General features: G+C 37.9%; 1 protein-coding gene and 1 long non-coding RNA gene across 6 annotated transcripts; both read right to left on the bottom strand.

Moving 5' to 3' along the window:
* Positions 1-15396: 15396 nt before the first annotated feature.
* On the bottom strand, positions 15397-102785 carry QSER1 (glutamine and serine rich 1). 4 transcript variants are annotated; one of them, XM_058546202.1, is made up of 13 exons: positions 102564-102785; positions 53709-53821; positions 53150-53311; positions 46382-50047; positions 33669-33997; positions 32618-32734; positions 31616-31749; positions 30565-30782; positions 25064-25201; positions 22439-22536; positions 18615-18767; positions 17289-17384; positions 15397-16386 (listed from the first exon to the last, which is right to left on the bottom strand). In XM_058546202.1, the coding sequence occupies exons 1-13, from the start codon at positions 102719-102721 to the stop codon at positions 16246-16248; spliced, it is 5523 nt and encodes a 1840-aa protein (XP_058402185.1). In that variant the 5' UTR covers positions 102722-102785; the 3' UTR covers positions 15397-16245. The 4 variants fall into 4 exon arrangements, with proteins under 4 accessions (XP_058402185.1, XP_058402186.1, XP_058402187.1 ...); XM_058546203.1 differs by having other exon boundaries at positions 33669-33916; XM_058546204.1 differs by having other exon boundaries at positions 33669-33874.
* Positions 64276-101784, bottom strand: LOC131408980 (uncharacterized). 2 transcript variants are annotated; one of them, XR_009220847.1, is made up of 3 exons: positions 101721-101784; positions 100925-101026; positions 64276-70114 (listed from the first exon to the last, which is right to left on the bottom strand). It is a non-coding gene; the product is annotated as an uncharacterized LOC131408980 (long non-coding RNA). The 2 variants fall into 2 exon arrangements; XR_009220848.1 differs by lacking the exon at positions 64276-70114 and adding an exon at positions 70121-70654.
* Positions 102786-121941: the final 19156 nt, after the last annotated feature.

Below are 121941 nucleotides of genomic sequence, written 5' to 3'. Positions count from 1 at the left end.
TGGGAGCTAATGTATTTATAGGCAGTGAATTAATAGTAAATTACACCCACTAAGCTAATCATCTACTGTCTTTAATAAAACACATACACACACACAGCACTTGGGGGATAGACCTTAATAGAATACACAACCAGAGAAACAATGAGTAGGATGCAGTTAGGTTTTCCCTTCAAAGTTCAGAACAAGCAGTTCAAAATCCAATGACAAAACTTTTCTTTTATTGAAAGAACTAGATACGATATAGTTAGTAAATCACTTTCCTATAGTCTCAATATATAATAAAAACCTAATCATGCCAACATGTGTATTTGGAGAAATGCTTAAATCCCAACTGAAGGAAGGAGGTTTTGATGTGCTCTGATTTAAAAAAAAAGACAACTCTGTTTCTACTAAGATTAATATTTATAAATAATACATATAATAAGAAAACAATGGAATATGAAAAAAGGACTAAAGGACAACAAAAGGTAAAAGAAAAATATATTTCCTGCTATTTTATGCATATAATACCTTAATAAAACCTAATCTAAATTTTAAAAATTATTTTATTACATATATGTTATATATTATCTTATTTTAATTATGTTACAATTATATTTAATTTTTATTTTTATCACATGTAAACATAGTACAAAAACTCTTACACTTATATCAAATATAGACCATTGCATTTTTGGCATAAAAATGTATATTTAAAAATTTTAACAGCTGGAGGTTGATTTCTGGCTCAACTGTGTGAGAAGCTCCATTGACCACTTGCCAGTGAAATTAGTGAAAATTATTTAAAAAAAAAAAAAAACATTTAAAGCATCTAGAAATGGTCCTAAGCACAAACAACAAATGAAGAAACATATACTCAAGAAAACGTACTCCAATTGGGTAAGAAAGGCAAGAGTCCGTGGTATTGAACCAAGACCACTCCCTTCTCCTTCCTCCCAAATCAACAAGGCAGAGATTGCACTCTAGCCAGCTGCAGGGAGCCCCTGTTCCATCAGCTCCAGTGGGAGGATTTCCTTCCTGGAAGAGCAGAGCATCAGCATTGCTCATCCTGCCCCCAACCACATGTTTTGAGGCTAAGTGCTGGGCAAGTGTGGTTGAGAGGTCAGGACTCCCTTCTTCTGCCCAGCTCCCACTCATGGAATGGAGGCTGTACCTTGGGTGTGAGAATACTGGGACCCCCGGATCATCCTCGTTCTGGGTCATAAAGCAGTGGTTCCACGCCAGGAGAGGCAAGACAAGAGGACCCCACACAGCTGCCCTGCCCCCCACAATGAGGACTCAGTTCCTAGAGTGGATATGTTATTTGGAGAGAAGCTTTCCATTGTGCCCCACTTAGCTTCAGACCCATAGCTCAAAGACTTTGCCTGGCAGGAGAAGCAGGTCATAAAAAAGATAACTACTGATCTCTTCCCAAACGAACTGACTTCATTTGCAACAGATCATGGAGAAGACTAAGCCTAAGAGCACTCACAAGAACAGTGCAGGTTGTGGGGGAAAGCAACGGGGAGGAGATTTAGGATGCAAGGTGAACTAGTTTTCAGAAGAGAACCAGAAATAAGGCAGCTGGGAGAGCCCTCTTGGGTTCAGAACAAATATCAAACATTGACCTCAGAAACCACATTCAAATGCGCCTTGATTGGATTAATTTCTAGAGCAGTTTATGGCCAGGCCATTGTTGAAAACAATAGAGCAACTAGCCAGAAATTAGTGAAGTTTAAGTCCTGGGTGTGGTCAAGGACAGAGAGGAAGGCAGCCCTACCAAAACCAACATCATCCCAGGTGACTGTGGGCGTACCCCTAACTGCGCTTCCCTGAGGAACATCTCCAGAGCCTCCACACTGTGTTGGTGGGTAGGGAGGGGAGACTTCACTGAAATAATCTGGCCAGTCACCAAACAAATAAGCAAATAAGTCCCAGAAAGGAGTGGGGACTAATACTCAGAGTTACTACACGCTACAATATATTATCTGAAACATCCAGCTTCCAAAAAAATATTTATGACAAACGCAAAGAAACAGGATAGTATGACTTATACTACAGAAAAAAAAGTAGGCAAAAGAAGTTGTCTATGAGAGTGACCAGATGTCAGATTTATAAGAAAAAGACTTCAAAGAAATTATTATGGACATGTTCGCAGAATTAAAGGAAGCCACAATTAAAGAAGTAAAGGAAGGTATAATGACAATGTTGCTTCCAATATTAATAAAGAGATAGAAATTATTTTAAAAAGAACCAAATGGAAACTCTGAAGTTGAAAAATACAATAAATGAAATCAAAAACTCATAAGAGGGAATCAATGGTACATTTGAACTGGCAGAAGAAAGAATAAGTAAATTCGAAGATAGATCCATAGAGATTACGCAAACTGAAGAACAGAGAGAAAAAAACATGAAGAGAAATAAAGAGAGCCTCAGAGAAATGTGAGACACCATTAGCGCATCAACGTACATGTAATGGGAGTACAAGAAGGAGAGGAGAAAGAGAAAAAAAGAGCAGAAAAAAATATTTGAAGAAATAATGGAGAAAACTTCTGAAATTTATTGAAAAACAATAGCCAAAAGTAGACAAAGACATCACAAGGGAAAAAAATACTACACACTGACAAGATATTGTCACATATTGAGGTATATGGGGTAACTATTCGCATTCAAAACTGATTCAGCTTGAACTAAAAACCATGACTTATGGCCTATCAAACGTACGTTGTACGTCTGCTTAACCATTAAAGAATGCACTCTCTTAAGCTAAGAATGCATACTTCCCCTCCTACGCCCTATTGGTAATGCCCTATTGGTAACACCAAGATTAGTCCCTTTCCTGACATCATGGTCACGTTGACCCACTAACTGCAACTGAATACCTTTTGAAATTTTGATGAAATTGTATCCTGGGTGTGTATAATGTATGTTCTTTGTTCTGAAAAGATATAAGACTGTACTGAAAACCATGCTTCTCTGGAACGCTTTCTACGGCCTTCCCAAGTTATAATCCTCACTCTGGTTCAAGTAAACTCACCTTATTTCTCTTATCTATAGAATGGTTATTGGTTATTTTGTGTCGACAATACTAATATCTTGAAGGAATATGGATGCAAAAGTCCTCAGTGACATACTAGCAAAGTGAACCAGCAACCTAAAAAAGAGAATTATACACCATGATCAACTAGGATTTATCTGAGAAATGCATGACTGGTGTAACATTTGAAAACCAATTAATGTAATAAATCATATCAATAGAATAAAAAAGAAAAATTACATGATCATCTCAATAGATGCAGAAAAAGCATTTGATAAAATTCAATACTCTTTCATGATTAAAAAAACACTTAGCAAGCCAGGAATAGAAGGGACTTCAACCTGATAAAGAGCATCTACAAACAACCCACAGCTAATGTCATACTGATGGTGATAAACTGAATGCTTCCTCCCAACACCAGCAACAAGCGGACAAGGAAGTCCGCTTTTTTCCAACATTGTACCAGGTGTTCTAGCCAGAGCAATTAGGCAACAACACAGAATAAAAGTACCCAGACTGCAAAGGGAGAAGTAAGCTATCTCTATTTGTGCACGACATGATCTTGTATATAAAAAATCTCAAAGAAGCCAATAAAAAAACTATTAGAACTAATAAGCAAGTTCAGCAAGGTTACAAGATACAAACCCAACATACAAAAATAAATTTAAGGGCCAGCCTTGGTGGCCTAGTGGTTAAGTTCAGTGAACTTTGCTTTAGTGGCCTGGGTTCAAGTCTCAGGTGCAGACCTACAGCACCTGTCTGTCAGCTACCATGCTGTGGTGGCAGCTCACATACAAAATAGAGGGAGATTGGCAACAGATGTCAGCTTAGGGCAAATCTTCCTCAGCAAAAAAATTAAATTAAATTAAATTAAAGTTATTTATTTTTTCTTGGATGAGCTCTGATAGTTTCTGTTCAAGGAATTTGTTCATTTCATCTATGTTGTCAAATTCATTGGCATAAAGTTATTCATGAAAATTTCTTTATCATTTTAATGTCTATAGGATCTGCAGTGTTGCCTTCACTGTCATTCCTAATATTGGTAATCTCTCTCTCTTTTTCCTCTGATTATTCATGAGGTTCATCAATTTTATTTTTCTTCTCAAACAACTTGATTTTGGTTTCCTTGATTGATTTTATTGCTCATTTTCTATTTCAGAATTTCTACTCATTATTATTTTCTTTCTTCTTTTTACTTTGGATTGATTTGTTCTTCTTTTCCTATTTTCTTAAGGTGGAGGCTTAGGTCATCAATTTCAGAGTCTTCTACTTTCCTAAGGTAAGTGTTAAATGCTATAAATTTTCCTGTAAGCACAGTGTTAGCTACATTCGACACATTTTTACATTATCTTTTTAATTCAGGTGAAAATATTTTCTATTTTCTTTTATCACTTCTTTGACCAGGGCTTATTTAGAAGAATGTTGTTTAACTCACAAATATTTGGGACTTTCCAGCTATTTTTCCGATATTTTATGGTTTAATTTTATTGTGGTCAGAGGATGAATGTACCAACTGCCATTTGTTTTCTAATTGTCCAATCTGTTCTTTGTACCTTTTTCTTCTTTTTTTTTTTTTTGGTCTGCTTTTGGATTAATTAATTTTATAACTCAATATTATCTCCTTTATTGGCATATTGGGTATAACTCTTTGTGTGTATGTGTGTGTGTGGTTGCTATAGGCTTTACAATATACATCTTTAACATATCATAGCCTAACTTCAATACTATATGACTTCCCATATAGTATAAGAACTTTCCGACAGTATACTTAATTTTCCCCCTCTCCCCAGTCTTTGGGCTACCGTTATCATTTATTGTACTCCTATATATGTTATAAAATGCCACAATACATTGTAGCTATTTTTGCTTTCAACAATTTTCTTTTATAGGGACTTAAAAAATAATGAACTCTCATGTGTTTACCCACATAGCTACCACTTCCAGTGCTCTTCAATTCTTTGTGTAGACCCAGATTTCCAACTGTATTATTATGCCTCTGCTGTTAACATTTCTTGTAGTGATAGTCTCCTGTTGTTGAATTCTTTCAGCTTTTGTATGTTTACAAGTCTTTACCTTCATTTTTGAAAGATATTTTTGCTATGTATAGGATTTTAGGTTGACAATTTTTTTTTCAGTACTTTAGAAATATTCTGGTCTTCTAACTTCCACTGTTTTGGACAAAATTTCTGCTGTCATTCCAATCTTTGCTTCGCTTATGTCATGTGTCTTTTTTTCTTTGGCTGCTTTTAGGATGGTCTCTGTATCATTGGCTTAAAGCAATTTTATTATGATGTGCTTTAATGTAGTTTTTTTTTTCAGGTTTCTTATGCTGGGGTTCTTTGAGCTTCTTGGAATTGTGACTTGATAGTTTTCATTAAATTTAGAAAAATTTTAGCCATTATTTCTTTAAATATTTTTTCTGTCTCCCTCTCCCTTTCAGGGATTCCAATTATACCTATATTAGGCTGCTTAAAATTATTCCAGTGTTCATTGATACACTGTTAATTTTTTTCAGTCTTTTTTCTGTTTCATTTTGGATATTTTCTGTTGCAATGTCTTCAAATTCACTTATCATTTCTTCTAAAATATCTAATCTGCTGTTAATCCCACCCAATGTATTTTTTACCTCAGAAATTTCAGTTTTCATTTCTAAAGGTTCAGTTTATGTCCTTTTTTATATCTTCTGAAGGTGTCCAGAACAGGCCTCCCCAAGATGTGCCACTTGGGCATGTGGAATATTCTGAGCTAAAAGCAACCAAGACTCTGTGGACTCAAGAGAAACTTTTACCTCTCCCTTAAACAATTTAAATTTGGGGGCTTGCCCATAATAAGAGTTATTATCAGGGATAAATTCTTATGACCTATCTGTATGGCAGGGCAAACCTCTAATTACTGAAGATCTACTCTTCTTATTGTCCTGTGAATTACCCTCCTCCCCTCTGAAGTCTCAGGCCCCTATCCTATTCCTTAGCTCAAGATGGCATATATACTTCATTTTGTCATTTTGTCTCTGAATTGCTCACGTATGTGGGGTCTCTGACTCGCTCACGTATGTGGAGTTCCTGTATGTACAAAATTAAATTAGATTTCCTCCTGTTAATGTGTCTCATATCGATTTAATTCTTAGGCCAGCCAGAAGAATCTAAAAGGGTAGAGGAAAATTCCTTTCTCCCCCACACTTCCATATTTCTCCCTATTATAACAGCTTATGCTTTCCTCTACCTTTTTGAACATACAGAGTATATTTATAATAGCTGATTTATAATCCTTGTCTACTAATTTTTTCATTTGTATCTTTCCTGAGTGTGTTTCCATGGATTGATTTTTCTTCTCATATGAGTGGCATTTTCTTGCTCTTCACATTCCTGGTAATTTTTTATTTGATGACAATGTGAGTTTTACATATTGGGTGTTGGAATTTTTTTGGTATCCCTTTATGTATTTTTTGGCTTTGTCCTGGGATGCAATTAAGTGACTCAGAAACAATTTAATCTTTTTCAGGCTTCCTTTTAAGTTTTGTTAGATGGATCCAGAACAGCCATTTGTCTAGGACCAATTTTGTTGCACTAATAAGACAATAATCTTCTGAGGACTCTACTGATGCCTTGTGTTAGGAAGTCTTTCCAATCTGACTGGTAGAAACATGAACCCTGCTGGTCCCTGTGTGAGCTTAGAGGGTTGTTCTACCTGACACTTTATGGTGGTCCTTTCCTTGGCTGGTAGTTTCCTCACACATGTAAGCTGGTAAGTACTTAGTTGGAGTCTTGAGGAGAACCCTCTGCAAATCTCCAGAACTCAATCTTTGTGCAACTCTCTCCTTTCTGGTACTCCACACTCTGCAAATTCTAGCTGGCTAGGCCTCCCCAGTCTGAAGTGTCTCAATTTATTGAGACCTACAGGCTCTGTTTGGATTCACTCTTCCCGTACGTAGCCTAGAAACTCTCTCCAGGCAGTAAGCTCGAGCAATCACAGGTCTCAACTCATCTGTTTCCCTCCTCCCAGGATTACTGTCCTGTGCTGCCTATTGTTTAATGTTTGAAAACCACTTTCATAATGTGTCTTTTTTTTTTTTTTTTTTTGCTTGAGGAAGATTGTCCCTGAGCTAACATCAGTGCCAATCCTCCCCTATTTTTTCTATGGGATGCTGCCACAGCATGGTTTGATAAGCGCTGTGTAGATCTACGCCTGGGATCCAAACTTGTGAACTCCAGGCCACCAAAGTGGAACACGCAAACTTAACCACAATGCTACTGGGCTGGCCCCTAATTTTGTCTCCCTTTTTAAGGCAGAATGTTATATCTAGTCTCTGTTACTGCATTATGGCTGAAAGTAGAAGTTGCCATTAGTTTTGGCCTTTATCCTAAGAGCAATAGACAGTATTGAAGGGTTACCAATGTGGAGTCAGGTGATCAGTTGTTTAACGTCACTGACTGCTACATGGAGAATGGATAGAAGGAAGGCAGGATGAGAAGGGAGGAGATAGCAGTTCACAGACAACTGTAGTAGTCCCTTCACTGACAAGAAAATGCCAGTGGAAGAGAGAAATGAGGAAAGGTAAGATTTATTTAGGAACTGACAGGATATTGCCTTTGTGAAGTTCAAAGACTATGACTCAGTTGCAAGTCATTGACCACTATGCTAAGGGAGTTTCATTGTGAACCTCTAAAACCCCTATAGCAGAAGAGAGGGATGCATATAAACTGTGTTCTTCCTTCTGGATAAACCAGAGAGATCATTTTAAGCCAATCAGTGATGACTATTTGCAGGGCTGGCTTTCTACTCCTGTATGCCATAGTTGACACCTCAGTGGTAGTTGTGGACTGAATGTTTTTGTCCTCCCAAATTCATATGCTGAGGCCCTAACCCTCAACATAGTAGTATTTGGAGATGGAGCCTTTGAGAGGTAACCAGGGTTAAACGAGTCATGAGTGTGGAGCCTTCATGCTGGGATTAGTGCCCTCATAAGACACACCAGAGAGCTTGCTTTCTTTGCCATCTGAGGACATAGCAAGAAGGCAGCTATCTGCTAGCCAGGAAGAGAGCCCTCACCAGTAACTGACTCTGTTCAACCTTGATGTGGGAGCTTTAGCCTGCAGAACTGTGACAAAATAATTTTCTGTTGTTTAAGCTACTTAGCCTTTCTTTTTTTTTTGTTATAGCAGCTAATAGAGTGGTGCTCAGCAACTAGTGATGACCTCTCATCTTTCTCATTTGGGTGGCAGTGTTTGTTCATGAGCAGTATGAGCATACTTTAAAAAAACGCAAATTTTTGCTTTGCAATGCTTTGTGAATGGTGCTTGAATACACAATCTTTTTGACAGTGAATTGTTTGCAAACTCATGATAATCTTACTATATCTGCATTAGCATCAGCTGTGAAAAACCTTAACTTCCTGAATTCTACTTAAGGAAAATAATATGATCTTATAATAAATTCAATGGAGGGATGGCACTGAAAAGACCTTCTACTGATTGGCCCTTTAACAGTTTTTCCAGCATTGATAAAGAGTCTACGTAAACAAGGCTAATTTTAAAAAATTCATTTTGAAGTCAGGTTCTTTCTGCTGGGCTGTTGCTAGTGATTTGAATTCTCCTGCTTCACTGCTTAAAGACACCTGCCCTCTGATGATAGCCCATACACTTCCATACATTAAATGGAAATTAAACCTAAGAATTAAGAAAATGGACTCTGATTTGTTGTAAGCACAGTGAGAACTAAGAGTGACATGCAAAGGATGGGTAGCGTAAGAGATGTTTTCTTTCAGAGACAGAAAGAGAAAGCCGGGGACGGACCATTGACAATATGGCATTTTGAACTACTTAGAGGCCAGCTTGAAAACACTTTAAACTGATTCCAAATAAACCCTCATTTATATATTCACCCATCTACTCAACACATACCTATTAAGTGCCTATTGTGTACAAGACTTTGTGCTATTAGAGACAGAAGGATGAAGACTATGTGGCTACAGGCCTTAAGTACTTCATAATTGACTGGTGATATCAGACATGTTTCTAATTAATCTCACACTAGTGTCACAAGATGAACTAAGCACTGACGGTGTGTGTGTGTATAAAACAGCTGCTCAATGATTTTGAGAAAGTCCTGCAAGTTAGTACAAGATACTAAATAATGCAGTAAGGCCTTTCCATGCTTACTCTTCTGCTGTAGCTCTCTTTGGATGCTGCCAGACCACTGGGCATTTCTCCCAACATTCCAGTCTCTCTATCTAGAATCAAAGAACATTAATAGCTGAAGACTTTGTTTCTTGCCTCATTTTCAGGATGAGAAAACAGATCCAGATTAAGTGTCACAGGACACGCCTAAGAATAGAGCTAGTCTAGTGGCAGAACTGAAGCAGAAACCATTCTCTTGATACAAACTATTATGCCATCTTCCTCATCCAGCTGTTTAAAAGTCCTCCTGATCTGAGGCTCAGCTTAATCATTACTGCTTCCATGAAGCCTTCCCCGACCCTCCCCAGTAAATGAACTCTTCCCCCCAGAGTACTTTGCTCACAAGTGCAACTAACAGAAAGAAACACTGATTTTTACCAGGACTTTCTTCCCTGATTATTCTATCTGGAGAGTCTCCAGCCCTAAAGACAAAAGAAATGTGAATTCCTGGTACCAGGGGTCTCTCTGCATATAAGGACAAAATGTAAAAATTGATGGCCACTACATTTCACTGTTTCTTAAAATACCAGCAATTTTTGTATTATAAAACTCTTGGTACTGCCATTTTCTTCTGATGTTGCAATTACTATTGCTCATTAAGGTCATTAACGACTTTATTTCAAAATCCAATGAATACTTTCCTGTTTTTATCTTTTTAATGGTCCCTGTAACTCTCCTTTCATATATCCAGTTATCCATCAAATATTTAATGAGACCAGATACTGCACTAGATGCTGGGAATGCAATGGTGATGACAACACCCAAGGGCCCTATCATCAGGAGATGGTAAGATGGAGCACAAGAGAGACCACCCATCAAGCAACCACCACGACGGGTGGTAAATGCTACACTGGAGGAATCACAGGGCATCTAATCTGGTCCGGAGGGGAAAACCTTATCTGTCTGGTTCAATACAAGTGATGTTAAGGTGAAATCTGAAGGAAGAATTGTTCAGCAGAGGGAACATGGACTGGAGGCAAAAATAAACAAACACATTTGAGGAATTTAAAGAAGTTCCTTAAGGTAGCCAAAATGGAAGAAGGGCAGGGGAACGAAGTAGGGACATTTCATAAAGGGCTTTGTAAACTGTGGCAGAGTTTGGGTTAAAGGCAATGAAAGCAATGGAAATGTGAAGAGGAAAAGGACAGGAAAAAGATAACTCTGGCTGCAATTTAAGAAAAACATTTCTACCATGTCCATTATTTTTTATTGTATGTCTTTTTTTGTGTGTGTGTGAGGAAGATAGGCCCTGAGCTAACATCTGCCAATCTTCCTCTTTTTGCTGAGGAAGACTGGCCCTGGGCTAACATCCATGCCCATCTTCCTCTACTTTATATGCGACGCCGCCACAGCATGGCTTGACAAACCGTGCATCGGTGCGCGCCCGGGATCCGAACAGGGGATCACCCTGTTTGTGCCACCAGGCCGGCCCCTATTGTATGTCTTAAATGATTTTCACTGCTGCCTTATTCTAAATACTTTAAGGAGCTAATTTGAAAGGACATCTATATTTGATTTGGGTAAAAACAATAAACTCTCCATGCATCACAGGTAGATTATACGTAAAACATAAGTTATTTTTGCAAAGCAATTTCTTGACTCCCGATTAACACCACAAAATAAATAAGGTTTAACAATAGACTAATAGGTAATTGTATCTTCCTTCTATTTGAAACTTGTCAGCTCTAAATTATTCATGCCAACTGAAGAACAGATATATACATAACCTAAAATGATCAATAATCCAGATCATTTCTAATTCACTTTGAAATGTGCTTTTTAATTCTCAAACATGGGCATCTCTGATATCTAGGAATTTACTCAAAGCCACACCACAGAAGAGGGCCAATTCATAATCCCTAATCTTGTGACCCATCCTGTATCAGGAACTGAAAGCATGTTTTAGGCTGAAGTCAAGACTTGGTAGAGAGTGGTTTATAGCTTTTTCTCTAGACTTTTTCGTTTTCTTTGGCTATTTTTTAAACAGCACACTTGAGTAGCTTTATTATTTTTCTGGTAATAAAAACATTTCCACACGGAAAACAAAGAGAAGGGTCAGGTTAAATAATTGAATGTAGAGAGCTTCACTGAGATACAAGACATCGACAAAGCAGTGTAGGATTAAGTGCTATCATTAGACTTGCTATGGATAATCTGAATAATGACTGTTTTCTAAAATATTTTGTGGAAAATACTAAAATGAACAGCAATTTCAGCAACCAATGGAGAAAAAAATAGGGATGTTACAGAACTTTAAAATATTTTTTGCTAGAGATCATTGATTGATTTTTGAACTGTGTAAAATAAATCAAGGAATGAAAAGTAAGTGCTTTTACACCAAATCTAATTAAAACACAGGAAATATGCTGACAATATTTTTACTTGAAATATTTAATATTTTAAAATATATGAAAGTTAAGGCAGAATATTATTATTCTGAAAATGAAAAGATCAGTCAAGACAAACTCCTTTTTACCTACCCAATAGTTTACATAAATAATAAAAAATATCTTGATATTAGCAATTACTTCCAAATGTGCAATACAGATCTTCCTCTACTTACGATGGGGTAATGTCTCAATAAACTCATCTTAAGTTGAAAATATCATAAGTCGAAAATACCTTTAGTACACCAAACCTACCGAACACCATAGCTTAGGCTGGCCTACCTTAACCATGCTCAGATCACTTACATGATCTACAGTTGGACAACACTATCTAACACAAGGCCTATTTTATAATGAAGTGTTGACTATCTCTTGTAATTGATTGAATACTGTACTGAAAGTGAGTCACAGAACAGTTGTAGTGTATCGACTGTTCACCCTCATGATCGTGGGGCTGCCCTGCCCAGCAGCACAACACAGGATCATACCACACATCGCTAGCCCGGGAAAAGATCAAAATTCAAAATTCGAAGTACAGTTTCTACTGAAGGTGTATGGCTATCACACCATCGTAAAGTGGAAAAACTGGAAGTCAAATCATTTTAAGTCGTGGACTGTCTGTATTTTCAAATAAAAACTAGAAAAGTGACAGTGGATTTATACATCTTTATAGGTGGAAAAGGGCTAAAAGAGTTGTATCTTAACACAGAAACTCCAGTATTTTCTGACATTGTCAGCTGAAGCTGTATTTCATCAAATATTGACATAATCATTTGACAAAACAATGGGTGGGCCCTATACCATTTGTACCTAGTAACTGTTTAGGACTCTGCAACATGAGGTAGTTGTGTGAGGAATCTATAACACGATGAGGCTTTTGGATAATACCTCAGCTTTCAATTCTTAAAAAAAAAAAACCAAATCCCAAAACATTATGATTTTGTTGTTTAAAAAACTGTTTTCACTTTAATGATCTGAGTTAGTAACAAACAAACATACAAAACTGTCCTTCACATTTCCCATTTCCATACATTGTATTATGGACCACTGAAAACTCTGGACTACAAATGCAGGTTTCTTTGTATCCTTAAGTTCAGTTATTGTCACTTATAGATAAAGGTGATTTGCGAAAACACGCATTTGTGAACACAGACGCCAAAAGTTGTACATGTAAGTTAATGCACAACCAAAAGTGTACATTGCTCATTTGTGCAGTTATGTGTCAAGCGCAACTGAAACACTTAGAAGCAGTTATCCTGGGATATTTCACTAGTTGAAAAGTATTTTTGAGAAACAGATGGAACTACATTTTTAAACAAAAATTGTATCCTACAAATACAATAAAATTCACAACTTGAACATCTGAAGCAACTTTTGGGACCCAAAGCTGATTCAACAACCCTGCCGCTATACTGGTTTTATGGATATATCTCCAAAGTCATAGGTTAGAAAATAGCTGCTTTAAGGAATAGACATATATTAAAAGGAAAGTAAGGCTTTAGAAATGTGAGGAAAGCTTTGAAAATAGTAATAATGTATGAATCATTTATAATTTTTACATTTTAGAAATTTAAAGAAATTTAGAAATTTAAAGGTAAAATCTGAACATTTTCTAAGCCATTATAATTAAGGTTTTTCCATCTTACCAATGTTTTCTATTTGAAAGTGTAATAGAACAATGGGCAGTTTCTATTGTTGACTTACTATAATTCATAAATCATTATAAATTTATGACTTCAATAGAGGATCAAATAAGTGGAAACTAGTGATCATGCAAATGAAAACGAGAAGCCTGCTTCTCCAACCACTAATCTAAACTAGAAATGAACACCTACACAAAATGATTTTTTATATTAAATTATCTTCAGATATCGGTAGGTAGGAAAATCCAATCTTGCTTAAAAATGTTTCCCTGGGTTGTGGCAACATGTACTTCACCTCTTTTAGTCAATCCACAAGCTAAAGTTATTTCTATTACAAATTTCGAACTCCCTGGCAAGGAATGTGAATGCTAATCAGCTAGGTGTTTATTCAGACTTATGTATGGTTGTCATAACTGTCCCACTTTTCTCTAAGACCTGAGTTTCATGTCTTTGTCTATATAACACAGGTCAAATGAGAGAAGATGGTGCAAAACAATTGGGTCTCCTCGAGGCAGTATTATATAGACCTGGCCTCTGATATTATGAAAACACTTGTTTTACTAAAACGAATACAACTACAGACAGTTTGAAGGCAATCGTAGTTGCAAAGGACATGGGTTATTTTCTACAGGACACATCTCTGTTTTCTAAGGGCCATATCACGAAGAAAATTATTTTAAACATGTACTTCAAGAGTTACCTAAATGCCAAATGACTTTTAAAAATATCTAAACCATCAGTGATTCAGGAAAGTAAGCCGGGGGAGTAATGGAAAGACTTCCAACACTACATTAGGAGATGTAGTTATCTACCCTGCACTTCGGAAATGAAAGAAACCAATTCTAGCCAGAGTCGATATCAGAAAGAAATACGGCTGCTTCTTACTCTTCTCCACTTAGCAAAATTAATTTTATGATGCTCTCATTGCTGATACTCTCTCATTTGAGTCAGGCAAAATGAATGTAATAGTCACTTTTGTTTTCAAAATAAGCTGCCTGAGCAGTTTTTTTTTTTTTATTTGTGAGGAAGATCAGCCCTGAGCTAACATCCGATGCCAATCCTCCCCTTTTTTTTGCTGAGGAAGATTGGCCCTGAGCTAACATCCGTGCCCATCTTCCTCTACTTTATATGGGACGCTGCCACAGCACGGCATGACAAGCAGTGCGTCGGTGCACGCTGGGATCCAAACCTGCGAACTCCAGGCCACTGAAGCGGAGCGCGTGCTTAACCGCTTGCGCCACCCAGCCGGCCCCCTAAGCAGTTTTTTTTTAACTTTCAGAAATGGAACATCTAACCCTTGGGAGAAACTTCCATTATTGAGTATCCTGTCTAATAGCAGGTACAAGGATTGTTGGATTAAGGATTATTGCTTTTAAAAAGATAACCATCAGAAATAAATATGTAAGCTTAACTCAAATACTTATTTTTTACCCACTGCGACAATGTTTTATTCTCAAATCAAGTGACACGTTTCTTTCAATTCTTTGCTAGTTTACTGAGGTTTTTAGTTATTAGAAGTTGGCCTATTAACTCAAAATCAAGACAACAGCAACATCCACATAACGCACGTCTTATTTGGGCCTTGGGCTGTAACACTGCTTTCTGGATAGGACTTAAGGCACTGAATGGTGGTAAAATAAACCAAGTATGATGATTAACAACTTCTTTAGAATCCTAAAAAAGAAGATCATTTAGAAGGACACTAGTAAATCTTTTTCTCAAACAAATAAGGCATCCTGTTGGCAAACACAAGTAAAACACAAGGTCATGTTGAACCTAATACATTCACCGTCTCAGCTCAACTACTGGCAACACTAGCTGTCAAAGCAAAGAAGGCTACATAGACGCCCAAAGGCTGGAAAGGCACCCGCAGGAGCGCTCTGCCACTTCCAGTTCCGTCAGGTGAGCTGCGTTTCACACTGCTCGAGGTCTAATCATAAAGTTTATTCTTCACAATGTATCATGTGGTTAGAGTTTTATTTTGACAGATCAGTTAATCAAGTGCTAGTTTAGTAAAAAATTTATTTTCATGAATCAGAAAATTACTGCAGTGTCTAACACAACCCCATTTATAAAGCTAAACTAACTCTAGCACTGAATGCATATTCTGGAAACACTGAAGCAAATCTGTATAGACAAAAATGGTTACCTCAAGATAGAACTGACAATAGAAATTCAATATATAACTAAATAAGATTTACTGAAAATAATGAAAAGTGTAGCACAGATACATCACACATAATTATAACCACATTTTCCTTGTGAAAAATACAACTATTAGTGAAATAAAATGTACAATTGAAAATTTTGCCAAAGGAAAAACAGTATAAAGGAAAATACTTTTCTTTGAGATAGGGAAAATAGTATGTCATTGTTTTTTTCATCACAATAAAATTTGACACAAAAAGCAGTCACAGAATTGCACCAATTCCACATCCAGTTTCCTGAACATGTTAAGAGTAAAAGGAGTTCGTAAAGCAGAATGCAGTTTCTGAATTTTATATTTTAAATTGATGATATTCTCATATAAAATGTCACATCACACCAGACTTGTTTTCATAATGTACAATACCTTCCATTTTGTGGCCAGACATGAATACAAACTTATGCTTTCTGCCACCTTTCTTTCATTCTGGTGTTTAGTCAGAGTCAGGAAAAAATAATCAAGTTACTTAAGTGTTATCTCTCTAGCAATAAAGAAAAATTATATTTAGTGCATGCTTCATCTTTTTTCAAAAAACATTTCTGAAAATAAAACTCAGTTACCCAATGGTTTACAAAATAGAAAAATCATTCATTAGGATACAAATGTGGTGGGATTTAGGTCCATTTCCAAAGGACTGCTTCCCCGACAGCACCACTGCCCTTCAGCAGAGATCACGACGCAGTTCCCTGATCAGAGCAGGCGGGCCTGTGGGAGACCACTGCTGACACTTGATTATCTGAGGCCATAGACCCTCTGTGACCACCCCCCTCCGCCATTTCATCAGTGCTATAAAATAGACGGCATTTTTGTGGAAATGTTAGGAACACTTCTGCTGAACATGATTTAGAAGTTCTCCAAATTTTTCAAATAGGTCTTCCACCCATTTTACATTTTTCATACAAAGTTGCACAATTTCTTCCTGTCCTAAATCTTCATTTTTTTTCTGCACAGAAGAAATCTAAAATAAAAAGAATTGTCACATTAGCTTATACTTATCACTTTATAAGCTCTTCATAAGGGCTTACTGTTTCCATATTCTGAATGAAAAGAGATTAATTAATTCACCTACAAGCATCAATCTTTTTTTAAAAATCTATCCATGGAAAAGGATTATTTCAAATAAATTTGGGTGAAGTCTAATCCTGTCATTTTTGGCTCCATGGGGGCAGGGAAGAAGGCTAGGAAAAGTAGTTCAAACTTTCTCAATTCCTTTCAATTGTGTTAAAAGCTGAATGGCAAATCTGGGGGTCAATTCTGCATTTGGGAGTACTGTAAAAGTAGTCAACATAATTACATGACCATCTTTACTTTCTCCTTTGCTAGATAGAGGTTAGATTTATGAACATCTTTCCATACCATCAAAGACGTCAGATATAGCCTTGAGCCAACTTAACCCTTTTTAGTTAAAAAACTGATAGGTAGTAATGTCTACAGCCATTTAACCTCTGAGCAAATTATTCCTTATATCCCATCCACAAAGTGGTATTACTATCATAAATAACTTCTGAGCAACTTAAATTATGGTATTTAAAAGTTACAATTAGATTTTAACTATCATTTCCTCATGCCAAGGCACAAAAAAAACCCATTTCTCTGCAATTAAGTAGGATAAGGCCATTCTAATGATAAGGAAGACAGCAGTGACTGAAATGAATTAAAGCAGGATCGTTGTACATTATGAGAGAGGAAAATGCAATAAAGGACCATTTATTATGGCAATGTAAAGCAAGCTCTAACAGCTTAAAAATATCACCACTTAAGCTCCTACAAAAGCTGATGAGCCTCAGATTAATAGATACAGTTTCCTTAAAGTTTGGAAAAATATACATTTCTTTTTTAAATAAGTGAAAAAATAATTACCTCATCTTTACATATCAGATAAACATGATATTTATAATGATGCAGTGAATGATATAAAGAATACAACTGTATTTTCTCTGGATCAACAGCAAACTCCTATAAAAAGAAAATAGTTCATAGATATATTTATTTCATGGAGTTATCTAAGCTAAGAATACATTTACAAAAATACTAGACCAAAAGTCTCAATGAAAATGACTTATATGGCTAGATATTAGCTTGTATTAATATCGACAAGAGGCTTATTCAAAATAAGAATTTAAATTGTATTTTAAAATCTTCATTCTTTTTCCTAAATCTAAATATACACTATTCCAAAAAATTAAACATTATAGAAAAATTTAAATAGTAAACATACAATATGACTTATAAAGTAAAAGAATCCTATAATCTCTTGCTTCAGAGATAAACAAGGTTAACAGTATGTTATACACTCTTCGATGTTCTCCCTCTACTTATATTAATAACACTAACTTTGTAAAGGGAAAGGAATCATGCTATACATATTGCTCTGCAAGTGTCTTTTTTATAACTAGTTTTTTATCTAACTATAACTTGGATATCTTTCTCTTTATTACATATACCCCACCCAATATAAATTATATGAGGGCGGGGATTTTTGACCTTTTTTGCACTGTTTTATTCCTAGTGCTTAGAACTGTATTTGGCACACCACAGGCATTCCAAACTTTTCATTGAAAGAACGAATGAGTCTACCTCTTCTCTGTGAAAAGTCCGTAGTATTACATTATCTGAGCGGCTCTTTATTTATCCAACCTCACTGGTAACACAACTGAATTGCTCTTACAATTCTGCATGAGCAAAGGCATGTTTTTCTGCATTTGTGAATGTTTCTACAGAATACATTTTTTATGTGGACTTGATATGTTGCTGTTTTCTGAAAAAGCAGTAATTTAGACTATATTTGAAAATGAATGAATTCCAATTTTAATAATTTTGCAGATATGGAATCCATATTGCATCTTATGAAAAGTGTGCACACTCACTTATCTGTAGGCATTTGTATCCAATGACAAAAAAAACTATATAAAAAATATAAATACAAGCATAGGATGATTCCCTGCTTATTAGTCTATTTAAAAAATTTGTGAGCACTTGCTATATGCCAGATAACGCACTAGGCAGTGGAGAAAAACAAAGAATAAGACTGAGTCTCTGTTCCTTAAGCCACAGCTGCCCATTTCTACCTGAAAAAACCTCACATTTAACAACAATATAGTAAAATGTTTGCTTATTTCAACGTTTTAAGTAGGAATATATTAACAACTGGAAAAGGTATAACTACGTCAATCAATATATACTTACTTGTGCAGATTTAGTGGTTGTCTTAGAAGTCCTTAGAGTTTTCTTATTATAAGCTTTGCCATTCATTTTGATTTTAGAAATGGCAGATCCCCCACTTTTTGCTTTAGAGTCTCGAGTAATTATTGTTAGTTCAGGAAAACTTTCCAAAGCACTCTTTAAAATCAAGCAAAAATAACTCACATCAGAAGAAAACTAATCTAAACTACTTCCAGCCTTAAAATTTATTTTTTAAAGTACAGAAATACATACATACATGTACATATACACACACACAAATATATGTGGGGGGACTGATGGATGTGGTAAATATATACAATATACATGTACATATACATACAAACATGGAGTGTAAACATGGCCACATATTCTTTGTGGCTCCTCCCATCAAAGCGTGGAATCTATTTCCCCATCCCTTGAATCTGGGCCAACCTTATGACCGGCTTTAAGCAACGGCCCATGACACTGTGGGGACTCCCAAAGGAGGCAGAGTTTCGAGTCATGCCTCTCCGGCTTCACGGCAGGGGAAAGAGGGACACATATAAGCTTCTTCAAAGCTCTACAAATTAAACCACTGTTAACACCCTGAAACTTGGCCAAGCCCTGCTATGAAGAATTCATCTGATCAGGGATGAGAACGAGAACAGGAAAACAAGAAGCATTATAATGCTTCTCTGGCCTCACCACTTCTCTCACTTCTTTTGACCACTGGAAAAGCAGTTGTGAGATGAGTCCAAAACAGCCTGATGAGTTTTCTGAGCACAATAACATAGTAGTTACCACTGATAATTTAGTGGCCATGTGGCAGAACCAATTCCAGTCCATTCTTTAAAACCTACTGGCATATTTATGCCCAACCTCCTCGGCAAATCATCTTGACGTGAAAAGCTACAAACAATAACTGAATCATATTTGTAGCTAAATGTAACTATTGTTTTAAAAAATTAAATTGAGCTACCAATATCATTTACTATTCTGACACTAAAAGGATTCAAGTGCTGCCATTATATTTATTATTCAGAATGTAGTTCTCACTTGATAAACTCAATTGTTTTATAAACAGTTACAACCTTCAAGGCCATTCTTTTCCAAACTCTGTTTGAGTGCCTAAGCATGTGGTATTGATCCCCGAAACAGGGCATTTTTTAACAAATAATCTAATTTTTTTAGATATAAGTGTAGGAGGGAACTAAGTTAAGTTTCATTTAATAGAAAGAAAAGAATCTTTTATTAATTTCTAGCTTCATTCTCTTTCTTAGATTATTTGTGCTTTTATTAAACACTTTGGTGCTTTCCATATAAAACATACCCAGACTCGAAAAATTTCGGACCCAGAATTACTGTTTACAATAAATAGAATTTAAAGACAATATATGGATTATAAATTTGGAAACAGTGAAAACTAGGTCAACAGAAATGAAAAGAGAAAATTTAAATAATCTTTCTAATAAGCACAAGATGCTAAAGATGACTGGAAGTACATGGAATTCAGATGAAAACCGAACATCATTAACTTCAAAAGGCTTTAGGATTCCTAAAATTACCAAGATCATCGTGGAAAATGGTGCTAATTATTTCTAAAAAACAGAAAATCTTTTATAATATACTGTTTGTAATATTTTACATCAAATCATTCTAACTTTTAATACGTGTATTTGGCTCTGAAAGGCAAATTGCTGTAAATAAAAACTGTAAAAATTAATAACTATAATTTCAAAATTAGAAATTTTGTGTTTTTTCTGTAACAATAAGAATATGAAAACTAATTTTTCAGTGGCTCGTCTCATAAGCTATTGCATAAGCTTAAATATCCACTAAATCTATTAACTTCTGAGTGGTGGCTTTTATTTTAATACAAATTACTAGAGAACTGGTTTGACATCTCTAAAAGTTAGCCAAAACCGGTCTTTTTTAAGATTTACTAACTTTTTAGAAAACACGTATCTAACAACACTCTCTTGTCTGCAGAACACATGATATTCCCCAAGGAGTATTTCATTTGAAGACAGCAGTTAAGCAGAAAATACTGGACTAGGAATCAGCAGAGCAGATGCTGAGCACTGGGCTTCTTACTAGCTTCTAACTGTCTCTCGGCAAGTGCGCGTCAGTGAGAACACAGGACGACCAGCAGAGTTGGGTGTCATTTACCTTTGAACTCAATCTCAGAGCCTTAATTTTCACCTAGTGAAAATGAAGTAAAGTTTCACTTTTACATGGAATTCAGATAAAATAGGGATGTGAAAAAGCTATACAAATTACCCAAAGGAGTTGAAAACATGTCCACACAAAATAAAACATGTACACACAATGTGTACAGCAACTTTATTGATAATTGCCAGGATCAGAAAGCAAGCAAGATGTCCTTTAGTAGGTGAATAGATAAACTGTGATCTATCCAGACAATGAAATATTATTCACTGCTAAAAAGAAATGAACCATCAAGCCATGAAAAGACATGGCAGAACCTTAAATGCATATTACTAAGTGAAAGAAGCCAATCTGAAAAGCCTACATACTGTACGATTCTAAGTCTATGACATTCTGGAAAAGGTAAAACTATGGAGACAGTAAAAAGATCAGTGGTTGCCAAGGGTTAGGAGGGAGGGAGGGATGAGTAGGCAGAGCACAGAGGATGCTCAGGGCAGTGAAACTACTCTGTGTGAGACCACAATGACGGGCACCTGTCCTTGTACATTTGTCCAAACTCTTGGAGTGTACAACACCCAGAGGGAACCGTGATGGAGATGTTGATAATGGGGGAGGTTGTTCACGTGTGGGGACGGGGTATATGGGAACTCTCCGTACATTCTGTTCAATTTTGCTGTAAACCTAAAACTGCTCTAAAAAATAAAGTCTATTTTAAAAAAAAAGCTGGGCTGGCCCAGTGGCATAGTGGTTAAGTGCTCGCACTCCGCTGTGGTAGCCCGGGCACGCACTGACACACTGCTTGTCAAGCCATGTTGTGGCAGGCATCCCACATATAAAAAAATAGACGAAGATGGGCACCGATGTTAGCCCAGAGCCCATCTTCCTCAGCAAAAAGAGGAGGATTGGCAACAGTGGTTACCTCAGGGCTAATCTTTCTCACAAAAAGAAAAAAAAAAAAAAAAAGGCAAGCTATATAAATATATAAAAAAACTTCTCCCAAGGTCAATATAATCAAATGATTCTACATGTTGTTATGCTATACTTTGAATAAGAAAAGCTGGAAATTTTTTGACTACTAAGTAGCTTCTATCATAACTTTTCTGAGTTTAGATTAGCTTATTGTTGTTCTGTTTTCCTGATAACACCAAAACCAATTTATAGTGCCAAGATATAGTAACAGATATATACATATCCCCTACTATTATGTATTAATATTAATTATGTAATAATTAATGTATTATGTATTAATTTTTCCTTAGATATTGGGTAAATATGGCAAGTAAAGGGAATTTTGATAACTGTGCTAAGGCCAATTCTCATTATTATAGGTGAAATGTGAAAATTTTGAAAAGGTTTAAAAGAAAAACAAGATTGGAATACAGTAGTTTAAAGGAAATACTTTTGAAAACATTTGGAAGTTATTATATAGAAGGAATATTAGGATATAAAAGCCTCAGAAATGAATTTAGGCAGAGACAAGCAAATGATTAACACTAAGAATGTGCCTAATACAATAAAAAGACAAGCTAAACAGATTCACAATGAATAAAAATCAAATTTTTTTTCGTTGGGTGAAAATTTTATAAAACTGAAAATGAATTTCATAAATTTTCCTTCCTATTATACTTAAGCCTATGATTGCCACTGAGTTTCGCTAATTAATCATCTGAAGGAAATACCTTGAATGACTGATCCAAATGGAGATTCACAAGAAGTCTCTTTCGGTTATCATTCAGCATGCTATCTATTTTTTTCATGTGAGGCAAAAGTAGCTCATCTAAAACAAGATAAAAATTTATTGTAACAGGATAAACTATCAACACAAAAACTTGTTAAAAATCCAACTTTTTCTTAGAACATTATTAAGACATTAGCCAAGTGAGAAAGAAGCAGCACAGTATGCTGACAGGATGACAAGTGCTGTGTTCTATCCCTGTCCCTGCCACTAGAACTGACTGTTGTACTACATGACCAGCGGGCGATCACCCACTTTCTCCAAACCTCATTTACCACCATGTAACAGCATTACAGGACATAAATTTATCTAACACTATAAAATTTTATGAAATACTGAGAATGATATTCTTAATTCACTGTAGTTTGGGCAAAGAAAAAGTAAGGGAAGAAAAATGATCAAAATCCAGTTTCAAAAATATAAGGGAAGAGTCAAAACAGTTATTTCAGAAAAAGGGAGACAAAAACTATGACAAAGATCCTACTCAAAGCTTTGTGCTTTTTCACTCCTAAAACTTTAAGCTCTTTTAAGAAAAGCACTTCCAGAGTGTAGGTTAATTACTTTTGGTGCTGTATTAAAGATTTTAGGTAAGTATACTGTTTCTTAATTTATCAGCACAATAACACATTTTTATAATACTAATTACCTTAAATGACTTTTCTGAAAATGTATCCTCAGAATCTGGTTACTAATTTCATAGCTGAATAAAATGTTTGGAGCACAAACAAGCACAGTGACCACTGAAAGAGCTCCTCCTCTAACTGAAGAAAAAGTCCTGAGTGAGGAGTGCTTCCTAAGGTCACTACAACACACCTGAGAGTCTTATCTTTCTAGTAGTGATTAAATCAATTCAAAGACTACAAGAGTTTTCATTTCACAAAAACAAGTTTTAAATATTTGTGGATTATTTTTAAATATTATAACCATTAAAATCTTTCCCCTTTATATTAAATGGAGAAAAATCAGAAAACAATGATAAGCAATAGAAAAAAAATCATTTAAAATACAACTGCCCAGAAATGACCACTAAAAAGAGATGTGTATTTTATGATGCCAGGAGTTTTGATTGACAGAGAAAACACTTAAAGGCAAAAAAGCCAACCTGGGGAATTAACTATTGGGTTTTAATCGTGGTTCTTCTATCACTAACTTGCTCTATAACTTTAGGAAATACATTTAATCTCTTTGAACCTTCATCTACAAAATAAATGTTTTAAACAAGGTAATCTCTAATGTCCCTTCCAGCTCTACATGATTCTAAAATGACTGATGTACAGATTACTGTCTCTGATTATATGGTCAAAAAAACAATGGAGGGGCCGGCCCTGTGGTTCAGCAGTTAAGTGCACATGCTCTGCTACTGGCGGCCAGGGTCGGATCCCAGGCGCGGACCAACACACCACTTGTCGGGCCATGCTGAGGCGGCATCCCACATATAGCAACTAGAAGGATGTGCAACTATGACATACAACTATCTACTGGGGCTTTGGGGAGAAAAAGGGAAAAAAAGGAGGAGGATTGGCAATAGATGTTAGCTTAGGGCTGGTCTTCCTCAGCAAAAAGAGGAGGATTGGCATGGATGTTAACTCAGGGCTCATCTTCCTCACCAAAAAAAAAAAAAAAAAAAAGAGCAATGGACCAGAAACTAAAAAACCTTAGATTTTAATCCTTTCTCTGCTACTTGCCAATTGTAGGCTCTTAAGCAAGTCAACTTAACCTCTTTGAGCATCCCTGTCTTCATCCACAAAACGGCTAAATTGTTCTGGGATTAAAGCAGAATAACTCATTTCCAAGTATGTGGAAATAATAAAACAATACATATTGTTAGGCATTGCTGTTGAAGTATATTGTTACTGACTATGCTTTCTTATTATCTTCTGATCTTACAACCATACAACTCATTTTGATAGAAGAAGGGTAATGGAAACTGACTCCTTAATCCTTTCATTCCTTCTTTTAGCTGTCCCTGGTGAATGCTATAGTAGCTGAAGGGTAAATATTAGTGAGCAGCATTATATATATTTTATACAGTTTATTTATATATCAACTTCATCCCTATTTTACTATAAGGAAAAATTAGTAAAGGAATAATATTAATGAATATAACCCAATGCATATATTGTTTTACTACTAATTGATCAGAAAATAATTACTCTGCGATGTAGCTTTTACTAGACACAAATATACAGTTTTAATCTTTACATCATTATTATCCAGTTCATCTTTCCAATTATTAGAAAACACAAAATATTGACATGTGGACCTTCCATGTAACACAGACATTGAGTGAAATATTATAAAGCTGATAAAGATTCTAAAATTGAAAGAAACTTATGGATAGTTACATAATTTTCCCATGAGTACAGATCAATAAAAATACATTCAATATAAAGTTATTCAAATATTCAGATAATTCATGAAAAGATATGACCATTCTATAGAAACAACAGATCATGAATTTGTATTAACTGACAACATATAGATACATATGACAAAAACCATACATTAAACACATAACTAACAGACAAGAATAACAAAGATCCAGGAAGCACTACTCAGCAGACTGTACCGTTGCTCTTCTCTAAGGCTTGCATTGTGTCAGGGTCCAGGGCAATGCTGACAAGCAATTCCATGTAGCTCTTAAAGGTCTCCTTCATCGCTCTTGTGTTCAAAAAACGAGTGACAAACGGAGCTGGAGGATCAAATTCTGGGAAGGAGAAAAGACGAAATATTCAATATTCCTTCCTGACAACCTATGAACACTTTTCTCCATAAAAAGAGCCTACAAGCAGATTAAACATTGTAGATAACACTTCTCAAAATTCAAGGTTCTCCCCTCTGCCTTTAAATACCCTGAGTGAGAGACTCTCAAAGCTTCTTTGCACATTACAATCACTGGAAAGCTTTTAAAAAAAACCAAAAATCCAGATTTCTGTACTTATTAAGACAGAATCTTTTTTGGGGCAGGGGTGGTGGTAGTGGTGATGAAGCTTAAATACTCTACTTTACAAAAAGTTCCCAGGTAGCTCTGAAGCCTGACACAAGCCCAGCATAGGAACCTGCTTCTCCTCCCTGGCCTACCACAGACATCTGCTGCGAGGCTGTGCTACTCCAGAAAGGATGCTCTCTCTATATTTAGGCAGTAAAGACATAAGACATCCAAGGTATGAGTTAATATATAGATATCTCTTCTTTTTACTTCCGTACCTAAATTACTGTAAAATTCTGGTCTAGAGCCAAGACATAAAAAAAGATTTTTTTTTGTAAACATAGACCATGCATAAAGAAAATTTCACTCAAATTCAATGGCAAGAACTGTAAGATTAGAAGTGTCTCAATTTTGACTTTTTCATTCAGATATATAACTATTTTTACAGCCTTTAACAGCAGTTTTTTTTTTTTTTTTTTGAAGGGGGTGAGGAAGATTGTCCCTGAGCTAATATCTGTGCCCACTTTCCTCTACTTTGTATGTGGGACGCACTCACGGCATGGCTTGACGAGGAGTGCATCGTTCCGCGCCCGGGATCCAAAACCGTGAACCCCGGGCTGCCAAAGCAGAGCTCACGAACTTCACTACTATGCAACCAGGCCGGCCCCTAACAGCAGTTCTTAAAGTATGGTCCAATGACCTCTTGGACCCCCAAGACCCTTTCAGGAGTCTCTGATGTCAAAACTGTTTTCATAACAATATTAAGATGTTATATATCTTTTTCACTCTGCTGACATTTATAAAAGTAATGTTGGATAAAACCGTTGGTGCCTTACTTAGCATGAATCAAGGCAGTGACACCAAACTGTACTAGTAGCCATATTCTTTGCCATGACTTTGTTATCTCACTGCCATGCATTTGAAGGGAAAAAAAGCTAGTTTCACTGAGAAATAGTCCCTGATGAAGCAGTAAAAATTATTAATTGTATTAAATCTTTACTCTTAAGCAAATGTCTTAATATTCTGTGTGACGAAGTGAGAGGTCCACATAAAGCACATCTGCTACAAAGTAGGGTGGCCATCTCCAGAAAAAGCATCCACGCAATTGTTTGAGTTACAAAATAACCCAGCCACTTTTTTCCCCATGGGACACCATTTTTATTTGAAAGAATGACTGACAGACACACTATGCCTATACAGACTTGGGTACTTAGCAGACATTTTCTTAAAAATTAATGGAGAAAACCTGTCACTTCAAGGAAAACAACTGACAGTATTGTTGCTAATGATAAAATTTGAGGTTTCAGGTGAAAATTAGAATTCTGGAAAATTTGTATCCACCACTGTGAGGCTGACAATGTCCCAATACTTAAAGACATCATTGATGAGATCAGTAGTGGTATTAATATATGTTATTTCTTGATACTGTAAAAATGCATGGCCTAAACGTAAGAGCTAAAACCATAAAACCCTTAGAAGAAAATATAGGGGTAAATCTTCATGACCTTGGATTTGGCAATGGATTCTAAATATGATACCAAAAGCACAAGCAATAAAAGAAAAAAATAGATAAATTTGGCTTCGTTAGAATTTCAAAGTTTTGTGCACCAAAGGGCACTATCAAGAAAATGAAATGTCAATACACAGAATGAGAGAAAATATTTTCAAATCATATATCTGATAGGGTTTAATGTCTAGAATACATAAAGAACTCTTACAACTCAAGTTCAAAAGGAGAAATGATAAAATTTTAAAATGAGCAAAGGATCTGAATAGACATTTCTCCAAATAAGATAAGCAAATGGCCAGTGAGCAGTGAAAAGATGCTCAACACCCTAAGTCGTTAGGGAAACACAAATCAAAATCACAATGAGATACCACTTCACACCTACTAGAATGGCTATAACCAAAAAAAACACAAAATAATAAGTGTTGGTGAGGATGTGAAGAAATTGGAACCCCCATGCATTGCTGGTGGGAATGTAAAATGATGCAGCCACTGTGGAAAACAGTTTGGTGGTTCCTCAAAAAGCTAAACATACAATTATCATATGACTCAGCAATTCCACTCCTAGGTATATACCCAAAAGAATTGAAAGCAAGAACACAAACAGATATTTGTATGCCAATGTTCATTACACATTATTTACAATGGGCAAAAGGTGGAAACAACCCAAGTGTCCATCAACAGATGAAAAGATAAACAAAATGAACACACAATGGATAAACTTACAATGGAATAGTATTCAGCCATAAAAAGGAATGGAAGTTCTAATACATGCTATAACATGGACGAACTTTGAAAACATTATACTAAGTGAAATAAGCCAGACATGCTTATATGAGACATTTAGAGAAGGCAAATTCATAGAGACAGAAAACAATAAGAGATTACCAGCAGCTAGGAGAAGAGGAGTATGGGAATTATTGCTTAATGGTTACAAAGTTTCTGTTTCAGGTGATGAAAAAATTTTGGAAATAGATAATGTTATACAAACAGTGTGAATATAATTAATGCTACTGAATTGTACACTTAAAAATGGTTAAAATGGCAAATTTTATGTTATATATACTTTACCACTAATTTTTTTAACTTTTTTTTTTTTTGAGGAAGATTGGCCCTGAGCTAACATCTGTTGCCACTCTTCCTCTTTTTTCTTTTTTCTCCCCAAAGCCCCAGTACATAATCGTGTATCATAGTTGTAGAGTTGTAGCTCTTCTATGTGGGATGCTGCCTCAGCATGGCTTGATGAGTGGTGAGTAGGTCTGCGCCCAGGATCCGAACCAGCAAACTCAGGGCCACCAAAGCGAAGGCATGAACTTAACCACTATGCCACCAGGCCGGCCCCCACAATTTTTTTAAATGTGAAAAAAATTAAATAGAATATGTACATTAATGAGCTAAAAAACATTTTCACATGACCAATGAATAATGTTACAAAATCATTCATGGATGAAAGAAACATTCAAAGGGTAAGACAAACCAATAGATTTTAATGTAACAAGTATGAAAAGTTGAAGAAACTACCACTTGTCAAGTTTATCATATAAAAAACTTGAGTATCAAATAAAAATATCCATAATTATCTGAAAAGGTAATTAAAATACTCCTCCCTTTCCCAACTATGTATCTATGTAAGGTTGCGTTTTCTTCATATGCTTTAACGAAAAAAAAATATAATAACAAACTGAATGTACAAGCTAATTTGAAAATGTTACTCTTCTAACTAAACACTGTTAGTTTAGAAAAATACAGTTGTTAAAAAATACTAAAATAATATGTAATGGGTTTAATTTTAATAATTTTTTTAATTTAATTGCTATTCGGTAAATATCAATAGCTATAGCCCACAAAAACAAAAGTGTTTTGGAATACTCAATAAATGTGACGATTATAAAGAAGTTTTGCAACAAACACTTTGAAAACCAGCCTAATAAATCTATGTTTATTATCAATATTGGCTTTCTTTTTAAGAAGTACTAAAAATGCTTGCCTATTAGTGACACCTAGTGGCAACTCATTTGAGGAAGCTGTATAATGGAGTGCAAATTCAGAATCCAAACTTCTCTATTCTGAACAGTAGGCAGGAATGTGAACAGCAAAAGTGACATATAATGCCTTCCATACATACTCAAAGCATTGCATTTCTTTATAAATTATGATGTGCACACTTCTAAACAGCAGTTCATAAGTAGCTTTTAAAAACAATAAAGTAGACTTCTGCACTGAAGAATTTTTATTATGATTCTATTTCTATTCAAAATATCTCTAAGGTCAGCTCCCAAGCAATGATACTTGTAACGACAGAAATCATCCCGGACATCAAGCTCAACAGTATCCACAACACCCATTTCGTCATTCAAGTTCTGCCAAAATTATATCCTGAATTTCTCAAATGTGTCTCCTCTCCTCCATCCCTGTTGCCACAACTTATGTTCAGACTTTCAATTTACACCTGAACTATGATGTCTTATAATTCAAATTCAGATTTTACCATGTTGCTCCCTCATTAACTCCCTCCAAGGACTCTCGTTACAGAGAGTAGGATCCCAAGCTTTTTAGCTTTAGCATGGCAAGCACAACCTTCCATCATCCTTTCATCTTTTCCTGCCTACCTTCAAGTTATGCTCTAGAAGAAGAAGGGTCAACCATCTTTTTCTGTAAAGAGATAGATGGTAAATATTCGAGGTTTTAAGGGTGAAACGCTTTCTGTAGCAACTACTCAAATCCGCCACTGTAGTGGGAAAGCAACTGAATGAAAATATGTAAATACATTGGTGTTCCAACAAAAATTTATTCACAAGAATAGCCATCAGATTTGGCCCACTGGCCATAGTTTGGCAACCTCTGCTCTACACCACTGACCTGCTTGAAATCTCTTGCACATTTTACACAAGTTTGACGGCTAATGGAATGTGCGCTGGTATATTCTTGGATTTTACAACTATCCCAAGTTTACTTTCTAATAAAGTAAATATCAATATATATAGCCTACATAACTGCTCTTTGGTGTCTTCAACAGTTTTTAAGAATGTGAAAGGGTTCTAAGGTCAAAAATTTTGATAATTGCTAATCTATTTCAACATTCTCACTTTATAAAAGAGAAAACTAAGGCACCTCACTTAGTCATGTGCAACTGGCTGGCTGCTGGCAGATACAGAGAAGTATGCATTATATTGTAAAATTAATAAACATATTCATTTCACATGGAAGTATATATCATTATATACATTACTACATCCTATTAACTACAGTTTCACAGTTGCTGCTTCCTAGGCTTGTTGTACTCTTTTCTTCTAGCATAAACATAGACTAAGAAGTTTGGAACCAGAGGATTCTTAGTCAACCAACTGATCTAATCCCCATCCTACCAAGAGAGGTGAGATAACTGGCCTTACTCAGGCTAGAACTCATTTTACTGCATTTTCTATTTTACAAGCCTGTATGTGTGGGCAAATTGTGCTTTCAGCTGATGTGTTCAGGAAACGTGAATTTATTTTTACAAAAACCTAAGCAGAACTTAATTAGATAGCTAAATCCTCTAAAAATAAATGAATTTTGAATTGTCAGCGTCACTGTTCCTCTCCACTCATGCAAATCATCAAAAGTTACCCAGGTATTCATGTCACGGAGAACTCACCCTCATTATCACTACTACTAGAATGGATCTCAGGAGATGAGTCAGATTGGGAGGATGAAAACTCTTCTTTCCATTTCTTCCGTTTCTTTGGTGGTGGCTCAGCCTTTACTTTTAGCTGTTTAACTTTGGGTTTCAAGGAAGGGGTTTTTGTGGTTGTAGTTTTTGGTGCTGGAGGATCAGAAGTTTTACTGCTACTACTTGGCTTAGACTGAACAGTTCTGCAACGTTACAAACAAACTTCATTAACACTGAAATATTATTAAATTAAAATAAATTAGACAAAGAAAAAAAAAAAAGAGAAACAGTGAACCTCGCCAACATCTCCAAAATCAAGTCCAAGTCCTATACATCTCCAATGGTGAGTCCCTCAAAATTCTCTTGAAATACTCTTTAATCACTGACATTCAATATTCAATTAAAAGACTATTAATTCAATCCCTATTTCTCTCTCTTCGCTCCTCCTCTCCCTTCATGAACTCATTTTCCTTAGTGTGAGGCTGCACAACAGACGATCAACGGGCTTTGGGAAGTTATGTATGATAAACCCTTGATAGCCACATCTAGCTCTGATCATCAGAAACTCTCACAGGCTCCAGTGGTGCCAGGTTTTGATTTAGAGACCCAACTACATCTGTCATAGAGCCCCTGAAGGAGATGTGCTGTATGCCAGTCCTAGAGATTTGAGTGGATAAAATTCCATCATAAGAATAGGTGGGCTGCTTCCAGTTAAGTTGGAACCTTAATTACACTCGATCTTCCTAGCACTAGACTGAGAATATCTAGGGTCACACTCCCTTTCCCGTACAGATCACAAGGAATGTGGCCAGGTCAGTTATCTTCCAGATTCATGGTCCAGAAAGCCCAGAGTCACATTAACACACGTGATAATTCTACTATACACTTGCCTAGTAATGTACAGGACTTACAGTTTTTTCTCACAATTTATTTCATTTTAAATTTAACACTCCATTATTATTTTCATTTTATGGATAAAAAGGGAGGTTCAGAAAGGTTGTCTTACTACAAATATATTACATAAGAAAATAAATACCTGACAGTTTGTGAAGGCTTATTTCTTGGCTTTTTGGAACACACTCTGACATATTCCTTTTTGTTGGTGTTTTCAATGAACTTCACATATATCCTTTTGTATTTATTCTTTGCATCTCCAAAATATCCAAGGTACTAAGGAAAGAAACGCTTTGAATTACATAATTATACATTCTGTACCTAAAATATTACTTTGTCAGCTTGATTGACTATCATATAGCCATCCTTCAAGTTTTTCAAATGCAGCTCTGGCCAGACTAATTGCACGTGAATAAAAATGATCCCAGCCTCATTCTTAACTACAAGCCCAAACACTGAAGTAATCTTGTTTGGCTAATCATCAGATGCTTACTTACTCAATGCTATTAAACTACTTAAGGACAAAAGAATAACTTCTGTAAGTCTTACGGTACATCAAGATATTTGACTGGTAGAATAATCAATATAAGAGAGTCTGAGTTTATCTGAACTCTTCACAAACTAATACTAATTCCTCTCCTTTATTTAAAAAAAAAGAAAAGGGGCCTGCCCGGTGGCATAGCAGTTAAGTGCACGCACTCTGCCGCAGTAGCCCAGGGTTCGCAGGTTCAGATCCCGGGCGCACACCAATGCACCGCTTGTCAAGCCATGCTGTGGCGGCGTCCCATATAAAGTGGAGGAAGATGGGCACAGATGTTAGCCCAGGGCCGGTCTCCCTCAGCAAAAAGAGGAGGATTGGCAACGGATGTTAGCTCAGGGCTGATCTTCCTCATTAAAAAAAAAAAAAAGGAAAGAAAAGGTTAAGCAACAGTATAAAGTGATTTAATTTTAAGTAGCTGGTATTTACACACTGAATTTAAGATCAGACTATTAGAGTATCATATACTCTGTAGTTCAAATTTTATGCTATTTTATATCAGAAATGCTCAATATAAAATACATTTAAATTTAAATCATTCTATATTTTCCCCAAGGATCACTGTCAAAAAATAGAAAGGCTAATGTAAACAAGCATTTTACTTACACTGTTAGTAGCAGCAAATTCTCTTTGCCCATCTCGAATTTCTGGAACAAACTTCTGTAATAAAGCTTTTTGTACTTTCCAAATAGCTGGGGGTTCTTTTCCTGTTTTTAAAGCCTCCTGTAATAAGCAGAATTAATCACATTTATAAAAACTAGAACATATATCTAGATTTATAGAATCTTAGAGCTGAAAGGAATCTTAAGGACCTGTCTAGCTCAACCTCTTAGCTTTTACCTAGCTGAACTTTTGCAATAAGTCTCATAAGCTGGCTACTCAGTCTCTGCTTAAATTCTTCCAGAAATAGGGAGCACATCACCCTTTCATATAGCTACTGGAAAGTTTTCCTCTAGTGATATTATCATACATTATTTATGCAATTTTATAATATTATGTACATATTCAAAAAGACTAGAAACAAATATGCTAAAATATTAACAGTAGTTAACTGTGAATGGAAGGAACATAGATTAATTTGAATGTTATATTCTTAATTGTACTTTTTAATGTCATTCCTCTCCACCCCAATTAAAAAGTAAAGTCAAAAACAAGCATACAAAAACCCAAGAATCGGTTTTCTTAAACATAGCTAAAATTTTCTTGTATGACATTGTAACATTCTGTTCATGGTTTTTACAATTTGAAATTATGAAAATAAGTCTAATTCTACTTTACATTATATTCCTGTTATTTTCTTTAAACTTTTAAATGAGATAAATGACCATTTTCTCCAAAGTCCTAATAATACAATGAGTTGGGAGCTTTGAAAAAAATTAGCATTTCAAAAACTGCTCTACTAGTACCTAAATGCAACATACTGACTAGTCAGAAATACATAAAACTCAGACATAAATTAAAATTATTTTAAGCTATTTTCTTTTTCAAAATATCTCATATCTACTAGTTTATTAACAATTATGACAACTTAGAATAATTATAAAAACATAGCTTTTTGCAATTCAAGCTAGATGCATCCTATTAAAGCGATCAAGAAGGCTATCATAGGGCACTCCCATTAAACTATGACCTTTACACCTGTGAACATTCTCATTACCTTAAAAGTCTCTATGTCTTCTATCTTTACCACAAATTCATCACGCTCCCTGTATTGGCCTTCTCCGCCGCTTTCCATGTTTTCCTCATCTGTAAAACCTTCTACGGCAACAGAGTCCTGTCCTTTTGCAAATTGGTCTGAAGGAAGACCATCAAGTTCGATGGGCTTTGAGGGTTCTGTAGAGTTTATATTTTCCAGGATATTTACTGCAGATGAAGGAGAGTAGAGAGGTTCTTGCTTAACTGCACCTACAGTGGTGGGGGAAGCAGTAGCAGTGCCAGTGGTAGTGGCAGTAGGGCTAGTAGTTGCCACTTGTAGGGCTTCTGAAACTAGATCAAGCAAATGCAAATCAGTCATACAAATAAGCATTTACTTGTTTTGAGTAAAATCTGAACAGTTTAAAAAGAAAGACTTGATTATTTTTGTCATCAAATTATTTGAAACAATGGAAATCACAGTAAGAAATTTAAAAAATGGTACTTAATCTCCAACAATCAAAGTGGTGAGAATTACATCTTGATGACAAGCAGACTGAGAACCTCCACCGACCTACACTTAACCCCCAAGTCCACTTAAGTAGCACAAGGATAGAGACACAAAAGTGATGCAAGACAAGGAAAGGTCAGCAGACCAAAGCCGTGAAGAACTCCTAGACGAAGAAAAGCCGACTGGATATGAGAAAGGAAAACAGCACCCCCCAAAATACTTTGAAACAGCACTAGAAGCTACAGAAATAAAAAGGACTATAAAGTAATAATAGGAAAAACTGTATGCTAACAAATAACTTAGATGAAATGGACAAATTCCTAGAAAGACACAAACTACCAAAAAGGACGAAAGAAGAAACATCTGAGTAGACCAATAACAAGTAAAGAGAATAAAAGAAATTTCAAAACATCCCACAAAGATAAGCACAGGCCCAAATGGGTTCACAGGTGGGTTCTGCCAACAATTGAGTAAGAATTAATACCAATCCACCATAAACTCCAAAAAATAGGAAGAAACACTTCCCAACTCATTTTATGAGGTATTAGTCCAATACCTAAACCAGACAAATTTTTTCCAAAATTTCAAAACTTACTACAAAGCTACAGCAATTAAGACAGGGTGATGGGAGCATAAGGATAGACACATAGATCAATAGAGTACAATGAAAGTCCAGAAATAAACTCTTATATTTACAGTCAAATGACTTTCAACAAAGGCGCCAAAGCCATTCAATGGGGAAAGAATGAATAGTCTTTTTAACAAATGGTGCTAGGACAAGTGGATAATTGCATACAAAAGAATGAAGTTGGATCCCTTCTTCACATCATATACAAAAATTAACTGAAAATGGATCATAGACTGAAATGTAAAAGCAAAAATTATAGAACTCTTAGAGGAAACATAGGCGTAAATCTTCATGACCTTACAAGTAAGTAGCAAAAGAAAAAATAAACAGGACTTCATCAAAGTTTAAAACTTGTGCTGCAACTGATGCCATCAAGAAAGTGGAAAGATGACCCACAGAATGGGAAGCAATGTTTAAAAATCATATATTTACCAGAGATTTGTATCCAGAATATATAAAAGAACTCTTACACTTCAATAATAAAAAGACAAACAGCCCAATTTAAAAAGTGAGCAGAGGATCTGAATAGACATTCGTCCAAAGAAAATAAAAAATTGTCAATAAGCACATGAAAGGCCATTAGCCATTAGATCAAGGCAACCTCACACCTACTAGGATGGCTACAATTACAAATACAGACAGTAACCTGTTAGCAAGCATGTGGAGAAACTGGGACCCTTGTACATTAGCTGGAGGGAATGTAAAGCGGTACAGCCACTTCGGAAAACAGTCTGGCCATTCCTCAAAATGTTAAGCATGGACTTATCACATGACCAAGGAATTCCACCAGGTAGAATTCCACCAATTTTGAATTTCACCTTCTAGAGAAATAAATTTTAAAAACAAAATTCCACACAAATACTTATATATGAATAGCATTATTCATAAAATAGCAGCATTATTCATTATTCATAAAAGTGGGAAAAAAAACAAATGTCCATCAACTGATGAATGGGTACACAAAATGTGGTATATCCACATTATTGGGGAATAAAAAGGAATGAAGTACTGATACATGCTACAACATGGATAAACCTTGAAAACATTATGCTAAATGAAAGAAGCCAGTCACAAAAGGTCAAATATTATATGATTCCTTTTACATGAAAGGTCAAAAAGGTAAATCTATGGAGAAAGTAGATTAGTGGTTGCCTATGGCTGGGTGTGACTGATAATGGGTTTCTTTTTGGATGATGAAAATGTTCTAAAATTAGACTGTGGTCACGGTTGCACAACTCCATGAAACCAGTGAATGGTACACTTTAAATGGGCGGATGTTATGGTATGTGAATTATAATTTAATAAAACTGTTCACAAGTACTTCGAAGGCTAAAGCTGATAGAGGAACTCTGGGTTGAGAAACAAATACAAAGAGCATGTAGCATTCTAGTGGTAATTTTGAACAGTGCTCATGAACTAAAATAATAATATATTTAATAATAATAATAATAAGTAAACAAAAGCAGGAAGGCCAGTAATCTCCTTGCTTACACTGAGCTGTAGGCAGCAGGAGTATTTGATCATGGGCTAAAATGCAAAAGCCATTCCCTGAAGAAAGTGCACTCTGCCTACAGTGGTGGAGGCATTGAGAGGGAATCAAAGTGGAGCCTGAGGCAAATCCAGACTTATGAAACACAGAAAAAATAGAAAAGCAGATTTGCAAGGGAAATAAGTGAACTAAAGTGCTTGGCAATGAGAGTAGAGCTCTCCTTATTCTAGCTCCCTAGCATTAGGGAGAGGAGGGACTGGGGGTCCAGCAGCTGTCACCAGCCAGCCTACCTGTTCTGTACCCCAAATTAAAACAATCCTCATACAATTCCTCCCAATCAAGGGGAGAGGCCTATTGAGGAAATACAGATGAATAATCTAATCATTAAGTCATTAAGCTGTACATCTTAAACTCATACAGTTGCATGCCAATTATATCTCAATAACACTGGGGAAAAATAATCTAATCATGTTAGGAACCCATACTACAGAATTTTATCCTACTGCAATATATTTTTAAGCTACTATAACTACACTATCATACTTTTCTGCCTCAAAAATGTCTATAAACGGAAATCGACTTTTCATGTCTTATGACTAGAAGGCTCTAAATATTAAACATTTCTAACACTATAATAATTGAACAGTAGATCCAAATTAATATTTTTTCGAATCTAATGTAAAAAGAATGCTTCTTTGGGGTGGATGTGGCATTTAAAAATTATTCATTTACAGATCCATGGGAGAATATTACATATTGAGATAGGTTTTACAACCAATTTTATTTTTGTCCTTCACTTTTATTGATATAAGAACTGAGAGGCCGGCCCCGTGGCTTGGCGGTTAAGTGTGCGCGCTGTGCTGCCGGCGGTCCGGGTTCGGATCCCGGGTGCGCACCGACGCACCGCTCCTCTGGCCATGCTGAGGCCGCGTCCCACATACGGCAACTAGAAGGATGTGCAGCTATGACAGACAACTATCTGCTGGGGCTTTGGGGGAAAAATAAATAAATAAAATCTTTAAAAAAAAAAAAAGAACTGAGAAACCTTGACACTGTCGAGAAACCAGCAATGTCACTAAATTTTGAAAATACTTTCTAAGTTATACGGCAAAAAAAAAGCACACAGCTATCTATGACCAAAAGCAGAGATACTGCCACCAGCAGACCCTCAGAAAAGGAAACTGTCAAGGACAGGCTTTAGTCATAAGAAATGTGATGCCAAAGAGAAGACATCAGGTGCAAGAAGAGTGAAGGGCAACATGGTAAACACGTAAGTCTAAACAAACATTGACCATCAACACCATGAATGACCTCTTGTTGAGTGTTAGAAAACAAGAACTAAAATACATAGTAACAGTAATATTAAAGTTAGGAGGGATTAAATGGAGTTCTAGTGTTCAGAAGTCTTTATATTATCCAGGAGGAGAGTAAGATACTAACACATTTTGAGAGGCTGACAATGCATATTGTAATTTCTATTATAACCAGGAAAAGAAGATAAATATTTCATCGAAATAATCAGGGGCGGGAGAGTAGGTAAGGATAGGAATAAAACAAGACTAACCACATATTGATGATTATTGAAACTGAATGATGCATAAATTGGTTTAATTATGCCAATCTCTGTATCTTCACGTTTGAAAATTTTCATAATAAGTATTAAGTAAATATTTTTCTAAAAAGAATAACTTCCAAATTAGTAGAGGGAAAAATGTATCAATACTGTATGATACTGTTTATATGAAGTTTTAAAACAAGCACAACAAAATAACAGTGTTTAGGGATGCATACACAGGTGGTAAATTACAAAGGAAAAGCAGGAATCGATTACCATACAACTCAGATAGTGGTTAGTTCTAGATGTTATGAGTTGGGTTTAATTTAATAGTCAATTTATTGTTTACTTTTTTGCTTTCTAGTGAGTAGCATTTAACACCATAAATTTCCTTCTTTACCCCACATTCTTGGCATATCCCACTGGTTTTAAAATATAATGTTCCACTGTCTTTTCTAAGTAGTTTGTCATTTCAATTTTGGTTTCCTTTTCAAGCCACAAGTTATTTAGAACAAGTTATTAGAAATTATTTAAAAGTTTTAAAAATAAAAACTAATTTTTATTTCTTTGTTTCTTTCTTTTTTCTTTCATCTATTCTTTTACAAAATTATTGCATTGTGATCAGAGAATATGGCTTAAATAATGTCTACATTTTCAAATTTATGCAAATTTTATGTGTTTTCCTTATGTATGTTATATTCCCATAAGTGAGTTATATTTCACAAGAGTAAATGTTCTTAAAGAAGAAAATAAAGATATGGAAAAATATACTAAAAATGCTAACTAAAAATTAGCATGGCAATATTAAAAACAGAAATGGGAAATTAAATAGGAAAAAGGGCGATTTTATTATGATAAAAGGAAATTTAACTGTAGTAAAATTTTAAGTACCCAATTACTTGGGTTAAACACGTATCAAGTACAGGCCAGCCCAGTGGTGTAGCAGTTAAGTGCGCGTGCTCCGCTTCAGCAGCCCAGGGTTCTCAGGTTGGGATCCCAGGCACGCACTGATGTACCACTTGTCAAGTCATGCTGTGGCAGCGTCCCATATAAAGCAGAGGAAGATGAGCACGGATGTTAGCCCAGGGCCAATCTTCCTCAGCAAAAAGAGGAAGATTGGCATCGGATGTCAGCTCCGGGCTAATCTTCCTCACACACAAAAAAGACAACATATCAAGTAGAGCCAGCCCTGATTGCCTAGTGGTTAAAGTTCAGCGCTCACCGCTTCAGTGACCCAGGTTTGCTTCCTGGTCGCAGAACCACACCACCTGTCTGTCAGTTGCCATGCTGTGGCAGCAGCTTACATAGAACAACTAGAATGACTTACAACTAGCATATTCAACCATGTACTGGGGATCTGGGGAGGGGGAAAAAAAAACGTATCAAGTAAACAGTATTAGAAAAACAATAAAACATAATTGGAAACTTAATTGGAACACACCTTTTCCAGGAATCAACAGATCAAGCAATCTAAAAACAAATAAGGATAGGGAGGATTTTTTAAAACTTTATTATTAAAAATTTCAAACATACACGAAAGTAGAGAATACAAACCTTCATGTACCATAACCCAGCTATAACAACCACGAACACTTTGGTATACTTGTTTCATCAACCTGTCATCCCTTTTATATTTGCTGGGATAGTTTAAGGCAAATTCTAGATCTATCATTTACCTCTAATATATACATATACATTTTCTTAAATAACCTAATGTCATTTATTAGGTTAAACAAAAAATAAAGAAGATATAAAGAATTTGAGCAATATTACCAAATAAAATCTATTAAATAAAATCTATTAGCACTCATGGAATATTTATAAAAATTGACCACTTATCAAGCCACTAAAAAAATTTCCATAAATTTCAAAATGCAGGCATTATTTAAGCCATATTCCCTTAACCACAATACAATAAAGCCATAAATTAGTAATAAAAGAATATCAAAAAAACAACAACAAAAACCTAGGAAACAGGCAAAAACTCACCATCCTTAATAACTCTTGGATTGAAAAGGAAATCAAAACTGAAATGACAAACCATTTAGAAAGGACAGTGAGAGCATTACAAATTGAAAACAAAAGGCAGAGCAAGAGTGTGGTGCCAAGAAGAAAACTTACACTTTAATGTCATTCATTAGAAAGCAAGCAAATAACAAAAATAAACTCATTATTAAACTCAAGAAGCCAGAGAGAGAATATTAAATTGAACCTAGGGAAAATACAAAAAAAGAATTCACAGAAGCAGAAATTAAGAAAAAGTGAGTAAAAAAATGATAACAGGAGCAAAAAAAGAAAAGGACACTGGTTCTTTGAAAAGAACCATTAAATAGGCAAACCTTTCACAGACTCATAAGGAAAAGGATTCAAATAATCATTTGGAGCAAGAAAGAGAACATAACTATAGAAACAGAAGGAGACTAAAAACTTAAGAGGGAATATTATGTACAACTGTATAACAATAAATTCTAAAGTCTAAATGAAAGCGATGATTTTTCTAGAAAAAAATACCTTTCTTAAATTGACCCAGATAGATCAAACTACCTCAAGAAAAAACTGGAAAGTCCCAGATATATTCTTAGAAAGTTCTACCAAATCCCTATTGTATGTAGCAAACTTTTTCAAAGCTTATACAAATATAAAAACTTTCCCAACTTATTTTATAACACCAGCATATTCTTGAATACAAAAGTGAACAAGATGAAGACAAAAAACATTGTAAGCTAACCTCACTTATGAATATAGGTGTAAAAATCCCAAATAAAATACTAGTAACTTATCTTGCAATGGATTAAAAAAATTCATCATGACCAAGCAGTGTTCATGGCAGAAAATTCTTTTAAAAGGTTCAGCATTAAGAAATCAAGTAATAGATTAACATGGGGAAAAAAGCAGATTTATCAGAAGTTCAAAAAAGCGTATGACCGGGCCGACCCCATGGTATAGTGGTTAAGTGTGCGTGCTCTGCTGCTGGCGGCCCGGGTTCGGAACGCGGGTGTGCACCAACGCACCACTTGTCAGGCCATGCTGTGGCAGCATCCCACATAAAGTGGAGGAAGATCAGCACGGATGTTAGCTCAGGGCCGGTCTTCCTCAGCAAAAAGAGGAGGATTGGCATGGATGTTAGCTCAGGGCTGATCTTCCTCACAAAAAAAAAGCATCTGACAGAATTCAATACCCAACGTAAATTAAAAAAATATTTTCAAGAAATTCAAAACAGGGGCCCAGCCCTGTGGCCTAGTGGTTAAGTTCAGCATGCTTCCAGGTTCAGTTCCCAGGCTCGACCTACACGTCTCACCAGTGGGGCCACGCTGTGGTGGTGACCCACATACAAAATAGAGGAAGACTGGCACAGATATTAGCTCAGGGCAAATCTCCCTCAGCAAAAAAAAAAAAAAAAGAAACTCAAAACAAGCTCAGCATTAAGAAATCAAGTAACAGATTAATGTGGGAAAAAACAAGCAGATTTATCAGAAGAATTTCAAAAAAGCACCTACAAAATTCAATACCATTGTTAATTTTTTTTAAAAAAAATCTTAAGAACCTCAAAACATAAGGAAATTTTCTTAAAGAATACAGTATACTAGAAACTGACAACAAATATATATCAAAGTCAAACACTACATATTTTACTTAATATCAAGGAGGCAGTCAGGATGCTTGCTATCATTGCTACTATTACCAGAGGCCTGAGTCAATAAGATAAGTTACCAAAAAAATGAGGAAAAGAAAGATTAAAACTACGTTATTTTTAGAAGATATAATCATCTACCTAAAAATGCAGGAGAATCAGGTGGAAAATCTGTTAAAATAAAAATTCAGCAAAAATGCCAAACACAAGATGGAGAAATGAAAATGAATCACTGTCAAACATCAATTAGAAAACAGTGTGGGGAAAATTATATTTTAAAAACTGCTAAAACTATAATATAATATCTATATGTAAAAAATGATATAATACTAAGAGACATAAAATAAGATCTGAATAAGTAGAAAAACATCATATTCCACAAGTGGATAAGAAGGTAATATTGTAAAAATATAGATTCTCCCTTCAAATTAATTTATGAATTCAATGTAATCCCAAAACACTGAAGGGGCTCCTACAGGCCCATTACAGGGCAATTTGAGCATCAGAAATAATGACTGTAATTGATAAGACAAAGAATTTTCAAAAATTCATGAAAGGGTTCTGGTATCTACCAAGAGGAAGTAAGCCCACTAGAGCCTATTATCACCCACTATATTACAAATAAAAACTCTGGACAAAATATAAAATCAACTACCTAAAGACTCTGAAAGTTAGTAACAGGAGGCAGATTGGGGAGGGAAGCCCAAACTTAAATAACAATCTTTATATGGAGGTCTCCTTAATTTCTTTCCTCTCTTATCACCTGGCATTGACCAGAGGTGGCCCCTCTGCAGAACTACACAGGGCACAGACAACAAAAACTCCAAGAAAATCTGTCCTTTTGGACAGAGAAGTGGGGAAAGGAGCCCACGCAAGGTAAAAGTGTGGGGGCAATTGCCATTCTTTTTTTCTCCTCTTTCCCTCTCCCAGCCCTGCCTGCCCAGAGGGCAATCCAAGTCACACAGCTGCAATGCAGTGGTGGTGAACCAGACATCGTAAACCCTGACAGAACACTTGTCTTTTCTGGTGTTCCAGAGGAACCCAAAAACAGGGTCCTTATGGCATGAAGAGTGTAAGGAATGTTATATGTCAAGTATATCTCAATAAAGCTGGGAGAAAAAAAGTGTAGGGGGATTCTCTGTTCTTTCTTTCTCTTCTCTCACTGCACTGCCCCAAGGGCTGTCCTAGTTGTACAGAACTGTGTCAAAGCACGGGCAGCTAAAACTCCAAGAAAAATTCCAGTTTTCTAGCCAAATGACTAGGAAAGGAAACCCTGGGAGCTGGGTAGTATGGGGAAATTCTCAGGGAGGACAGAGCTAGAGAATGTTTTCCTCTAATTTTGTATATGAACCCACACAAATCCCAGTTTCATGCCTAAGCTGACATATGCAGAGTAGACCCAAACTAACAGAGCAAAGGCTTTGAGATTTAAACTATAACAAAGTCTACCGACTACCCAAGTTCCAGACTAACCACTGAGAAAGACCCAAAGCATCAGAGCAAATCTTTGAAAACTGAACTAATACTGGAACCACAACTCAAAGGTGAGACAGAACTCATGGTCTGACTCCTGCTAAAACAAAACAAATCAGTATGCTCCAGAGAATTTTAATAGAACCCACAGTCTTATAGTATAGTACTCAAAATGTCCAGGATACAATCCAAAATTGCTCAATATACAAAGAAACAGAAAAATGTTGTGACTAATTCTCAAAAGGAAAAGATAATCAGCAGATGCCATTCCAAAATGACTCAGATGTTAGAATTATCACACAAAGACTTGAAAGCAGCTATTATAACCATGTTCCACGAGGTGAGGTGAACATACTTTTGAAATGAATAGAAATATTAACCTCCCAGCAGAGAAAAAGAAACTAGAAAAAAAGGAACCAAATATAAATTTTAGAACTGAAAAAAATATCTGATATAAAAAATTCACTGGATAGGCTCAATGGCAGAATTGAGAAGGCCAAAATGTCAATGAACTTGAAGACAGACCAATAGAAATTATACAGTCTGAAGAACAGAGGGGAAGAAAAGATGGAGAAAAATGAACAGGAGCAATATAGAAAAGTTTTTACATTCGTGTCATTGGAGTCCCATAAGGACAGAAAGGTTGGTGCAGAAAAAGTAATGCCCCCAAACTTCTCAAATTTGGTAAAAGAAATACATTTTACAGATTCAAGAATCTCAGTGAACTCCAAACAGGATAAACCTTACCTAGCCAATAATTACATTGCTGAAAACCAAAGAAAAAAAAAGTCTTGAAAAAAGAAAAGTTCTTTGGGCTGAAGGGAAATGATACCAGAGGGAAACTTGGAACATCAGGAATAAAGGAAATGCAGCAGAAATTATAAATATCTGGGCAAATATAATAGACTATTTTTCTCCCCTGAAGTCATTTAAAATATATATGATTGTGGAAAGCAAAAATTACTACTCTATCACGGTTTTCAATATACATGGATGTAATACACAGAACAAATATATAACATAAGGGCAAGGATAAAAGGACACGTATGGTTGTTAGGCTTTAACACTTTACTTGAAATCATAAAAATATTAACTCTAAGTGGATTGTAATCACTGGGTCAACCACTAAAAACATAATACAAAAAAGTACAGCCAAAAAAAGCAGAGATAAATTTAAAAATGAAATACTAAAAATGTTCAACTCATTTTTTTTTTAAAAAAAAAAAAGGTAAGAGAGGAAACAGACACAAAACAGAAGGGAAAAACAGAAAACAATTAAAATGGAAGATAGAATTACATCAATAATCACATTAAATGTAAATGGTCTAAACATACCAATTGAAAGATAGAGAATGTGAGATTAGAGTTTAAAAAAACAAAACTGAACTATATACTGTCTACAAAATACCCACATTGAATATAATGTCACAGACAGGTAGGAAAAAGATATACCATGCAAACACTAATCAAAAGAAACCTGGAGTTGTTATATTGATATCAGACAAAGCAGACTTCAGAATAAGGATTATTACCAAGAATAAAGAAGGACATTACATACTGATAAAAGGATCAGTTCTCCAGGACTTAATAATCCCAAATGTGAACACATCTGAAAACAGAGCTTGGGGGCCGGCCCGATGGCGCAAGTGGTTAAGTGTGCGCACTCCGCTGCAGTGGCCCGGGGTTTGCTGGTTTGGATCCCAGGCGCACACCAACGTACCCACTTGTGAAGTCATGCTGTGGCGGCATCCCATATAAAGCGGAGGAAGATGGGCATGGATGTTAGCCCAGGGCCAGTCTTCCTCAGCAAAAAGAGGAGGATTGGCAGATGTTAGCTCAGGGCCGATCTTCCTCACCAAAAAGAAAAAAACCGGGGCTCAAAATACACAAAGCAATAACTGATAGAAGTAAAAGGAGAAATAGACAAATCCACAAATATACTTGGAGATTTCAGAACTCCTTTCTCAGTAATTGATAGAACAAGTAAACAGATAATCTGCAAGGATATAGAAAACCTGAGCAACAGTGACAACCAACTTAATCTAATTGACATTTATACAACAAACAACAGAATACACATTCTTTTAAAGTGCACATGGAACATTCATCAAGATCAACCATATTCTGGACCATAAAGCTAACCTTAACAAATTTAAAAGAACTGAAATTACACAAAGTAAAAATCGATAAAGATGTCTGGAAAAATCTCTAAATATTTAACAATATTTAACAATTATAAATAATATTTAACAATAATAAACAATATAATTCTAAATAACTCATGGATCAAAGAGGAAGCACCAAAGGGAATTTTTTAAAATTTTGAACTGAAAGGAAATAAAAATAATAAAAATAAAATTTGTGGGATACAGCTAAAGCAAGGCTTAGAGAGAAGTTTGTAACGGTAACTGCTGATAGCAGAAAAGAAGAGCAGTCTCAAATCATTAAGCTAATTTCCCTGTATAACAAAATGAGAACTCTTTAGAAATACATTAGCAGACATTTATGCTAATAGATTATTTGGGATACCAATTGTTTCATATCACTCTAGTAGTTAAAACATAGTCTCAAGTCTAGATAGAAGCTAAGAAGTACATCACAAAACAAGGTTTAACTCTTAAAGCACCACTCTATTTATACAAAAGAGCTAGGCAGGAATACAGGCTCTAGACCCAGACAAACCGGAGTTCAGATTCCAGCTCTGGCACTTACTAGCTATACGGGTAATTCATTTACTCTCAGTTACATCATCTGTATATCGGAGATAACAATGCATATCTCACAACATTGCTACTAGTTCCTGGCACAGAGGTGGTAGCTATTTTATTGTTATAAATATTTTTTCCTTAGTATGCTCCTTAAAATAGTAACTTTTATACCTGTCAATTGTTTACATAAGGCAGTGCTTCTTAAAACAGTTCCTCTAAATGTTCTCTTAACTACACAGTAAAGTGAAACACACAGCCAAAGATTTGGGCATATAGTCTGGAGCCAGCACAAAATTTTTAAATTTTATCTTAATTATGTTAATGTGCATGCTGCACACAATATAACCATATTTAACAGTAAAATGTTAATGTTCAGGTGATATTGGCATACCAAAAAAATATGCCATTTTATACTACAAAAGGACCCCCCAACACAACGCCCCATATCCATAAGCCACCTCAAGATGTCTCAAATTAGAGAAGTCTGGATAGCATACTATGCAAGTTATGTTGCATGTGGTAAAAAGCCAAGAAAAACCAGAACTACTCAACCTAAAATCCAGAACTTTCATACAGGCAAGGAACATTTTAAAAAATAAGTCCCTAGGATACCTGCCTTTGCATTTTATCCTGAAAATTTATTTGCAGACCTGCTTCAAGCTAAAAAAGTTTAAAATCCAGTCAATAGCCAGAAAAATAATAGTGGAAAGCCATAATTATGAATCTAAATTTTAAACCCTTACCTGTTTTCTTCTTTTTATCAGAAGTAGCATCCAAAGTAGTTAAGGTAGCAGCGGCGCTTTTATAATCATGACTGCATACTCCAGGATCTTCTTCATCAGAAGAAAATGAAGATAAATGTTCCAAGTTTTTAAGTTCATTATCGACTTTTTCTGGTGGACTGTTACCCCCAGTTTCAGACACTAGAGGTGTTGCAGATGAAGTCTTTGGAAGTGGTGGGGGACAAAATGTACGAACAATCTGGGGCCCTGGTCGTCTAGTCCTGTTAGGCATTCGTGCAGCAAGAGTGGAAAACTGCTGCTTGGGACCAGATTTCAGAAAATCTAAGAAGGAGGCAATGAATCCTGTTTTGACTTCTGGCTGTTTCTCCTCTACTTCTTTGATCTTCTGTCTCATTTTTTCTTGATGTTGATAACCATCATGGCAGCTTTCCGAGGAAGGAGGAGTATATGGCAAATAGGTATCTGTCCCTCTTGGATTCTGCCGTTTGCCTTGGGAAGGTCTTTTCAGCTGTTTCTGGTTACTGTTGTCTTCCTCTTTAGTTTGCCCTTTTCCTTTAGCTTTTTTCTTCTGAAGGTTAAAATGCATTAAGTCTTGGTTTTCTTCTTCAGTCTTGACACTGATTGCCTCCCCAGGCTGGGCCATGGCCAAGAGCCTAGCCGGGTTCACTGACACACCAGTGTCATCACCCCCCAAGGTGAATTCATTCTCTGATGTAGCACTCTCTCCACTTATACTTCTACTACTAGAAACAAACTCTTGGTTTCTGTTATTATTTAATGTACTATCAACGGGAACTTCACTATCTTCTTCAGACTCGTGATTGGTAGCACACTGTTTCTTGAATGGGCCAGAACTTTGCTCCTGGACTTCAGGACTTGGTCCGACCACTGGTGAAGTTACTTTAGATGCTTTATTTTGAGCAGGTGTTTCAATGGTCTGTTGATCAAGAGTCATTTTTGACTGAAGGGTAGGTACTGGTGAAAGGTTTACAGTAACTTGATTTCCATTTAAGGAAACATCATTTATATTCTGTGGCTTTCCTACTGTAGCTGTTATGGAGTCAAAATCTGAAGTCACATGCCCAACATCTAATGACTGCTGAAAATGAGATTTAGAATCACCATCTTCAACAGCCGGAATGGTTTCATTTGAAGTTGACTTGGAAAAATCAGGTGTAACCCCACAAGCTGCTGCTGTAGCTGCTAAGATATCATCTACATTTGATAAAATATTTCTTTCATCACTGAGAAGCATTGCCTCTGGGAAACATATTGATCCAAGAGAAACAAAATGATTCTTTGAATCATGTTGATTTGTTTCAGTAAAATGGCCCTTTGTTGTTAGATGTTGTAACGGTTTCGAAGACTCAGAGAGGTCTATTTTCATAATTTCAGAATTTTGATGATGGAGTTGCTGCTGAGAATGATCACTATTGCTCTGAATAATATGACCATCCATTTGAAGGAAAGGATGTACTATTTGTTGAGGACTTTGAACACGCTGTACTTGTACAGATGGCTTTACTTGTCCTAAACCTGCCTGCAGTATTGACTGCTGAAGAATTTGTAAATCACATGCAGAGTCTAAAAGGACCTGTGTATTAGGAAGAGATGCCTGATGGCCATGCCCTAAGGCATGGTTCGGAATTTGAATCTGAGGTGAGGCATTAATTATTTGATCATGTTGCTCCTGGACCTTGGCTTCACGTACCTTATGTATAAGAGAATGCTGCTGGTTTAGATCTTTATTATTCAACCTTATTTGTGGAGTTTGCATTAAATTAGTTGCCTTCTTAATATCAAGGGTTGCTACATTATTGACTTGACCAATTTGTTGGTTAAGTTGTGTCACTGAACCAACCATGCCTTCTTCTTTTTTTGACCCTTGTAGAGCAATCCCAACAACTTGATCTTCAAGACGAGAATTACTTCTGATTACGCTCTGAGAATATCTGTCATCTGCCTTTGACACCTTATAAGCCAATTCTTGAACAATTTCCTCATCAGATAGCCTTTGGGTTGATGACTCAAGAGATACTTGTGGCTGTAATACTTGTAACTCTTGCACTGGAAAATCATCTTCTTGCTTTGAAGATGTATACACATTTGAGTCAAGTTTTCCTTCAGCATAAGACTTTGGATCAGGGGAAGGTATGTTATTCTGTAATGTCTGACAATGAGTAGAGGACGCAAAAGATGATGACTTGACAGCAGGCAAAAACTTTTGGGACTGGGGAGATGAAGATTCTTGAGTCTGAGCATTTTGGGAAGAATGCATAGAAATATAATTATGGGTTGGGCTAGAATCAGGCAAATTCTGAGCCCGAGAGGTGGAAGAATAGGAAAGAGAAGGAGCTGTTAATGTTAGGGACTGCCGTGAAGCATAGCTTTCTGAATGACTAACAACTGACAAAACTTGTGATTGAGATGAATAACTAACCTGTGTCTGGCTAACTGGTGATAAACCCTGAGAGTGACCAGATGAATAACTTTGTGACTGGCTAGCTGAAGACAGATCTCTTGTTTGAGCAGGGTAATTCTCATCTGTAACTGAAGATAATACCTCTTGCTGACTAGAAGAATAATTAAGTGGCTGATTTTCAGAATTTATAGTCTGAGATGACCCCAAAAAAGCCAATGTTTTATATAAGGATGGCAACTTCTCAACTTTGCTGGACCTATAAACCTGTGAATGAACAATAGATGGCACATTATGTGGCTGTACTAAACCATAATTTTGGGACTGACTAACTGATAAAAGGCTTGGTAGCTGCGCTGTAGAATAAATTTGTGCTTGGCCCGATATTACAGAACTCTGGTTATGTAAAGGTTTGGAATAGCTTAGTGTTTGCACAGGAGGAATTATACTTTGAGCTTTGGGGGTCTTAGTTGACGTTAGCGGTTGTTTTGAAGAACAGCCTTTTACTTTTGTAGAAGGAAGATATCCTGATGATGGAATTGCAGACGAATAAGATTGAGCAAGTTCTACTGAGACCTGGGAGGTCTTCTGTTGCAATCCTCCACTGCTCACCTGAGAAGAATCTCCAATTGGGCTACAGGATAAAGATGACTGCCTGCTTGTTTCCTGAAAATTAACTACACCTGCACTTGATAGATAACTATGTAAGGGATGCTGTGAACCAGTCAGTTGTGCTTGAACAGACTGGGTACCTGAAGGCCGCTGATGGTGTTTAATAACACTACATTCTCGAAGAAGAGCTCTTTCAATGGAAGCAGTAGAACTAGTAAAGAGAGTAGAACTGTAGGCTTGAGGAGTTTGCTGGGCTCCCCCAAGTGCTGAAGGCAACAAACTAAATTGAGGTTGTAAAAGATGGGGTGCAGACTCTTGAGCTGAGCGATATGTTGAAGACTGAGGTGGTGTGCTGTTACTTAACGCAGAACTGCCCAGGCGCTCAAACGTCAAAGCAGGTGGAACAGTTCCTTGGGAAGTTTTGATTTGTAGCAAAGGGTCATGAGGATTTAAAATTCCATTTGATGTAGTGTTAAAAGTTGAATCCTGAAGCACCAAAGGTGAGGTGGTAGCAAAGTTTCTATTGCTAAAGGTGGTGGGATGCTGATAAGCAGAGAGGGCAGAGGGTGGAAGTGTTCCAGTGGTTGGCAAAGGTCCAGTAACAAACAGCTCAGTTGCTGCTGAAGAATGCATACCTACATAGAGAAAACATAAAGATCCTTATGCAATTACAGCACAAATATTTATGTGTTCAGAGTAGAGACATATAACTTACACAACCTTCAACTCATCAAAATCTCTATAAGACTGAAAAGCCTGAAAAGTTAGTTCTGTACGTGACTTTTGAAAAACACATTTCAAAATAGCTAGCTTTCTTAAAGCAAAAACAAAGTTACAAAGGTATCAGCAATTCATATCTAATTGTTATATGAATATGAGTTTATACACAGTTAGATAAGGCCATCTGAAAATGAAGAAACCAGTAAAAATGTACATGATCTCTGGTGATTAACTTACCCTGAAACTCCAATGCAAGATACCAAGAGACAAACTAAAATGTTCATAATATTAAAATTGAAACTAAATGGCCTACATTTAACATGATAAATCTAAAAACAACAGTAAGGTTAACAATGCAAAGTTTCTTTTATCAAAATAGAAGCATTTTAAAAATGTCCTGGGGGGCATCCCCATGGCATAGTGGTTAAAGTTCCGTGCACTCTGCTTCGATGACCCAGGTTCACGGGGTTCAGATCTGGAGGGTAAGACCTACTTCACTCGTCAAGCCTTGTCGTGGCAGCGACCCACAAACAAAACAGATAAAGATTGGCACAGATGTTAGCTCAGGGCTACCCTTCCTCAAGTAAAAAAAGAGGACCACTGGCAATGGATGTTAGCTGAAGGCGAATCTTCCTCAGCCAAAAAAAAAAAAAAAAAAAAGTCCTGCATTTCAAGTTTTGACTTCCTATAAACAACTTCCAATAATAATAGATGCATGCTTGACTAAAGGCTGATCAGGGGCCAGCCCAGTGGCATAGTGGTTAAGTTCATGCACTCTGCTTCAGCGGCTGGGGGTTCGCCGGTTCAGATCCTGGGCGGGGACCCACTCACCGCTCATCAAGCTGTGCTGAGGCAGTATACCACAAAGAAGAGCTACAACTCTACAACTATGATACACCAGCATGTATACCGGGGTTTTGGGGAGAAAAAACAAAAAAGAGGAAGATTGGTAACAGATGTTAGTGCAGGGTCAATTGTCCCCCAAAAAAAAAGGGCTGATCAGAAATTAATAAAGTACTATCAAGAAGAGATTGTTAACATTTGAGGACAGCATTCTAGCCACATATAGCAAAAGTAAAAACGAGCATAAACTTGTGATCCAAAAGTTCGACTACTAGAAATTTACCTTATGGAAATAAGCGGACACAAAGATATTTGTAGTACAAGATACTCAGGCGTACCTTGTTTTATTGCGCTTCGCTTTATTGCACCTCACAGATAATGCATTTTTTACATGACCCGCCACCAGCAAAAACATTATGACTCACTGAAGGCTCAGATGATAGTCAGCATTTTTTAGCAATAAAGTATTTTTTAATTAAGGAAAGTACATTTTTTTAGACATAATGCTATTACACACTTAACAGACTATTGTATAGTATAAACATAACTTTTATATGCACTAGGTAAAAATTCATGTGACTCGCTTTACTGTGATATTCACTTTAATGCAGTGGTCTGGAATCAAACCCACAATATCTCTGCAGTATGCCTGCATTCATTATAGTTATTGTGTATAATAACAAGAAACAACCTAAATGTCCATCAACAAGGGACTGATCAAATAATTGTAGCATATCCTAATAATACTGCTGCCATAAACACTGATTAGGTGGATATATATGTTTTGATATATATGAAATTTAAGTTGCCAGATATATGAAAAATATTAAAGAATAAATACCAAATGTTCACTCTTCTCTAAAAAGTGAGTCTGTAGTTGGGAACTATCACTTTCCACTTTATACACCTTTTTATTGTTTACATGTTTTTTAGTGAGCTTCCATTAGAAAATTTTTTTGTTTTGGAAAAATGGAGGAAAAAAGATTCTCAGGCCCTTTCAAAAACATTCTTTTCTCACTTTCCATTAAATGTAAAAAAAGTATTACTACTACAAGGACAGAAAATATCTAGTTACACTTAGAATTAATGTTAATAATAATATAATCATAGAAACTAGAATAGAAAGTCTAACTAAATACACATAATGAAAATTATTCCAGGAAGCAAAAAATGAAGCTATTGTGTTGTTTAATATTCTGTTTTATTTCACACTAAAAAATTAATTATCCCCTTGGAAGCAGAAAAAAATGTTTTTAAGGTGTATTGAGAAGCTCTATTAATGGGATTTACATCAGAATGATAAAATATTATTTCCTATAACTACTACTTAAAAATTAATCTTCTCAAATAATGCTATGACATTTCTTATCCTTTAGAACAAAACCTTAAAAAAAACACTAGCCTTCCTGTCATCCTGCAAAAAATAAAAATATATAAATAATTTTGAGGGAGAAACAGTTGAAAAATAAATAAGAAAAATAAAATAGAAAAGTACATATAAACGAGCACAATATAATATCAACTTGTAATGACTTTTATTAAATACTGATGTAATCTGTTCAATTAAGGATAACTTTACATAACTCTAATGACGAAATCAAGCCCCAGATTGTTTTTTACTACACCATCTACCCAGTCTGAAGTCACTAAAATAAAGGAAATTTAATCTTTCACCAAAAAAACAAAAAAGATAAATATGTGAGGTGATGTATGTGTTAATTAACTAGATGGGGGGAATTCTTTCACAATGTAAACGTATAACAAATCACCACAACATACACTTCAAATATCTTACAATTTTATATGTCAATTATACTTCAACAAAACTGAAATAGAAAATGAAAAAAGAAAATTTAATCTTTCTTCCTCTCAAGTAGTCAAGTAACTACTTAAATTGCCAGATAAAAACTTTACACCTAGGCCTTATCTTTAATAATCATCTAGCTTGTTCAACTTGTTAGTTTTCATCAGAGTGCTAACACCAAATTTCCGCTAGTAACAATTTCTTGAATTTTGTCCACCTTAAAACAGTGATAAATTCCAGGTTTTAAAGTTCACTGGAAAATCAACAATTAACATCACTCTCAGCCACACTACCATAATAACAAGGCCATAAAAAGTGTATTTTTATCAGTATTTTTACAGGACTTAAAATTCTGAAAACAAAGAATCACCTGTCTGCCAGGATGGAGCCCTAAATTGTGGTAAAAGAGTAGTTCCTGAAGCAGCAGCCTGAGCAGCTCGGGATTCAACGGCGGAGAGAAAATTCATCACTGAAGACTCCTTAGTGTTAGTGCTGGCACTGTTCACACTAGTATCAAATATTCCTGAAAGACCTACAATTGAAGATGAAGTATACTCCAAATTAAAAATATATACTAACATAAAACTATATTCTTGATCCTATTTTAAAAAGGAACCTCTGAAATCTGAGGCCAAAAGTTCTACAACTCTAAATTATTTTATTTTGAAATAGCAAATATTAATTTGACCAGGCATAGTTATAATTTAAAATCTACAAAGATACATGAAAAAAGATCTGCCAACAAATCAATTTTATAGTTATTCCCTATCAGTAAAAGACAAAGTTTTTAATCTCACTTTCACTTTAATGTTTCCCACGGCACTGTTATATCTTGCACACACTCATAACCCAACATGTAAAACTTGATTTTTCTTCTTATTCATTAAATGTACCCAGATTCATGGTATATTTTACAAGAGAATTTTTACCGGTTGGCTGAGGTGTGGCAGCATATCCAGGAAGTTGATGAGAGGCTGCAAAAGTTTGTCTCTGAAGGAGATCTGTTTCAGAGTGTGAGGGATGTCCTTCTTCATAGCTTAAACTAGATGATAATAAAAATAAGTGACCAAAAAGACACAGTACAAACCATATGATCAAAATATTTCTAGAAGAGCAATTATCAAAAGTAGCAGAAGTCTTTGACTAAATTCCTGATCAACAGATCATACATAGTCTGACAACACTGTCAAAATGGGGAAAATATATTGAAGCTATACTAGGAAGAAAAATGATACATTTTCCTTAATCCAACTTTACCTCCAACAAAATCCTTTTACTGGGAGAGGTGACAAGGCAGAGTGGGAAGAGCAATACCCTGGAAAACAGGACAGCTGAGTTCACCGTCCAAGCTCTGCTACTTGCTCACAGTGAGATTTCAATAAGTGACTTGAGTACTGTCAGACTAATTTCCTCATCTGAATAAGGGACTAAACAAGATAATCTCTACAGTCCCTCTAACTCTAACATTCTATAGAATATCAGATAATTCAAATAAATTGATAATTAATACTATTTCTCAATAAGTCACCTAGAAAATTTCAAGCTTGTATATTTTCAGAGTAATTCAGAACCAGATCTTTTTTCTCCCCTGGATTTTTATTTTGAATATTTTAAACCCACAGAAAAATTGAAATAGTACAATGAATAACCCATATACTTGTCACTTAAGATTCAACAATTGTTAATGTCTTGGTACATTTGTTTTATCTCTCTCTATACACAGACACACAAACATGTTACCTTCGTTTTCTCTCTATATATACACAGACATATACACACTGACTAAACCACTTGAAAATAACGCAGACATCATGACACTGCATCGTTAATACTTCAGTTGTATCTCCAGGAATAGGACATTCTCCTATATCCAAATATTATTAGACTTGAAGAAGTTTAACATTAGTTCAATAATAGCATGTAATATAGAGGTCATACTCCAATTTCCCCGAATTGTTGCCAAAATGCTTGGGATTTTTAAGCTCTTTCTACATAGGATCCAATCAAAATTCAAGAACTGCATTTGGTTATGTCTCTTTAAACTCAGAACAGTCCCTCCACACTGACCCTAATCCCAGATCCCCTTTGTCTTGATTTCATGACACAGACTTTTTCTTTTTTGAGGAATCCAAGTCAGTTGAATTGCAGACTATCCCAAATACTAGATTTGTCTGATTGCTACCTCATGAGAAGCACGTAAGTGATGTTTTGTACTTCTTAGTGCACCACATGAGGACACACAATGTCAGTTTATCTTATTATTGATGATGCTAAACCTGAAGTGGTTAAGCTACTGTCAAAATCTCTCCATGTAGTTATTCTTCCTCCTGTGACATTAGTATGCACTTGTGAAGTGTTACTTTAAGACAGTGTAAATACCTTGTTCTCAACAGCCAATGGTTTTAGACACCATCCACTCATGATCTTATTCAATTATTGCACTGAAGACTGCAAATGGTAGTTTTCTAAGTACATCATTCGTCCCTTCAGTCCTGTCTCCTTTTGACATGTCCTCCTTGGTGCTCAAACACATCTTTTCAGGCTCACCTTGTTATTTTCCTTGCACCAGACCCAAAATCAACCATTTCTACTAGGAGCTCTTTTAGTGCGCAATGGCATTTAGAAGCCAAGATCTGGCTGTCAGGTGTGTTCAATGCCTAGGGCGTCACTGCTTCTAGGCTTTTTCAGTGGCTAAAGCCAGGAAATATATGTCTTTAAAAACATAAGTTCATACTTAGAACTATAATTCAAATCCAGTATAGTATTCCTCATCTTTCTGCATTTCACACATATCTCCCTTTTCCTATGGTCGGAATCCTAGTTCACAACTACATCAATATATTTACTCACGAGCTCTATCCAAAAATACTATAACACAGCCTCTACCAAAAACAAACCTACTAAGTAAGGGTCAGTGTTTCTTCACAGTGCTTTTTGTCCCAAGATTATATCCCACTAAGCAGATACAATTAGAATACTGATTCAAAAGTAAGTATTAATTATTTCTTTGTATGGCTGTTATTAATTAGATAGAGGAGACGAATTTTGTTTCTGTTTGAAGATTCAATTTTAGGATTACTTTTACATCTTTTTTTAACTTTAAAAATCAATTTTATTAAGGTATAACTTACATGCAATAAAGTACATTCATTTTAAGTGTGTAGTTCAATGCGTACACATTTTTTCTTTTTTGGTGAAGGAGATATTGTCCCTGAGCTAACATCTGTGCCAATCTTCCTCTCTTTTGTATGTGGGACGCCTGCCACAACATGGCTTGACGAGCGGTGTGTAGGTCCGCACCCAGGATTAGAACCTGCGAACTCCAGGCCGCCAAAGCAGAGTGCGTGAACTTAACCACTATGCCACCAGGCCGGCCCCCACATATTTTGATAAATGTATACACCATTATAACCATAATCCCAACCAACTTGCAGGACATTTCCATCACCACAGAAGGTGTCTCATGCCCCTTTGCAGTCAATTTCTTTTTCATCTAACCCCTGGCACCATACAAACACTGATAAGCGTAATGTCACTAAAATTTAGGCTTGCCTATACCAGAATTTCAAATAAATGGAATCATACAGTCTGTAGTCTGTTGTGTCTGGCTTTCTTCATTTAGCATGTTTTTGAGATACATTCATGTTGTTGCATACGTGAGTAGTTCATTCCTTTTCACTGAATTGTATGAATATATCACAATACGTTTATCCATTCACCTACCGATGGACATGTGGGTTGTTTCCAGTCAAGGGCTACTAAGAGTAAACTTGCTATGAACACTTAATACAAGTCTTTTGTGGACATATGTTTTTACTTCTCTAAGTTAAATATTTAGGAGAAGACTTACTTGGTCACAAGGTAGGTGTATGTACCATTTTACACTACCATCAGTAATGAATGAACATTCCATTTTCCTGTTACATCTCTGTCACCACTTGATCTTTTCACTCTTCTTAATTTTAGCTATTGTAGGTGGTATCTCACTGTAGTTTAGTTTGCATTTCCGTAATAACCAATGATGAGCATCTTTTTATATGCTTATAGGCTATTCTTTTAACTTCTCTTGTGAAGTTTGTTCAAATTTTTTGCCCTCAAGAAAAAAAGTGGGTTGTTAGCCATCTTATTAGGTTATAAGAGTTTTTTTATATATATATATTCTGGATCCACATTTTTTGGCAGATATATGTATTGTGAATGTTCTCTTAAATAAACAAGTTTTAATCAATTAACTAATTGATTTTATTGTAGTAAGAGCACTTAACATGAGATCTGCCCACTTACCAAAGTGTACAACACAGTATTGTTAACTCTGTATGCTATGAACAGCAGATCTCTAGAATGCGTTCATCTTGCATAACTGAAACTATATCTGTGAACAATAAATCCCATTTTCCCCCTTCCCCCAGCCCCTGGCAACCATCATTCTACTCTCTGCTACTGAGTTTGACTAACAAGGTTTTAATTTTTATCAACTCAAATTATCAATATTTTTTTCTTTTGTAGTCAATGCTTTTAGTGTCCTGTCACTAATATGTTTTCTTCTATGTTTTACAGTTTTAGCTTTTATGTTTAGGTTTATGAACCATTTTGAGATAATTTTTGTGTATGGTGTGAGGTAAGGGTCAAGGTTCATATTTTTAACCTCTTTAAAAATTGAGGTATAATATGCATATAATAAAATCCACCCTTTCTACTGTACAGGTCAGTGAGTTTGGACAAATGCATAAGCACTACAAAAACAAGGGGAGAGAACAGTTCCATCACTACAAAGATTCCCCCATCCCCCCTGCAGTGAACTTCCACCACCTCTAGTCCCCAACCAGTCATCTATTCTCTGCCTTATAGTTTTGCCTTTTCCAAAATGTCAAATAAATAGAATCATTTACTATGTAGTCTTTTGTGCCTAGCTTCTTTCACTTAGCTTAATGCCTCTGAGATTCACTCATGTTGTTATTTATAACACTAATTCATACTTTTTATTGCTGGGCAGCATTCCATTATCTAGACATACCAAAAAGCGTTAGTTGTTTTAAATCCATTATCAGTTGAATGACCCTTGGGTTCTTTGCTGGTTTTGGCAATTATGAAAAAAGCAGCTATAAACATGTGCATAAGTTTTTGTGTGAACATGTTTTCATTTGACTTGAGTAAATACATAGGAGCAAGATGGCTTAGTTATATGGTAATATGTTTAACTTTAGAGAAACTTCCTGTTTTCCAGAGTGGCTATACCTTTTTGCATCCCCACCAATGATGTGTGTATGGTCTAGCTCTACATCCTCACTGACACTAAGTATTATCAGTTTGTAAGGTGCTTCTTTTCCTTTTTAAAATTTTAGCCATGCAAAATCTTTTTTCATAAAGTATCTATTCAAATCTTTTGTCAATTTTTATTGAGTTGTTTGTTTTCTTATTATTGAGTTTTAGGAGTTGCCTATGTATTCTGGAATCAGATCCTTTGTCAGATATATGTTTTGCAAATATTTTCCCTGAATCTGTGGCTTTCATTCTCATAACAATGTATTCAGAAGGGCTGAATAATTTTTTTATTTTATGAATTGTACTTTTGGTGTTATAGCTAATAAATCTTTGCCTAATCCAACACCTCAAAGTTTTTCTCTTATGTTTTCTTCTGCAAGTTTTGTAGTATTACTTTTTCCATTTAGGTCTATTTTTCATTTGGAGTTAATTTTTTCTACATGGTGTGAGGTATGGCTTGGGATATTTTTTTTAATTTGGATACACAATTGTCCCAGTACTATATATTGGGAAGATTATTCTTTAGCTATTGAACTGCCTTGGCATTTCTGTCAAAAAAAAACATCAACTAGCCATGTATTTGTGGTTCTCTTCTTAACTAGTCTGTTACACTGATCAATATGTCTGTTCTTAGGCCAATAACACACCGTCTGATAAATGATTCAATGTACAAATCTTCTAATTTTGTTCTTTTTCAAAACTGTTTTGGCTATGCCAGGTATTCCCATATAAATTTTAGAGTTAGCTTGTCAATTTCTACAAAAACATTGTATTGAATCTATACATCAATTTGGGGAAAACTGTTATCTTAAAAGTACTGAGTCTTCTAATCCATGTATATGTTATATCTATTTATTTAGGTCTCTAATTTCTCTCAGCAATCTTTTGTAGTGTTTAGTATACGAGGCTTGCAATTTTTTAAATTTATCCCTAAGTATCTTATTTTGTTCTAAACATTTTTTTAAATGACAGGTTTCTTGATATATACTTCATATACCATAAAGGTCACTCTTTTAAAGTGTATAAATCAGTGCTTTTTTAGAATATTCAGAGTTGTGCAACCATCATGATAATCTAATTTTAGAACATTTTCATTGCCTCAAAAATAAATCAGTACCCATTAGCATCACTCCCCATATCCCCCTCTACCCAGCACTAATCTACTTTCTGTCTCTATGGATTTGCCCACTCAGAACATTTCATAAAAATGGACTCATACTATATGTGGCCTTTTTTGACTTGCTTCTTTCACTTAACACAATATTTTCAAGATTCATCTATGTTACAACATGGATATATCAATACCTCATTTTATAGCTGAAAAATATCCCATTATATAGATATACCACATTTTGTTTAGCCATTCATCCACTGATGGACATTTGGGTTGTTTCTACTTTTTGGCTATTATAACTTCATGAATTACACTGCTATGAACATTCACATACAAGTTTTTGTGTAGATGTGTGTTTTTAATTCTCTTGGACATATACCTAGGAGTGGATTGCTGGGTCATACAACTCCATGTTTAACATTTTGAGGAATGGCAAACCAAAATGGCTGTACCATTTTACATTTCCACCCGCAACATTTAAATTACAATTTCTCACCATCTTGACCGATACTTGTTATTGCCTGTGTCTTTATTATAATAGCCATCCTAGCAGGTGTGAAATGGTATCTTGTTGTGGTGTTGATTTGCATTTATCTAATGGTGTTGAGCATCTTTGCCTGTGCTTCCTGACCATTTGTATTCCTTCTTTGAAACAAATGTATATTCAAATTCTTTGCCCATTTTTAAATTAGGTTATTTGCTTTTTTTATCATTTAAGTGTAAGAGTTCTTTATATATTCTGGATACAAGTCCCTGATAAATACACGATTTTTAAACATTGTTTCCTATTCTGTAGGTTATCTTTTTACTTTCTTAATGCCATCATCTGTAGCCCAAAAGTTTTAATTTTTTATGAAGTCCAATTCAGTTTTTCTTTTCTCACTTGTGCTTTTGATGGAATATCTAAGAAACCATTACTTAACCCAAGGTCTTAAAGATTTATGCCTATGTTTTCTCTAAGAGTTTTATAGTTTTAACTTCTACATTTAGGTCTATGATCCATTGTGAATTAATTTTTATATATAGTGTGAGGTAGGAGCCCAACTTCATTCTTTTGCTACTCATTTTAAATATAATTTGAAATGCTTTAATACAAAAAAACAATACCCAACTGTTATTTTCAAAGTACTCCTACCATTTTATCTGCTTTTCAAATTATTATAGCAATCATGCTTTATATTAAAACAATCTACACACATCTATTTCCTTGCTCGATCAGCTGACAGAGCCTACAAGTGATGACATCCCAGCAGCAAAGAGCATACCTAGTGTCCAGATCTTGGTTTCTAATACCATTCTCCAAGAAAAGGAACCAGGGCTCCTTGGAGAAATGGCTGATTCTAGGACTGGGGCAGGAAATAGACAAGACGAGTCTGGAGCATCTTGTAGTGCCAGAAAGTAAGGAAGTGCTCAAAAAAAGAAAGAAAAAAAAGAGAAGGGGGAAAAGCCTTCACTTGTGGAGGTATGTCAAATGAAAGACATTTGTCTTTTTGTCAAATGTCAAATGACAGAAGCCAAATGAAAGAGTTCCTGATGACCAAGGCTAGAATATTTTGACCAAATAAATTAAGTAGTATATATCCATGGGTCCATATTGATACAATTAAATGATTAAATAAATAAACAAATGGAGGAGAAAATACAAATCTTCCTTGAAGAATTCCAAATAGCTGATGTAGAAAATCTACCCTCAAGGAGGTGGAACAGAACTCTCCACTCCTTACATGTGGGCTACACATAGTGACTTTCTTCCAAAGAGGACAACATCAAAAGGAGGGAAAAAGAGTAACTTTGCAGTGCAGAAACCTAAAGATCAATATCAACAGTGATAAATCATGTTGATATGATGTGATGAAACTAACACTTTACCTCTGCAATCTCCCCCTGGAAAACCCATAACTCCAGTGTGATCAAGAGAAAAAACATCAGGCAAACTCCAATAGAGGGGCAGTCTACAAAATACTTGACCAGTACTCCTCCAAACTGTAAAGGTCATCAAAAACAAGGAAAGCCTGAGAAACTGTCACAGCTAAGAGGAATCTACTGAGATAAGCTAAACAAATGTAACATGGTATCCCTGGAGAGATAGAAGAAGACATTAAGTAAAAACTAAGGAAATCTGTGGACTTGATTTGATAACAATGTATCAATATTGATTCATTAATTGTAACAAATGTACCATAAGAATGTAAAAAGTTAAAGGAGAAAATTGTTCTCAAAAATAAAGCCTACATTAAAAAAAATCTGTAAGCCATGTCAAATCTGAACAAAACTTAAGTTAGAATGATCAAGATAATTTGTAAATATCAAGGGCTTCTGTTGTTCGTTTTCTGTTTTGTTTTGTTACTTACAAATCCATGCTAACTCTAATCATTTCTTTAATAGGCGATGAATAATCATACCTCCTAATTGGTCTCTCTGCTTCTTCCTTTGCCCTCCTCCACCCCCATTCTCAGCCTGAGTCACTCTTAAAAGTAAAGTTAAATTATGAAACTTTTCCACTCAAATCTTTCCAATCGCTTCCCATCTCACCCTGAGTAAAGCCCGAGTTCTTACAATACTCCTCAATACACTAAGTGGTCTAATAGCTGCCCCCTTAAACCTCTGATTTTATCTGTTTTCCACTCCGGCCACACAGGTCTCCTGGCTATTCCCTCAAACTCAAAAAGCTGTTCACTCCCTCATTTCCCCTCAGGTTCCTGCTCAAACTTCACCTCACTGAAGACTTCCCGGACCACCTCCTACAAATCACATCCTTTCTCTATCCTCTCTCTCCACATTGCCTAACCCTCTTTTCTTGCTTTATTTTTCTCCATAGCACTAATAAACACTCATCATAATTTACTAGTTTGCCTATTATTCACTAAAATGAAAGCCCCATGAGGACAGGGTCTTTGTTTGTTCACTGCTATATCCCCAGCACCAGAAAAGTATCTGGCACAGAGCAGATACTCATAAATAATTACAATCTACATTCAGTTTCAGAAAAGAAATCATCTTTAAGTTAGAGCTCAACCACCTCTCAAGCAAACACGTATTGAGTGCCTACTTGATTGCCAGGCACCCTGATAAGGGTTGGGGACTCAAAAATGAAAGATTAAGCTAGTAGGTCAGCCCATTCTAACAAAACTGAATACCATGAGACATTTACTAATTTTAGGCATTGTACAAGAGTTTTCAATATAAGGCAGAGCTCTAACTGGGCCACCATCCAATGAATTTAATTATTGAAACCCAAATTAAGACTATTCTACACCATAAGTCATAAAGGGAGAAACACAGGGAATACTTTCTCAATAATTTTATAAAATAGGTGGGTTTTCCTACAACTTATACATAAGCACAATGGGATAGTGAGTACATGTGATACAAAAATTAGCTTTGAGGGAAGCAACAGTAGTTCACTGAATTTTAAAAAACCAATTAAAATCCCATGCTTCCCTCAAAAAATTAAATGTAGTCACCATATGGCCCACTGATCCCACTTCTAGATGTATACCCAAGAGAAGTGAAAATATTTCTTCACACAAAAACTTGTACATGAATGTTCACAGCAGCATTATTCTTAATAGTCAAAAGGAAGAAACAATCCAAATGTCCAACAACTGGTAATGGATAAATAAAATGTGATACAGCCATACAATGGAATATTATTCAGCCATAAAAAGAAATGAAATACTGATACATGCTGCAACATGGATGAACCCAGAAAATATTACACTAAGTGAAAGAAGCCAAATACAAAAAACCACATATAGTATGATTCCATTTCTATGAAATGTACTGAATGAGCAAATCCATGCATGGAGACAGAAAGTAGATTATTGTGGTCGCCAGGGGCTGGGGAGAGAAGAGAATAGGAAAAGACTGCTAACGAGTATGTGCTTCCTTTCAGGGTGATGAAAAATGTTCTAGAATTAGATAGTGGTGACGGTTACGCAGTCTTGTTAATATTCCAAAAACTACTGAATTGTGTATTTTAAAATGGTGACATATAATTTGTGAATTATATCTCAATAAAAATTACAGTCACCCAAACTTAGTGATTTGGGTAATTTTTCATGAACTGTGCTACATCTTCAAACAAGAAGGTGGTTCTAGATGGGCTTGCTGTCACACATGTATTCAATCTCCTATGGTTGGCCCATCTCCATATATCATATAATAATGGCTTTTTGTTCATCTGTATAGAACATTTTTATAGTTTTAAAATAAATTTCAGAACCCTCATAATAATCTGATGGTCACTGGTTTGTTGAGGTGGTTTATTTCTTTTTAAACAAAAGCCAGATTTTTTTTTTAACTTTATCCTGGGAAAAAAAAAAATGCCTCAAAACATGGTCTTTGTTTCTAATTCCTACATTTGAGCCAATATAATATCTCCTTTGAATAAATGAACATTTATTTAATATAGGATCTACGGTGGCATAGCCCTTTCCAGCGCCCAAGGCCTGGATGGGTGGTACAGAGAGAGACAGAGGACTTTTACCACCCCCTACATACCCCAAATACTACAGGAGTGAATGCCTACAAAAGAGGAAGAAGCCAAGGGAAGAATCACAATTGTTCAGTCTTCCACCCCCTCCGCACATACTCGCAGTGGGTACGCACTCAATCTTGAGAAGAAGAAGGGTCAGAATTTTGCAGGGGGAAGTATCATCTTCCTTCAGTTGCTGTCACTTAAATTCCAAATTAAAAAATTGACATTTTTCTCAAAATTAAAACAAACAAGAAGAGATTAATTATGTAGTTACCACTCTCTACCTTATTAAGTCTGAACATTTTTTCCCTAAACTTCTTTCCTAATTTTTTTTTTTTTTTTTTTTGTGAGGAGGACCAGCCCTGAGCTAACATCCAATGCCAATCCTCCTCTTTTTGCTGAGGAAGACTGGCCCTGGGCTAACATCCATGCCCATCTTCCTCTACTTTATATGGGACGCCGCCACAGCATGGCTTAACAAGCGGTGCGTCGGTGTGCACCCGGGATCCGAACCGGCGAACCCCAGGCCGCCGCAGCGGAACGTGCACACTTAACCGCTTGCGCCACCGGGCTGGCCCCTTCTTTCCTAATTTTAATCTCATTTGTTTAACAAAGAAAATTAAGTTTGAAGGCAGATGAGAAAGCTGAGACAAAAATTTCATCTAAAATGGCAATTTGTGCAGTGAAGACAGTATATGATCACAAGAAAAAAATGATTTGAATATATTACTGAAAATAAGCTATCTTATGTTTTATATCCAGATATTAATAACATATACAAATTTACTCCTTGGGTAGCATACTCTATGTCCCTAACATTTAAGAAATAAAACAAATTCCAAGTTTTAAAATCAATTAGCAGAAGTTCCATGAAATACGTTAAATCCCAGGTAAACAAGCCAGTACTTGCACACAGGTAATAAATTACTTAAGCTCTAAATGAATGATTTTGCCTTAAGTAGTCATATCACTTTCTTCTCTGTGTTAAAGAATATGGCCACTGAAAATATATACAATCCAATAGAATAAAAACAGAGTTCTCTGTAAATTTTGAAAATATTGTTATCCTCTTAGATCTATCAACTTTTCATAGTTGAGAAAGATAAGAACCCTGGATTGAAAGTTAGAAGGCCCAAATTCCAGTCCTGTTTCTGCAAATAACATGCTTCAAGACCTTCAGCAAAGCACAGAATCTTGCAGAGTCATAGTTTTCATATTTATGAGGGCTAATATTCTTTGTATTTCTAATATTCTAAGTTAAGCTAAATATTTTTACTTCATCTATCACATGGTATACTTTAGTATAAAGTCTGTCTTCAAAACTGAGTACAGAGAAACACTGAGTTCACTAATTAGCTCCAGCACGTCTGTCCCACTTATGTCTAAATGTCAAATATTTAATAAATCACTATTTTATTTTAGCTAATCGCAGTCTGAAAATTTTTTTAAAAACCTGAAGTATAAGAATAATCAGCCCTTATTAAGGATGCATTGTAAATTTGAAAAAATAAACAAATGAAACGTGAAACAACCACAAAACAGCTGTATTAAAGCACAGGCTTCGCAAATAAGCCACAGGATTCAAATCCAGTTCTGTACTTTACAAATTCTGCAACTGGAGGCTAACCACATAGTCTCTCTCTGTCTCAGTTTCCTCAACTATAAAATATGGGTAATAACAACACACACCTTCATAATGCTTTGTGAGAGTAAATGATAAAGCATCTATATAGCATTTAGCACAATCCTATGTTTGGCACATAACGTTCAATCAGTGCTATTACTGTTGCACCTAAAGGTGAGGTCTGCATTTACACAACTGACATTTATTGACTGCCAAGGATTATGTGCTAAAAGACACAGAAATAAAAAGGCATAAGTAAATAAATAAACAAACATAACACAGTATGAGAAAGCTTACCTCTAGGAAATGATAGCTGAGTATTGAAAGGAAGAGGAGAAATTATCCAAGGAAAGAAAGAGAAGAGTACTTCAGGAAGAGACAATATCATTTAGAAAGACCTGGAAATGTGAATGAGATGGTACATTAGTAGACCTGTAAGTAATTCTGCAAGGCTATATTGGGGGATGGGGATATAAGTCAGACAGGAGCCAGATTACAGAAAATTATATGCCAAAATGAGGATCTCACATTTTATCTGCAAGGGAATCAGGAGCCTCTAAGGAATTTTAATCAGAGTTAAATGATTAAATTTGTATTTTAAAAGAATGTTTTAACCATGGGTGCTTATCAGCATCATCTCGTGTGTTTTTTCAAACTATACACTCCCGATTCTCACTTCCAGAAGTTATTTATTAGTAGTTCTGAGATGGGACCCTGTAAAGCACTTTGAAAAAGCTCTTAAAGCAATTCTGCCTTGTACCAGCAGTAGAGAATCACTATCTGAGAAAGATAACCTGATAAGCAGTGTGAAGAGTAGAGCAAGCCTGAAAGCAAGAAGGCCAAGATCCTACTGCAGAAATCCAGGTAAAAAATTATATGGACAGAACATTGGTATAGTTAGACATTTCAGAACTCTTAAAAAATAGAATTGACAAGACTGGGAGAATAATGATTTGTGGCGAAAGACAGAGGAATCATGAATGATAGTGAACCACCCACAATGAGGAACAAATTTGGAAGAGCTCGATTTTGGATTCATTAAGTCTGAGGTGAAGTGCTCATAAGAGATGCAGTGAGAAATATTCAGAGAAGAACTAATGAACTTTTCCACTTAGAACTCCGGAAAGAAATCTGAGCTGGAAATAAAAATTTGGCAATCATTACCAGTTGGGTATTTTTGAAGTGAAATGAAACTGGTGAAATTTCCAAGAGTATCTTACATGAGAAATGGGCTGAGGACAGAACTGAATCTATGGGGACATTACTTCTGGAGGAGACAGTGATCAGCAAAAGGTCTCCATAAAAAGAGGATATTAAGCTAACCCTGTGCCAAACCAGACTTATGCAAAGGTCTGAGGTGGGAAGAGTCTGCAATATAGAGAAGGTGAAAGAAGACCAACATGCTCTAAGTATACTACTGAGGGGAGGGGAGATGGCAGGAGATTCACTCACCTGGAGAGGGAGTAGGCAAGGGGCAGACATGAAAAGCCTTGTGGGTACAATAAGGAGTTTGGATTTTATTCCAAGTGCAATGGAAAACAACTGAAGGATTTTTAAGCATGGGAGTGACTACATTTTTGAAAGGTGACTCTAGCTGCTATCTTCTACAAAACTTCCCTCAGCTCCCAAACTAAAATTGAAAGCAAAGGGAATCCTAAAATCAAATACACCTTTCAACGGCATAACCACTCCCCATACACACATTACTACCCAAGTAGCTCCGAGTTTCACTACAACTGCTTTAAAAATATTAAGAAATGTAGAGTTTAATGCACTTGACTACCAACTGCTGAGTAATTCCACAGCAAAGTCCTTTAGTTTAAAAAACAGTGAAAATAACAAAGTTGCTGATGATGAAAGACATTTCCCTTCCTTTGAACCTGACTTTGCAGAAGATTATGGGAGAAGAGACAAATCTATGTGTTAAAAATGGTGAACTTGGGCCGGCCCCGTGGCGTAGCGGTTAGGTGCACATGTTCTGCTGCTGGCGGCCCGGCTTCGGATCCCGGGCACGCACCAATGTACCACTTGTCAGGCCATGCTGTGGCAGCATCCCACGTAAAGTGGAGGAAGACGGGCATGGATGTTAGCTCAGGGCCAGTCTTCCTCAGCAAAAACAGGAGGATTAGCATGGATGTTAGCTCAGGGCTGATCTTCCTCACAAAAAAAAAAAAAAGGTGGACTTTGGGGACTGACCCAGTGGCGTAGTGGTTAAGTTCGCATGCTCCGCTTCAGCGGCCCAGGGTTCACGGGTTCGGATCCTGGGCATGGACTTACATACCACTTATCAGGCCATACTGTGGCAGGCGTCCCACATATAAAGTAGAGGAAGATAGGCACGGATGTTAGCCCAGGGCCAATCTTCCTCAGCAAAAACAGGAGGATTGGCAACAGATGTTAGCTCAGTGCTAACCTTCCTCACCAAAAAAAAAAAAAGAGGTGAAATTTTCAGGATATTAATGGCTATAATCAAAAAAACAATCACCAGTGTTGCCAAGGATGTGGAGAAACTAGAACCCTCACACATTGCTGGTGGGAACATAAAACAGTGCAGCCACTTTAGCAAACAGTTTAGCAGTTCCTCAAAATGTTAAATACAGAATTACCATACAATCCAACAATTCCACTCCAGGTATCCACCCAAGGAAAATGAAACAGGTGTTCATACAAATACATTTATGCAAATGTTCACAGCAGCATTATTCACAGGATCCACAAAGTCCATCCAAAAACAACCCAAATGTCTACCTACTAGCGAATGGATGAACAAAATGAGCTATATCTATATAACAGAATATTATTCCACTATAAGTACTTATAAATACTGATACACGCCACAACATGGATGAATCTCAAAAACATTATGCTTAGAGAAACCAAACACAAAAGAGCACATATTTTAAGATTCCATTGATAAGAAATGTCCAGAAAAGGCAAATCTAAACAGACAGAAAATGGATTATGGTTGGCTAGGGCTAGGGGTCAGAATGGGGAGTGACTATAAATGGGCACGAGGTTTCTTTCTGGGGTAATGAAAATGTTCGAAGATCCGATTGTGGGGACACTGGTGATATAAATACTAAAAATCACTGAATTGTACACTTAATACAGGAGAATTTTATGGTACAGTAAATTAAATCTCAATAAAGCTGTTAATTAAAAAAACAAAGTGCTGCAGGAGTCAAACAGTCTGGATTCACTATCTCTAAGGGGACCTTGGGCAATTTATAGCTCCTTTGGCCCTTAACTTGCTCATTTTTAAGACTACCTCATAGCACAGGTAACTCCTATACCTTGCATCATGTAGGCTCCCAAGGGGCCATTTGAGGTCACTTCTGCAGGAGAGAGGCGTCTGAGCATTATTCGTCCATTCCCTCCTTGTACCACAACGTGGTTCCAGCCATGCTGCATGCCTCCACAACCACAGCTCCTTCTGGGCACCTGTAACTGTTGCTCCTGCATGGGCCCAGAAGTGGCTTCACACTGCTGCTACTCACTCAGTGTTTCAATATCCATTTTTGGTTCCCTTAGCCCTACTCCAATTATAAAATTGAACCCTTCATTAAAGTGAATTTTAAGGCCTCAGATGAATTATCTGAGTAAAATTATGCTTCATGCAGGTCCCTCAACAAATAATTGGTGTAAAGGAGGTACAACTGGTACTTTGTACCAACAAGTTATTGTTAAATCAAGTATGATCTGTTAAGTAAATTTGTTTTAACTATTATATACATCATTAATGATCTTTACCAAAAATCCCTACTTCATTTTATACAAATGATACACTTAAGCTGGTTAAACAGAAGATGTCTGTTTTCACTAAAAAGGTGAAATGAAGAGTAGTATGGTATTTCCTGCCTGGTGGATGGTAAAGCATATTAAAAATTCAGTCTATCAGGTTCTAAATGTTATTCACAACAAAGAGAAACAGATTTTGGCATTTGTAACAGATGCCCAAGAAAAACAATGCCAAAGTCAAGGTTACTAAGAGTTTCCGTCTGTTGTTCTGTCAGGAAATAAATGAAATGTGATGGTGATGCGGCATATGCTTGGCTGTATCCATGACAACAAGAGTCGCCAAGGCCAGGACTGGACACAATTCCAAAATTCCATTTCATCATCTTCCTTTTTTATTTCTGTCATCACCTGCATTACTGACCTTTCATTTGAACAAAGACAAAATTTTCAAGTCCAACTTTTCCCATCCCCAATATTTGTCTGTAAACCTTTGCTTTTAAAAGAAATACATCTGTCAAAGCAAATTATTTTGTGATTCACACTGCTGCAATGTATTAATTACCTGTAATGTCCAGACACTAATACGTTCATTTAAGAGGTAGACAAAAAGGTCATGTGGGTTCTGGATGATTATCTCTCATTTTAGGCTATGAAGGAATTGTTAACAATGAACTAATATATAGCTGGTTACTTCTCACAACACACAATAGAGTTCATGTTTCCATTATTCAAATGTATGGGTGCTGTGAAATGTTTTATTTTAGTTTCTCCAGTGTATCTTATTGTTTATGGCCTAGTCTTTCCTTTGCCAAATTAAATTTCTTCCTTGTTAGAGAAACTAGTAAAGCCAAATTTTAACAACATCACAATTTTATTCACTATTAATAACACAGTCTAGGATTTCTGGCATTAGGTAAGGACTAAAGAGACACATTTATCACAACAATTCACATTTGTGCACTGGATTTATAGACAACATTTATACATCTTTGGTTTAATAGAAGAACTTAATAACATTTTAGAATAGAGAAGAAGATTTTCAGGTGAATCAAAATCCAAAGTTATGAGGTGACGTCAGCATCACAGCAGAGTGAGCTCTTCCTTTAGCCTCTCCCCCCTAAGATACAACAAAAAGGACACTCATTAACCAACAGAGGACATTCACATAACACAAAACACATCTGACAGACCCACACAGCCATACGTCTGAAGGTGGAGGTGCTGGACCTCCCGGGGGAAGTGGAAAGAGGTAAGGGGATCTCCTCTCCCACCCCAACCGCAGCGACCCTGGGCTCTGGATGGTGCGTGGCTCTCAGAGGAGGGGGGGAGGCGCAGCCCTCCAAGGGAACACCGCTGATCTCCAAGTTGCCTCACAGCCTGGGGGAAAGCCCCACACAAAGATGACTAAGCTACTGCAGGGGCCGTCTTCATCAAGCCAGCACCCCAGGAGAGCAGATAGTGAGAGCAGAGTGAGAACACCTCCGGGATCACACAGGCAAAAAAAATCACCCCTCCCCCCATCTGACATTCCAGCTCAGTCAGAGCGCCCATGCATACCACAGAAGAGCAGCTGCCATGAGCCAGCGAGCCAGGGATCGCGGCAGGAAAATCAAATCTCCAGACCAGAAGGAAAATGACAAGCACTCAGAAATCAATCCTGAAGGCACAGAAATTTATAATCTAAATGATAGAGAATTCAAAATAGCTATCATTTAAAAACTCAAAAAGTTACAAGAAAATATAAACAGACAGCTGAACCAAATCAGGAACTTCTTCACAAAAGGGATTGAAACTATAAAGAAAAACCAATCAGAAATGTTGGAGATGAAAAACACAATGGAGGAGATAAGAAAAATATGGAATCTTTAAAGAGCAGAGCTGACAATATGGAGGAAAGAATTAGCATTATTGAGGATAGGAATGCAGAAATGCTCCAGATGGAGGAGGAGAGAGAACTAAGACTAAAAACAAAGGATGAAATTCTCTGAGAGATATCCAACTCAATTAGGAAATGCAACATAAGGATTATAGGTATTTCAGAGAGAGAAGAGAGGGAAAAAGGAACAGAGATCTTCTTCAAAGAAATAACAGCCGAGAACTTCCCAAACCTGGGGAAGAAGCTGGAAATACAAATGAAAGAAGCCAAGAGAACTCCTAACTATATCTATGTACAAAGACCTTCTCCAAGGCATACAATAGTAAAGCTAGCAAAAGTCAACGACAAAGAAAAAATATTAAGGGCAGCAAGGCAGAAGAAAATAACTTACAAAGGAACCCCTATCAGGCTTTCAGCGGATTTCTCAGCCAAAACCTTACAGGCTAGGAGAGAGTGAAATGACATATTCAAAATTCTGAAAGACAAAAGCTTTCAGCCAAGAATATTCTACCCAGCGAAAATATCCTTCAGATATGATGGAGAAATAAAAACTTTCCGAGATAAACAAAAGCTAAGAGAGTCCATCACCACAAGACCCCCCATACAAGAAATGCTCAAGAAGGCCCTGATTCCTGAAAAAAAAAAAGGGTAACAAAGCCTTGAGCAAGGAGAGAAACAGGTAGACAAAATCAGAAAATTGCACCTCTCTGTCAGAACAGGTTAGCAAACACTTAATTATAACATTAAAAATAAAGGGAAGGAAAACACCAAAAATAAATAAAATCTCATCATTTTAACAACAAACTCACAACACAAGATGGAATAATTTGTGACAACAATAACTTAGAAGGGGAAGAGGAAAGGGATGGAAGTGGCTTAGTCTAAGGAAATAAGAGCTATCAGAAAATGGACTATCTCATCTACTAGATTTTTTATACAAACCTCATGGTAACCACTAAACAAATAATGAGAGCAGAGACACAAATGATATATAAAGAGAAAACTAAGAAAACCATCATAGACAACCACCAAACAGAATTGTTAGTCCAAAATACACAGGACAAGAAACAAAGGAAATGCAGAAGAACTGGAAAAAGATCAATAAAACGGCAGCATTAAACCCTCATATATATCAATATATATAATTATATATATGATTATATATATGAATCAATATATATGATTATATCAATAATCACTCTAAATGTAATGTAAATGGATTGAATGCTCCATTCAAAAGACATAGAGCAGGGAGATGGATTAAAAAACAAGACCAAACAATATGCTGCCTCCAGGAAACACATCTCAGCTCTAAAACAAACACAGGCTCAGAGTGAAGTGATGGAAGACAATACTCCAAGCTAATGGCAAACAAAAGAAAGTAGGTGTTGTCATACTTACATCAGACAAAGTAGACTTCAAGATAAAACAGGTAATGAGAGACACAGAGGGGTAATATATAATGATAAAAGGGACAATCCACCAAGAAGACATAATACTTATAAATATATATGCACCCAACACAGGAGCACCGAAGTACATAAAGCAACTATTAACAAACCTAAAAGGAGACATTAACAACAACACAATAATAGTAGGGGACCTTAACACCCTACTTACATCAATGGATAGATCATCCAGACAGAAAGTCAACAAGGAAATAATGTATTTAAACGAAAAACTAGACCAGATGGGCTTAATAGATATATATATAAAATACATCATCCCAAAACAGCAGAATACGCATTCTTCTCAAGTGCACGTGGAACATTCTCAAGGACCGACAACATGTTGGAAAATAAGGCAAGCCTCAATAAATTTAAGAAGATTGAAATCATATCAAGCATCTTTTCCAACCACAATGCTAGGAAACTAGAAATCAACTGCAAGAAAAGAGCTGGGAAAGTGAGAGATGTGGAAACTAAACAAGATGCTACTGAACAACCAATGGATCATTGAAGAAATTAAAGGAGAAATTAAAAAATATCTGGAGACAAATGAAAATGAAAATACACCATGACACATATGGGATGCAGCAAAAGCAGTCCTAAGAGGGAAATTCATAGCAATACAGGTCCACCTTAACAAATAAGAAACACCTCAAATAAGCAATCTTAAAGTACACCTAACAGAACCAGAAAAAGAAGAACCAACAAAGCCCAAAGTCAGCAGAAGGAGGGAAATAATAAAAATTAGAGCAGAAATAAATAAAATTGAAACCAAAAAAACAGTTGAAAGGATCAATAAAACTAAGAGCTGCTTCTTTGAGAAGATAAACAAAATTGACAAACCCTTACCCAGACTCACTAAGAAAGAGAGAGAGAAGACTCAAATAAATAAAATTAGAAATGAAAGAGGAGAAATTATAATGGATACCATAAAAATACAAAGGATTATAAGAGAATACCATGAAAAACTATATGCCAACAAATTGGACAATGGAGAAGAAATGGATAAATTCTCAGACTCATACAACCTCCCAAAGCTGAAAAAGAAATAGAGAATCTGAATAGATTGCCTGAATAGATTCCAAAAGATCTCCGAATAGAGACTCTGCATAGATCCCAATCACAAGTAAACAGATTGAAACAGTAATGAAAAACCTCCCATAAAATAAAAGTCCAGGACCAGATGGCTTCTCTGGAGAATTCTACCCAACATTCAAAGATTTAATACCCATCGTTCTCAAACTATTCCAAAAAACTGAGGAAGATGGAACACTTCCTAACACATTCTATGAGGCCAACATCACCCTGAAACCAAAGCCAGACAAGGACACCACAAAGAAGGAAAATTACAGGCCAATACAGCTGATGAACATAGATGCAAAAATCCTCAACAAAATATTGGCAAACCAAATACAGCAATACACTAAAAAGATCATACACCATGATCAAGTGGGATTTATACTAGGGAGGCAGGGACGGTTCAACATCTGCAAATCAATCAATGTGATACACCACAAACAAAATAAGGAATAAAAACCACATGATCATCTCAATAGATGCAAAGAAAACATTTGACAAAATCCAACATCCATTTATGATAAAAACTCTCAATAAACTGGGTATAAAAGGAAAGTACCTCAAATTAATAGAGGTCATATATGACAAACCCACAGCCAATATCATACTCAATGGGGAAAAACTGAAAGCCATCCCTCTGAGAACAGGAACAAGACAAGGGTACCCACTCTCACCACTCCTATTCAACATAGTACTGGAGGTTTTGGCCAGAGCAATTAGGCAAGAAAAAGAAATACAAGGAATCCAAACAGGCAATGAAGAAGTGAAACTCTCGATGTTTGCAGACAACACGATTTTATATATAGAAAACCCTAAGTAATCCATTGGAAAACTATCAGAAATAACAACTACAGCAAAGTTGCAGGGTACAAAATCAACTGAAAAAAACGGTGACATTTCTATACTCTAATAAAGAACTAACAGAAAGAGAACTCAAGAATACAATCCCATTTACAATCACAACAAAAAGAATAAAATATCTAGGAATAAATTTAACCAAGGACGTGAAAGACCTATACAATGAAAACTGTAAGACATTATTGAGAGAAATCGATGATGACATAAAGAAATGGAAAGATATTCCATGAACATGGATTGGAAGAATAAACATAGACAAAATGTCCATACTACCTAAAGCAACCTACAAATTCAGTGCAATCCCAATCAGAATCCCAATGACACTCTTCACGGAAATAGAACAAAGAATCCTAAAATTCATATGGGGCAACAAAAGACCCCAAATTGCTAAAGCAATCCAGCGGAAAAAAGAACAAAGCTGGAGGCCATCACCATCCCTGACTTCAAAATATACTACAAAGCTATAGTAATCAAAACAGCATGGTACTGGTACAAAAACAGGCACACAGATTAATGGAATAGAATTGAAAGTCCAGAAATAAAACCACACATCTACAGACAGCTAATCTTTGACAAAGGAGCTAAGAACATAAAATGGAGAAAGGAAAGTCTCTTCAATAAACGGTGGGGAAACTGGACAGCCACATGCAAAAGAATAAAAGTAGATCTTTTGCCATACACAAAAATTAACTCAAAATGGATCAAAGACTTGAATGTAAGACCTGAAACCATAAAACTCCTAGAAGAAAACATAGGCAGTACACTCGTTGACATCGGTCTTAGAAGGATCTTTTTGAATACCATCTCTACTCAGGCAAGAGAAACAAAAGAAAAAATAAACAAGTGGGCCCTTCATCAGATTAAAGAGCTTCTGCAAGGCAAAGGAAACCAAGATCAAAACGAAAAGACAACCCATCAACTGGGAGAAAATATTTGCAAATCATATATCCGAGAAGGGGTTAATCTCCAAAATATATAAAGAACTCAGACAACTTAACAAAAAAAAACCAACCTGATCAAAAAATGGGCAGAGGATATAAACAGACATTTTTCCAAAGAAGACATACAGATGGCCAATAGGCACATGAAAAGATGTTCAACATCACGGATTATTAGGGAAATGCAAATCAAAACTACACTAAGATATCACCTTACACCCTTTAGAATAGCTATAATCACCAAGACAAAAAATAACAAATGTTGGAGAGGGTGTGAAGAAAAGGGAACCGTCCTACACTGCTGGTGGGAATGCAAACTCGTGCAGCCACTATGGAAAACAGTATGAAGATTTCTCAAAAAATTAAAAATAGAAATACCATATGACCCAGCTATCCCACTTCTGGGTATTTATTCAAAGAACTTGAAATCAACAATTCAAAGAGACTTATGCACCCCTATGTTCACTGCAGCATTATTCACAATAGCTAAGAAGTGGAAGCAACCCAAGTGCCCACTGACTGATGACTGTATAAAGAAGATATTATATACACAAAGGAATACTACTCAGCCATTAAAAGACAAAATCATCCCATTTGCAACAACACAGATGGACCTTGAGAGTATCATGTTAAGCAAAATAAGCCAGACAGAGAAAGACAAACACCGTATGATTTCACTCATATGTGGAAGATAAACTAATACACGGACATAGAGAACAGTTTAGTGGTTACCAGAGAGAAGGGGGTTGGGGGTTGGGCAAAAGGAGTGAAAGAGAGCATTTATACGGTGACTAATAATAATGTACAACTGAAATTTCACAATGTTATAAATAAATAAATATCCAAAGTTTATTTGATACTTAATGTACTGTTTCTTCTTTCCCTACAAATTTTAACAGAAATTAATCAAAAATTTTCCAGAGGAGTGACATCAGCATCATGGTGGAGTGAGCTTTCCCGTGAATTCTTCCCCCACAAGATACAACAAAAGCAACAGCCACAGACCAACAACGGAACCCCAGACAGTGAAAAGCTAGAGCAGAGGGATCCACACTGCCGCACATCTGAGAGCGGAACGTGCTGGGCCCCCGGAGGAAGTGGGGAGAGGTAAGGAGAACTCCGCTCCCTCCCCATCAGATCAGCGATCCCGGTCCGCGCGGCTCCCAGAGAGGGGGGAGGGGCGGCCCTCCGCGGGAAACTGTAGCTCTTCGGGCTCTCTCAGCCAGTGGGAAACTCCCACACAGAGGGCTCAGAGGAGCCACAGGGCTACCATCAACATCTGAGCACCCCAGAGAGCGGATAAAGAGGGGCAAACGAGAAGCCTCCCACGTCAGGGACCCAGAGGGCAAAAGAGAGAGCTCCCCCCTCCCCGCAACCCAGAGTCTGCAGCTCGACCAGACCTAGTGATCCGAGGCAGACCTGAACAAACTGGACTGGACCCGTGGATCGCAGTGGGGAAAAAACAAAACAAAACAAAACAAAACTGCAGATAGCAGCAGAAAAACTGGGGCAGAGCGCAGGGGGCTTAGACTACACAGCCCTTTACCACCAGACAGTGGCGGCAGGTGGAAATTGCAACCAGAGACTTCCAGGATGAGGAAAATCAAAACCAACACAGGAACCACAATGCAAAAATATATGAAATCACCAGACCAGAAACAAAATGACAAGCACCCAGAAATCAACCCCGAAGACACAGAAATCCATAAACTAAATGACAGAGATTTCAAAATAGCTATCATAAAAACACTCAACGAAATACAAGACAACACAGACAAACAATTAAATGAGATTAGGAGTTTCTTCACAAAAGAGATTGAAATCATAAAGAAAAACCAATCAGTGCTGATGGAGATGAAGAACACAATGGAGGAGATAAAGGAGAATCTGGAATCTTTAAAGAACAGAGCTGACAATATGGAGGAAAGAATTAGTACTTTAGAGGATAGGAATACAGATATACTCCAGATGGAAGAAGAGAGAGAACTAAGACTAAAAAGAAATGAAGAAAGACTCCGAGAAATATCGGACTCTATTAGAAAATGTAACATAAGAATTATAGGTATTCCTGAGGGAGAGGAGAGGGAAAGAGGAACAGAGAGCCTATTCAAGGAAATAATAGCTGAAAATTTCCCAAATCTGGGGAAGGAGCAGGAAATACCAGTAAGCGAAGCCAACAGGACACCTATGTATATTAACAGACAAAGGCCTTCACCACGACACCTAGTGGTAAGGCTAGCCAGGGTCAACGACAAAGAAACAATATTAAGGGCAGCTAGACAACAACAAAAAATAACGTACAAAGGAACTCCCATCAGGCTCTCAGCGGATTTCTCAACAGAAACTTTTCAGGCTAGAAGAGACTGGAATGATATATTCAAAATACTAAAAGACAAAAACTTTCAGCCAAGAATACTCTATCCAGCAAAAATATCCTTCAAATATGATGGAGAAATAGTAACTCTCCCAGATAAACAAAAGCTAAGGGAGTTCATGGCCATGAGACCCCCACTACAAGAAATACTCAAGAAGGCCCTCAGGCCTGAAAACAAGAAGAGAAAGGGAACACAAAGCTTGGAGTAAGGAGAAAAGTAGGTAGACAAAATCAGAGAAATAGTAGATCTTTACCGGAATAGGTTAGCAACCACTTAAATACTAAACTCAAAGATCAAAGGAAGAAATTCACAAAAATAAATTTAACCTCATCACTGTAAACACACAGCCACAACACAAGATAGAATAAGGTATAACAAGAGCAACTTAGAAGGGGAAGAGGAAAGTGACTGAATTGACTTAGTATAAGGAAATAGGAGGCTATCAGATAATGGACTATCTCATACACAAGATTTTTTGCCCAAACCTCAAGGTAACCACTAAACAAATAATCAAATTAAAGCCACATATGATAAACAAAGAGAAAACTAGAAGAATCATAAGACAGAACAACCAAACTGAATTGGCAGTCCAAAACAAATGGGACAAGAAACAAAGGAAATGCAAAAGAACCAGAAAATAAGTGACAAAACAGCAACATTCAGCCCTCATATTTCAATAATTACCCTAAATGTAAATGGATTGAACTCTCCCATCAAAAGATACAGAGTGGCAGGATGGATTAAAAAGCAAGACCCGGGGGCCGGCCCGGTGGCGCAAGCGGTTAAGTGCGCGCGCTCCGCTGCGGCGGCCCGGGGTTCGCTGGTTCGGATCCCGGGCGCGCACCGACGCACTGCTTGGTAAGCCATGCTGTGGCGGCGTCCCATATAAAGTGGAGGAAGATGGGCACCGATGTTAGCCCAGGGCTGTCTTCCTCAGCAAAAAAAAGAGGAGGATTGGCGGATGTTAGCTCAGGGCTGATCTCCTCACAAAAAAAAAAAAAAAAAAAAAAAAAAAAGCAAGACCCAACAATATGTTGCCTTCAGGAAACACATCTTAGCACTAAAGACAAGCACAGGCTCAGAGTGAAAGGATGGAAGACAATACTCCAAGCTAATGGCAAACAAAAGAAAGCAGGTGTTGCCATACTCATATCAGACAAAGTAGACTTCAAGATAAAACAGGTTAAGAAAGACAAAGAAGGGAAATATATAATGATAAAAGGGACACTCCATCAAGAAGACATATCACTTATAAATATATATGCACCCAACATAGGAGCACCAATGTACATAAAACAACTATTAACAAACCTAAAAGGAGAAATCAACAACAACACAATAATAGTAGGGGATCTTAACACCCCACTTACAGCAATGGATAGATCATCCAGACAAAAAGTTAATAAAGAAATATTAGACTTAAATGAAAAACTGGACGAGATGGACCTAGTAGACATAAACAGAGCACTCCACCCAAAAACAGCTGACTACACATTCTTCTCAAGCGCGCATGGAACATTCTCTAGGATAGACCATATGTTGGGAAACAAAGCAAGCCTCAATAAATTTAAGAAGATTGAAATCATAACAAGCATCTTTTCAGACCATAAGGCTATGAAACTGGAAATGAACCAGGAAAAAAAAACTGGGAAAGTGACAAAAATGTGGAGATTAAACAACATGCTACTGAACAACCAATGGATCATTGATGAAATTAAAGGAGAAATCAAAAACTATCTGGAAACAAATGAAAATGATAACATGCCATATCAAACCATATGGGATGCAGCAAAAGCGGTCCTGAGAGGGAAACTCATAGCGATACAAGCCCACCTTAACAAACAAGAAAAAGCCCTAATAGGCAACCTTAAATTACACCTAACAGAACTAGAAAAAGAAGAACAAACAAAGCCCAAAGCGAGCAGAAGGAGAGAAATAATAAAAATCAGAGCAGAAATAAATGATATTGAGACCAAAAAAACAGAAGAAAGGATTAATGAAACAAAGAGTTGGTTCTTCGAGAAGATAAACAAAATAGACAAACCCTTAGCCAGGCTTACTAAGAAAAAAAGAGAAAAGGCTCAAGTAAATAAAATTAGAAATGAAAGAGGAGAAATTACAATGGATACCATGGAAATACAGAGGATTATAAGAGAATACTATGAGAAATTATATGCCAACAAATTGGACAATCTAGAAGAAATGGATAAATTCTTAGACTTATACAACCTCCCAAAATTGAACCAAGAAGAAATGGAGAATCTGAATAGACCAATAACAAGTAAAGAGATTGAAATAGTAATCAAAAACCTCCCAAAAAATAAAAGTCCAGGACCAGATGGCTTCTCCAGTGAATTTTACCAAACATTCAAAGAAGATTTAATACCCATCCTCCTCAAACTATTCCAAAAAATAGAGGAAGATGGAACACTTCCTGAATCATTCTATGAGGCCAACATCACCCTGATACCAAAACCAGACAAAGACAATACAAAGAAAGAAAATTACAGGCCAATATCGCTGATGAACATTGATGCAAAAATCCTCAACAAAATATTGGCAAACCGAATACAACAATATATTAAAAAGATCATACACCATGATCAAGTGGGATTTATACCAGAGACGCAGGGATGGTTCAACATCCGCAAATCAATCAACGTGATACATCACATCAACAAAACAAAGAATAAAAACCACATGATCGTCTCAATAGACGCAGAGAAGGCATTTGACAAGATACAACATCCATTTATGATAAAAACTCTCAGTAAAATGGGAATAGAAGGAAAGTACCTCAACATAATAAAGGCCATATATGACAAACCCACAGCTAACATCATACTCAATGGGGAAAGACTGAAAGCCATTCCTCTGAGAACAGGAACGAGGCAGGGCTGCCCACTCTCACCACTCCTGTTCAACATAGTACTGGAGGTTTTGGCCAGAGCAATTAGGCAAGAAAAAGGAATAAAAGGAATCCAAATAGGTAACGAAGAAGTGAAACTCTCACTATTTGCAGATGTCATGATTGTATATATAGAAAACCCTAAAGAATCTGTTGGAAAACTGTTAGAAACAATCAACAACTACAGCAAAGTTGCAGGGTACAAAATCAATCTACAAAAATCAGTTGCATTTCTATATGCTAATAATGAACTAGCAGAAAGAGAGCTCAAAAAGATAATACCATTTACAATTGCATCAAAAAGAATAAAACACCTAGGAATAAATCTTACCAAGGAGGTGAAGGACCTATACAATGAGAACTACAAGACATTATTGAGGGAAATCCACGATGACATAAAGAAATGGAAAGATATCCCATGCACGTGGATTGGAAGAATAAACATAGTTAAAATGTCTATATTACCTAAAGCAATCTACAGATTCAATGCAATCCCAATCAGAATCCCAATGACATTCTTCACAGAAATAGAAAAAAGAATACTAAAATTTATATGGGGCAACAAAAGACCCCGAATAGCTAAAGAAATCCTAAAGAAAAAGAACAAAGCAGGAGGCATCACAATTCCTGACTTCAAAACATACTACAAAGCAATAGTAATCAAAACAGCATGGTACTGGTACAAAAACAGACACACAGATCAATGGAACAGAATTGAAAGCCCAGAAATAAAACCACACATATACGGACAGCTAATTTTCGACAAAGGTGCTAAGAACATGCAATGGAGAAAGGAAAGTCTCTTCAATAAATGGTGTTGGGAAAACTGGACAGCCACATGCAAAAGAATGAAAGTGGACCATGTGCTATCGCCATTCACAAAAATTAACTCAAAATGGATCAAAGACCTGAAGGTGAGACCTGAAACTATAAAACTCATAGAAGAAAATATAGGCAACACACTATTTGACATTGGTTTTAAAGGAATCTTTTCGGATGACATGCCTACCCAGACTAGGGAAACTAAAGAAAAAATAAACAAGTGGGACTTTATCAGACTAAAGAGCTTTTATAAGACAAATGAAACCAGAATCAAGATGAACAAACAACCAACCAGCTGGGAGAGAATATTTGCAAAACATACATCTGACAAGGGGTTGATCTCCATAATATATAAAGAACTCACACAATTGAACAACAAAAAAACAAACAACCCGATCAAAAAATGGGCAGAGGAAATGAACAGACACTTCTCCAAGGAAGATATACAGATGGCCAATAGGCACATGAAAAGATGCTCAACATCACTAATCATCAGGGAAATGCAAATCAAAACAACACTAAGACACCACCTCACGCCCGTTAGAATGGCTATAATCACCAAGACAAAAAACAACAAATGTTGGAGAGGATGTGGAGAAACAGGAATCCTCATACACAGCTGGCGGGAATGCAAATTGGTGCAGCCTCTATGGAAAACGGTATGGAGATTCCTCAAAGAATTAAAAATAGAGATGCCCTATGATCCAGCCATCCCACTACTGGGAATCTATCCAACGCACCTGAAATCAACAATCCAAAGAGGCTTATGCACCCCTATGTTCATTGCAGCATTATTCACCATAGCCAAGAAGTGAAAGCAACCTAAGTGTCCCTCGACTGACGATTGGATTAAGAAAATGTGGTATATATATATACAATGGAATACTACTCAGCCATAAAAATAGACAAAATCGTCCCATTTGCAACAACATGGATGGGCCTGGAGCGTATTATGTTAAGTGAAATAAGCCAGAAAGAGAAAGACAAACACTGTATGATCTCACTCATATGTGGAATATAAACCAACACATGGACAGAGAAAACTGGACTGTGGTTACCCGGGCAGTGGGGGTGGGGGGTGGGCACAAGGGGTGAAGGGAGTCATATATGGGGTGATGGACAAACAAAAATGTACAACCCAAAATTTCACAATGTTAGAAACCATTAAAACATCAATAAAAAAAAAAAAAAAAAAAAAAAATTTTCCAGAAGCTCAAAAGGTTTGATTCTGTTTTCCTAAGGAAATTTCCAGATATTTATAAGCCCATTAACCACTTATAATAAAACCACTAGTATTTTATACAATTGTAATTGTATTATATTATTTATACTATTTTAAGATTGACTTCAGATACCAAAGTAGGTAGAATACTTATAGATTGCCTTAAAATAAAATAAAATCCTACCTATTGTGGTTATGTTAAAAAAAAATTTTTTTTAAGTTTTTATCTTTCAGAGACATACTAGGGTTGAAAGAGATACATACATGGCCTGAAATTTGCTTTGAAATAATACAAAGCAAATACAAAGTAGGGAGAAAGTAGGTGGGGATACACATCAAACAAGAGTGGACCATGTGCTGAAATTTTTGAAGCTGGCTAATGGATACAGAGGGGTTCATCATACCAATTTCTCTTAATGTGTTTGGTTTGAAATTTTCCATAATAAAAAGGTTGCTGTTGTTTGTAGTAGAGAAAACCAACTTCTAGGTGGCTAATTCATGTTCTGGATTTCTAGTTCACAACAGAGAGAAAGAAATTATAATGAACATTAGAGAAAAGGTATATATTTTAAAACAATAAAGATTTCATAAAATTATTCAAGTGTCATAATTTACAAGGTTACTATCTTAAAATTTCTTAATAAACATGTCTGTTAAGCGCGAATAACAGACATACTTACTCTAAAGTACACTTTATATCTATGAGCTATATATGATGCTAAAACAACCATAATAGGGTGCACAGTAAATCAAGGTTAATTAGCTGGTGTACTACATTAGCTTTTTTTTTTTTTTAATAATTTTATTTATTTATTTTCCCCCAAAGTCCCAGTAGATAGTTGTGTGTCATAGTTGCATATCCTTCTAGTTGCTGTATGTGGGACGCCGCCTCAGCATGGCCGGAGAAGTGGTGCATCAGTGCACGCCCGGGATCAGAACCCGGGCCGCCAGCAGCGGAGCGTGCGCACTTAACCGCTAAGCCACAGGGCCGGCCCCCTACATTAGCTTTTAATAGCAAGTTTGGAACCATCATCTCCTATACCATATTAAAACACAAATTATAAGTCTCAGAAGCAATTCTAATCATTACCGTATTAAAGAGGATCAGATTCCAGCCAAAACGTGCTCTTGTTTAAAAAAAAAAAAAAAACAAGTAATACCAAGATATTAACCAATAGCAAAAGACTATGTGTAGTTTTGCTTTTTTGTTTGTTTTTTGTATAGGCACAGTTCTACTTAAATCCCATCCTTCCAAATGGGTCACACTTTTATTTTGGCATCATTCTGTTAGACCCTTTGTGGCTCTGGCCAAATCAAACTCTGACTTAAGTAGTTTAGTGTCTGTTTAAGTGAGGATAGTACCAGCTGCTTTACCAGAGAAATACACATCCTGCAGTTTGCTCAATACAAAAAATGTTAAGCCATCCAATTTAAGCAGATCCAAGCAAAAGTATTTTAGCTTATATTAATAATACTAACATTAATAATTAATACTTATTTTAGCTTTAAGTATTATTTGGCTTTAGTTGTGATTGCCATGCTTCATTGGGTCAGACAAACCTGGTCTCAAGTTATTTAAATAAGATCAGTGATCACACAGTAATGAGAATGATGGCATTCAGTCATATGAAAATTTCATTATTTTACGTTTAGTTATACCCCATAAATGCCTACAGGCCTACCAACATTCGACAAGCTACATGGTCAGGACCCTTAAGGAACCTTAAACTTAAGGAGGCCAAATTTAAACTATGAAATATTAGATAACAAGTCAAAGCAGAATATACTCCAGCATTAAATATATTCTTTATTAAATCAATATTTATTGAACACTTACTATATGACAGATATGGGGGGGGCAGGGGGGAGCCAAAGAGTTCAAGTTTTACTCTCAAGAAACACCCAAGTTAATGGACAGGGACCAACAATAAACAAAAAACAGCAATATTTAATATCAAGGATTGACAAGTGATATGAAAAAACTTAAAGCAGGGTCCCAGGCTACACAGTAATTGGAGGGAGGGGCGACACCATTCCATTGAGGTTAAACTAAGGAGAAGCCTCTCTAAAATGTGATATTTTGAACTGAGTGAAGTGAGGGAGAAAGCCATGCAGATCATCTGAGGAAAGAGTGGTGCTAGCAGAGGAAACAGCCCAAAGAACCCAAGATAATAGCATTCCTGCTGCCATTCAAGGAACAAAAATGGTGTGTTTCATTCAGAAATAAGAGACAGAGAGCAAGGTAGAAGTCTGTGGTCATGGTTCTGCAGAAAATGAAAAGAAAATGAGTGGATATACTGAAACCAGGCCCATATCCTCCCAGTGACCTCTTTATATTATACACTACCCCCACACACATTCACATACAGCTAGCACACTGACTAACAAATGCTTACTCCTGACCAAAAAGAAAAGAGCACAAAGGCCTAGACTGGAAAGGCCTAGCTTAGATTGGCCTGAATGAAAATTAGGAAACTGTGTGTTAGTAGTAGCCCAGTAGCAAGTCATCTAGCATGCTGCTAAAATTAAAAACAGCATTAGCAGCAACAAAAAAATAATATTTTCTTAAGCAAGTATAGCAAAGGAGTAGGCAATTTGTTTTTTACAACACTATAGTCTCATTTGAGCTAGTGGCAAAAACAAAACTTATTGAAGCACCCCATTTCTCAATGTAAAATTTTTTTTTCAAAAGATTACCACCTTCTGGGGCCAGCCCTGTGGCGTAGTGGTTAAGTTCGGCACACTCCGCTTCGATGGCCCAGGTTTGTGGGTTCAGATCCCGGCGGGGACCTACACCACTCGTCAGCCACGCTGTGGTGGTGACCCACATACAAAATAGAGGAAGATTGGCACAGATGTTAGCTCAGGGCAAATCTTCCTCAGGGAAAAAAAAAAAAAAGATTACCACCTTCAAGTCCTAGTTCAAATATCACTACTACAACGAGCCTGCCCAGTCCACCCTATTTAAACCTGCAATGCCCCTCTACCCACCTTTCATTCTTGCTTACTCTGCTTTCCTTTTTCTTCTCTCGTCACCTCCAACATACTAATTTACAAAGCTGTTTACTATTTATCATCTGTCTCACTCCATTGATGTACCCCCAGCTCCCAGAACAGTGTTTAATACATGAGAGGTGCTCAGTAAACACCTTTGAAATTCTCATCCCTTATGGCAACAATTTTATCTCCCTGTCTGTTTAAACTGTACACAAAACACACCACACAAAAAACTAGGCTAGACTCAGACGAAGGAGGAGTGAAAATTGGTGGACGTATCAACAATCTAAGACATGCAGATGACACCATCTTACTGGCAGAAAGCAGCAATGACTTGAAACGACTTCTGTGAAAGTGAAAGAAGAAAGAGCAAAGCAAGACTGCATTTGAACATGAAGAAGACAAAAATCACGACTACAGAAGAATTACACAACTTTAACATAGACAATGAAGACATTGAAATTGTTAAAGACTTTGTTTACCTTAGTTCAGTCATCAATTTAAATGCAGACTGCAGCCAAGAAATTAAGAGAAGAGACTTGGAAAGGAAGCAATGAAAGAATTAGGAAAGATCATCAAGTGTAAGGAAGCATCATCACAGACCAATGCCAAGATTATCCACACCTCGTATTCCAAATTACTATGTACTGCTTCAAAAGCTGGATAGTGAAGAAGGCTGACAGGAAGAAAACTGATTCATTTGAAATATGGTGTTGGAGGAGAGTTCTATGGATACCCTGGATTGCCAGAAAGACGAACAAATGGGTCCCAGAGAAAATTAAGCCTGAACTATCGCTGGAGACAAAAATTATAAAACTGAAGCTGTCCTACTTTGGGCACATCATGAGAAGGCTGGATTCTTTGGGAAAGACAACAATGCTCGTAAAAGCAGAAGGCAGCAGGAAAAGGGGAAGACCAAATATGAGATGGATGGACTCCATCAAGGAAGCCATAGACATGAGTCTACAGAAGCTGAGTAGGGCTCTTGAGGACAGGACATTGTAGACATCACTCATTCATCATGTCACCAGGAGTCAGAGCCAACTAGACAGCATGTAACAACAAATGGCAACCATTCAATCTGGCATAAGCCCAAGTACCTAAGTTTTCTCCAAAAACTTTTAGTAGAAGTATGCTTTGGGAAAATAATTCTACTTTTTAAAATAATCGAACATATAACCTCTCCCAAGAGACTCAACATCCTTCTTCACAGTCTTCCATCACTAACGCCTCTTCCTGACTTCTTTTCTTTTGTCTCTTCTACTTTATCCTACACCCCCACTCCCAGAAAAAGTTTTCCCTGAGAGCCAGAACTTGTGATTAACAGCACAGTCTCTAAAGTCACACTTCATGGGTTCAAACGCTGCCTCTGCCATGGACTAGCAGTGCAATCTTGAACAAGTTAATTAACAGCTCTCTGCTTCAGTTTCCTTGTCTGTAAAATAGGCTAACAATAGTACCTATGTCAGAGCTGTTGTGAGAACTAAATGAGATAACACTATAAAATTAATTACAACATTGCCTGGCACACAGTGAGTAGTCCATAAATGCTAGTTATCACCAACAGCTAAGGCTCAGTTCTCAGCCCTCTACTCATTCCCAGAAACCTTAATCTCTGAGATTCCACTATTGTCTCTATCCAAACGTCTATGCAGACTCCTAAATTCACTCTCTGGGCTTGTCAGCTGAGGACAAATACTTTGAAGAAAATAAAAGTGTTATAAAGAAAACTTGGTGGGGCAACTTCAGATTTAGTGATCAGCGCAGACCTCTGTGAGGAGGTGATTTTTTTAAGCAGAGATAAAAATGTCAAGAAGCCAAGCATAAGATCCAGGTCAGTGATTCTCAAAATGTGGTCCCAGGTCAAGCAGCATTAACAGCACCTAAGAACTTGTAAGAAATGCAAATTATTGGGCTCTCTCTCAAGTGATTCAGAAACCTTAGAGTTGGGCCCAGCAACCTGTGTTTCAACAAGCCCCCAAGGTGATTCTGAAGAACTCTCTTAAGTCTGACAACCACTGATCTAGAGCAAGACCAAGTCAGGGAATGGAATTACCAGACATGTTTTTGCCTTAGGACATTTGCACGTGCTCCTTCCTCAGATCTCAGGAAAATGCTACTTCCTCAAGGAGGAAATTTTCTTGTTTATTGTTTGTCTGACTCCCCCGCACCAAGAATGTAATGTCCATAAGAACAGATTTTGTCTGTCTTAAATGCCAATGAATCCCAAAAGCCTAGAAGAGTGGTGTGGCATATTTGTTGAGCAAAATGAATCAACATTTCTATTCTTCACTGCACGATGCTTCTTCCAGTCACCAGAAAAAGGTCCGTATTTCCCTTTTTATTATCTTTTAACATCTATCTTGTCAAGACTCTCAGGCAATTTCATCTTTAATGTCTCTCACATCCATTTCTTCCTTTCATCACCACCCATCTCCTATCCTCTCTGTGATGGTTAATTTTGTGTCAACTTGATTGTGTCACAGAGTGCCCAGATACTTGGCTAAACATTATCTCAGGGTGTGTCTGGGAGGGTGTTTCCAGATGAGATTAGCATTTGAACTGGTGGGCTCAGTAAAGGAAAATGCCCTCCCTAATCCATTGAGGGCCTGAATAGAACAAGAGGAAGTAGGAATCTGTCCCTTTCTTCCTGCCTCCTTGCTTGAGCTGAGACATCTCATCTCATCTTCTCCTGCCCTCAAACTGGGATTTACACCATGGACTCCCCCGTTCTCAGGCCTTGCAACTCAGACTGAATTACACCACGAGCCTTCCTGAGTCTCCAGACTATAAAGAGCAGATCATGGGATTTCTCAGCCTCCATAATCATGTGAGCCAATTCTTCACGGTAAATTTCCATTATAGAGAAACAGAGATAGATACAGATATAGTATAGATCCTATTGGTTCTGTTTCTCCAGAAAACCCTGACCAATACAGATTTCAGTACCAAGAGCGGCTCTAGAGAAACAGAATTTTAAGGATGAGTTCTCTAAATTGGTTCTGGGGCTTCTGGTATTGGCTCTCTCATCTGATAAAGATGCTGACTCTACTTTCAGTAGTAAAGAGAGCACTGACAGTCCATGGCATGAACTATTTATAGAGATATGCAAAATATCTGCACTGGATACTCCTAATCAATCCTTTATAAGCAGCAAGAAGCTAGATGACTCTGTATATGATACTTTTGAACATTTTTGGAAAACTAATGAATAATGATGTTGGTTGGTTAGTTGCTCCTAATGTCACTGGACAAAGCAGTGAAAGAAAAGGAGCTCAGGGATTCTCTCAGCTCAAGTGCTGCATAAATGACCCAAGAGCTTCTAGGTATTCCTGAGGGATAGCCTTTCCTCCTGTAGCTGCAGGGATGAAACTGCTGAAAATCAAATGCAGAACTTCATCTTGTGACTGGCTGAATTACAATGCAACTTGAACTTTCAGCATCGCAGGGTGTCTACTGTTAAAGTGAGGGCATCAATTGGGAAAAAATGGGGTCCTATAAGTTGGGATGGGGATGTGTGGGAAGACTCTGATGAAGCTGGGGACATGGAGCCTCTAAATTCTGATGAGTCTTCTTACCAGTAGAAGACGTCTCCCCACTCCCAGTGGAAGTGTCCTTTCCACCTCCATCTGAAGGATTACCCAGCACCACCTGATGAAACTGTAATGGTTTTCCCTGAGGCAGTTGCCCTACATACAAGACAATGCCGATTCTCCTCAGGACCATCCTCCACCACCCCTCTTTGCTTCTCGACCTATAACTAGACTGAAGTCTCAGCAAGCCCCTAAAGGTGAGGTACAAGGTGTGGCCCGTGAGGAGGTGTTACATTCTAAAAAAACTATTTGAATTTTCTAATTTATACAGACAGAAATCCGAGGACCACATGTGAGAATGGATACATATGTGGGATAATGGTGGAAGAAACATAAAGTTGATTCAGGCCAAATTTATTGACATAGGCTCACTAAGCAGAGATTCAGCACTTTCAAAAAAATGTTTTTTTTATTGAGGTATAATTGACATATTAGTTTCATGTGTACAATGTAATGATTCGATATTTGTATACACTGCAAAACAATCACCACAATAAGTCTAGTTAACATGCCACCACACCTAGTTACAATTTTTTTTTTCCTCTAATGAGTACTTTTAAGATATACCAGAGATACATTTAACGTTGCAGCTTAGGGAGTTAGAAAGGACTCTAGCAGTTTGGTTGGTTGGTTGGCTGAACAATGGACCAAAAGGCGGCAACCATGAGCTAAACAGAAATGCTGACCTGCCTTTTAATGTAGGTTTAATGTAGAGAAAGGAATTCATCGGCTTATGGAGATTGGAATGTATGAGTGGATTTGTCATTTAAGAGCTACCCTCCCACACTGGGAAGGTCCAAAAGACATACCTTTCACCAATACTGTGAGGAATAAACTTGTGAGAGGAGCCTCAGCTTCCTTGAAGAGCTCTGTGATCACCCTTCTCTGTAGGCCAAACCTCAGGGTGGAAACTGCAGTCAATTAATTGGGAAACCTAAATACAATGGGAGTAATTGGGCTCCAAGGTGGCAGGGGCCAAGAGTCACTCAATCACCAAAGGCAAGGTGGGCACGGTTACTGTAATGGACAACAGAGTCAAAGCAGCAATCAGAATAGTCTGACTCACGTAGACCTATGACACTGGCTAACTGCTCATGGTGCTCCTAGAAGTGAAATCAATAGGAAGCCTACTAAACTCTCAACTTGATCTGTATAAGCACAAAACTTCCAGGTCAAGTGAACAAGAGTCTAACTCAGATAATAAAAACAGCCCCTAAATCAATTTCCAGACTTGAACCAGTTTATAGACCCAGAATCCCTTGAATGAAGAGGAGGCCAGGTTCCCTTGAGGAAGTATCGTGATACGTTACTGAAAATGTATACTGTTAATTTTTCTCCCAGCCCTCCCCAAAGGGACCAAAGGCCTTTTACGAGGGTAAATGTACACTGGAGAAAAGGAAATAATGTCAGACCTTCCGGGACTACAGGACACAGGCTCTAACCTGACTAATTCCAGGAGACCCAAAACATCATTGTAGCCCACCAGTCAGAGTAAGTGCTTATGGAGGGCAGGTGATCAGTGGAGTTTTGGCTCAGGATCATCTCACAGTGGGTCCAGCGGGTCCAGTGGGTCCTCGAACCCATTCTGTGGTTATTTCCCCAGTTTGAGAATGCATAATTGGAATGACATACTTAACAGCTGGCAGAATCCCCATGCTGATTCCCTGACCCGTGGAGTGAGAGCTATAATGCTGGGAAAGGACAAGTGGATGCCATTAGAACTGCCTTTACCTAGGAAAATATTAAAACAAAAGCAGTACCACAGCCCTGGAGAGATCAGTGATACCACCAAAGACTTGACAGATAGAGGAGTGATGATTCACACCACATTCCCGTTCAACTCTATTTGGCCTCTGTAGAAGACCAGACGGGTCTTAGAGAATGACAGTGGATTACCGTATGCTTAACCAGATAGTAACTCCAATTGTAGCTGCTATACCAGATGTGGTTACATTGCTTGAGCAATTATAATACATTCCCTGGGACCTATATACAGTTATTGATCTGGTAAATTCAATTCCTTTTCCTCCATACCTGTCCATAAGGGCCAACAGAAGCAGTCTGCTTTCAGCTGGCAAGGCCAGCAATACATGTTCACTGAGTACATCAACTCCTAAACCTACGTCATAATTCAGTTCGCAGAGACCTTGATCACTTTTCTCTTCCACAAGATTATCACGCTTGCCCATTACATCGATAACATGCTGACTGGACACAATGAGCAAGAAGTAGCAACTACTCTGGACTTACTAGGACATTTGTGTGTCACAGGGTGGGAAGTAAATTTAACTAAAATTCAAGGGCCTTCTACCTCAGTGAAATTTCTAGGGCTCCAATGGTATGGGACATGTTGAGATATCCCTACTAAGGTAAAAGATAATTTGTTGTCTCTGGCCCTCCTACAACAACAACAACAAAATGCCTAGTGGGCCTCTTTGGATTTTGGAGACAATATATTCTTCATTTGGGTATGTTACTCTGGCCCATTTACCGAGTGACCTGAAAAGCTGCTAGTTTTAAGTCACAAGAGAAGGCTCTGCAACAGGTCTAGGGTGGTGTGCAAGACGCTCTGCCACTGGGGCCACATGATCCAAGAGATCCAGTGGTTCTTGAAGTGTCAGTGACAGATAGGGATGCTGTTTGGAGCCCTATAGATAAATCACAGCACAGGCCTTTAGGATTTTGGAGCAAGGCCCTGCCACCATCTGCCGATAACTACTCTCTTTTTGAGAAACAGCTCTTGTCCTGCTACTGGGCCTCAGTAGAAACTGAACATTTAACCATGAGCCACCAAGTTTCCATGCAGCCTGAGCTACCCATGAAACTGGATGTTATCTGACCCACCAAGCCATAAAGTTGGGCATGCACAGCAACACTCCATGGTCAAATGAAGTGATATACACATGGCTGAGCAGGCTCTGAAGGCACAAGTTACATTAAGAAGGACCCAAATACCACGGGCCCCCACTGCTACTACACTGTCTTCTCTCTCCCAGCCTACAACCTTACCATCAGCTGACAGAGAAGACTTGGGTCTGGTTTACAGATGGTTCTGTAAGATATGCAGGCACCACCCGAAAGTGAACAGCTGCCACACTACAGCCCCTCTCTGGGACATCTCTGAAGAACAATGGTGAAGGGAAATCCTCCCAGTAGGCAGAATTCAAGCAGTGCACGTGGTTGTCCACTTTGCTTAAAAGGAGAAATGGCCAGATGAGCAATTATATACTAATTCATGTGCTGTAGCCAATGGTTTCGCTGGATGGTCAGGGTCTTGGAACATGACTGGAAAACTGGGGACAAAGAAATCTGGGGAAGAGGCATGTGGATAGACCTTGGTGAACAGGCAAAAAAACTGAAGATATTTGGGTTCCATGTGAATGCTCACCAAAGGGTGACCTCAGCAGAGGAGGATTTTAAATACCAAGTGGATAGAATAACTCATTCTGTGGATACCAGTCAGCATCTTTTCCTAGCCATTCCTGGGCTCATGAACAAATAGCCATGTGGCAGGGACTGAGGTTATGCATGGGCTCAGCAACATGGACTTCCACTCACCAAGGCTGATCTGGTTACGGCCACTGCTGAGTGCCCAATCTACCAGCAACAGAGACCAACACTGAGCCGCTGATACAGGCACCATTCCCCAGGGTAATCAGCCAGCTACCCGGTAGCAGGCTGATTACACTGGACAGCTTCCATCATAGAAGGGGCAGTGTTTTGTTCTTACTTGAATAGATACTTACCCTGAATATGGATTTTGCCTTCCATCCAATGTTTATGCCAAAACCACCATCTGTGGACTTACAGAATGCCAATGCCTCATCTACCATCATAGTATTCCACACAGCATTGCTTCTGATCAAGGAACTTACTTCATAGCAAAAGAAGTGTGGTAATGGGCCCACGCTCATGGAATACACTGGTCTTACTACGTTCCCCACCATCTTGCAGCAGCTAGATTGACAGAACGGTGGAATGGCCTTTTGAAGACTCAGTTACAGCACCAGCTAGGCGGCAATACCTTGCAGGCTGGGGCAACGTTCTCCGGAAGGCTGTATATGCTCTGAATCAGCATCCTGTTGCCTGGTACTATTTCTCTGATAGCCAGGATTCACGGGTCCAGGAATCAAGTGGTGGAACAGGAGTGGTAGCACTCGCTAACACCCCTAGTGAACCCCTGGGGGGGGGGGGGGGTCACAAAATTTCTGCTTTCTGTTCCAGCAACTTTATGCTCTGCTGGCCTAGAGGTCTAATGTCCAGAGGGAGGAATGCTTCACCAGGAGACCCAATAACGATTCCACTGAACTGGAAGTTAAAGACTGCCACTTGGCTACTTTGGGTTCCTCATGCCTCAGCATCAACAGGCAAAGAAGGGAGTTACATTGTTGGCTGGGGCGAATGATCCTGACTACCAAGGGGAAACCAAACTACTACTACTCTACAATGGAGGTAATGAAGTCCGGAATACATGAGGCCCCTTAGAGTGTCTCTTAGTATTACCATGCCCTGTGATTAAGGTCAACGGAAAACTACAACAACTCAATCCAGTCAGGACCAATAATGGCCCAGACACTTCAGGAATGACAGTCTGGGTCACCCCACCAGGTAAAGAACCACAACCAGGTAAAATACTTGCTGAAGGCAACAGAAATACAGAACGGGTAGTGCAAGAGGTAGTTATAATACCAGCTATGAGCACAGGACCAGTTACAGAAACAAGGACTGTAATTGACATGACTATTTCCTCCTTATTTTGCTATGAATGTTTGTGTGTGTGTATATATGTCTTCATTTTCTTTCCTCCCTTATTCCCTTATCATGTAACATAAAATGTATTGATTTTATATCACAGTACTAAGTACTGTCAATTTTACATCATAGTATTTAGTTATGGGATATCGAGGAGAAGAGTCAACATCACTCGAGGACTTTACTTCCTCTCCTGGGGAAGGGACTGGCATGTTTTCAGTTGTACACAGGACAGTTGTATCATATTAGAAGAAATTATGACCTTCTTATTGTCTTTATTTGGAGATTAAGTATGGTTTAAGGAGATGTCTATGGGTGCAAAGTTGACAAGGGGTGGACTTGTGATGGTTAGTTTTATGTGTCAACTTGACTGGCCATGGCGTGCCCAGATTAACCACTGTTTCTGGGAGTGTCTGTGATGGTATTTCTGGATGAGATTAGCATTTGAAACAGTGGATTCAGTAAAGATTGCTCCCCCCATGTGGGTGGGCATCATCCAATCCATTGAGAGCCCAATACAACAAAAGGCAGAGGAAGGAATTTGCCCTTTTTCTTGCCTCACTGTTTGAGCTGGGACATCTCATCTTATCTTCTCCCACCCTTGGACTGGGATTTACATCATGGACTCCTCTGGTTCTCAGGCCTTAGGATTCAGGCTGAATTACAAGACTGGTTTCCCTGGTCTCCAGACTGTAAAGAGCAGATCATGCGACTTTTCAGACTTTATAATTGCGTGAACCAATTTCTCATAACAAATCTCTCAATCAATCAATCATTCTCTCTCTCTCTCTCTGTCTCTCTCTCTCTCTCTCTCTCCCCCCTCCCCCTCCCCCTCCCTCCCTCCCTCCCTCCCTCCCTCCCTCTCTCTCTCTCTCTCTCTCTCTCTCTCTCCCCCCCCACACACACACACACATCTCTTATTGGTTGTCTGGAGAAACCTGACTAATACAACCTCCCTCCTATCTGGTCTGATGAACTCTCATTTGGTATCCTGTTTTCTACCTCTGCCAATTCTAATCCATCCTGTACTTAACCGCCAAATTAATCTTATTAAAACACTTCTTTGCTCATATCATCATTATCCTTCTCAAAAATCTTTCAAAGTTCCCTATTGAGCTGTAGAGATTAAACTCCATGGCCCATCATCAAAAGCCCTCTAAAATCTAGTACTAATACACTGTGGTAGAGGGTTACTCTGGTGACCTCTCCAATGAAACACACCTTTGTATAGTCTCCCTTCCATAACTGCGTTGGGCCAGGGACTGCTCTGACAAGTAGACTGTGGTGGAAGTGATGCTGTGTCAGTTCAAGGACCAGCCCTTAACTGGTCCAATAGATTCTGCTTCCTCCCTGTTTGGAACACTTGCTCTTGGAAGCTCCCTCTTTCTGCTAATCCCTTACTCCATTTATGCAACATAAACAATAATTCAGATCAGTGTGTATGCAACCTACCTGACAAATGCTTCCATGATCCCCTTGAACTTGATATAATTTTCCCTCCAAGTCCCCAAAGCATTTTTGTACCCCTTAAAAAGAAACAAATATTCTGCCTAGTAGTGTAGTTGTTTCATTCATTCACCTAATATTTAATGGGCACTTACAATGTGCCAGACATTGTTCTAAGTGCTGATAATAAAGCTCATATTCTATATACTATTACATGTGCTGGACACTGTTCTAAACACTCTTCTGAGTCATCTCATTTAATCCTCAGTATCAAGAACTCTAAAAAGCTTCCTCATTTTACACAAGAAACCTTGGGCACAGAGAGATTAAGAAACTTGTGTAAAATCTTACTGCAAGTGGTGGAGTCAAAATACAAACCCAAAAATTGGGACTTCAGAGCTTATGCTATCAACCACCACTCTAAACTGCCTTCTGCAGATGTGAACACGACAGACAAGATCCCTGTGCTCACGGAACATGCATTCTATTAGTGATGGTTAGAGGAATGGGGAAAGGGTAGCAATAATGGTACATATAAATCAACAAAATTACTTCAGAGTGATAATGCTAAGAATAAAATAAAATTCTGTGATATGATACAGTGATGAGAAGTTACTTTAGATAGGGTGGTCAGAGAAGGCCTTTCTGAGGCAGTAACATCTGGGAGAAGACCTGAATGTCTAGGAGAAGCAGCAAAGCAAAGATCTGGAAAGAGAACTCCAGATAAAGAGAAGACACAAATAATCTTAGCTTGTTTCAGGGACAGAAATAAAGCCAGTGTGGCTGAAGGATGGTGGTGGGACAGGAATGATGAAGGAGAATTAGCTGAGGCTCAGATCATGCAGGGCCTTGTAAGCCATGATAAGGACTTTGGATTTTCCTGAGTAACACTGAAAAGTTTCAAGCAGGGTAATGACATTACCTGATCTATATTTTGAAAAGTTAACTCTGGCTGTTGCATGCTTAATAAACTCTAGCAGGGCTAAAGTGGAAGTAAGGAAGGAAAGCAATAGGAGACAACTGCAGTAGTCTATGTGGGAAATTATGAAAGTGGAGATCAAACCAAGAGGATGTGCTGAGGGACTGGATATGAGAGGAAAGAAATTAATTAGATGGCGCCTTTTTGGGCCTCCACTATGAAGTAAACGGTGGTATTACTTACTAAGGTGGGGAAAATTAAAGAAGGACCAGGTTGGGGGTTAAGTTGAAAATTGTGTTTTGGACATATTATGTTTGAAATACCTATTCAATATCCAAGTGGGGATGATAGGGAGGCAGCTAGATATGAATCTAGAAATATAAATTTGAAAGTCAGTTGATATATATATGGCAACTTCACCTAGCGTGAGTGGAAAGAGAAGAAAAAAGGATGAAACTCCAAGCTCCTGGACACTTCAACATTCAGAAGCCAAGCAGAGAGGCAGCACGTGTATTACCCTGTCACCCTTCAGGGTCACAAGTTCTTTGAGAGGCAGGACAGTGTCTTTTTCATTTTTGTGGCACCTTGTAGAACTTAGCTTAGTGACAGAAACTCAGAGATGCTCAGTACATTTTTTTTTCCCTTTTTCTCCCCAAATCCCCAGTAGATAGTTGTATGTCACAGCTACACATCCTTCTAGTTGTTGTATGTGGGATGCCGCCTCAGCATGGCCGGACAAGCAGTGCATCAGTGCGCGCCCGGAATCCAAACCCGGGCCGCCAGTAGCGGAGCGTGCGCACTTAACCGCTAAGCCACGGGGCCAGCCCCTCAGTACATTTTAATGAGTGAATGAATGCTTGCCATTTGGTTTCTCAAGCTTTCATTGCAGAAATATAATACTGAGGATAAAGGCAACAGTGTCTCACATATACTGGGCATTCAAGTTTTTGTTTAATGAATGAAAGAAAAAATTTAGACTGTGTTTTGCTAGACACATTTTAGTACTCATTGTTCCACAAAGCATAGCAAGGAAAGGTAGAAAGATAGCAGCAGCCTACTTCCCCATACTTCTAACCAATGATAATCACAAACACCCTAAACCCTTCATCTTGGTGCCTATTACAGGGTAGAGGGGAAAACAGGGAATGACACTAGAGGCTGCAGCAGAAACAAAAGGGCTTCCAGGGGAAGGCCCGGTGGCATAGTGGTTGGGTTCATGCACTCCGTGGGTTCAGATCCTGGGTGCGGACCTACACACCACTTATCAAGCCATGCTGTGGCAGGGTCCCATATATAAAATAGGAGAAGATGGGCACAGATGTTAGCTCAGAGCCAATCTCCCTCACCAAAAACAAAAGAAAAGGGCTTCCAATTCCCACACAGAAGCAGAGTTCTGGCTTTCATGTCATCAACATGTATTAAGCACCAACTATATCCCAGGCTCTAGAGTAAGTACTAAGTATACAGCAGTAAACAAAACAGATAGTGTGCCTCAAAGAACTTCCATTCTAAAGAGGAAGATATCTACTACGTAAAGCATATAGGTATATAATTATATTTATAAGAATTATATGAAAGTATAGTAAAATGTTCTGCAAAAACATATACCATTGCACAAAACAACAAGGGGCAGAGGTTGGAAGGCAGTGGGTTTCTAACTTGAGATACCTTAAGTCAGGTTGGGAGATGGGGAAAGGGTGAGTTATCTAGGTGGAGGTAACAGCATGTATGAAGGTTTTAAGGTAAGGAATTTAGGATGATCCAAGGAATTTAAAACGGGCCAGTAAATGCAGGGCCATATAGGCCACATTACAGATTTTTAAAAACTTGACCCCACGATGTAGGAGTAGCCATGGAAAGGTTTAGCAACATAATCGAACTGGTAGATTCGGGTTTTTTAAAAATCACTCTGGATGATGCGAGGAGAATGAATTGAAAGGAGAAAAGAAAAGGTTCAAGATGACTTAGGAGGATACTGCAGTTATCCAAGTGAAAAATAATGGTGGCTTGGATCAGAGTGGACCAGTGGAAACAGACAGATGTCGACAATTTCAAGACAGCTTTAAGAAATAAAAAAGCAGTAGGGCTTAGTGACTGAGCACACACAACACCCAGACTCTGGCCTGAGCAACTAGGTGGACAGAGCTGTGACTTACTGAGAAGCAGAGATAGGGTGGGTGGGGAAAGCATGAGCTCATCACTAAATGCCCTTTGTGTACCCAAGTGACAGCTCAAAGAGGCAGCTGGATATGCGATGAAGTGCTCGGAAGAGGTCTGGGCTTTAGACACATATATGGGCATCTCCAGAGATGGTACTTAAAACCATGGGCATGGATGTGATATTCTCAGGAGAAAGTACAGAATGGACAAGATATCGTATCAATCCTAAACCCTGAGGAAACAACAACATGTAGAGATTAGACGAAGAGTAAGAACTAATGAAGAACAGTGAAAAGCAGGGGGCCAGAGAGGCAGGCGGAAAACCAGGAAAGTACAGTGCTACAGAGTGAAAGGAAGTCTGTTTCAATTAGGAAACAAGCAGTCGACGGTGACCAAGAACACTGCAATAAGGACATTCTTGAGGGTTAGGTTTCCAGGCCAGCTACAAAAGCTCTTAACCCATAATCTAGGTAGATTACAGCATGAGACTACCTTAGCAAGAAGCAGTGCAGTACACTAGTTAAACACGCAGGCTCCAGACCCACAAGTTCCAGGTTTAAATCCCAGCTCCACTACTTACTCGCCATGCAGCTGGAGGTATATTAATGTCTCTATGCCTCAGTTCCCTCATTCATAAAGGAAGGTAAAAATAATACCTACCTCAAAAGATTGTTGTGAGGATTAAATAAATCTGTGTGTGTGTGTATAACTTAAAACAGCAGCTAGCACAAATAAGTTGCTCAGTAAATGACAGCTACTATTACTTACAACATTGTTTCTATGCGAAAATACTTTCCCAACAGTTTGTTTTAAATAACCTTTCACTAATTGGGGATTGTCCCTACTCCTCATAAATTGTGATCTTAACAAGGTCCTTTTCCAAAACCCGTGAGGGAGACTCTAGATTTAAAACTTATTTAAAAAATCCTTCATGTAGCAGCTGACGAATTTCAGAGAAATTATCACTGTTTTGTTTTTTGGAGGGGTACCTATCACACTTATTACACAGTCATACTACAATCAAAAAGAACTTGGGGCCGCCCTGGTGGTGCAAGCAGTTAAGTGCGCGCACTCTGCTGCGACGGCCCAAGGTTCGCCGGTTCGGATCCTGGGTGCACACCGACGCACTGCTTGTCAGGCCATGCTGTGGCAGGCATCCCATATAAAGTGGAGGAAGATGGGCATGGATGTTAGCCCAGGGCCAGTCTTCTTCAGCAAAAAAAAAAAAAAAAAAAAAAAAGAGGAGGATTGGCAGATGTTAGCTCAGGGCCAATCTTCCTCACAAAAAAAAAAAGAACTTATATATTAGGAAATTCTAAAAACTGGTAGCAAAAAAAGACTGTTTCAAGTTAGAAAGGCAAAAAACAAATATAAATCTATTTTAAGACAAAATATTTCCATTTAGTCACTTTCTGGTGCATATTCAAACACAAACACATCTATCATCACCATGATAAACAGCTTGTTCTTCCTGTTCTGTACAAGATATAAATATCAGGTAGAGAAAAGGCAACAGGTCTGCAGCTTCCTGATCATCTTCTTTCCAAAAGCATGCAAAGGTATTTACAGCACCTAAAATAGTCCCACAAAAAGATTTCCAACAGCATGGTCATAGGCAAAGACATGCTCATTTGGTCCCTAAAACTGAGAAGAGCACAAATAAATGGAGATCAATACGACCAATTCTTATCCCTGAACCTCCCATGTACCTAGCAAGACTACTTTAGAAATATTCAGAAATCTCTCTATATGCCCTATTTAACGTAAAATGCTGGGGTTTCCGACTGGCTCTTTATTTTTCAATTGTTAAAACAACAGAAATACCTAATATCTGACGGAGCGATTATACCAAAAAAGTATTATTTCAAATTCATGAAAAATTGTTTACCATGCTCTTTCCCATCAACTGATGAAAATGTTCCATTTCAGGACCAAGCAAAGACATAAAGTAGGATGTTACGTCCCATGTCAGTAACAACCGAATGTCATTACCATGTTAGATTCTTAATAGGTTACGGGAAACAAGGTGACAGACAGGCTCATTCTTTATGGATAAGCACCCATATTACCTCATCACAACTAGAACTCATTTGCACCTGCAAGAAGAAACTGCCACAAAGGGGAACAAAAACTGATACATGAATTATGAAAAATCTTTTTAAAATGTTATAAAAATATGAATAGGCTTCTGAAAATGCAGAATACTTAAAGACTTACAGGGCATATCTCAGATTCAGTATTTTCTATATAACTGAAATGAAAGAGGACAGTGCACAGTTTGAGGAATAAAATGAGGTAAAATTAAGAAGTGTGTGTACCGCTGTACAGATGGCCTGATCCTAACACAAGATGTTAACAAAGCAAGTTGGTGGGGGAGGGGGGAAACCTGCATTTTCTATGCTATAATTTAGCTGACCCCACCCCCAAAATATATATATTTTTTAAAGGGGGGGGGCTTAGCATTTAAGAATCAATAACTTCCAATAAACAGAAAATAAATCTCTTTAGATTATGTGTTCCAAATGAATCTACTTACTGTTTTCAAATGTGTTTGGGAAGTCATTCTTTGTTACTTTGATAAATAACATTTGGAAAATATGACAAGTAGATTTTAGTTTCTTGCCTCAGAAGTATTCTGCTAAAAGAAATAACAGAAATAACTAGGTAGCATTTGTTTCATTTACCTAATAAAACATTTCTCATTTAAAACATTAAAAATGCTGCACAAATACCTATTATTCCTGTTCACTGAAGATAAAGTAATTTTAATTTGTAAATTATCGTATTCAATGCAAAAGCTACTTGAAAAATGATAGTCAAATTACGACCAAAAAATTATAACGGGAAAAGTGCCAAATATCTTTCATAAAACTCTTTAAAATGTTTAAATTGTATATAATACAAAGTTATGACTATTTCTGAAAGGTTTCAGCATTTAAATATTTAGCTCCCAACTGGTACATCACATTACTATTTTTTTTTAAATCCCAGCTGTTTTAAACAAAGGACCTAAAATTTTCTAAGAAACCTTATTTCTCTTTTCTTGAACCAAATTTTTCTCATTCTTTCACAATCATCTCCAGGTACTAAGACAAAGACCAGCTCCTCTTCGCACATATTTTCCAAATCACGAACGTGGAACTTTCATAAAAACAAAGAAGATGACCTAGAACACTGTAATATATAAAGTAAAAAAAAGTTCACTTCTGTCGTGACAATAATGAAGAAATCTGTTGAGATCATAAAGCCACGAAGCTTCCTGTTGGTAGCTGAGGATGAAGTCATTAGCAACCCAGGATTCCCTGGTCCTTGTAATCAGAAGCTGCACCTACCAGATTCTGCATTGTTCAGCAGAGGTGGCTTTAAAACACCCCGCTCCTGAATCGTCCAAACCAGACCACGCCTTCCAGTTATCATTCAAATGGACCGTTCCACAGTGTGGCACTACTACACATTTCCCGCGAGCTTAAATATCGAGTCAGAGACAACATTTTAGATTCCACTCGGTCACGCTGGGGCGGAGATGCACTCTTGAACCCCGCGCTACATAATACATCTGGGCTTCAGAAGCCGAGAAGGCGAAGCATGCTTCTGTTCTTCACCCTTTATGGCCTTCACTGACCCCCTCCAATTTCTTCCCAACTCTTAGTCCCCCAAGACACAGAAGGCAGAGAGAGATCCCTTACTTCCTGCTGTTGTTAAAAGGGGAGGAAACCCAAGAGTAACTTTGAACGCGTGGAAGAGAAATTAGCTCAATCTTGGCCACCACCGCGAACATATGTCACCCAGCCCGGCGCAGCCTCGCGCCGCGCGCCCTCCCGCAGCCCAGCCCCGGCCCCCACGTCAGGGACGCGGCTCGGCCTCGCTCCTCGCCGCCTCCCCACCCTCACCCCCCCGGCCCCCAGACCACACTGTCGGCTCCAGTACAATGGAATACCACTACCCCCGCCTCCGCGGCGCCCCCTCGGCTCCCGGAGCCCGCCCGGGTCTCCCTGACCGCCCAGTTCGGCCACGAGCCCAACTTCACGGCGGGAGCCCAGCGCCGGCGGAGACCGGGACCCGCGCCCCCAGCCCCTACCCGCCGCCGCCCCGAGTCCCGAGCCGCCTCGCGGGCGCAGGCCCCAGCGCGTCCCCGGCCTTTCCCGGCCCGCCACGACCCCCGCCCACCGCCCTACCTGGCCTTGAGGCTGGGGCTGCCGCCGCTGCTGGCCGCGGCCCGGGGCTCGTAGGCCCAGGCGGGGGCGGGGGGCTGCGCGGCGGCGCCGGCGGGGGCGGCGGGGGGCGCGGGCGGCGGCGGGTCGGCGAAGCCGGAGGTCGCGTAGTTCCTGTCCATCGCGGGGCTCGGAGGGCGGCGGCGGCGGGGGCCTCGGGGCCCCGGGTGAGGGGCGGGAGGGGAGGTAGGGGCGGGAGCGGCGAGGGCTGCCCCTCACATGGCGGGCGGGAGGGCGCACGGACGGGACGCGCTGGCCGGTCTGCGCGGGACCCGGGCCGCGGCGCGCGGCGAGCCCAGCGGGCGTCAGGGAGGCGGCGGCACGCGCGCCCGAGACTCACGGCGGCGGCGGCAGCCGCGGCGCCCCATGTTGGTGGATTTCCCAGGATGCACCTCCCGCCCGCGGCCGGGCCCCGCCCCCGCCGGGCCCCGCCCCTCGGCGCCCGCGCGCGCCGCTCCCGGGCCGCGGGTGGCCCGGGGCCGCAGCAGGGAGGGAGCGCGGGCCGGCGGGCGGGGGAGGCCGGGGGCCACGCGCGGCTCCCCGCCCTCGGCGGTCCGTCCGGGAGCTGTCCGCGCCGCGCCGCCGGGAAGGGGCCGCGACTGCGGTCGGCGCGCCGGGAGCTGCGCGGGGGCTCGGCTGCGCGCGGCCTGGAGCTCGCTGTGCGACCCTCCGGGCTGTTTTGAGTGACTCAGATACTCGGTTCCCACAGCGCGAGCTCTTGCCCCGCGCCTGGTCCCAAACCAGAAACGGCTGAGCGGGCTGATTCACAGTTCCGTTGACTCCTTTCCTGCCCGAAGCTTGTGGGCTGCAGGACCTTGTTCCTACTGTTAGGGCAGACTTGTATTCAAAGAGATTCAAATTTAAACGTGTTATTTTCCAGTCCTCGTTGAAAGGACCTTTCCCAGGGGCTCTTATTAGCTGTCCCCACCCCCACCTTGGGATTTCCTCATTCTGGATTTCAGAATCTTCTGTCCCAAGATAAATACTGCGTCTTCATTGATTAATCCAACTACCATCTGGATGACTTTGATTACAATAAATTTAAACTCACTATGCACACTTTGTGTTGGAGTTTTTTGTTTGCGACTTGGAACTTCGGTAGGACTCTACCCCAACATTTCCTGTCTGACCTCCAAGCCGTTTGGTACGGGGTAATTGAATGATTATTTGAGGTTCTTCAATTGTATATCAGAGTTGTGTTTCTTCTAACTCATGAATAGTGAAATTTAGGGATCATAGAAAGTATCGTTTGGTCCTTAAGGCATAAAGTAAAAGTTAAAAATAAAGTTTATATTTGTTGACCACCATCCTTAAAAAATCGGTACTAGCTTACTACCTACTACGTGCTTAGCACAGAAATCTATCCCTGATATAAGCCTAACATAAAGGTTTAAGCAAATCAGACAGGAGTAGTAGAAGACCTAATGAATTCGATACACTCTCTCTGATCACCATTGTAAAAGCAGTTTAACCTTGGGCAATCCCTGGTATTGGATCTGCTATTCCTTCTGGGATTAGTAATTTTGTTCTGAGAGATTCTGTTTTCCTCCTGGCGCCTACTTTCTTTTGTTCCTATTCATTCCTTTTTGTAAGTCTTTCGGCACCTGTGATGCTTAGAGTCTGGTCCCCGGGGTGGGGAAGCAAGGAAGTGAGTAGTCGTTATTTACAAATGAATTCAAACATGTAGACACAAGTGACCTTGCCAATTTTATGTTAATTCCAGTATGCATTTACTAAGGATATTTTTGAAAAGTGGTTTTCCTTGGGGAAGGAATTTGCCAGATAATCTGAGATCCTGCAGAGAAGTAACATAAATTTTCCTTACAACATTTATTTTTCTTACTACAGACTGGAGATCTGTAATCTATGTAAAACAAAGTTTTCACTACTAATTGTTACATTTCTGAGTATTTTTGTCAGCACTCAAGTTGTGTCTGTATGGAAAGTGTAGAAAGTGGAGTGGCATGCTATAAATGTTTTATGGACTTGGTTTGAGATACCCACGACTGGTACTCAGAGTGAGCTACGCAGGCAATACCAAACAAGTGGCAATAAAACCTTTATAGTCCCTCACGCTATTATGCAGTTTACATCACGTAAATCAGAAAAAAGATATATAGGGAAAATTTTAGTGAATATTTTTTAAATAATATTACTCTGTCACCATATGTGATGTTCCTTTGCTCTTTAAGTGAAATTTCCTTAGTTTACCCTAACTCAGTACAAGTATATTTCCAATGTTACAACATGTGTACAAATAACATCATTAAATGTTTTTGGTAAAATTGATATTATCTGAAGAATGTCTTCTTCCCTACTGAAAGTAGACTCCCACTACTGCAAACTTCATAATCTCTTTCAACTGAGCTGCCTTAAGGCTGATCTAGACAGTGTCAAAAGTCTGCACTGAACTTTGTTATTCTTGTAGTAAATAAAAATATTCATTCCATTCTTTGCCTGTGGAACTTCTACTCATCTTTCAAAATGCGGATCAAACATTATGTCTTCCATGAAATTTCCCCAACTTCCCGAGGTAAAATCACTTGCTTCCTTTTCAATTGCCTTGTTATATTTGTGCTTGTTATATTTATTATATTGAATGCTATCATGTTGTATCACAATTAGTTGTGTATCTGCCTCTTTCCCTCACAGATCATGAGTTCCTTAAAGGCAGGAGTTGTATTTAATCCATCTTTGTATCTCCAGCACTTAATGCTATGCTTGGCATTATATTAGGCTCTAAATACATGTTTATTGAAGGAATAAATATATATACTATTTTTAAAATATCCATTCACAAGTTCTATTTAGTCATTTACATAATCCTTTCCAAATAATAAAACAAACCACTATTTCCATCTCAATCCTAAAAGTGGGGGACAGGGTTTTAAAATTGGTTAAATCAGAGGCAGTTTGGTTGCAAGATGAATTGAAGTCCTACACTCAAGGAGTCTTTCCTCCTCCCCCACCCCATCTTCACCTCCTTCTGAATTTATTGTCTAGGAGTTAGTGATGCCTTGGAATATGTCCCTGACCAGTCTTCCCACACTTCCCAACCTTCTTCTCATCCCCTTAGAAAATCACTAAGTATTTCAACTGGCAGGAAGCTTGGAGGAAGACAGGGGAGTTCATTACCCTCATTTTGTAGTTGAGGAAACTGAGGCCCAGCGTTCAGCGACTTGCCTTGAGGTGATGGAGGCAATCAAATGGGGGAGGGAGCAACGGAACTCCATCTCCAGTGAGGCAGCCTTGTTTATTAGTTTGTTGGGAAATGCGGAATTTGGGGTTGCCTGACTAGAAATGTAGTCAGTAAGTCCATACATTCCAACGTTACAAATAGACCAACCATTAATTAGAAAGATCCAAGAAGGTCAAGTTCACGTTTTCACTGAGGTATCAGGAGTATGTTCGTGGGAAGTGGGTTGATTAGGAGAAAGGAGCTTTGTTTTCAACGTTTCGTCTCTCTTCTGGCAGCCCTGATTTCAGTCTCTTAGGTAAACACAGAAATTAAATGAAAACATCAGAAATGAAGCAAGTCCCACTTTCATTTTCTTTGTCTCCAGGGCTTGACCATATCCAACAACTGTGACTCCTCCGTTGCCTGCCATAGCCCCAGCAATGGAGTCAGAAGAGCTGTGAGGAAGCCTGCCTCTTTGGAAGCCACGGCTTCACTCAGAGGTGTCACTGAAAGACAGTGAAGAGCCACATTTGTCTCAGTGAGCAGAGCTTCAAGAAGCATACTTGATCATCAATTTTGTACGTAGAGGAAGTAGTCTGAGCTACGGATATGGATGGACTCTTGGGTTCTGGTGAATGGCTCAGCTGATCAGGGGTCTGGAAGAAGCAAAGTTGAACAATTGGAGAACAGGCGGTCTGGGGAAGAAGCATAATTTAAGTATGAGCTGGAAAGACAAGGGTGTGGCCTGATTATGAAGTCTTTCATTGAGTGTATCTTTCATCTCCCCAAAATAGGTTACAGGAAATTTAAACCTTGTTCTGTAGATGATAGCTATTCTCATCAGAATAACCAATATGTGTTGACTTCATATGTACTAGGTCCTAGGCTATGGGTTTTACATGGATTGTCTCATTTAATCCTCAAAATAGCCTTATGATGTAGGTATTGGTTATCATTATTCCCATTTTACAGGAAATTGAGGCTTAATGAAGTTAAGTAACTCCCCAAATCATGCAAGCTAATATAAATTGACAATGGTGCAAGTGGAGCTTCAAACCAGCTGTGTTTTACTCCACAACCCAATTGGCTTGGTTAAAGAGCTAGCTACTGCCAGCTTTCTCCACTGAAGAGTTACTAGACTTTTCTTTATAATTATTAAGTATGTTGTGGGCACTTTAAGACTATATAACTCCTAAAGCATCATTCTTTCACCACTGGTTTTAGCATCTGTATTAGTTTCCTGTGGCTGCTGCAACAAATTATCACAAACTCGGTGGCTTAAAACAACAGAAATTTATTGTCTTACAATTCTGGAAGTCAGAGATGGAAATCAAGATGTCATCAGGGCTGTACTCCTTTCGGAGGCCCTGAGGGAGAATTCTTCCTTGCCTCTTCCAGCTATGGCGGCATTCCTTGGTTTGTGGCCACATCACTCCAATCTCTGCCTCTGTGTTCACATTGACTTCTCCTCCTTATGTCTGTCTTCTCTTCTGTCTTTTATAAGAACACTTACCGTTGGATTTAGGACCCACTTGGGTAATCCAGGATGATCTCATCTCAAAATCCTTAGTTTAATTACATCTGCAAAGACCCTTTTTCCAAATAAAGTCACATTCACATGGTCTGAGGATTAGGATATGGACACATCTTTTGGGGAGCCATGAAACAACTTACTACAGTGTCCACTGATGATTCTTGCTTGAAACAATTATTACTATAGTTACCAAATAGCGATTTTTCTAACTCCATTATTCCTTCTCTCATTCTTCTACAATTCTAAAGGAAATTTTCTTTATCCTCATCTATCTATTTATTTATTTCAATATAGACTCATGGATTCTTTTTTTTTTTTTTTTTTGGTGAGGAAGATCGGCCCTGAGCTAACATCTGCCAATTCTCCTCTTTTTTTGCTCAGGAAGACTGGCCCTGAGCTAACATCCATGCCCATCTTCCTCTGCTTTGTATGGAATGCTGCCACAGCATGGCTTGACAAGCAGAGCGTCAGTGCGCACCCAGAATCCGAACCGGCGAACCCCGGGTCACTGCAGAGGAGCGCGCGCACTTAACCGCTTGCGCTACTGGGCCCGCCCCTCATGGATTCTTATTTTATTCAATGGATTTGTGTAGTAAAAGATTAACTCAGCAGGCCTAGGTTGTCTAAACCCTATATATTCCAAAGAAAGTTTTGGCCCTTGCCAGGCTCCAGGGCAATAACTTCTAAGTGCTTGGAATATCCTGCACGTTAAGAGTGTCCTTGTTTACCTGAGCCTTGGGCTACACCAGATAGTTTATGCTAACAATGTGATTTATGGTGGGGGTTTTAGACCGCATAATATCAGCTTGACCTCTAGAGAGGGTGGAGATTTAAGATCAGCCACCATGCCTGTGACTGACTCCAATAAAAACCCTGGACACCGAGGCTCAGGTAAGCTTCCCTGGTTGGCAATGCTTCACGAGATTAATGTCACCAGGACTCCCCTGGGAGAGGACAACTGCAAGCTTGCATCCAGCCTCCCTTGTGCTCTGCACTATGCACCTTTTTCCATTGCTAATTTTAAGCTCTATTCTGTCACTGTAACAAACTGTAACCATAAGTATAACAACTTCTCTGACCTGTGAGTTCTTGTACAAATCTTTGAATGTGAGGGTGGTCTTGGGGGTCCTTGAACATAAGATTATAATCTATTACCATATTTATTTATCTTGATGTTCAAATAGTCCCATATTTGGTAAAATACCCAAATGTTTAATTAGTTTATATACTTCCTCACAATAAGGAGCCACGAGAACATTTTAAGTAGGGAGTTACATGATCAAAGCCGTGGAAAACATTTCCTTGCCCTTCCAAATGTCCCGCTCTAGTCTACGGCTTCAGACTGGGTGGGACATTGGCATACCAACATGAGCAGCACAGTCCCTTCATGGATTTACACACACACACACACACACACACACACACGCATACACACACACCCCCACCACCCACAACAATGACAACAACAAGAAAAGAAAAAAACATTTCACTACTTAGGACAGTCCCATTGTATTCCTATTGTCCTGGTTGTTTGCAAATACAACTTGAGGCAAATATTTTCCAGAAGTTTTGCTGCTGGAGGGCTGAACCTCAACTGACGTGGTAGAGCATTGTTCTCAAGTGTTCAGCTTCTCTGGGCTACAGCCTAGGTGTAAGGCACTAAGGCACACTCTGCCTGAGCAGAAAGACCCCTGCACAGCTGGTTTATATCCTCTCCCTTCTCTTGGCTACTTCTCTGTTCCCTTTATCCCAAAGCCCTGGATATGGTGGTAAAGGAAGCTTGTTGGGAGAGATCTAGACTTCACCAAAGTATCATGCATGTTAATGTTAATATATGTATACTAATTACTAAGCATATCATTACTTGATATTAGATTTAATTTTGTCCTATGGAAGTTCTCAGTTCTTTAAGATCCAGATAAGTTAGGCTGTAACATCTCGTGGAAGTCCAAAACCCTCTCCCAAATTTCTACAAATTCTGGGAAAACATGGGCTCTTGCTCAACATGTCTTTGAGTTTCTTGTGCTTCCACAAGTACTTTCTCTGTTCAGTGGAGAAAATGAAATTTGGTCTTTTTTTTTTGAGGAATATTAGCCCTGAGCTAACATCTGTTGCCAATCCTCCTCTTCTTTTTGCTGAGGAAGATTGGCCCTGGGCAAACATCTGTGCCCATCTTCCTCTACTTTATATGGGATCCTGCCACAGCATAGCTTGAAAAGCAGTGCGTAGGTCGGTGCCCGGGATCCGAACCCACTAACCCTGGGCTGCTGAAGAACTTAACTGAAATACAATCTCTTCATAGAGTTAAACACACACACACACACAAATCCACTCATTAAGAACATTAATGAAAGTAACAAAGTAAGCACTGGACTATTCTTTACACGATTTTGTTTTATTAGACCATCAGTGTATTTACATATGCTCATTTTTCTGCTGCTCATGTAATATGGCTGCTTGCTCACAACTTTAAAAACTCTGAGGAAATATTGCTCACGACACGTTGTAGCACGCTGGATGCCTCTGCTGCCCACATCACATCCCCTGGCTCACCTCTGAGACAATTCTGACTTACTCCATGTTCACAGAATCCTACCCCAACACTCTACCATGTGTCTTTCTGCATTCTGCTATCTTTGACATCACTGGAGCTCCCTGGAATGCAGGAGAGTTTGCATCTCCCCATCAGGAGAAATGCTCAATCAATGGAGAATGGAAGTCAGTGGTTAAATACTCCAGCTCCCAGCTTCCAGGTGGGCTGTTATGCAGCTGGTCCTCATGGAAGTGAGCCCTTGTTATCTATAACAGCAACTTTGACAATGTGCCCTCTGGCTTGTCCTCCTGCCTTTCTCTCTGCTCTGTCATTCTTGCTGCCTCCCAAGTAAACTACCTGCACCCAAATCGTTGTCTCAGGTTCTGCTTTTGGGGAAACATGTCTTACACTGTTGATATAATTACTTAATTTTAGTGTTGTAATTTAAGTTTTTATGCATGTCTTTTCATAAGTGGCTGTCCCCAAGTCTAAGCAGTTATTGAATTGTCTCCTGTCAGCTATGGATTGGCTAAAAGGACAAGGCAGAGTGAAGGAATGTTGCTAAGTGCTAAAAGGTGCATGTTCAAGAGGTCAGAACTGGGACAAACAATCTCAAAGCACTTATTGATACCAGGGGTGAAATAAGTAAGCTTGGGTCTTTTTTTTTTTAAACACAGTAGTCCTTCCAAACAAAAGGTTATATGCCCCTTAGTATATAATACTGATAAAAGGGGAATCCTGAGGCTTGTTAGCCCTCTCCCTTGCTCCCAACTCCCAACTCCCAAGGCATCTTTTAGAACTCCGAGGCCTCTGTGAAGACAGTTTCAAAACTACTAGGCTAGACAAGTAGCTAGAGCCCAGGCAGAGAGCAACAACAGGGACAGAAATGAGAGCTGCTGAAATGCAGGAAATGAGAAGGCGGCTGGTTAACTCTTGGTGCTGACATTTTCTATTAAAGTTTTCTCATTTCATTAAAATTCTGATAGCTACATCGCAGTCTATTATATTGACACACGGTAATTTAACTAATTCTTCGTCTGTTGTTGGAAATTTGTCTCCAATATTTGCTTTATGAAAATACTGCAATGAACAACTTTCTGAAAATGTCTAATCCCTTTGATTTTTTAGGGTACATTTCCAGAAGTGGGCTTTCTTTGTCACGGAACATGAATGCTCCTCGATGCTCCTTAATGAATACTCCTTCATGTCCTTGATACACATTGCCAAATTATTCTCTAGAAAGATTGCATCAATTTCTTTCCCACCTACAGTACGTGAGAACACTATTTTGAGTGCACCCAAGTCAGCACTGAGTGCATGGATCCTTTAGACTTACATTCATGAAAATAAGGTCACGACAGCCACATTTGTACCCTTTGCTTTGTACTGTTGATGAGCTTAGAATCACAACTGGTCCCTTCCCCTTACAGTTAGTGTTAGACCTAATTCTCTTTGCCCCAAGCCCTGCACCAGGCATCCTCGGGATCTTAGCAGCCTCACCCTCTGTGCCCTCTTGATTAGAGTGACAGCTCTGCCAGTCTTTTCAGATTCTTATCTGTCAAAGTCAATAAAGTTCAGTGGTCCTTCTCCAGCTATCATGCTTAAGTTCCCGGAAAAATTAATAAACAAAAACCTAAGGTTAAGAGAAATTCCAGTTGAGGAACTTAAACTAATGAAAAAAAGTTAAGTTAGAGGGGCTAACATTATGAGGGTATCTATGAATGTCCTTATAAACAAAATAAAAATTAAAAAAGTACTCTTTCAAGACACAGAATAGCACAACATTTAGGAGCGTCTGGAGCCAGGCTGGCTTGATGCAAACACAGCTTCTGCTGCTTACTGTGCGACCTTGAGTAAGCCACTTAACCTTTCTGTGCCTCAATTTCCTCTTTTATAAAACTGGGTAATAATACCTGCCTCATAGAGGTGTTGAGAAAATTAAGTAACTTAATACATGCTTAGAACAGTGCTTGGGGGCCGGCCCGGTGGCTTAGCGGTTAAGTGCACGCGCTCCGTTGCTGGCGGCCCGGGTTCGGATCCCGGGCGTGCACCGACGCAGCGCTTCTCCGGCCATGCTGAGGCCGCGTCCCACATACAGCAACTAGAAGGATGTGCAGCTATGACATACAACTATCTGCTGGGGCTTTGGGGGAAAAAATAAATAAATAAAATCTTTAAAAAAAAAAAAAAAGAACGGTGCTTGGTACATAGTTTTTGGGTTTTTTTTTTTTTAACTTTTTATTTTGACACAAAGAAGGTTAAAGAACAGTACAAAGAATACCTTCATGTCATTCATTAACATTTCGTAAATGTCAACGTTTACCACATTTGCTTTCAATCTCTCTCTCTTTCACACATCATTCTATTCAACATTGTACTGGGGGTCTATCCAGTGCAATAAGGTGAGGAAAATAGAAAGAAAAAGTAAAATTGTCTTTATTTGTGAATGTCATGATTATGTCATAGAAAATCCTAAGGAATCCACCAAAAAAAAGTAGAACTAACAATTGAATTTAGCCATATCACAGGATACAAGTTCAATAAATAAAAATTAATTATATTTCTACATAGTAACAATAAACAACTAGAAAATTAAATTTTTAAAAATTGAGATATGTACAGATTCAATGCAATCCCAATCAGAATCCCATTGACATTCTTCACAGAAATAGAACAAAGAATCCTAAAATTCGTATGGGGCAACAAAAGACCCCGAATAGCCAAAGCAATCCTGAGAAAAAAGAACAAAGCTGGAAGCATCACCAGCCCTGACCGCAAAATATACTACAAACCTACAGTAATCAAAACAGCATGGTAGTGGCACAAAAACAGACACACAGATGAAGGCAACAGAATTGAAAGCCCAGAAATAAAACCACACATCTATGGACAGCTAATCTTCGACAAAGAAGCTAAAAACATACAGTAGAGAAAGGAAAGTCTCTTCAATAAAAGGTGTGGGAAAACTGGACAGCCACATGCAAAAGAATGAAAATAGACCATTATCTTGCACCATACACAAAAACTAACTCAAAATGGATCAAAGACTTGAATGTAAGACCTGAAGGCATAAAACTACTAGAAGAAAATACAGGCAGTACACTCTTTGACATTGGTCATAGCAGCATCTTTTTGAATACCTTGTCTACTAAGGCAAGAGAAACAAAAGAAAAAGTTAACAAATGGGACTACATCAGACTAAAAAGCTTCTGCAAAGCAAAGGAAACCATAAACAAAACGAAAAGACAACTCACCAACTGGGAGAAAACATTTGCAAATCATATGTGCGACAAGGGGCTAATCTCCAAAATATATAAAGAACTCATACAACTCAACAACAAAAAAACAAAAAACCCAATCAAAAAATGGGCAGAGGATATAAACAGATTTTTTTCCAAAGAAGATATACAGATGGCCAAAAGACACTTGAAAAGATGTTCAACATCAGTAATTATTAGGAAAATGCAAATTAAAACTACAATGAGATATCACCTTACACTGGTCAGAGTGGCTATAATTACCAAGACAAAAAATAACAAATGTTGGAGAGGATGTGAAGAAAAGGGAACCCTCATACACTGCTGGTGGGAATGCAAACTGGTGTAGCCACTATGGAAAACAGTATGGAAATCTCTCAAAATAGTAAAATAGAAATACCATATGATCCAGCTATCCCATTACTGGATATTTGTCCAAAGAACTTGAAATCAACAATTCAAAGAGACTTATGCACCTCTGTGTTCATTGCAGCGTTACTCACAATATCCAAGACATGGAAGCAACCCAAATGTCCATCAACTGATGAATGGATAAAGAAGATACAGAATACTCAGCCATAAAAAAGGCAAAATCATCCCATTTGCAACAACATTGATGGACTTGGAAGGTATTATGTTAAGCAAAATAAGCCAGACAAAGAAAGACAATCACTGCATGATCTCTCTCATGTGTGGAAGATGAACAAACACACAGGCAAAGAGAACAGATTAGTGGCTACCAGAGGGGAAAGGAGTCGAGGGGTGGGCAAAAGAGGTAAAAGGTCACATATATACGGTGACGGATAAAAATTAGACTATTGGTGGTGAGCACAATGCAGTATATACGGAAACTGATAAATAATAATGTATACCTGAAATTTCACAATGTTTTAAACCATTATGACCTCAATAAAATTTTTAAAAATTGAGACATAATTTGCAAACATAAAATTCACCATTTTATTTATTTATTTTGTGAGGAAGATCAGCCCTGAGCTAACATCCATGCTAATCCTCCTCTTTTTGCTGAGGAAGACCAGCTCTGAGCTAACATCTATTGCCAATCCTCCTCCTTTTATTCCCCCAAAGCCCCAGTAGACAGTTGTATGTCATGGTTGCACATCATTCTAGTTGCTGTATGTGGGACGTGGCCTCAGCATGGCCGGCCAAGCTGTGCGTGGGTGCGCACCTGGCATCCGAACCCGGGCCGCCAGTAGCGGAGCGCGCACACTTAACCGCTAAGCCATGGGGCCGGCCCGAAATTCATCATTTTAAAGTATACAATTCAATGGGTTTTAGTATATTCATAAGATTGTGAAACCATCATCACTATCTAACTCTAGAACATTTAAATCAACCCAAAAAGACACCTCCTATCCATGAGCAAACACTTCCCATTCCCTCTTCTCCCAGTCCCTGACAACCACTAATCTACTTTCTGTCTTCATGGATTTGCCTGTTCTGGACATTTCATATAAATGGAATCATACAATATGTGTGGCCTTTTGTATCTGACTTCCTTCACTTAGCATAATGTTTTCAAGATTCATCCATGCTGTGGCATGTTTCAGTACTTCATTCCTTTTTATGGCTGAATAATATTCCATTGTATGGATAAACCACATTTTGTGTATTCATTCATAGGTTGATGGACATTTGGATATTTCCACATTTTGGCAATTACGAACAATGCTGCTATGAATATTTGTGTACCTGTTTTTATGTGAATGTATGTTTTTAATTCTTGTGGGTGTATACCTAGGAGTTGGAAAATCAAATTTTAAAAATACTTTTGGAGAGGCTGGCCCAGTGGCACAAGTGGTTAAGTGCGTACACTTCACTTTGGTGGGCCAGGGTTCTTGGGTTCGGATCCTGAGCGTGCACCGACGCACCGCTTGTCAAGCCATGCTGGGGCAGCGTCCCATATAAAGTAGAGGAAGATGGGCACAGAAGTTAGCTCAGGGCCAATCTTCCTCAGCAGAAAAAGAGGAGGATCAGCATCGGATGTTAGCTCAGGGTTGATCTCCTTGACACACACACACAAAAAAATACATTTAGAATAGTATAAAAAGACATGAACTACTTAAGGATGAATTTAACAAAATATATGCAACATTTGTACACTGAAACCTATGAACACTGCTGAGGGAAATTTAAAAGACCTCAATATCTTGAAAAGTATATTATGGATTAGAAATCTCATAATTGTTAAGAAATTGACCTCCTCAAATTTTTCTGTAAATTAAATGCAATCCCAGGCAAATTCCCAGAAATATTTTGATTTAGAAGGTGACAAGCTAATTCTAAAATATATATGGAAATGCAAAGTGCCTTGAATAGCCAAAATAATTTTTGGAAAGAATAAAGTTAGAGGACTCACACTACTTCATTTCAGGACTTACTACAAAGCTACAGTGAGCAAAACAGTATGGTATAGGCATCAGGATAGACAGAGACCTGTGGAGCAGGACAGAGAGCCCCAAATACATCATCAGTTGATTTTCAGCAAAAGTTCCAAGATAATTCAGATAATTTGGTGGGGAAAGGACAGCCTTTTAAACAAATCTTGCTAAAACAACTGCACAGTTGAATGGAGGAAAATAAACCTCAATCCTAACTTCATATACACACAAAAACTAGGCTTACATGTAAAAGCTGAAACTGTAAAATGTCTAGAAGAAAACATAGAAATAAATCTTCACAACTTTGGGGTGATGATTTCTTGACAGCATGCAAAAAAAAACAATGAACATAAAGGAAAAGCTGATAAATTGAACTCTATCAAAATTTTAAACTTCTGTTCTTTGAAAGACACTGTTAAGAAAATGAAAAGGCAAGCCACACCCTAGGAGAAAACATTTGTCAAACACATATCTGACAAAGGACTTATATCCAAAATAGTTAAAGAACCTTTGTAACTCAAAAGTAAGAAGATAAACAAACCAATTTAAAAAATGGCCACAGATTTGAATAAACACTTAATAAGATACATGAATGGCTAATAAGTATGTGAAAGGATGCTCGATATTATCAGGCAACAGGGAAATGAAAATTAAAACCACGAGATACCACTACACACCCACCAGAGTAGATACAATTAAAAGACTGGTAACAGCAAGCATTGGCAACATTGTGGAGCCTGTTGGGTAAAACAGTTCAACCACTTGGAAAAACATTTGGTAGTTTCTTTCCTTTTTTTTTTCTTTTGTGAGGAAGATTAGCCCTGAGCTAACATCTGTTGACAATCCTCCTCTTTTTGCTGAGGAAGATTGGCCCGGGGCTAACATCCGTGCCCATCTTCCTCTACTTCATATGTGGGATGCCGCCACAGCATGGCTTGACAAGCGGTGCATAGTTCCACGCCCGGGATCCAAACCTGTGAAGCCCAGGCCGCCAAAGCGGAGCATGCGAACTTAATCACTATGCCACTGGCCTGCCCCTGCTAGTTTCTTATAAAGTTAAACATACACTCACCTACTACCAGCAATCCTACTCCTAGATATTTACCCAAAAGAAGTGAAAATATATGTCCACGCAAAGACTTGTATATGAATGTTCATAGTAGCTTTATTCATAAATGCTTATCAACAGGTGAATAGATAAACAAATTGTGGTATATCGATACAATGAAATACTATTCAGCAATAAACAGGAACAAACTACTGATATGTGCAACAATATTCTGTTGAGTGAAAGAAGGCAGACACTAAAGAGCACATGTCATATGATTTGATTTTTATAAAATTCTAGTGTAGGCAAAACTAATCCATAGTGACAGAAAGTAGATCAGTGGTAGCCTGAGGCTGGAGAGTCAGGAAATTGACAGTAAACGGGCAGATGGGAGCTTTCTGCACTTGGGATCATTGTTACCTGGGTGTCTCCTGGAACTGCTCACAGAAGATGGCTTCATTTTATGGCATGTAAATTATACACCAATAAAATTGTTATAAATGTAAAAAACATCAGAGAATACAAAAGTGCTTTTGGAAATTAAAAATATGACAATCTACAAAAATCAAGATTTAATAGAGTTGGACGTCAAAGTACAAGATCTTATGCAGAAAATAGAACAGATGAAGAAAGAAATGGAACATAGTGGATCAATCCAGGAAGTCCAATATTCAACCATTAGGAATCAGAAAAAAAGTAGAGAAAACAAAGGAGAAAAAAGTAGCAAAATATTACACAAGAAAATTTTCTAGAACTGGGGAGGCACAGATCTCTGTATTGAAAGGAAGCATTGGATACCATGAACCACAAATGAAAACTTACGCTAAGGCTCAGAATTGTAAATTTGAGAACACCAGGAATAAAAAGAAGATTTGAAAAGTTTCCAGAGGATAGAAACTAGATTTTAGGAGACAAGAACAAAAATAGGGAGACCAGTGTTATGGGCTGAATTGGGTCCTCTCAAAATTCAGATGTTGAAGCCCTAACCTAGTACCCCAGAATGTGCCTAGTTTTGGCGATAGGGTCTTTAAAGAGGTAATTAAGTTAAAATGAGGTCTTTAGGGTAGGCCCTAATCCAATATGACTGGTGTCCTTCTAAGAAGAGATTAAGACACAGATGCACACAGAGAGAAGATCAAGTGAAAACACAGAAAGAAGATGCCACTTACAAGCCAAACAGAGAGGCCTCGAAAGAAATCAATCCTGCTGACACCTTGTCTCAGGCTTCTAGCCTCCAGAATTGTAAGAAAATAAATTTCTGTTGTTTAAGGGGAAAAAAAAAGGTTCTGGAGGGAAATAAAAGGTCTTATGTAAGGGAATGGAATCAGAATGCTATTAGAATTCTTAATGGCAATTAGGTGCTAGAAGATATATTAAAGCAACATCTGCACTCCGCAAAGGAAATGATTTTTAACCTAGAACACTACACACAGCCAAGTTATAAATCAAATGTGAGAGTAAAGAAGACATTCAGAGCCATGAAAGGACCAGGGATTCAATCTACTCTTTTTCAACTCCTTTTCCTTTGGGTGTACCTTGGCCAGCTAGGGAATGGGACCAATTTTCCAAATTGTTCTCAATTTTATTGTCTCTGATATAAGCACTTTAACCTGTTTAAGGCTATTTAAAGCCAGGAATTGGAGGAAAATGAACAAGATAAATGAAAATGGTAAATAATGAGACATTATTACAAGATTTTCAAGAAAAAATAATAATATTACTATTAGGTGTTAACTCACATTTCTATAACACTTTACAATTGACTTTTTAACATGTGCATATGAAATGAAAGATTACAGAGAAAGCATTTGGCCTAGAAACTGGCATATGATAGATGCTTATAATGGACAGAACTTAAGGTGTCCCCAGTGATCCCTCACTTCTGATATTCATACCTTTGTAGACTTTCCTCCTGGAGAGGAAACCTGTGGCTTTGTTCTAACCAATAGAATGTAGCAAAGGTAATGGGATGTCACTCTTGTGCTTACTTATGTAACCCTTCATTTTGCTAGCAGACACACTGTAGAGAACTCTTTGCTGGCTTGATGAAGTAAGCGGCCATGCTGAGGAATCCCATGTGGCGGGGCACTGCAGGTGGCTTCTAGGAACTGGAAGTGGCCTCTAGCCTCCAGCCTATAAGGGCCTTTAGCCCTACAGATGCAAGGAAGTGAATTTTGCCAACAACCTGGGTGAGCCTGAAAGTGGATTCTTCCACAGTAAAGCCTGCAGATGAGAACACAGCCTGGCCAACATCTTGACCGAAGCCTTGTCAGACCCTGAGAAGAGGACCCAGCTGAACTGTTCCTAGACTCTTGACTCATAGAAACTGTGGGATAATAAATGTTGTTTCAAGCCCTAAATTTGTGGTAATGTGTTATGCAGCAAAAGAAAACTACTACAGTACTCAACAGATGTTAATTGATTTAAAATGACGTTAGGGCTACTGCCTTCTTTCTGACCAACCTCTTGGTTCTGGGCTCTTTAACCCCTGCCCCACCTCACCTGGTTTGGTACGAGAGATTCTGATTGGTCTTGCCACCCATCTTGGGATGATTCTTGGTGTCTGAAGTAGAGAGCAGCCGGTTTTTCTGCCCAACATCCATTTGCCCTGATTAGTAACAGCATCGGCATCTTCTGGGGACTGTCTCCCCCCAACTTCCAATCAGTATGCTGGCTTCTGGACACAGGGTGGGCATGTGAACCAGGCCTGCCACTAACTGGCCCAGTTACAGTCCTGTGACCCCAGCTTGGCCAATTAGAATCTTGGTTGTAATATGTAGGCTTTGGGTGAGAGAAAATTTCTTTGCTGCAATCCTGAGTGGGTATGATGTAAGCCTGTGGCTGTACCCTTCCCTAGACATAGAGAAAGCCTTTGTGCAGTAAGAGTGTTAACACGAAGAAGCAGAGTTTAGAAGAATTTGAGATATTAAGCCCCTGACTAGACCTCCCAGTTTTGTCGGCCAGTTTGAGTTGTTTTGGTTACTTTCAACTAGAGCTCAGACTTCCATAGTATCTTTCAGACCCTGCTTCCTAATCTATTTACCAGTGATTCCTACATCATTTATTCCGCTCCCCGAATGAGAAAAATATGCTTAAAGACGGTAATGGACTTCAGACAATACTGCACTAACTTTGTAAGGGTGTTCTTAATCACTCTACCTCCCAGATCTCTATGGCTCTAGTCCCCAAAGTTCTCCTTCCTCTTCAAGTTAGTATCTCTGTTGGAAGCATATTCAGTAAGCTGTTGTTAGGACAAGTTCTATCTTTAGATGAAATGTGGCTATTCCACCTAGTTTTTTAAAGCTTGTATCTTTGTTTCTTTCACTATCTTGTCACAGCAATCAAAATCTAGAATATATATATATATATATTTCTTTCTTGAGGAAGATTAGCCCTGAGCTAACATCTGTTGCCAATCCTCCTCTTTTTTGCTGAGGAAGATTGGCGCTGAACTAACATTTGTGCCCATCTTCCTCTACTTTATGTGGGATGCCGCCACAGCATGGCTTGATGAGCGGTGTGTCAGTCTGCACCTGGGATCCGAACCTGCTAACTCCAGGCCCCTGAAGGGAGTGTGTGAACTTAACGGCTATGCCACTGGGCCAGCCCCTAAAACATATTTTTGAATCAGTTGAAATTTTACTTACAGACTTCACCTAGTTAAGTATTACATAAAAATCATTACTAAAACAATTCATTCTTTTTTTCCTGCTCTTTAACAGCAAATAAGTATTTTGAAAAAATTTTCAATTGCTCCTAAGAAAACTTGTCTTAAAAGTAATTTTTCATTAATAAATTCTACTTTTTAGAGCAGTTTTAGGTTCACAGCAAAATTGAGTAGAAAGTAGGGAGAGTTCCCATATACCCCGTCTCCATACATGAACAACCTCCTCCATTATCAACATCCTGCACCAGAGTGGTACATTTGTTACAATTGATGAACCTACACTGACACATCATCACCCAAAGTCCATAGTTTACATTAGGGTTCACTCTTGGTGTTGTGCATTCTACAGGTTTGGACAAATGTATAATGACATGTACCCACCATTATAGTATCATACAGAGTAGTTTCACTGCCCTAAAAATCTTCTGTGATCTGCCTATTCATCCCTCCACTGATTTTTTAGTATTCCTATAGTTTTGCCTTTTCAAAAATGTTATGGGGCCGGCCCAGTGGCATACTGGTTAAGTTCTCATGCTCCACTTTGGCAGCCCAGGTTCGGATCCCAGACGCAGACCTACACACCACTCATCAAGCCATGCTGTGGTGGTGTCCCACATAAAAAATAGAGGAAGATTGGCACAGATGTTAGCTCAGGGCCAATCTTCCTCATCTAAAAAAGAAAAAAAAAAAAAGAATGTTTTATAGTTAGAATCATACATATGTAGCTTTCTCGGATTGGCTTCTTTCACTTAGTAATAAGCATTTAAGTTTCCATCATGTCTTTTCATGACTTGATACCTCATTTCTTTTTAATATTGAATAATATTCCACTATCTGAGTGTACCACAGTTTATTCACCTACTGAATGACATCTTGGTACCTCCAAGTTTTAGCAATTATAAATAAAGATGCTATAAGCATCCATGTGCAGGTTTTTGTGTGGACATAAGTTTTCAACTCATTTGGGTAAATACCAAGGAGCACAACTGCTGGATCAAGTGATAAGAGTATATTTAGTTTTGTAAGAAACTGCCAAACTGTCTTCCAAAGTGACTGTATTATTTTGCATTCCCACCAGCAACGTATGAGAGTTCCTGTTGCTCCACATCCTCATCAGCATTTAGCGTTGTCAGTGTTCCAAATTTTGGCCATTTTAATAGGTGTGTAGTGGTATCTCTTTGTTGTTTTGATTTGCAATCCTCTAATGACATATGATGTTGAGTATCTTTCCATATGCTTACTTGCCATTGGTATATCTTCTATGGTGAGGTGTCTGTTCAGATCTTTTGCCCATTTTTTTAAAAATCAGGTTGTTTGTTTTCTTATTGTTGAGTTTTAAGAGTTCTTTTTATAATTTGGATGAGTCTTTTATCAGATGTGTCTTTCGCAAATATTTTCTCCTAGTCACTAGCTTGTCTTCCAGTTCCCTTGATTAAAGTAAGTTTAAGGAATGTAAATATTAACATTTATGTATAACTCAACTGGATCCAAAAAAATTTAAGTTGGGCTAAATGTTTAACACAAACTAATATTTAATAATAATCAGTTTATGTGTACAATACTTAGTATTACTTAATGTGTTTCTCTTAAGCTGGAAGTACTGTTACTCCTATAATTTAGTATAACATAAGTATATTTTCTTCTGATTTTTAAATTATGTACAGATATTGGTCACAGAAATAAATTCAGTTTAAGGAGTAATATATTATAAATTTCCCTCAAA

Source organism: Diceros bicornis, chromosome 7 (genome assembly GCF_020826845.1).
Source record: "Diceros bicornis minor isolate mBicDic1 chromosome 7, mDicBic1.mat.cur, whole genome shotgun sequence".
NCBI classification, from domain to species: Eukaryota; Metazoa; Chordata; class Mammalia; order Perissodactyla; family Rhinocerotidae; genus Diceros; species Diceros bicornis.
This window is presented reverse-complemented; position numbering and strand designations above follow the sequence as displayed.

Excerpts from the sequence above, each read along its gene's own strand:
- QSER1 (XM_058546202.1), bottom strand. The coding sequence starts at position 102,721 with ATGGACAGGAACTACGCGACCTCCGGCTTCGCCGACCCGCCGCCGCCC. Across the intron at positions 32,735-33,668 it reads AAGACATAGAGACTTTTAAG|GAGGCTTTAAAAACAGGAAA; the intron begins GTAATGAGAATG and ends TGCTTATTACAG. Across the intron at positions 31,750-32,617 it reads AATTTGCTGCTACTAACAGT|TACCTTGGATATTTTGGAGA; the intron begins GTAAGTAAAATG and ends TTCTTTCCTTAG.